The 131,355-nt window shown below is 43.2% G+C and overlaps 1 protein-coding gene across 1 annotated transcript; it reads right to left on the bottom strand.

Moving 5' to 3' along the window:
• Nucleotides 1-10,991: 10,991 nt before the first annotated feature.
• FAM124A (family with sequence similarity 124 member A) lies at nt 10,992-85,838 on the bottom strand. The gene is made up of 4 exons (XM_004577494.2): nt 85,626-85,838; nt 77,435-77,466; nt 45,241-45,974; nt 10,992-11,895 (listed from the first exon to the last, which is right to left on the bottom strand). The coding sequence occupies exons 1-4, from the start codon at nt 85,691-85,693 to the stop codon at nt 11,107-11,109; spliced, it is 1,623 nt and encodes a 540-aa protein (XP_004577551.2). The 5' UTR covers nt 85,694-85,838; the 3' UTR covers nt 10,992-11,106.
• Nucleotides 85,839-131,355: the final 45,517 nt, after the last annotated feature.

Here is a 131,355-nt window from a genome sequence, read left to right as displayed (position 1 = left end):
GGTTGGATGACACAGAGAGCAGTGCAAATGGGACAAGCAGGACAGATTTGCCCTGTGAACAGAGAGTTTGCATTTTAGTACCAGGGTGATGGGGTCCGTTGAAAGACAGCAGAATAGCGCAATCTTCACAAGTTCCATCACCTTCTCAATCCTTTGGCTTTTATTTCTTCCCCTGCAAGATAGGGTGACCTCAGAGGTTCTTACAGAATCTGTTTCTTGTAGGTGGGTTCTCTACTGCACCTGTTCAGGTTCCCCTCCTCCCAGGACAGACTGGCATATATTGCTCCCCTTGGGGTCTGCTGGAAGGTGGGTTTGCTGAGAGCAGAGGCCAGAGCACTGAGCATAGGCAGGTGGCAGCACACCTTGAACCAGACTGGCTACCACCTTCTTCCTCCATCAACCCTTGGGCTCCCTCCAGGTCTGGTTCCACACCTTCTGAGAAACCTAGCATTGGAGAATCTGATTTTCCACTGGATTTTTAGAATGAGTAAATAATTGTACAGTCAATACACAGATAAGCAAAAATGTAAGGCAAAGGACAGAGTTTGGGAACTGCAGCCCCAGAGGGCAGTGGCTGACCTAAAGCACATCTGAGGGGATCCCATTGGCTGTTCCATGTTATACACATGGCTTTGGAGGTAGAAAAAGCTACAGAGGGAAAATATGGAGAGTGATGATGGAAATGTTTTCCAGTCTTAGACAAAGAAACAGGTGCAATGACTGAACTCCCAACCCTTACTTGAAATGTTATAATTCTACTCTGACACACACTGGAGAGAGTAAATAGTGCATTCAAGCACTTTCTATCTTCCTTTCCAAACATATAGATCCATGTTAGTTGGCTTTAGAGAGCATTCAGTTTGTATTTTTGCCAAGTTTTGTGGCTGGAAAGTATAAGAATAGCTGGGTACACACAGAATGTCTTCAGGGGAATGGAGGTAAATGCTAAGCTGGAGAAAGGTTGTGTAAGCAAGTGCTTCAGTGTTTGGCTCTGAATGTTAGCAAAGACAAGAGAGAAAACTAACAACCGCATCTTATCCTCAGTCCAACCAGGGTGTCTGAATCAATATGTGGGGCTAAAGGGAGTGATTCAGAATTACATTAAATAATCAAAATTTTACACATCGGGCAGGTCTTTAGCCTACAATTACAGTGCTGGTTGAGATCTTGCATCTTACATAGAAGAGCCTGGGTTTGATACCCAACTCCATCTCCTAATTCCTTCTTGCAGCTACTGATGGTGCCAGAATTGAGTTGCTGCCACCATGTGGGAGAACTAGATTGAGTTCTTGGGTTCTGGTTTCGGTTTGATCCAGCCATCACAGGCATTTGGTGAGAGTTTTCTCTACCTGTCTCTTACCCTCTTCTCAAATATATATACAAACATTAACCAAAGGCATTGCCACTTTTAAACATTTAAAAATAAGTTTATTTAAAAAATTTAAAGGTAATGAGGGAAAAACATGGGAAAAAGTTCTAGTTGGATAGGTTAGAAAAGTCCAGATTCTTCAGTCTGAAAGGAAGAAGTCAGACAGGGTTGAAGCTTAAACGTAGCACCAGGGGCTGAGACAAAGGTAAACACAAGCATGCCTAGCCAAAACCTTGCGTCAGGATGGCCACATTCCAAATTCAAGCACTTGGATTTGCTACCCAGCTTTGGCTCCTGACTGTAGCTTCCTCTTAATGTTGGCCATTGGGAACAGTGATGATGGCTCAGGTAGTTGAGACCTGGATTGAGTTCTTGGTTCCCAAGTCTGGCTCCTGGGGTGGTTGTGAGCATTTGGGAGAGTGAACTAGCAGATAGCTGTGATTGCTCACTCACTCTCTGCCTCTCAAAATTGGCCCTTCTATGTCTATGGGGGGGAAACATTGATGCTGGTGCTATGGAAACCAGTTTGGAGTCTGCAAACTAGGAGAGAGGCAATAGCTCATAATGATACTAGAAAGTGGATGTTGGCTTTCAGGCCACCAAATCAGGGGTGCCAGGAATATTGCTACTTTATTTCCTTTAAATCAAAGCAATTCTGATTCAAAGTCATGCTGTGTGTCCTTGGGGAACTCCTGACCCCAAATAGTGACACCTCACAAGTTAGCTGATGATGTGGCAAGTGAACACAGTTATGGGGCCTCTGGTGTCTTGTGGCTTGATTGGGAACTTCCTTGCTGTTTCTGTCAATGGTCCATGAAGGCAATTTCCACATCATGGAGACAGGAGTAACTGAATGTCCTTACTTGACAGATGAGGGACGTGAGTCGCATGAGGTTAAAGAAGTTGCTGTGGTTAAAGAATTAGAACAATCTTGCTCCAACCACTAGTCTTTACCAACTGTGCATTGGTGGGGATGGGTGGTGAGAGGAACAGAAGCCCCTAAAATCTGGAATGCAGCATGAATAAGCAGGAGTGGGACAGGTTTGTCATAAAGATAGATACTCAAAAAGGCTTGCTTTTCCCATACTAATTTATTACCTTTATTTTTAACTGTAAAGTTAACACTTGTCATAGAAAATACATCAAATTCAAAAAGGAAAATGAAACAAATATCAATCATAATTCTATCACCCGCTAAAGAAATGTTTCTACTTTGACTTTCAAGATTTTTTTTGCAATTTTTTAAATTTTTATTTAAAAAGCAGATTTACAAAGAGATTTTACATCTGCTGGTCCACTTCCCAAATGGCTGCAGTGGCTAGAGCCAAGCAGTGTAGGCCAGGAGCCAGGAGCTTTCTGTGGGTCTCCCATGTGGGTGCAGGGTATAAACCCTTGGGTCTTCCTCTGCTGCTTTCCATTATCAAGGAGCTGGATAAGAAATGAAGCAAGTGGGACAATGAACTGCTCCTATATGGAATGCTGGTCCTGCAGGCAGAGACTTAGCCCACTATGCCATGGTGCCAGTCCCAACATTCAAGAATTTTTTACTTCAAATTTTTATCAAGATTTTCATTTTACCATTTAAACATGCTTTAAAGCATTATTTATCATGGTTGTATAATATCCCATTATAAGCTCCTAATTTTTCTTGTTTTACTAGTTGTTAACACATCCAGATTGTTCCAATAACAATCCAAAAGGTTTGCTGTTACAAACTGTACTGTGATGAACCAATGCAGATATTTGTACTTCTGATTTGGATAATTTCCTGGGGATAGTCCTGAAAATTAAATTATTATATATAAGCATTCTTTAAAAAGATTTATTTATTTTAATTTAAAAGGCAAAGTTACAATAGAGACAAGATACAGGCAGAGCTCTTCTGTCCACTGGTTCACTCTCCAGACGGATGCAGTGGCCGGAGCTGGGTTGGTCTGAAGCCAGGAGGCAGGAGCTTCTTCTGGGTCTCTTGTGTGGTCGCAGGGGCCCAAGTACTCGGGCCATTCTTTACTGCTTTCCAAGGACATTAGCAGGGAGTTGGGTCAGAAGTAAAACGGCGAGGACTTGAACTAGTATCCATATGAGATGCTGGCATCCTAAGCAGAGGCTTAGCTTGCTATTCCATGGTGCCAGCCCTGAGAAAGCATTTTTAAGGCTACAGCTACATTGATTAGTATACTTCATTCTAAAAAGATCACTGTTAGAGCAGAGTATGAGCATAAGTCAATAACATTTTTGAAACCTTTGCTAATTTGAAAGATGTTGGTGATGTCTCACTATGCCTAGATTTCCTTTTTGATCTCATTCTCCAGACTCCTCCTATAAAGAACTCATTCCTTAAAGTTACATAATTTTGATGACTTTTTTTGTATCCTCTTAAGTTTTGCTGTAGCAAGTGCCTCACATACCTCACACTAGTCCTGGCCCCATTCCCACATTTTGTAAATAAGGAAGCCATGATTAAGAAAGGTTGCACAGGTAGGATTCAAATACAGCGACGTGTAGTTCCTTTCCACTAGGCTGTCTTGGTGATTCACTTCTTCCATTTTTAAATGCGACTGATGAGCAAAGGAAAACAGGACCAAGACATCCCACAGAAAGAGGGAGGACTGATTCTTTCCATGTATAGTGTGTGTGCTAGTTTAGTGTGGGTTGATTTGGAGGCATAGGAAAAGCCCAAATCATGGCATGCAGCTGAAAATTCAGATCTGGCTCCCAAGAGAGTGTGGCCCAACGTGTGGGAGAAGCCACAGAGTGGGCATGCAGGACAGACAGCAAGGTCCTTGCCCCCTAAATAGAAAGCTCTGGTGTATCTGGCTTAGACCAGGACAGAACATGACACAGTTCCCAGGGATGGTCATGTGTGGCTGGGACACAGTCCTGAACTTACAGCCAGAGGCTGTAAGGGGTACATCAGTTCACTAGTCACTGCTTTCAGTAAGGGCAAAGATGGACAGAGGAGATACTTCCAGGGAGCCAGGGGCAGGAACACGAGCTCTGAAGCTGACCAGAGAAGCCAGAGAGACCAGCACAGGTCTACAGAGCCAGGTATGGTGAGGAGATCCCAGAGCCCATGGTGGGAAGATTTCACTTTTACAGGGCACCAGAGGCCCATTTTGCAGAAAGTGCAACATAATTCTTGGAGTAGAGTAGATGAGAGGTGGTGTGTTGCACAAACCAGTTCCCTTGGTTCTGCCAGTGTTTAGATCACTATCAAGGGCTAAGGTCTTTTCTTGCTTCTTACCTCATCTCCAATCAGAAACATCTTTGTGACATGGTGGCCACTACGGAGTGCCTGGATGATTCTGGCCTTGGTTGGATGAGGTGCAAGATTAGCTTCTGAGTGGGAAGCTGCCCAATGGGTAGGGGGCATCTGGACAGTTGAGACAGGTTTGCCTGAAAGGGTATTGGTTGTATGGGGGTGGTGATATGGTGTGGTTTGGCAGTGATGGGATGGAAATGAAGCAACTTACAGCAAGGCTCAGGGTCTGGCGGATGAGATACACCATGGGGGCGAAGGTGCCAAGAAGGGGCAGCAGGGCCATGGCTATGCTGGGGCTCCAGGGCCAGGAGCTGGCTCAGAGAAGGCAGGGTGGGCTTCGTGGTTCTAGGGATTTATAGGGAGGAGGGAGCAAAAGAGAAGTGATTCCAGAAGGGAAACTGAGAGCTGAGGCTCCAGAAGAGAGGGTGATTTTGAGTATAACAAGCAACAAGGTCCACTTTGGGTGGTGGCTTGACGTGTGGAAGGGAAAATTAGGGGAAGGAGGATGTGATGGCTGGCATGGTGGCCACTCCGGGTATGATTTCCTGCTTGGTGGGTGGGTGAACAATGAAGTAGACCAGTTGGGTGCAAAGAGCACCTCAACCAAAACCTAATCTTAGCTACCTCTCAGTATAAAGTCTGAGAAAGGTAGTGTCAAGCCTTCTGTCCAGAGTGTGGCCTGCCTTTAGCCTCAGAAAAGGACATGATATTCATGACTCATCTGGCATGTGGTAGGCAGCAGAAGGGCATTTACACATGTTATGTACTTTACTTCTAGAAATGACCTTTCCAGGTGGGGATCACTGTCTGTGTTTTACAGGTGCTGACGCTGAAGCTCAGAGAAATGAGAACATTTGACCTTTGTTAATATTTGTGAATGACAGAGTCAGGATCAGAGGCTGGGTCACTTTGATGTCAAAACCAGGGACTCTGCTTTTGACGACAGCAGAGGTTGATGCAAGTAGCTCTAAGGGTAAAAGGAAAACAGTGATGAGAGTGGTGGGAGCATGTTAGCTCTACAAGGGTCAAGATGGTGTCTCTCTCCCCTTCAATCCTGTGCCCCCAGTAGCAAGCCTGCTGTTGACACATAGTAGTCAATGGACTACTCACTGAGTATTGAATGAATGACAATAAGCAAATATACTCAGAGGCTAGAGGAAAGAAGTGCAGGGACCCAAATTCCTTTTCATTTTCAGGTATCTTGGTGGGTCAGGGGTGGGGAACCTTTTGGATATTTATAAGATCATAATACAAAATTATCAACTGAAAGATTAGTCTGCTAAAGAGTTATTGAAGTTTGAGTCCCACCTGAGGTTGCCTTGGTGGGACCAGACCAATGATATTATAGGTTATGGCCTATGGGCTGGACATGCCACAACCATTGCAAGGTAGGGTAACCTAGGGGGATTTACAATATCTGGAGGGTTCCTTTCCAAACTGGGAGAAATAACATTGGAATTGGCTTTGCAACTGTGAGGTGTCGTGGAGCAGAGTGGACTCTAGGAGATGGGAATTCGTGGTGCAGGTTGGAGTGGGGGACAGAGGCTCTCAGGGTCCTTGCAGAATGGTAGCCTCACACCTGGTTGTCCTCTGCTTTCCAAACTTCATAAATGTGGCCAGAAAGACTCAGTTCCTCAGGAATTCTGTCAACGACAGGGTTCCCACCTGTCATTACCTTGCCTGGGAGGAGGACATCCAGGGAGGCTCATCCAAAGCGTGTGGGTGCCCTCCACATGTCAGTTCCATCCTCCTAGGCAGAAAGGTACAAACTTGGATCACATTTGACTCTGTGGAGAATATTCTAAATGAACAACCCCTGATGGGAAGCTCATTTAGATATCTGTAACTAAGAAGAACTACATTGAGGAACTACATTGAGGCAACTTGAATTACAATGAAATGAGATGTTGTCTCTGGATTGTTTAATCATGAGAACTGCATAGCTACATGTCTTTTCCTTCTATCTGTATCTTCCAGGAAATTCGACTCGACTAACTTTTTCTTTATAGAGATGACATGCTGGTAGACTCCTTTACTTTGGCCCTAATTTCATGTTCTCTTGTCTTATTTCATGTTAATTTAAGTTGCCTCAAAATTTTGCAGAAATAAGTCAAATGGAAAATGAATTGCGAAACAATAAATGGAAGTGCCTCCCTCCCTATTCATCTGGGTAGTCTTCAATGGAAGAGGCAGTCATGGACCCTCCTGGGCACAGTGGCCACCAGGTGGCACCAAAGCTCTCCCAGCTTCAGTGTGGCAATTCCGCCTGGAAGGGTTTCAGTTTAGCCGGCCATTTCTTGGACTGCACCATACACAGAGTGGCTCCAAACCAAAGTGCACTGGTCTTCCTTCTAGAATCTGGCGAAGTTGACCTATGGGATTTGGAAGGGCATGCTCAAGACCCTGAATTTACCAAGACCACCCCACCTCGCCCAGGGTTGGCGGGGGCTGAGACGCAGCTGCATGTCCCTACACCACCTCTGGCCTTTGAATTTCCTTTGTCACAAATGGAGAGTCCAGGAAGGGTGTTACAGGAACAGGGAAAGAGCTTTTCTTCCTTTCACCAAATGCTCTGGTGTGACTCCTGGCTAAAATGGATTGTTTCTGATAATGACATGTCACTGGCCAGCAGTTATCAACACCTACAAAATAAATATTAGGAGTGAAGTGACCCAGGTGTGCTGACTCATCACTCATGTGGAACTCTGTGATTGACTCAGGCAAACTGAATCATTTGAAGTCATTTTGTAAGCACACCTCTCAACCCCCAGGTTAGCAAACAAGCTTCATGAGAGTTGGGAGAATACTTATACATAATCATAAGTGAGATTCTTAACCACTCATGAAGACATTTGTTATTATTTTTAATGTTATTGTGTTTACTTGGAAGGGGAAGAGGTAGATCTCTCATTCAATGGTTCATTCCCCAGATGGCTACATCAGCCAGGGCTGTCCTTGGCCAAAGCCAGGAGCCCAGAACTCAGTCCAGGTCTCACATGTATGGCAAGAACCCAGGGACTTGAAACATCACTGGTTGCCTTCCAGGGTGTGCACTGGCAGGAAACTGGAATTGGAACTGCAGCCAGGACTCAAACTCAGGCACTCCAATATGGGCTGCAGGTACTTTAAATCTTAACATTATTTAATATTATTTAATAAGAACATTAATTTAAAATTAATAATTAATAATTAATATTCTTTAATATTATTTTAAATCTTAATAACCATACCAATTGCTAACCCCTATTGGTTCTAATAATTGTGACAACAGTTCTTTCCCTTGCATATCAACTGTATTTGTGTGGGCCTCTGCAACAAGAGACCTTGATTAGGACTGGTTCTTGTCATGGCTGTTGAGGCTTGAGGAAGGGACAAGTTTCCTATGATTGGTTTTATTTGCCTTTGTTGGACTTCTGAGTATATGCAAGAGTTTGCTAGCTGAAAGCCTGCAGAATTTATTCATCTGCTGAAAGTAAGGTGCAGGAAATTGCCTTCATTTCTCCCATAGTACTTGGGGCTGAAGCATTAAGACTCATCCCTGCACAAGTCAACACTTGGTGTCACCTGTGATGAGGACAGTTGAACACATCCTGCTGTGACTGTCCCCTGCTCTCTGGCCCTGGGATCAGCACCACAACCCAGTTTGTTCTGCCACCTGCCAGTCCTCCCACTGTCGTAGAAGGCTCAACCTCTGCCCTCGAGGGTCCCTCTGCTCCTTATGTTAATTAGGCCACCCATGCCAGCTTCTGTAGGGCTTGCCAGCTCAGTTGGGATGGATTGAGAGAAAGACCCTCACAGCAGACTCTGGCTGGTGCTTAGTACAGCCAGCACAGGACCATAAGCAGTAATATAGGGGAACTTACTTGGAAAAGAAGCAAATAAGGATGTAAAGTTGATCAGGGCACTTACTGGCATGGCTCTCTGAGCCCAAGGAGACAAGAGATTGTGTTCTATTAAGTGAGAAGAGCTAGAGTTAAAAACAAGACTGACAGAGCCTACTTTAGGAGAAAAATAAACATGGCAACCTCAGTGCTTTAAATGGAAAAATTTATTGAGCACCTATCATATGCCAGCATCTATCACAAGGACGATATCCAAAAAAGGTCAGAATTTACCAGTGGGGGATGGTCAACAGCCCTACAGGAAGAAGAAATGCTGGTGCTGTAGCCAGAAGGAAAGCAAAGACCTCGTTGAACCTGTTCCTACAGCTCCTGCTCGCAGGGCGACTGCCATTGGCCCACCATGGGCCCTGTAGCTCCTATGTGTGATCTTCCCCGCAGCTCAGGATGGGGGCATTTGCATTTCCAGCTTTTGATCAGCATCTGACATTCTTGGGGTCACTCTGTTTGGCAGAGCTAAGGTGAGGGTGGGCTGAGGGGTATGCAAGAAGAGGCACAGGTTAAGGATGAAGACTGGGCCATCGATTGCCAGCTTGTCTTCTTGCTTTGGCCTTGTTGACATTTGCAAGTATTGAGTTTGCCCCGCCGTTCTCTGGAGGTTGTGTCATTGCCTCTGAGTTACCTTTATCCTCCTCCTGGATGCTACTTTTCCTCACCAGCAATTGACACTGAGTCACACTTGCAGGCAGCAGGGTCCTGTTGGTTCTTCAGAAGTCCCGAACTGTTCCCTGGCTTGACTGAGCAGCCGGTTTTCTTGGTATCACATCCAAGGTCACTGTAAGGTGCACACTTAAGTCTTTGTGGTTAACTGTGGTGGGGGTCTCCAACCTTGGGCGATCTAGATTAACAGCTGTTAACTTTAACCCTTGGAGCGTATCTGGCCCACCTACTGTGCTTATAAAGTCTTGCTGGGGCTCTGCCATGCTTGTTCACTTATATTTTTATCTATAGTTACTTTCATACCAGAAAAGGCAGTAGTTAACCATATGACTGAGAAAGCCTAACCTATATATTATGTAGCCCTTTTAAGAAGGTCTGCTTAGTTTTGGTCCAAAATTAGAAGAGACTATGTTTTTTATTTATTTACATTGGAGCAGAATATTACAATTCCAAGGCCTGGCCGGCGCAGGCTGTTGGAGGCAGAATCTAAGGCTCTCGTAGCAAGGGTGCTGAAGACCTGAGTCTGAGGATGGTAATGTCCTGTGGACACCTGTGTTGGAAAGGATTCTGAGGCCCTCTGGGCTGGTGTGAGTGTTTTGAGAGTAATGCAAATGATGCCATGAGTCATTGAAGCAAAAAGCACCACACTGGGGCAGGAACAAGGCAAATCCGTGTTCTCTTCCCCCAGAGATAAATATTTATGCATCTGGGGAACAACTTGGCATTGCTGAGGCTGGAGTTGTAAACATACCCTTACTGGGGTGAGATTTAAGGACTGTTCATGCTGTGGGAGCCAAGGTTGGGCTCCAGCTCCAGCCGTCCCCAAGGCCCTCGTGCATGTTTGGAAGGCTGGTGGTACATGAGTATTGGGTCAGGACAGTGTCACCAGTAGGTCTCTGATTAGGGTGGAGGGGGACTGCTGCTAACTGATGAAATCAAAATGCCAGCTAAAATATCACAAATTTAAATACAGGATGTGTGGCCATGTATGACGACTGGAAAAAGCAGTAGAAGAAAACGTGGCTCCTGGTGTGTGCATGTGTGTATGTGTATGCATATATACATACACATACAACCCTTACACTGTGCTTTTTAAACTACAAATCTTAAGACTACCCATTATGTGTGACAGCCTATTATTCTACAATTCCAGGAGTGAGACTTACACAGTGATCCCATAAATTTGGATAGTGCAGCAGTCATCCACAGCCCTCATTCATTATAATGAATATCACTGAAAAATAGATGCAAGTCTAATTTTTGGAACGCAAATCATAGCTGAAATGCACAAGGAGTTTGTTACTCATGCCACATCCTTACAAAGTGTCCCAGTCACTTTCATGTAAATCCAGATTTTCAGTAGCTGCATGGCCTCAAAGTGAGTCATTCTATAGTCTGATACCTGGCGACAGCCGTCTCCTCGAGCTGACGTTTTCCATTCTAAGATCAAGAAGTCCCTAGGGCTGCTGTTCCCTGGTCATGCACATACGTATGGAGAGTCCTGTAAGGTGCACATTCTATTATGGTGCACGGGTGGCTCCCACAAGTCAGCACGCTTTCCACATTCAATATTCTGGCTTTAATTGTTTTTCCTCCTCAGTGGGAAAATGTGCTAATCAGCTCTGGCTGACTAGGCTTTCTTTTTCATCTCAAATCATTATGATGATACATTTACATGGTGTAAGTGCAGTAAGCCAGGCCTCAAATTGAGCATTCAGAAATATATTCTACGGGTACTAGCTTTGTCTTGGATTTATTTGCATCACAAGTCCGTAAAAGATGCCATCTCTTGGTTACGAATGGAGGGCATGGCAAATGTGCTTATGGTTCCCAGGCAGGAGATAATTAGATTCCAGACAGACCTGGGGTGTGGGGCTGAGGACACTGATGTGTCTGGAAAACCACAATGGAGGCGTTCAGATGTAGAATTCTTCCACGTCGTTTTCCCCAGGATCAGCCAACACTGGGAGAGGTGGCATGGTTCTGCCAGTCTGTGTGAGTTGGGGAGCATCACAGGGGTGTTCTGGGGGTGACCTGGGAAGTGAGGAAGTGCTTGCATCTGGGGCAGCAGCACCAGCTGTCACTGAGGAGCTGGAAGAACCTGTGCTAAAGAAAGGGACAGAGACCCAGGAAACCCCCGTGGTGGCCTTGCTGACAGCATGGAGTAGTCCCTCCCTGGACTCCTCATGCCTTGGCCAGTGGCTGCTGCAGCTTTCAGAGGGGACTGGCATCTCTGCCGTGTTGCAGAACCGACTGGGTGCAGAATACGCGGAGACCACAGACAGGTCTGAGGAGGACAGCCGTAGGCCTGTGTCTACATCTGTTTCCTGGGCCCCCTCCAAGTCGTCGATGGAGAAAGGTTGGCTATGCCTCCGCTCTGATGCCCTGGGCCCTTTACTGGAAAGCCACTGTGGTTCAGAGGAGGAGGCTGGTGAGGGGCCATCTGTGGGCAAACAGAACAATGATTTGCTTCTCTGGAAGCACCAGGGAGGGCCTTGGGGGCTGCTGGCTGGGTTGGCAAGTTCCTGTTGGCGTTGGGGAGGCAGGTGCATCCAGCTGGGCCCCGGGAGCGGACTGTCAATTGGGGCCTGCAGGATGCTGCCATGACTTTGGGAAGTGGCACTTGGCAAAGGACTGGAACGAGTCGTCTTGTCAGAGTTGTGCACTTGGCCAGGTTTGGAAGACTTCCTGTGTGCCCTTGGTACCTGTGGGTGAGAGGGCATAGAACGTTAGTGCAGAGCATGGAATCATGGGACATGGCTGGGAAACTTCCGGCAGTGTACTGGTGATACAGCATCACCAGCAATGTCATCCTCCCAAATCCAGAGCTTAAGGAGCAATTCCTCACCCCGATAGCAACGACACTTAAAACACACACACACGTGACCAAGTGCAGCAAATCATCCAAAGAGACAAGGGCCTGGCCAAACCTAGCACTGGAGACATGAGTTCCCAGGAAGCAGCATCACTTTGTTTCCTTCCACCCAAGCTGCCAACGCCTTCGGCCATGGACCCTGTTTAGAAATGGTATTGATGGGATTACTTCGGGCATGCATGGAAAAATTCAGGTCAGAGGACACAACTCCAGGGGTGATCCATGATCCCAAGCAAGATGAGCCTGTATTGACCTGCCATTGGAAACAGCCACCACTTCTCTCTATTTTGCTTTGCAGAAATCAAGTATGGGCAAGGGATTCCTGGCTTATCTTGTGGGCTGCCTGGTGGTGTTGGATGAAGTTCACCGGTGTCTGTCTCGCAATGCACATGCCAGTCCCCTCCCTGCCACCCCTCCAGCTCTCACTAGAGCCCCCCAGCAATCTTTTGCTGCTGCAAGGAATTGGGGGAGGGGCTTTCTACCATGCATGTTTCCCCCTGGGTTTCCTAGATTGTCTGTGTCCAAGTCTATCACTCAAACTTATGATGCAAAGTATCCTCAAAATATGCTCCATATCAGGGACCCTGGGATGACATGGGATAACCACTCCCCATTCCTGGATACTGATGTAGTTGGGGTGCTGGAAGTGACCCTCTCCCCTTCTTTTCCCACTTTACTCAGATACAGAAAGATAAAAGGAAATTGGAGGCAGTTGTCTCATCCACTTCCCCCATTCATTGGCCCCTCCCACCCTAATTGATGGTTCACATGGGCATGCATCCCTTTCAACAATGTAAACATCAAAAATTAAAAAAAAATTAAAGAGAGTTCTGACTGGGCTTACAATATTTCCCAGGCTTTGAGGCAACATATACTCCCTTGTTAAGTAATAAGCCAGTTACTCCACAGGTATATAGGAAACTCAGGTCAGTCTAATATGCAATTATTGTGTACCTACTGTGGGCAAAGGAAGCCAAACTACAATGACAATGTTTGTCTTTGGCACATGGAACATATGACTCATTGAAAACAAATATGACATAGATGACTGAGACAAGAAATTGTTTAGAGGGAATAAGAAGGGGACTTGAAGTAAAAATCATGATGTCCAGTGGGGCAGAATGGTCTTTGGTGGAGGTGGTCAGACAGAGAAGCCCTGGAGATGAGCACCTGTACTCCCAGTTAGAAGACCTGGGGAGAGGCCAATACAAAGGCTGGATGCAGGCAGAAAAGCAAGGGCCCTGCAGGGGGCAGTAGCAGTTTGGTTTGACTGGAGTCCAGGTCCATGGAAAACCAATGATAAATGGTCAAGTTGAGAACAGAGACAAGGGCTACTTAAGTCAAGAAGGTCCTGGCTACCTGAGTAAGAAGTCCACAGTCATTGTCTTTCTTCTGGGGCCATCCTCTGTTCTTTACTATGTTTTCTTTCTATGAACCTTCTTTGAGCTGGTTTCTATTATTTGTCCAATTTCTGAGATCTCCTAATACAATAGACGGTGGAATTGATTCATCCTTTCAACCAACATTAGCTGAGGATCTTTCAGGTGGAGTCCCCTCAATAGGTATCTTCAGATTTTAAACGGGTTATTTAAAAAGTTTATGGCAGGCTAGCATTTCAGGTGAGCACCAGTTCATGCTCTGGCTGCTCTACATCTGATCCAGCTCCCTATGAGTGCACTTGGGAAAACAGTAGAAAATGGCCCATGTATTTTGGTCCCTGCCATTTATGTGGGAGATCTGGAAGAAGCTCTTGGCTTCTTGCTTTGGATTGATCCAGCCCTGACTATGATGGTCATCTCAGGAATAAACCAGGGTATGGAAGAGCTGTCTCAACCTCATTCTCTTTCTCTCCCTCCTTCTTTCTTTCTCTCCCCACCCCCAATTTTGACTTTCAAATAAATCTCCTCTGCCTTTTCTTTTAAAAAGGAAGATGCATAAAGATATTGATCTTTTCTAAGGCTGCCTCTTGTAACACAAATTCATCACCATCATCGTTTTCTCTGTTATTTGAGATGAAAAAGGCCCAGAGAGCCAGGCACAGTTAATTTTTGAGTTGATAATATGAAGCATTCCTTGCTTAAAATACTTGGCACCAGAAGGATTTTAGATTTTGGATTTTTTCAGATGTTAAAAAATTGTGTGGACTTTACTGGTTGAACACCCTAGTACAAAATCCAAAATGCTTAAAAATTCAAAATGTTTTGAGTGTCATGTTGGTGCTCAAAGGTTCAGAGTTTTGGATTAGAGATGCTCAACCTGTATATTAACATTAGCCCTAAACCTACATAGAACAGGCTGGAGTGCAAAGAAGCGAGTGGCCACGTTTACAGATGATGACAGAGCATGCATCTGCCTTGGGAAGTTCTGCTTGGACTCAATGTTGGAAGGTGACAAGGTGTCTGCCAGCTGGAGGGCATGGACATGTGGCAAAGCTGCAGCCTGAACCAGAGCAAGAAGGGAACCCAGAAAGGTCCCTGCACTTCAAACACTTAGCTGTGAGCTGGTGCACAGTGAGAGCTGTGCAGGGAGACCATGTATAAACCCCACTGGAAGCTTTGATGTCTTAAGATTTAGCAGTCTGCAACTGTTCCTGTTTCTTGTGTCACTGATAGAGGTACCTGGGATTTCCTATGATTGATTTGCTTGGAATTTCCAATTCCCCTTCAATCCTTGGTCTCTCTCTACATTCTCTGCGAGTGACTTGTGGATCCTACTCCTTTCCCAGCAGCCTCCGCATAGCATATCACAATTCCCAAGGTGTTTTCCTGAGGGTGGCTTAAGGAACTGAGGGTGAAAAGCAGCAATTAAGGTTTCTCAGGGTGAATCATGGAGTCCTAAAGAATGTGGCACAGATGCTTTTAGTCCAGGCGGCCGAGGTGGGGCTCCTCTTGAACTTACATGCCACAATGTCGTTCTCCTGCAGGTTTGATGTGGAGCAGCTCCAGAGACTTTGGGGCCATGGCTGCCCTACTGATAGCAGGTAGGAAGGTTCTCCCTGGAGTAGGAGTTACTCACCAGGACCTGTTGAGTATCTGCATCCCCTGCCTCCCAACTCAGCCTGGCCACTCTGTGCTGCTCTGGTTAATGGTCTGTCTGCTCCCTGAGTTTCACAAGGGAGATCCTGTTCAGGGCAAGCCTTACCCAGTCCTTGAGCTGTAACAGGAGTGTAAGCACCCAGGAATAGCCTCCCCTTGGCAGTAAGATAGGGAGCAGCCGCAGGAGGCCCAGGGGTGCCTAAGGAAATCCCTGTTGGATGGCTGTGGCAGAGACAGGAGCTAGTTTCTCAAGTACTGGAGCCTGGCTGAATCAGATAGTAACCAAATTCTTGGATGTGAAGTCTGCTTTCAGGGCGCACCTGCCTCATTCAAACACCTGCCTCATTTCTCCCAAAGGCTGATTCCTTGGGGACATCCTCAAGCTATTTCCTCACTTGACAAGTGTGTGCCCCTTTGCAACATCTGCCTTTGGAGGCTTGAATGAATGCTTGTTCCAGGTGAGGATGCTCACGTGCACCTGCACAAAAAGGGATGTCTCTGTGGGTCTTGCTTTATAAGTCAAAGGCCAATGTTTCCACCCCAGGACCTGCTGAGGACATCTACATCTTCCCACAGTTAGACAGCAGGATGGTGTTAAGGTTGGCTTCAACTGCACAACTAGCAGAGGAAGAATCCTTGCTAGTTTTGCAGAGTTTCATGACTGTGCTTGTGTGACCTACCTGGAGTCCCACTGTAGGGTGAAGGTAGGAGTCCAGATTAACCCTGAGACAGGTGGCAGGCAGTCTTTTTTTCAACAGAGGGACTGCACAGTGCAGTGACCACTCAATGAAATTCAAGGCAGGGACTGTGCTGTCCATAATGGCAGGGATCAAGGGGTGGAAGCTGCAGGATTGGGGTGACTATGGAACCCCCATTCCTGCAGCTCCCAAGCTAGGCCCACAGCCCTGTGCATATGGGATCCTCTTGGAGCAGATCTGCCAACATTCTCAGTGGCAGAGGGATTGGCTTCTAAGCACGGGGTCTCATACGACCTAAAGACAATATGCAAAGAGTGATGCTCCTTTACATGCCCTTGTGCTGCTGGTGGTTCTGTTTCAGTCCTGCTCATCTGCTTGTCTGTGTGGGCACACTACAGACTCAGAAGTAAGGCTGTGGATGATCCAAGAGACTCCCCCTTAGCTGATCCTGCCAAAAGGAACATAAGTCTTGAGCGACTACCCTGCTGAGCTCCTCCAAGTGCCAATGCAGCAGGCCTCTTTGCTTCCCCATGAGGCAGTGTAGGCCAGTTGCCTCCCTGGAGTTCCCTTCTTTGCTATTTAAGGACCTTTCCCCAAGGAATAAAAGAGTGTTCCATAAACTAATCTATGCAGGGCACCCAGCCAGGGAGATCTGGTTATGTTCCTGCACTCCTCAGGAAACAGGAATTCAGCAAAGCACCCGTGACCTTGAGCACAGGCAGCTGGGGAAGAAAAGAGGGCTGGAGTGGCCACTGGGCTGAACTGTCTTATGCAACTGTCACTCCCCTGGTACATGACTGGAATCTGTTCTTTGTACCTTTCAAATCAAAGTGATTCTGCCTTTGCCCCATTCATGGTTCATTCATGGTCAGCCTCAGCCCTATGCCCTCTCTTTCTGGGTAAGGCCTCTCTCTCTCTGGGTTTGGTGGAAATGTGTGGCACTGTCTGCCATATAATCACCCAGCATTGGATCTTCCAACTCAGGGACTCAGAGACTACCTTAAGGAAACTGAGCAATGGATTTACTCATGAGATTTTTCTCCAGAGAAACACATTCTGGGGAAGGTGTTTGACACGGTGATTAAGTGGCTTCTTGGGATATCTGCTGGAGTCCTTACAATGGAGTTCAGATTTGCTTTGGATTTCAGCTTTCTGCTAATGCACACCTTGAGAGACAGCAGATTGAAGACCCAAGCTCCTAGGTTCTGGCCACACAAGTAGAAATCCTGGACTGAATTCTATGCTGGACTGATCTATGGGTAGGAACAGGCCTGTTGGGGATCTAAGGGGACACCCTAACTGGATGGAGGTTCCCACCAAGGGGCACTGGGCTGGAATGGGGGCTGCGTTCTGATCAGGATACGGTTGTAGTCTCCCTTGGGACAAGTGTGGACTGGGACTGGACGCACCAAGCCGGGCCAGACTCCAACACCGTCTGGTGTCCTGGAGGACAAGGGTAGATGGGGAATGGACTAGGCTAGGTCTCAACCCCTACTGAGCCATATGTGAGCCGTATGTGGGTATGGACAAACCGTGGCTGGGCTGAAACATCCAACAGCAAGAACCAGCTTGGGTTGAAGGCCAGTCAGGAAAAGTCACTGTTCCTGCTAGGACAGGAGGTGAACTGAGTAGGCCTGGCTCATGGACCCCTGGTATGCGCAAAATCTGGCATTGGGAGGGGTTCTGATGGAGGAGCCTGGGCAACTCCTCTGGCAGGACACAGATCTGGCAGGTAAGTGCAAGAAGCATGATAGAGAACAGTCCAGAATAGGCCACAGAAAGTTTCCCACTGGCATACACTTGGCATGGGTCGGGAGCCGAACAGGCTGAATCAGTTCATGTCATCCACTGGCAAATCAGAGCACCAGAACAGTGTGGGTCGAGCCAGGTTTGGTCGCAACAAAAACCAGTGCATAATATGGAATGCCAAGGTGAAGTTGCCTGTACTTGATGTGACCGCAGCACCCAATCAGCACATGTGAGAACCAGGAAGGGAGGGGGCAGAGCCGGCAGGGGGATTAAGGGGGAGTTCCCTTGCTGGACAGTTACTCCCACTGGAGAGCGTGAGCTGGGATGGGGGCAGACCAGACTAAGTAGGGCTACAATACCTGTGCACCTCATGTGGACCAGATCAGGGAAAAGCCAGGCTGAGCTGATTATTCCTGCTGGTGCAAACAAAATTAGAGTGGGTGAGGGTTGTTTGGGCTTAGCCACAGCATCAGCTGGCAGAAGCTGGCACTGGGGGCTAATTCTGTCAAGTCAAATCACAGAAGTACCTGGAGAGTGCATAATCCGGGAGTGAGAGAGACCTGGGAGGGAAATAGTGGGCTCCTCCCTCTTGGGTTACCACTCCCATGGGAGGGCACGAAAACTAGGACAGGGGCTGGGGTGGCTAGACAGAGAGGCACTCAACATCCATGAGGGCTGGATAGTTGAGCTGGTTAGATGGAACTAAGCTTTAATACCCATCAACATGTACGAGAGCCAAATGGGATGGGGGACAGACTGGACTAGTCTGCTAAACATACTGGCAAACCAGGGTAGGGGGCGGGCCTGGTGGGGGTTATTGTGGGTTGCTCCAAGTAGGCTGAAGCTCCCACTGGTTTATGCGAGGGCCGAGTTTGTGCTGGGCAGAGCCAGGCTGGACTGCAACACCCATTGGTTCCAGTAGAGTCAGGGCTGAAAACAGAACCAACCCAGCAATTGCAACCACCAGCTGATTGGGGCAATGGACTGTGCCGGGCCCTGTGCTTGCTAGTACATACAAGAATCTGGTCTGGGAACACCTCAAAGTTTCTTTGGGGAGATCCCCAATCGAAATGCCAGACTCAGAACCCTAACCAAGAAAAGACAGAAGACAGAACAAGTCAATCAACCACCTCAGCTATATGTTGACAGCAAAATACTGGGCAAATGGAGACTCTATGATGGACTATGTCAATCAGTGGATTCTTCAACGACCTCATCGTGATTGGAGTGGTGAGACTGGCAGCAATTCATAACCGGTGAACTATCAAAACCATTTGAACAAGTATCTCAGAGCATGCCCCACATCAGGGACCTGGGGTGGGTGGGAGACTGGTTGGGGCTTCTCCCTCACTATCCCCCTTTACCTCAGATACATGAAGGAAACAATATGGAAATAATAGTCTTACCCACTTTCCTGTAGCCCTTGAACCTTTTTACCCTAATTAACTATGTATAAAGATTGTCAAAAATATAATAAAAGAGAAAAAATAAAACCATATGATCATCTCAATAGATACAGAGAAGGCATTTGATAAATTCCAACACCACTTCATGCTGAAAACCCTCAGAAAGATAGGCACAGAAGGAACATTGTACAATACAATCAAAACTATCTACAAAAAAACCTAATGCCAGCATCATACTAAATGGGGGAAGATTGGAAGCCTTCCCACTAAAATCTGGAACTAGATAGGGATGTCAACTGTCACCACTACTCTTCATTATGGTACTGGAAGTCCTTGCTATTAGGCAAGAAAAAGGAATTAAAGGAATACAAATTGGAAAAGAGGAAACTGAAATCATTTCTATTTGCAGAAGACATGATTCTCTACATAGGAGAACCAAAAGACTCAGTCAAGAGACTATTGGAACTCCTAAGAGACTTTGGCAAGGTAGCAGGACACAAAATGAACACAAACTGATGGCACTAGTGTACACAAAATTGTAAGCACAGCTCCCTTTAAAATAGAGAAGAGGAATCCTAAAAGCTAGGAATTAAGTTAACCAAATATGTGTAATACCTCTATGATGAAAACTATGTAATATTAAAAAAGCAAATAGAAGAATACATTGAAAATGGAGAAACCTACCATATTCCTGGATTGGCAGGATTAACATAATCAAAATGATCATATTACCAACAGTAATATACAGATTCAATGCAATCCCAATCAAAATTCCAACATTTTTCTCAGAAATAGAAAAGAAAAAGAAGATACAAAAATTCACTGGAAACACAAGAGACCATGAATTGCCAAAGCTTTCCTGAAGAATAAAATCATGCTGGAGGAGTCACAATTCCAGGCCTCAAGACAGACAGTGGTCGTCAAACAGTCTGGTACTGGTACAGAAACAGAGAAGAAGATCAGTGTAACAGGATAGAAACACAAGAAGGGATCCAACACATGTACAGTCAACTAATCATTGACAAGGGAACTGAAAACAATCCGAGGAAAAAGCCTGGTCTATTCAACAAATGCTGTTGGGACGACTGGATAGCAGCTTGCAGAATTAAACAAGACCCGCACCTGTCACATCATACAAAAATCAGCTCTAAATGGTTGAAGGATCTAAATCTACACCCAGAAATCATCAAACTACTAAAGGAAAACATAGGAAACACACTCCAAGACATAGAAATGGGGAAAGACTTCTTAGAAAAGATGCCAAAAGCACAGGCAGTCAGACAAAATAAACAAATGGGACTATAGCAGACTAAAAAGCTTCTGTCCAGAAAAGGACACAAAGTGAAGCAGCAACCAATAAAATGGGAGAACATTTTTGCACACTACACAATTGATGGGGGAATAATATCCAGGATAAACAAAGAGCTTCAGAAACCCAGGGACAGTAAAGAAACAAACAAACAAACCCAGAAAAAACAAAAGCCAAAAACCAAAAAATAACCCAGTGAAAAAAATGGGCAAAGCAATGAACATACATTTTTCAAAAATGGGTAAGAGACATAAGAAAAGATGCTCAGGTTCTCTAGCCGTCAGGGAGATATAAATGAAAGCCAAATTGAGGTATCAAGTAACTCCAGTCAGATTGACCTACTTTCAGAACTCTACTAACAACATCTGCTGGCGTGGATGTGGGGAGAAAGGTGCTCTTCATTGCTGGTGGAAGTGCAGTCTAGTACAACCACTATGGAAATCACTATGAAGAGTACTTGGAGAACTGTAAGTAAACCTGCCACATGACCCAGCTGTCCCACTCCTAGGAATATTAAAGAAATGAAAACTGCATATGAGAAGGAGATCTGTAATCCTATAGTTACAGCAGTATAATCTACAATATCAAAGACATGGAAACAATTTGTCCAAAGGGGGGTGGTTAAAGAAACTGTGGTACATATACTCCATGGAATATTACTCAGCCATTAAAAAGAATGAAATTATACCATTTGCAACTAGATGGTTCCAAGTAGAGACCATTATGCTCAGTGAAATAAGTCAACCCTAAAAGGACAAATACCATATATTCTAATATAAGGAAACTATCATGCAAATTAGGCTTTAGTGTTTTCATCACCCATGCATTGATTGTTTAGAGGCATGTTTTCTCGACTCCATGGTGTTATAATTTTTGTTTTTTGTTGTTTTAACTTCATACCTGTTCTTGACCTTATTTTGTGGCTTCTCATTTAAGGGAATGTATGGTGATGGAGTAATAGAGTCTACCTTATCCAGATGTGAAGATAAATTGCAACATGCATCCCTAATTCCAAATCAAAGATGGACTTCCAAATGAGACTGTTGGATATATCTAGACAATGAGATGCTGCACTGTCTGACATTGTCTGTACCAGCAATGTCGGGGCACACGTAAAAAACAGACTGATGGAATTATAACTCCTCATGAAGGACTATACTGTTGTAATATGGGAAAAAAATCAATCGGGGGTGGGAATTTGGGGATGGGGTAAATCCCAGACTCTACGGAATGTTATATTCAAAATTAAAAATAAAACAAGTTTATGGAACAGTGGAAATAAAAGTTGCTTATTTTAGTGCAAACTTTTTGGAAGGGGGCAGGCACTGAGGGACAGTGGGTTAAGCTGCCATTTGGGATGACTGCATTGCATATCACAGTACTGGGTTCGAATCCTGGATCTTTTGCTTCTGAGCCAGGTCCCTGTTAGTATTTGGCAAGCAGCAGTGATAGTCTAAGTGTTTGGGTCTCTTCCACCCATGTGGGAGACCTGGTTGGAGTTCTGGTCTCCTGGTTGTAGCTGATGTGGACATTTGGAGAGTAAACCAGGGGATGGCAGTTCTTTTACTCATTTTGCTTTATAAATAAACATTTACAAAATTTTCAAAAGCCATGCATAATTTTTCTCATAATACACATTTTCCATGAATTTTTGGAAGATTCCTCTGTGTACATGTGCAAACATATATAAAAATGCTAATGATTATTTGTTTTAAAAGATTTATTTTGATTGTAAAATCAGATTTACAGAGAGAAGGAGAGACATACAGATCTTCCATTTGCTGATTCATTCCCTGAATGGCCACAATGGCCACAATGGCCAGAGCTGAGCCAATCAGGAAGCCAGGAACCAGGAACCTCCTCCAGGTCTCCCACACAGGTGCAGGGTCCCAAGCTTTTTGGGATATCCTCTACTGCTTTCCCAGGCTACAAACAGGGAACCAGATGGGATATGGAACAGCCGGCACAGAAACTTGTGCCCATATGGGATCCCAGTGCATGCAATCCTCATTTAGCCACTAGGCTATTGCGCCAGGCAATAGCATAAACATTATGAGGGCTCTGGAATTCTAGGGGAAGCACTATCTAATGGTCAGGAGCCGTTTTTCTAGTCAAGGATAATTGTGGGTACCTCAGGAACCTGCTTTGTTTGCATCAGTAGCAACTTTTGAAAGAATTCAGTGGGTATCAAAGGAAAGTCTAAAGAGAAGATTGAACACATAGAGGTGCAAGGAAACAACGAGGTTATTGATCTGATATCCAAGGAGGAGGAACAACAGAGACATTTCAAGGTCATGCCTGAGGACTGGGAGCTGAGGCTGCACGTATACAGTAAAAAGCTCAAGAACATGCTCAAATGCAAGGCATTCTCCTTTGTGTGAGAGTATGTCAAGCAGGAAAACATGGAATTAAAAGATAAGTTATTTCAGTGCAAAAATTGAAATCCATATATATGAGGTATCTTCAAAAATGTAATTGAAAATGCATAAAATGGAGAAAGTACGCATGGATTTCAAATGTTGCACCAAAATAAACTTGCCTTTTAGTTCTACTTCTCTATGACCTTTGGAAATACCCTCAGATATGTTCTGCATCTTCCCTACCTTCTTTAATATAATTCATGAATTATTGTGTCCTTTGGCTGTGAAGCCCAAGAGCAGACAAAACTGACTTTTACATTAACAAGGACTCATTAGAATTTCATTAAGTATTTCTGATTGGACAGAGTTTCAGAAGAGTAATATTCCTTGACACAGTTCAAACAACAATTAAAATGATGAGCAGAAACTTAAGTAAAAATCCCATACTTGATGCATTTGAACAGTCAAGAGTATTTGGGGCTGAATTATAATTTCTTCAATCTTACATTTGAGACTTAAAAAACATTTATTGATTGACTTGGAAGGTAGAATGGGACAGAAAGGGAGAGGGAGAGGAGGAGGGAGGGAGGGAGAGAGAGGTTTTATCCACTGGTTCACTCCTGAAATAGACACAATGATTATGGTTGGGCCAGCCTGAAACCAAGAGCCTAGAACTCCACCTTGGTCTCCCCTATGAGTGTTGGGGGCATAGCATAGGCCCTCTTTTGCTGCTTTTCCAGGCACGTTAGCTGGGAGATGGATGGGAAGTAGAACAGCCAGGTCTTGAACCAATGGTCATTTGGGATGCCAGCATAATGGGTAGAAATTTAACCCTCATACCATATCACTTGCCTCTGGTTTTGTGTTTTGTGCTAGTAGTAGGGCTGAGCTTCAGCATATTACTATAATGTAAAACAAAGAATTATTAGGTTGAAGAAATATTATACACATATGCATTTAGGAATCTTAAACACTCCATGTCAACTAGGGTTGTCGTGTCTCAGTACAATTGACATTCTTGGCTGCAGAGATCTCTGCTATGGAGAGCTTAGCAGCATCCACCCACGAACATTAGTATCACCCACTCTGCCTCTTGATGGACACAACCCCAAAGGCCTTCATATGCTATGACATGTTTCCAGCGGGGGAGAGGTACAAAGTGCACCCCACCCCCCGCCCGTGGAGAATTTGCCTTTTGGGTCAGGGACACTGTATGCCCTTGCATCAGCTTTGTGGTCAAGGCTTTAGTGGAATGTCTCCTATCATTTTTAAAACTCACATATGAACAGAATTTTTACAGGTGAATAGTTCTACAAAGCTTGTAACAGGGAGCTGGGCTGAAAGTGTGGGTCTGTCCTTCTCTCCAAATTGCACTTCTCGGGGAAGGGCTGTCAGTAAAACAGAGAAGTGGTGTGGATTTCAGCTCTTGCACTCTCCAACACAGAAGTACTACCCTGTTGCTTTTCCCAGAGGTGGCTTCTTCAAGCTCCTCCTGGGCAGGTGTAGGAGCCCACAGCCTGAGTTCTTACTGGTGAGATTGTGGGGTTCCCAGGAATGCAAGACAGAACTATACTTCCTTTCCTGGCTCAGTAAGCAAGAGACACTCAGCAAGGGCAAGTTTGCTGCCTCTTGATCTTTAGGGAGTGGAGATAGGATGTATTCTCTCAAAGGCAAAGTACTGATCCTGAAAGGAGAGCTGGAGTGGACAGAGGTCCAGTTCTGCTGAACTGGGCCAACCAGCATGCCTTGAGAGGCAAGTGGTTGCTCCGATGGAGCTTCTCTGAATGTAGGCTATTTAACACTGGTTTGTTTTTAGCCTGGAATCCAAAGGACTAAGTTGGTGTAACTATGCACCCATCACCACTGTCTGACTCAGGAAAAATGGATCAGCAAAACCCAAACGCAGCATCACCACAAGACTGAGCTGACCATACTGAAAACAGAGTCGCACTCCACCAAAGAACCCCAGTGATTTAGGCCTATGATCATCTTCACAACCCTTAGGCAGAAAAGAGGTAGTCCTCACATCATTATCATCATCAGGCTCAGTGAGAATATGCACTATAGTCACAACAGGTGATGGCAGAGTCCCCAAGCTTGAGACTGTTACAGACACATGCTAGAAGAGAAGAAAGAGCAGGCATGATTGTATGAGCTGGGGAAGTGCTTCTCAATCCTGGTTGCACAGAAGAATCACCTGGGATATTGGAAAAACAAACCAAAACCCAAAAACGAACAAACAAAAAGCTTGTTCCTGAGGAACCATTGCACAATCTCTGGGGCAGGCCCCATGCAGTAGTTAAAAAGCTCACCAGGTATTTAAAAAGAAATAAAAAATATCTATTTGAAAAGCAGAGGCAGAAGGAGGTAAACACACACACACATAAATATCTTCCATCTACTGGTTGACTCCCCAGATGACTACAACACCTATGGCTGGGACAGGCTGAAGCCAGGAACTGGGAAATTGATCCAAGTCTCTCATGGGGTGGTAGGGACCCAAGAACTTGCTCCCTCCTTAGTGTGCCTTGGAAGCTGGACGCACAAGTGCAGCCAGGACTTGGGCATTCCGTGTGGTGTCTTAACCCCTATGCCAAACAGCAGACCCTCCCTGGGGGATTTTCTGTGCCAGAACAGGGACGGGCCTGTGCTTTCCCCCAGTGCCCAGCCTGTCTTCTTTCTCATGTTCTGGGGCCTGCATCTGCTTTTATGTCTACTGAATCAGTTACATTCTAGATATTTTTAACTATACACTCTTCTGAACTTTAAGAATAGCTGTTGCTCTCTGTGAAGCAAGCTTCTGCAACCTTCAAGCTCCAAAATTCTGTGAGGCTGTGGAAGCTGAGAGCCAGGTAATCATGCTGTGGCTAACTTCCGCACTAGCAGGAGATGCAAACGGGAAGATTCTATTCTCTTCATCTTACCCCACACTAGGTTCACCCCTTGTGCAGTCACTCCCTACTTCCTCTTTTAATAGCAGTGTTTTGGCTGGAAGTATACTGGACCTGTTCTCTCGGTTCTCCACTGTCTGGAAAACCATACAGATGATGGAAATTCTTGAGAATGATTTTTCCACTGCACATTTTCTCAATAACTGTTTTGTTCTTATCTGCAAATCTGTTTTGATAACAGCACAGGCCTTTCAGCCTTGAATCCTCATCACTTCCAACCACTTCTGTGACTTACATAAGCTCTTAGAGCAGAATCTGATAACTCACTCAAAGCCAAGGACTGTTGAACACTTCTATGAGGCAGATGCCAGAAAACACAAGGCTGCCTACATCAGAAGAGGTCAACTGATGGCACCCAGAACAAAGGTCCTGGCTGTACAGAAGCTCTGTTCAGTCTTCCTCAGAGTGCACTGACGTCACACCCATTTCAGATTCTGAAGAACCAAGCCATATCTAAGCCATTGCATGAATCTGCCTCACCAACACAAAGGGCTGATGGTTGAGATAAGTCTCATACTGACAATGCTCTACCCAGCAGACAGAAATAAAGGTTAAGAAGAAGCAGGCCAGGAGCATGGGAAGAACTCACTGTCTCTGTTATCTGTGAAACTGCATTCTTCATATCCTTAGCTGCTCCCCTGGCCAGAAGGATGGTGAACTTCCTTGAGTGACAAGAAGCTAGTAGAAGCATCAAATTAAAAGAAAAAAAAATCCTGTCTTTGAATGGGTTCACTATTCAAAACACAGAACACCTAAAGGCAGGAAGCTTGGTAGATGTTCAATACATGTGTCAATGGGTCAGGCATCACTATGGAAGGCAAGGTGGGTGCAGATGTCTCTAGCATGAGTTTACCTCAAGTTTACACCATCAGATCTGGCATTGACCTGATGTGAAGTTAGCTGGCCATGTTCCTGAACAAGTGCCAGCCACTTTAACCTGCTGGGCACAGGAAGGCTGGGGGACAAATCTGGATCAGGGGTCTCAATCAACTGCACAGGATCTTCAAGGGGCTGGCTGGATCCTCATTGCCACTGAATCTGCGAGACTCCAAAGTAAACTGAACAGCATGTGAAAATGAGCCCCTGTAACTGCTTACTACTGCTAAATTACTCCACTCACATGGTACGTGGATTGTCCACTGTCCTGCTGATTAGCTCCTATCTGGAAGCTAGTCTCAAATGGGATCAAACTACCCTGTACTGCTCAGACTGGAGTGTTATTTAATCTGTTGTAATTCTGGAGTATCAACAGATCAGCTTCTATGCCCAGAAAAAAATCCAAAAGCTACTTTTAAATATTAATGTCCAGTTAATTAAAGTTACTAATCTCAAACCCAATTTTTCCCTTAAACTTTTTGAGTTCAGCACCCAAGTTTTATTACTCTATTAATAATGCTATCAAATATTATTGTTTTTAAAAAGGATTTTTGTAGCTTAATTTCCTTTAATATCTTAAACTGTTTTAACACATGTAATGTATTGATTTTCTTTTTAAGTAGTTCAGTGGCCCAGCTAATAGACAAAACCTTTAAAGTACTTAACTCTTGAAATCTAATGAAATATTGGTGAATAAAAATCATCACAAATGTTTCAATATTACAAACTTACTAAATCTTTACTCTTATTCAATTCAGCTTAAAAGTACAGATCCACATCAATTCTCAACTTTATTCTAAAGTGTAATCCCAGGGTTGACCTCCTGTTCTCACTGGTCAAATTCTTGAAAACATTATAAATTCTTAAAATACCAAGCATGGACAAATTGTGAATCTAACACAAAATTTCTAACACTATGAACTTTGTTTCTTATTCCTGTTCATTCTAAATTTTTATGGGATTATATTGTCTACTGAGGAGATCCTTATGCCATTCTCACCATTGCAGGGTGGGGGAGAGGAAGGTTGTTTTTCTGGCTAACAGGTTGGCCATGGCCCATGTACTGGGCTGGGAAGTGCCCTGACAAGGAGGGACAAGCAGAGTGCTTCTTTGTGGTTGCTGTAACAGGGATTCCAGAACTTAAGGAGTTGTGCCCATGGTTCTGGACTTGAGTCTTGGTCTAATTCCTCTCTGTTAATGACATCTACAGCCCCATTTGCCACTGCTTCATTGGCTCTACAGGGTTTTGATTAAGCTACTGACTTTGGACTCAGTTGGATTTTCACGTCTCTCTTCAGACTTGGCCTCCTCCACAGCCTTTTGCTAGGCAGGTGTCCATGGGTGATGGAAGAGAGACCTCCTTGGAACCAGAAAGGCTCAACTATTTGAAATGTCCCACTTGAATGTGGTTCAAAGGACTAATCTCAAACTAGCCAAGTAGCTGAAGAGAAGCAGGATTAGGAAAAATAAGGTAACAAAGCTGCAGATATCCCAGCTTTTAACATTGGAGGCCTAAGGAGACCTCCATGGCCCCACGACACAGCATTTTCCTGGGGACACTTGTGAGCTCCCAGGTCTCTGGAGTCTGTTTCCTCCCAAGGTCCCAGTTGGGCGTGTTCATGACAGGTGACTTTGCGTCTGCCATGAAAGTGCCTGAGCCAAGGGTGGACACCTGGTCCAAGGAAGAAGTCAATACAAGACAGGGCTGAGCCAACTGGATCTTCCCTGAAGGTGGTCCCTCCAACAGCACCTTTCCCTGAACCCCATCTGCTCCAGCAAAGAGACTACAAAACATTTTCCTATGGTATTAGAAGAAAGCTATTAAATCATTTCTTTATTTAGTGATAACCAAGCTCTAAAAACCTTCTCTGTAAGCTGCTTATCATTTCTCCAACCTTTTTCATTATTCCTTTTTGTAACTCATTCAAAATAGGGAGGATAGAACTAAATTTGATTCCTTGCAACTATGTGTACTATATTGCTTTGATTGTCAAGGGTAACTCCCCATCGCCCTGCCAATGTGTACGATCAAAGAGATCAAAGAGAGTTAATGTAAGAATGCTTAGAGGGGCCTCAGGATGTGTGCAGCTAAGGATTCAAATGCAGTGAGACTCATTCTTCCTCCTCTCTGGTCTTTCTTCCACAGGTCAAGGTCATTCCTCTCCTCAATGGCTTTCTCTACCTGGTGGGAAACACAGCTGCTAACCACTCCCAAGCTTGACATGCTAGAGCTTCAGGCGCACCTGGAGGTAGACCAACTGTTCCTATTCACTGTTAGTTCCCCAATGCCAACATGATATCAGGTATGATAACTTGAACATACAAACTACAGCTAGGGAGCTAAGAGTGGGCTGTTCCAACACGGAGCTTCAGCTGTGCCTGCAAGAGTGGGGCAGGGGACTCTACTGAAAGGAGAACTGGGAAGGGAGTTGGTTAGCTGGCCACCACGTGGAGCTAACCCCTTGCACTTAGACCACCTGCAGATGGTTTAATAGTAGGTATTTCTCTAAAGTGACTAAATTGCATCTCTCATTTATACTGTATGAAATATCTTTTGAATCAGAGAAGGGAAATACTAAAAATAGAAATCTTATTTACATGAAAGCTGTGACAAGAAATCTGTGAAACTTAAGTTTCTTGGAAATTTATAGGAAATGAACAGGAGCCAATAGCCCATGGCTTTAGGTGTGATCTTAGCTTTGCAGTTCTAGGTTTCCTTTTTTTCTTTTGATTTTTAATTCCAGTATAATTATGTTTTGAGATCCAAGAGAGAAAATATCTATTTGTAGTTTGCTAAAAAGAAATAATTCAGGTAAGAAATACCCCAGAGTCAGACAAAAATGTCATTTTTGAATTTTCAAAATTATATATTCCAAAATTATATATATAATATATATGTGTGTGTGAACAATTAGTTGAATAATTAAAAATAAAAATTGAGGCCTTGATTTAGGTTTTCAGAAACAGATTCTGTCTCATATTACAAGTTTACTGACACTCCCAATATGCTATTTAAAGATGTTTTCCTGCTTATCACAGATTTATTTTCAGCTTTGTGATATATTCTACTACCATTCTGTTCCTACCTTCAAGATAGCGCTTAATAGCACATTCAGTGTGGGCTTTGTGTTAGATGATCTTGTCTAACATGAGATCAGGGAACATGGTTCTTCATCCCTAGGACCTAGACACATCTTCCAGAGTGAGAATACCCCAGCTCCTTCCCATTCTTACTTCTGGACACTTTTATAACTGCTATAAAAATGTGGTCTGCTATTGGTCAGTCAGCCTACATAGCTCCTGATGGCTTCATTGCCAGGATTAGTTGTCAAGTTCTGCTATGAGCAAACACCCGCAAGGTACCCTCAGGGCTCTGCTGAGTCCTCGCTGACGGAAGAGGCTTTGGAGTCAAATTTAGATACCCAGTTTAGCTGCTGAGAGTTTGTTTTGTTTCAGTTTACAGTTTGGGATTCACAGTGCAAGATCAGGATATTGGGTGGTCCCATTTGTTCAGGCAACTGGTGAGGTTAGAGGATGGTGGAGGAATGATCACATGGCAAGGCAGGAAACAGACATGGAAGCTAGGTCCAGCTTGTCTTATATAACCAACCCTCTGGTGAGAACTACCTTCCAAGGACAAGTCACTAATAACCTACAAACCTCCCTCGAGGCCCACCTCCCAAATGCCATCATTAGACTGTCTCCACTCTTAATTCATTAACTCGTTAACCACTCACATGAGACTTTGGGGTTTAAATGTCTGCACAAACTTAGGAAACCAAGTCTGCTTATAACAATATGCAGATTTGTCTTATATCTACGTATCTACAATTTGTTCTATATGTGATTATGCATATGCAGCAGTAGCTACATGTAGCTTTTTCTGCATTATTTGCAAGTAATCTGTGGCTATCATGGCATTTCACTTGTAAATCAGTCTATGTCCTCAAAGAATGATTTATGTAATTTCCATGTTATGTGATGGGAAGTCCACATGTATCAGTTAAGCTTCTTAAATTCTTGTCTCAGACAAGAAGGTACTTTTGTAGATGTGTGGAGGGAGGCCTGGACAGCCACCAAGTTCAGTTAATGGTACAGAATTTGGTTCCTTGCTGGGTCATTGTTAGCTCTGTGCTTTCACGTAACTGGCCACACATTCTGATGAAGGTAATGGTGATATTGATAACCATAACACAACAATCACTTTATAGTTCTTACTGTGTGCCAAGATTGATTGATGATTTAAATGATCTATTAATATTTTACTGATTCAGGGGCTGGTGCAATGGCTCAACTGGCTAATTCTCCACCTGCAAGCACCACCATACAATGCAGGTGCTGGTTCGTGTACTGGCTACTCCACTTACCATACAGTTCCCTGCTGTGGCCTGGGAAAGCAATGAAGAATGGCCCAAAGTCTTGGAATCCTGCACCCATGTGGGAGACCTAGAAGAGTCTCCTGGCTCCTGGCTCCTGGCTCCTGGCTTTGGATTGATTCAGCTCTGGCCATTGTGGTCATTTGGGGAGTAAAACCAGCATATGGAAGATCTTTGTCTCCCCTTCCCTCTGTAAATCTGCCTTTCCAATAAAAATGAATAAATCCTTAAAAAATGTTTTACTGATTCATCTTCACGGTTCTCATGATCTTGTATGGTGTCAGCTTTGGTTATAGTGGAACCATAGTTCCCAAAATTCCTTCCCAACATATTCTGCTTAGGGTTGGTCATGAGAGAAATTTGCCTTGAATGCGGGAGATACACATTCAGAAGCAGCTGGCCCTGTGCTCTGAAGGCAGAATTGGACTGTTGCTGATCTGCTGGCTCTCCTTTGGGCAGGAGGTCACTAGCAGGTCTGCCTATATAGCTCCCATCAAGGCATCTCTGTTCTTAGCTTCTCTTGGCAGGTTTGCCTCAGGCCCATGACCTTGGGCACCATCTTCTCAGGTCACCATATTCTGGAGTTGAGGCAGGGAGAGAGACATGGGCTCCAGCATGTCCCTGCTCTCCACAATTTCCCATCAGCTTTTCCTTCTGACTCCTGGTCCAGCCAATCAGGGAGATCTCAGGCCAATGATTGCAAGGACTCGGTGCAGCTCCCAAGCATAGCCCTATGGCTGCATCACCTCCCTAAGGCTCCACATCAATCCTATGAGGTACCTGCGGGCATGACCCCGGTTTTTCAGATGAAGAAATGGAGCCATGTAGAGAGGGAGATTAGCTTGCCCAGTGTCACAGAGCTAGAATCTGGACAAGGTGGGATACAAATATAAACCCAGGCTTAGAGGTCTGTCTCTCATTATTCATTTTTCCAATATACAAAATAGGGAGAAATGATTCTACACTTTCAGAAATTAAAGATGTATACACAATGTCTAGATCGTGACAGATGTGGACGTAAGCTTACTAAACAAAGTGTTGGCTGTGGTCTATAATAAGGTACTTCAGTTGAGACATCTCAACATCTAGCCCATGGAGCCCCAGGACACAGAGGGACAGAGAGGCGAGCGCAAGGCCCTGAGAAAGCAGAAGGACAAAGATTGGAGGGACCTCATGAGAACACGGGAGCACTGGGAAGGACAGAAGGCATCCCACGATTCTGTTCAAGTGGCTACTCCCCTCCTGGAATGAGGTTTCATTTAAAACAATTTCAGTTCATTGCTTCTTCCAGACTCTGACACACAGCAGTCAGGAACATCAAAACACTGCTCCAAAATGGAACAGCACAGATGGCCTGAAGACACCAGTGGCTACAGCTGGTAATGCCATCAGTCACCCTTCCCTCTCTCAGGCCACTTGAAAAAAATGTCTGCACCTACCAAAAAGTCATAGAGGAATACACCTGCTGGTATCTTAAATAAGTCTCATATATGGAACCTACTGGGGTTCAGCACCTGCAAAGGTTTGTACTTTTCATCCTGATTTTTTTAAACAAAAAATGAAAATTGCATTTCTTTCTGCTTTGGCTTTTAGGAAGCCCAGTATCTTACCTCTAATTCCTTTCTCTGCCCTTGCCTTCTATGCTTCCAGAACTCTCAGGATAATTACCCTATCATGTATAGATTCGCCTGAATATTTCTAAAGACCAAAGCAGTATGGAATTCATAAATGCCAAATAAAGGGCTTAAGAAGACTTGAGGAAATAAAAGGCTGAATCCCCAGCAGTACATACTATTCCCAGTGAATGAGATGTGCAGAGGTGGGAGACCTCTGACTTGCTTCCTCCCCAAGGGGCCCCTGGGACCCATGTGAGGGTGCGAGGAGGAGCTCTCAGCTTGTTTCCAGCAGGTATCCCTCTACAAACCACTGAGTCTGATGCTCATGCAGCTCCACGTGGTAGAGCAGAAGCCCCCCTGTCAGGCACCCCAGGGAAGGATCCATCACATGTTCATCATAGCCCTCTGAGCCAGGGATGTGCAATGCTTTCCTGCTAGGAAAGCCAGGGCCCGGGCTTGATCCAGGAGGCCAACTAGTGAGCAAAGACACAGGGACTCGAGCAGGTGTTTCCATGGAAATGGAATAGGAAATGCTCTCTGCCTGCTCTAGAGTGGTACTTGGTCATCTGGGAACAGGGCTGGCAGCTTGGCAAATGGCACTGAGGGCTCTATCAGCAGGTAGATGAGTGCCCTGGGGCCAGGCTCAGCCCTTCTCTGCCTCCCACATTCCTTAGGGCTGGCATGTGTGCCCCTTTCTGCCCATGATCATTTGCATCTGTGTTCTTAATAGAAAGTGACTCTTCCCTCCAGGCATGAGTGGGCTGTGAGACCACTTAGACCTGTGGGTGCCTCAAACCTGGAAGATGCACCAGGAAATGACATTTTGCAGGTGACTGTCAACCTGCCTGGGGAAGTCGGCACAGATGACAACATGCAGACCAGCTGACCAGCTGTAGGCAATGTGGGTCACTGAGAACAGCTGTTTATTCAGGCTCTCAGCTGGCAGCCAGCAAGCCTAGGACAGGTAGAGCACACTAGCTGCCCATGAGCTGTCAGGGTCCCAGCTATGGCCTGCAGCTTCTCTGCCTCCAGTACTCTGCTGCTTGGCTTGCTGTTCACATGGGTCTTTCTGTTTCCATGTGGGCATGCCTGTGCTTTGGGTCACTGCTGAGAAAACCAGATGACACAGGAGAGGGCTAGGCAAGCTCATACTTACTAAGGAAGTGCTGTGTCTCCAGTGTGGGGGGTTGGGGCCAGCTAAATAGCAGTTTGAAGCAAGACTGGTTCACTTTCTAGATAGCCCTAGTGACTTACTCTTGTGATCTTTTGTTGTTAACTATCACTGTAACCTACTTTAAAAAGCGCAAAGGTTGATAGTGGTGGGAATTAAACCTAAAGTGACCAGAGGTAACCCTGCCTTCATAAGATGCTGGTCCTATAGAAGGTGCTCTTGGAAGCAGCACTGGGAGCTATCAGAAATGCAGAGTCCTTGGCTCCAACCTGAGCCTGGTCCATCAGGACCTCTGCAAGAGGAGCTGATAAAGTTCTCCTGATCACCCCCCTCCCCCCGCAGGTGGTTCTGGTGCCTGCTAGGTTGGAGAAGTACAGAGATTGAAAATGCCCAGGTCCTTGTGTTCAGAAGTCCACTATGCCTCAGTCCAGTCCTAGGCCTTCCATGTACTGCTGGTCATATGGCAAGGAGCCTAGTGCTTAGTGTGTGCATCTGTAAGCTGGGAGTAACATTGATCTCTGGCTGTATTATACTGGATGAGCTATGTAAGACAGTAAGGTACATGTAGCCCCAAAGAACCCACGAAGAATGCAATTATTATGAATTATCATTGCTAGTTCTTAAGCACGTTCTTGTGTGCATGAGCTTGTTCCTATGCAAGAGCTGACCTGCTGGACTTGGCTGGCCAAGCTCAAGAGCAAAAGGAAGAGGTGCCAGGTCAGAGAATGAACTCTGGTGAAAAGGTTCCTAGCCCTCCCAGACACTAGCTGAGCCTAGTGTCATATATTTCAGGAATTCCTGATGTGTAACTGGACTGAAGGCCTATAAAATAAAATAATCACTTAAAACTTCCCAAATATAGGTGGAAAAGGAACATCTGAGTACAGGATCACAGGGAACCCCAATAGACATGATCAGAAATGATCTTCACCATGACAAGTTATAATTAAAGTGTCCACAGTTAAAGACCCTAAAATATGCATGTGAGAAACAACTGATTATATTTAGATGATCTCCAATCAGACTTAGAGCTGATTTCTTTTCAGAAACCCTACAGGATAGCAGAGAATGGAGAGGCATAGTCCAGGTCCTGAAAGAAACTAAATCCAGAACATTATGCCTAGCAAAAGAAATAAATACCTTCCAAAACAGCAAACAGATTGAAAGAATTTGCCACCATCTATCCAGCCCTACAGAAGATGCTTAAGGAGAAACAGAAAATGACAATCACCATAATAAATGGATACAAATGTAGAAAAATATTAGTATAGGTAAAAAGGAAATTCAAAGCAAACAATGAGGTTATATACAGAAAAATGGCATGACCAAATCAATACCTTTCAACAGTAACCCTGAATTCAAATAGCCTAAACTCTCCAAACAAAAGATACAGACTGGCTGAGCATGTTAAAAAGTAAGACATATCTATTTGTCGCCCACAAGAAACATAGCTTACCAGGAAATAAACGCAAAGAATAAAAATGAAAGAATGGAAAGAGATATCCAATGTCAATGGAAAAAAGCAAGTGTAGCCACTCTAACATCTGAAAAGATAGACGCGCACACAAAAACTGTTTAAAAAGACAAAGAAGGGGATTACATAATGATCAAAGAATCAACTCAAGAAGAAGTGACTATAGCAGATGTCTATGTACCCAATATCAGAGCATCTGGCTGCTGAAAACAATTGTTAATGCACCTAAAGGACCATATACATTCCAATACAATAATGATGGGGGATCTCAATACCCCCTTTCATCAACAGACTGACTGACAAAACAGAAAACCGACAACAGACCTCATCTATACTATGGGCCAAATGGATTTTATCGATATCTACAGAACATTTCATTCAACAGTTGCAAAATTCACATTATTTTCATCAGTTCCTGAAACTTACTGTTGGAAAGACCACATGCTAGACCATAAAGCAAGCTTCAAGAAATTCAAAACAATTGAAATCATGCCATGTATCTTTTATGACCACAGGGAAAAAGCTGGAAACTAACAACACAAGAAACTCTGGTATGTCTGCAGGCACATGGAGACTTCATAACATGCTACTGAATGAATAATGGGTGACAGAAAAAAATCAAAAGGTAAATAAAAACATTTCTGAAAAATGAATGAAGACAATAGTCTAACATATCAAAATTTATGGTATACAGCAAAAGCAATATTAGGAAGGAAGTTCATAGCCATTAGTGTCTACACCAAGAAATCATAAAGGCATTAAATAAATTGTCCATATATATAAAGGACCTAGAAGTGCTGGCATAGTGGAAAATTAGGCTAGTCCTCTGCCTTGTGGTGCTGGCGTCGTATATAGGTGCCAGTTAGCATCCCAGATGTTCCACTTCTGGTCCAGCTCTTTGTTTCTGGCCTGGGAAAGTACTGAAGGATGGCCTATATAGTAGGGATCTTGTACTCCTTTGGGGGACCCAGAAGCTCTAGTTGGCTAAGTCCTGGGCACTGCAACCATTTAGGGAGTGAACAAGTGAATATAAGACCTTCTTTATATCTTCTTCTCTCTGTAAAATATGCTTTTCAAACAAAATATAAATTTATCAATCTTTTTTTAAAAGATTTAAACAAGCCAAACCCAAGTCAATAAAGAATTAAAATTAGAGAAGACATAAACAAAATTTAGACCCCCCAAAAATGATAAGTTAATAGAAGAAATGTTTTTCTGAAACTAAATCAGAACAAAATCAAATAACAACAACAAAAAAACAGGGGAGAAAATCAAAGTCAATAATAATAGAGATTAAAAGGAAAATGTAACTAACAACACCATAGAAATACAAAGAATCATCAGGAATCACTAGAAATAGCTATTCGCCAACAAACTGGAAATTCAGAAGAAATGAATCGATTTTTGCACATATAACATCCATCAAAATTGAGTGATGATGATATAAAAATCCTTAAATAGACCAATAACTATAGCAGAAATTGGATCAGTAATAAGGACTTTCCCAGCAAAGAAAAGTCTAGGACCAAATGGCCTCACTGGAGAACTTTATCAAACTTATTCAAGAACTGATTTCAATCCTTCTCAAACTATTCAAAACAATCAAAAGCATAGGGGAATCCTCCCAAACTCCTTCTATGTGCCAAATTCACATTAATTCAAAACTAGGAAAAGGTACAACAGAGATCAGGAACTATTTAGACCAATATACCTGATGAGGATGAGCACAAAAATCCTCAAGATTCTAGCTCTTCAACTCCAAAAACATATCAGAAAGATTATTCATCAATGCCACGTGGGATTAATCTGTGGTATGCAGGAATGATTCAACATATGCAAATCAATAGACATAACACACCACACATTAACAAGCTGAGGAATAAAATCTTATGACTACCTCAACAGGAACAGAGAAGGCATTTGATAAAATACAATATCTTTTCATGATAAAATCCATAAGCAAAGTGGATGTGGAAGGAATGCTACTCAACACATAAGGAAATATATGAAAAACCCATTATCTGGCAACCTATTGAATGAGGAAAAGCGGAGGCATTCCCACTAAGACCCAGAACCAGACAAGGATGCCCACTCTCACCACTGCTATTCATAGTCCTGGATTTTTAAGCCAGGGACATTAGGTAAGAAAAAGAAATTAAAAGGATAGAAATTGGAAAGCAGAGAGTTAAACTATCCCTGTCTGAAGATGACATGATTTTCCAGGGGATCCAAAAAACTCTTCTAAGAGACTAATGGAACTCATAAGAGTTCAATAAAATTGTAGGATATAAAATCAACAATAAAATCAATACCCTTCATATACACAAAGAACCCCATGACTGAGAAGGAACTTATAAGATCAGCCTTATTCAGAATTTTTTTCAAATACCTTGAAATAAACAACCAAGAATATGAGGGATTTCTAAGAAGAAATTACAAAACATTAAAGAAAGAGATAAAACAAGATACAAAAATACAAAAAACTTTCCATATTCATGGATTGGTAGAATTTATGTAATTAAAATGTCCACACTACTGAAAGCAATGTACAGATCCAATGCAATCTCGATTAAAATACCTACAACATTCTCAGATCTAGGAAAAAAATGATGTTAAAATCCATATTGAAATGCAAGAGACCCTAAAAAGTTAAAGTAATCTTAACATTAGCAAAGCTGGAGACATCACAATACCATACTTTAAGATGTACTACAAGGCAGCTGCAATCAAAACACCCTGGGACTGGCACAAAAACAGACCTGAAAATCAAAAGAGCCAAATAAAAACCCCAGAAATGAACCCATAAAGCTACAGCCAGCTACAGAGAGAAAGGTCAGCCTCTTCCACAAATGGTGCTGGGAAAATGAATCTCTGTGTGCAGAAGTATGAAACACAACCCTTACCTTAACACCTTTAATAAAAAACAACTCTAAATGGATCAAGCTTCTAGTTTTACCATATAATATCATCAAATTACTTGAGGAAAACATCAGGGACATTTGAAAACATAGGTGTATACAAAGACTTCTTGAAAAAAAAAAGAACAAACAAAAGTACAGATAACCAAAACAAAAATGAGCAAATGGGATTACATCAAACTAAGAAACTTCTGCCCCATAAATGGAACCATCAACAAAGTGAAGAGGCACTTAACAGAATGGGAGAAAATATGTGCAAATTATACAACTGGCAGAGGATTAACTTCCAGAATGTCTAAATATCTCAAGAAACTCATCAACAACAAAACAAGAAATGGGCAAAAGACATCAAAAGGCATTTCTCAAATGATGAAACATGAATGCGATACAGACACATGAAAAAAAAAAAAATGCTCAGAATCTCTAGCACTTGGGGAAATGAAAACAGAAACCACCCAAGTTTCCCTCACCCAAGTTAACATGGCTATTATCCAAAAACAAAACAAAATAAAATGCTAGCAAGTATGTGGGGGGGAATGTACTCCAATCCACTGTTGGAGGGAATATAAACTAGCGCAGCCATCATCAAAGACAGTCTGGAGATTCCTCAGGTATCTGAAAATAGATCCACCATATAACCCAGCCATCTCATTCCTGGGAACTTACCCAAATGAAATGAAATTAACATATGAGAGTTATCTGTACCCCTCTTACTAGCAGCTCAACTCACAATAACTAAGAAATGAAATTAACCCAGATGTGCATCAGTGGATGAGCAGATAAAAAAAATGTGGTACATAGATACCATGGAATTCTATTCAGTTATAAAACAGAATGAATCCTGTCTCCTGCAACTAAATGGATGCAATTGGAAATGATTATATTTAGTGAAATAAGCCAGTCCCCAAAAGATGAACATCATATGTCTTCCTTAATCTGTGATAAAACAAATATAAAAAATGTCATCTATGTGTGATGTTCTGTGATTTTATTATTGTGTATAACCTTTGATTATACTGCTTAGGAACAGTAGGGTTTTACATTTCTTTGTTGGTTTGCTAATTTTTTCTGTTCTTTGTTATTTTCTACTTGACATTTGTTATCATTACCTAATGCAATGTTAAACACGTGGGGAAAATATATAAAACTTTAAAAATAAAATAAAGTGCTCCTCATTCAATGCCATGGAAAGGTGACAGCAATGGGGCCAGGAAAGCCAGGACACTTCTGAGGAAACCTGTGGCTCAGAGCAGGCAGCGTCGGCCAAATGACCTAAGGAGTCTGTACATTGTGGAAGGAAAGACTTGCAGACAACTTACCAGTTTGGGTTCTGGCAGCTAGAGAAGGAGATTTGCGCTTTCCTGAGCTGGCTTCTTTTTTCTTGCCTCAGCCACTGGTGGGGAGGACAGTGGTTCAGAACCCTGAGTCTGCCCTGGCACACAGCCTCAGCCAGGCTTTTGTGCTTCTCCTCCCCTGGGTTCTCCCCTGCGTTTCCAACCCAGGTCTAGTTCTGCTGGGGCACTGCTTCTTCTGAGCATCTTCCCACCCTGGCCAGCCCTAGCCAATCCATCCTTCAGGGTCAATAGCTGCCTGTTGTTTGTGCTAGCCAGGGAGTACTGCTTTCCAAATGTGCTATGATCCCATATTTCTTATTGGGAAACTTAGGTCCCCAACACAATGTAATCTACTCACAGCCACTCAGTCTAAGATCTGGTTCCAATCCAGATACAGCCATTGCTGAAGCCACCTCACTCAGCAACACCTGAATAGGTGTTGCAGTGTTAACACTTGTAAGTCAGCTGTCTTCAGCGTGGCTGTGAAATGTGGGTTCTGACACAGGGGCCTTGCCTGATAAACTGTCAGGACCCAGAAGCACAGGCTAGGGGATGTTGTGAACCCAACTTAGATTCCCTGGATGACCCTGGTTCTTTATCCCCAACCCAGATTCTGAGGCCTGACAGGTGCCTAAGAGGTCCCTATGGAGCTAACAATGCACAAGGTGGCATGGCTAGAAGGCAGGACAAAGGACCTTCCTTTACCTGTTGCAGGGAATAGATTTGCTCCAGCCCAAGTGGCTGAAAATAAGAATGGCATTGTTACTTGTTTTCTACTTAAGGCTTGGCCATAATCTTTGGGAAATTTTCTGAGGGTGCACCCCTCCCTCTAGGATCAAGCAAAGCTACTAGGAGCTATGTGCAGGGACCACCCTGTTTGGTCCAGCCCCCTCTGTGCAGGATTTCTCTGAACTACACCTGGCTGCACTGCATACGAAAGGGCCATGTGATTGTGCAGGAGACACAGAGGATGGGCTTCTGGCAGCACTGTCATCATGAGAAGGAGGGGAGATTTTGCTTCCAGAGTCCTTGTGCATGGCAGATTCTTCCATCTTTGTTTTGACTTCCAGGAAATTAAAAGTCAAATTTGGGGCCTAGGAAGGCACTCGGATTTATTAATGGAAGAGTGGAATTAAAAACTAAGTTTATTGTGGTGTGAAACATTTTGAAACCCATGCACATACATAAGTATTTATGAAACTGTGCTATCCAGTAAGCTTTTTGAAAGGTGGAAATTTTCTGTATCTGCATTGTCAGTAATGGTAGCCCCAGTCATGTTTAGTTATCTAGAGTTCCAAAGGCAACCAGTATGATTGGAGAATGAAATTTTAAATTTTATTTAGTTTTAATTTAAATATTTCATGTGTCTAATATCTACCATTGAATAATTCAGCTCTAGAAAATATATAGAGAATGATGAATTTTAGATGCTACACTTGGCTCATCTTTGTTTTCCTATCAACAAATGCCCTCTACTTTAAATCCCTGAATATTAACTGACATATCAATTGTTTTTATTCATCTTCCTCCATAACGTGGGTCTGTGTCAGCTGTCATACATCTTTTTAAAAAAGTAATCCCTACTTACAAATTTTTAAAAACATTTTCAACTCTTTTTTTTTTTTTTTTTGATTAGTTACTTCACTCCCACACACACATTCATATGAAGAGAGAGAGAGAGGAATCAATATTTCAACTGCAGGGGTGGAGAACATTTTTCTGCCAGGGGCATTTAGATATTTATAACATCATTTGTAGGCCACTCAAAATGATCAACTTAAAAATGAGCCTGCTCTGGATGTACTTGGATTACTGCTTGTGGTTGCCTTGGCAGAACCAGACCAAATGATTTCATTGGCTTTCTACCACCTGGGGCTGGCTGGTCTCCACTCCTGAAGCCATGGAAGAGAGTCCCCAGGGTCAGGGGGAAGGGCCATTTCTGTTGGGTTCTTCCTTTGTATGTTGTTTATGCAAATGTTCAATTTAAAAAAAAATTACAGAACTATATAATTATATCCTGTGCTATTTCCACTCATTGTCAGTACAAAACAAAATCACATAAAAAAGATCCCATTCTGTCCAAAGTACAGTGTCAGGTTAGGTTTACAGGTTGCAGAAAGATTAAGTGCAGCCCTGGACTGGACAAGGCTGTGGTTCACTGCCAGGTACCAATGTAGATTCCTATGATGCACCTTCCAGAGAAACCTCAGGCAACTCCTGATGCCAGTGACTCCCTACCCAACTCCCCGACCTTGCCCTGCACCAAACCCTGCAAAGGTGCCAGAAGAGATGAGGAGGGCAGCTTTCTTTCCTTCTAATCAGACCTTAGTGAAAAACACTAAGGGGGAGAAGCAGCTTACAGAAAACCATCTTAGCTTTTCTCCTCCATTGGTATTAAAATGGAAAGAGGTGGGCTGGGATATGGGATCTTAGGACAATGACAGGGAAATGAAATCAATCTTTTCTTTCTTTTTTTTTTTTTTTAAAGATTTTATTATTATTGGAAAGCCGGACATACAGAGAGGAGGAGAGACAGAGAGGAAGATCTTCCATCCGATGTTTCACTCCCCAAGTGAGCCGCAACGGGCCGATGTGCGCCGGGCCGATGCCGGGAACCAGGAACCTCTTCCAGGTCTCCCACACGGGTGCAGGGTCCCAAAGCTTTGGGCCGTCCTCGACTGCTTCCCCAGGCCACAAGCAGGGAGCTGGATGGGAAGTGGAGCTGCCGGGATTAGAACCGGTGCCCATATGGGATCCCGGGGCATTCAAGGCGAGGACTTTAGCCGCTAGGCCATGCTGCCCGGCCCGAAATCAATCTTTTCAAAAACTACTAGAAAGAACTCAACCAAGGTTTTCTTCAAAGGATAACTCCATCCTCACAATAATCCTTTGAGTATACCCTACATTAAAGATATGGAATTTCAAAAATTATGAAAGATAGGGAGAAGGAGAGATAGAGGCTGATAAGTATCATTATATTCTTAGAATTTTATCTAGGAATTACAATTGAATGTGTTTTCCTTGTATTAACATCACGTTAGCATAAGAATTGATGAGGTTTTCATGCATTTGCTTTGATCCTGAAAATCTAATGCATTAATAAATTTCTTTAAAAGGGTACAAATCCATGCAGTTGAACAAAAACATTTATCTTCAAAATTACAGTTGAGGGCTAGAGGCTAAAATCCTCAACTTGCATGTGCCAGGATCCTATATGGGCACCGGTTCATATCCTGGCAGCCCTGCTTCCCATCCAGCTCCCTATTCGTGGCCTGGGAAAGCAGTCAAGGACGGCCTAAACCCTTGGGACCCTGCACCTGCATGGGAGACCCAGAAGAAGCTCCAGGCTCCTGGCTTCGGATTGGCTCTAGCTGTTGCAGCCACTTGGAAAGTGAACCATCAAATGGAGATCTTCTGTCTCTCCTCTTCTCTGTATATCTGACTTTTCAATTAAAAATAAATAAATAAAATCTTAAAAAAATTATGGTTGAAAACGGAGCCTAGGGGAACATGTACTATGCAGGAGAATGTTAAGAAATTGGATGCTCTTTGAACTCCTCCGGTTCCCATGGACCGAATACCTAAATTTTGCTAAAGATTGAAATGTAGGGGCCAGTGCTGTGGCATAGTAGGTAAAGCCATTGCCTGTGGTGCGGGCATCTCACATGGGCACTGGCTCAAGTCTCGGCTGCAATACGTCTGATCCAACTCCCTGCTAATGCACCTGGGTAAGTTGTGGAGGATGGCTCAGGTGCTTGGGCCTCTTACTCATTGGGGAGACCTGGAAGGAACTCCTGGCTTCACATTGGCTCAGCTCTGGCCAGAGTGACCTTTGAGATAAATAAATAACTCTGCTATTTTTTTCAAGACTGAAATATGGCTGTTTATGTTCAAAACAACTAAAATAGATGCTACTCCACCATGCTTGGCAGAAGGTTCTCTCTGCCATGAAGCAAGTGATGGTAACCTGTTCCAGCGGCCATTATCAAGAATTATGGGGGCCATTTGCTATTTCTGTCCTTGTTAACTGCTCAACATACTATTATTTTGCACAAAAGCCTATATTCCTGATAGAAACCTCTTTTCTGACCATTTTTATGCCTTGATCCTCTAACTTCAAAAGCCTGTCCCTTTGTAAACTTCCCAACCACCTAAATGTGTAGATCTTCTTTGAAACACTCTTTCAGTGGCTCCTTTGAGCAGAACCCAGGCCAGGGTTTTGTACTTTGTCTTTGCATTTGTGTTGTTCAAGGGATTGAGAGAAAAAAAATTTTCTAATTAGTGCAAGAAGGAAGATACCACTTTAGAAACAATCATATTCATTTCGGCCTTTCAGTGTAAACAAAATCCTTTGCATTTGATTGAATTTTACTTGGTACAACTCTGTTATGTTTTGCACAAAGAACTGGAAGTCAGGAAATGAGGAAGCATTTCAGAAGGGATTTTAGAGCAAATGCTAACATGCCGTTTCCCAAGAAAGCAACAATACTTAGTTTATTATCTGTGTGGTTCAAAAGGAAATCTGAAATCACTGCTATGAATATCTATCTCAGGTGATCTTTCTGACTTAACCACAGCCTTGCTAGAGCTTGAACCAGTTATCTTACAGGGGCCAACTTCTTCCTTCATTTCATATGTGGATCCTGGTATTTAAAGCCAAAACCAACAAAAACTATGAAACTTAGCCTGTGCTTCAATAAGCCACAATCAATACTTCCAAACGTCCCCTAATTCTCAATTTCCTTTTCAGGTAGCCAGAGGTGGAAAAAATAGTCTCTAGTCCTCACAAAACAAAGTCTGGCGTATCTGGCACTGGTTCAGCTGTTAGTTCCAAAAGGTATGGATCTGGCAGAGCTGGGTACAGGATTCTACAGGTCTGATTCTGAATTCCAGAGAATAGTTAATGATCTCTAAGTAGTTTGGGACCACCACTGAAAAGGGAGGGGAGAAAGGACTGGCAGCAAGCCAAGGTGTTGACGGTGTGTGTGCGTGTGTGTGTGCGTGTGTGTGTGTGTGTTTGGAGAGGTTCTTTCAACTGTTTATCAAGATGCCATTTTTCGGGCCGGGCGGCGTGGTCTAGCGGCTAAAGTCCTCGCCTTGAAAGCCCCGGGATCCCATATGGGCGCCGGTTCTAATCCCGGCAGCTCCACTTCCCATCCAGCTCCCTGCTTGTGGCCTGGGAAAGCAGTTGAGAACGGCCCAATGCTTTGGGACACTGCACCCGCGTGGGAGACCTGGAAGAGGTTCCAGGTTCCCGGCATCGGATCGGCGCGCATCGGCCCGTTGCGGCTCACTTGGGGAGTGAATCATCGGACGGAAGATCTTCCTCTCTGTCTCTCCTCCTCTGTGTATATCTGGCTGTAATAAAATGAATAAATCTTTAAAAAAAATGCCATTTTTCAGGCTTTAAAATCCCAGAATCCCAATGCCCTGCTGCCCAGGAGCAGAAGGGCAGCAGGCAGGCGAGGACAGCGTCAGAGGGAAGGGAACAGACACTGGCTCCAGCCTACATCAGAGCAGGCTGCATTTTTCCAGTCAGGTTGGGTTCCTGATGGCCCTTTGTGGGAGTGAGGAAGAGCTTGGTGCCAGTTCCCTGAGGGGCTCAAGGAATATTCAGGAAGGTTTACCGCACACCTCCAGGAGCGCTGGAGTCAGTGGGTTACTGAGCGCGTGTTTGCTGAGGGGCATGTGCACAAAGGATAGTGAAACGAAAAGTCCCTGTGCAAACAGCGGCTTGAGCACCTAACCACTCTGGGTTCTGATGCAGTATGCACACCTTGGTCTGGCGTAGGAGACACAAAGAGGCCACTATCTCACTTTACTGGCAGAGCCGACCCGCTTGCTTCCACGTTCCCGGAAATACACAGAGGGACAGATAGAGGACCCAGTGTCCCCGGCCTACCTGCAGCAAGATCTTGTTTCCATCATGGTCCTCCGTTTGCCAGCGCCCCTCACTGATGGGACTACAAGGGTTGGGCAGCAGGGGCACCAGTTCACCCATGTCCTTCACTCGGAACTCCAGCAAGGAAGAATCAGTGGGGATGGGACTCTGGTCACAGGGCAGCCTCTTCAAGGAGAACTGGATGTCCACGTCCAGGTTGGAGAAGACGGGGAAGATGCAGAAGTCAGTTTTCCTCTGGCTGGGGCTCCGGCGAAGAATCAGCTCATAGAAGCGCAGGCTGTCGGCATAGCTGTCGTGGCGGCAGTAGATGGTGAAGCGTACGATTTCCTTGCCGTAGTGCACCGGCCGGATGGCCCAGAGTGGGGTCCCTGGCGCCAGTGTGAAGAAGTCCTGGCTGCACGGCAGGTAGGGCAAAAACCGGCCGTGCACACGCTCTGTGTGGTGGTGGCGCCAGGGTGGTCGCTGCAGCGTGCGGTGCAGCTGTAGGATCTGCTCCTCGCCATACTCCTCCTGTAGGAACAGCACCACGGCCAGCGCCGGCTGTGCGCCCTTCGGAGACTTCCGCCGCCGCCTGCGTGCCCGCCGCTCTGACACCCGAAACAGCGGCAGGTCCGGGTGGATCCACGCCAGCACCTTGTCGATAGCCTCCTGCAGGGGCTGTGACTCCCCTGGGTCCGCGATAATGTGGATGCTGACCAGAAAAGGGTCCTGCGCCTCTTCCGCCGAAAGCTCACCTAGGGAGAACACACACACACACAGAATGAATGAACGAATGTTCAGAGATGACACTGATAGGTTCTGCAGGGAGAAAAGCCAAATTCTGCCATCACGAACTCTGTCAGCTATGATTTTCTGATCTCAAGTTCATGTCCAACAACAGCTAGACCAGCACCAAAGGCAAACATTGCTAGGAACGGTTTCCAGGCTGGGCATTGTTGGGAAATTTTGATCTTGTGCCTTGTACCTTGTACCTCACACTTCACCAGGTGGAGTGGGTAAGGCCTGATGGCTTTCTGTTTATTATACTACACATAGCTCAAGCCCAGGCTACGGATGTGTCTTCTCCACAGTGCCTGACTGCTGGGGGTGGTTGCAGGTCCTTGGAGCCACAGGGAGAACCACCCTGTAGGAGCCAAGTACTGGGTTCTAGCCGTTGGGAGCTTCTGGAGCTGTGCTTTGGGCTGGAGGCAAAGCATATGACAGCCCATGTCAAGTTGCCTTTTGGCAACTTCCTGGCTCATCTCCACCCTGAGGCACTCCCATCCTGAAGGGGGCAGTTACCCACCCTGTGTCCTCTGGCAGAGGATCTGGAACCACTGAATTCTATGTGCCAAATTCTGGTGATATAGTTTGCTGGCCACACTGGCATGTTGCTAACTCAAATGACCAGGTTGCAGGGTTGCTCTTTTTAAAAGATGATTTGCGGCAGGCATGGCACAGTGGATTGGACTACCACTTTAAGATGCCTGTGTCCCATATTAGAGTGGTAATTTGAATTACTGCTACTCTGTTTCTGATTCAGCTTCCTGCTAAGGCATCCTGGGAGCAGTAGATGGCGCAAGGGGGTGCATTCTGCCACCTATATGGGGAAACTCCATCAGAGTTCCTGGCTAGCCTTGGATATTTTAGGCACCTGGAGAGAAAACCAACAGATGGAAAGATTTCTCTTTCTTCTCCGACACTCTTTGGAGGAGATGAACAATAGACACTTAGAAATAGGACTCTATTTGCCTTTACATAAACTTTAGCACTCACACAAAGGAAAATAAAGCATCCTTCTTTGACTCAGGGGTCTAGATTCACCTTGATTCTACAGGTCTTCACACATGCACCTCACAATGTCCACCAAGCATTGAGGGACCATGTGGTCAGTGGTATTTGTATATCACCAAAATAGGTCAACTGAATGTGCACTCCTCTCACTCATTTACACACTTGTTAACCTAGCACTGTGAATAACTGCCAGGTGCTGGGGAGGCCAGAAAGCTGGCAACACTGAGGACTACAGGAGTCTGTATAGAATGGAAGGAAGTGCTCTTTTATAGCTGTGCAGTGTACATCCTATTCAACCACAGGCAACAGCCCTCCAAAGACCCATGACCATGACTTAGAGCTATACAAGCTAGGTGGGAAACACAAGCATGAAGATGTAATATTCAGGGGTGGGCTTTGCAGTGTCATGGATCAGGCTGCTACTTGGTGGTTTGAGTCCCAGTTATGCTGCAGCTGGTTCAAGCTGCCTGATAATACCTGGAAGGTAGCAGATGATGGCATGAGTGTTTGGGACCTTGTCACCCACGTGGGACACCCAGATGGGAGTTCCTGTCTCCTGGCTGCAGCCTGGCTCAGGCCTGACTATTGAAAGCATTTGGGGGATAAGCTAGTAGATGGAAGATCTCTCTCTTAAATGTTGATAGAAATAAGCACACATTAAAGAATTAAAATTCAATCTGATATATGTCTATAAGGAATGTATCAGACTAATATCTTGGAGCAGAGACTACTGTCACTACAAGGTAAGGATTGCCTACAGATAGATATTATCTCCATTGAAAGCTCCTTGAATTTCCAGGCAAGTTCAGGATGAGACCGACTTTCAATAGAGCAACACTGCAGAGAGCTGTTGCTTTGATTGAACACAAGATGAAATAACTGGTTTGCTGCAGGGCCCTGTGGAAAAGAACAGTCTGCTTCTTTAAACACCAGACTCCCACCAGGAAAATCGTGCCCTTCACCCTACAAGAAGTTTTTGGGAGCTTGAGAGGCTTCTGAAACCAGGGATGACTAAGGTAAGAACAGAGTGGTCTTGGTTCTCATGCAATGATAGTATCACATGGTGGGTGCTGCTATTTAAATTGTCCTCTTTCCCTCTCATTCCTCCCTCTGGCACAGCATGTATTTCTACACTTGACTTAAATAGGATCTGGATGCAATTCCAACTAGTTGATATATAGCAAACAAAGAATCAACTCTTTGTCTCAGGGCATCTGAGGCAGCTTCCTGGAGAATGTAACCTGTGAAGTGGGTCTTGAAGAGTATATGCCATCTCATAATAACCTCAAATGTGGGAGTGATTCCTGTGGGAAGAGGGAGTGTGGCCACAAAGGCTCTGAACTGTGCAAAACTAAGCACCACGTCTCAGTTTCTCTTAATACGTTAGTGAAGTGAATTTTCCCAGGCTTGGATCAGGCCAGGCGACTGGCTTTGGCCAGTAATGAGTGACAGGTGTCTGGTTTCTCTCTGTGCATCTGGCCATTTCCCTGAAAAGAACATGCCAGGGTCATACCACTGTCCCCAGGGGGAGGGTGACAGACGTGGAGCAGAGTCCCCAGCTGAGTCCAGCAGGGATCAGCCAACCCTCTGATATTCAGAGACATATGGTACGAGCGCCCCAGCAGAGTCTGAGTTGGATCAGTTGATCTAAGACATGTGGAAAATAATGACTGTGGTGTCAGACCGTGGGTCTAACAGCAGTTGTCATAGCAGCACTGACAGGTGCAGGTGGAATCAGCAGGTGAACAGAGGAGGCCTGGATGGCTTCACAGGATGCTTAAGCCTATGAGTGACAGGCTTTGAAGCCCACTGTAGGTGTTGAATTGCTTTGTTGGAAAAGTAGCAGTACCTTGCTCTTTTCAACTTAAGCTCTGGTTTGCTACGATGTTTAGCTGAGACAGGGAAGAGAGGATAGACAGGCTTGAAGGGAAGGCTAAGGAGTTCTGGGGTGGTCACTTGATCAGAGATGACTTCTAGGGTTGCTTGTGGCCATCAGACTTCCTGTTGCTGAGGTGATGGACAGAATTCAAGCATGGATCAGTCATTTTTAAAAACATATTCTTGCCTTTATGCAGTTGAGAGATGTGTACCTCTTTATTGATTTGAATTATGGGAATGCACCATGATGGCTTGGAAAGCAATTGGAGTTTATGGGCCATTCCAGACCTTTTTACCACTTGCTCTTTCTTCCCTTCTTGCTTTTTTCCATCTCACTAAACACAAACACCATTATCAGTAGAAGAGCAGTTAAAGCCACAGCAGAGAAGATGCACACTGATGAAGTTTTCCACTGGTCAATAACCAGCAAAGATGCCACTGTCACCATAAATGCAAATTTACTTGTTCATGGTGCCTCTAACTCCAATGGCGGAGATCAATCACTCATGCAAACAAGTGAATGGTCAACTTCAATGAAAAAGGAGAGAAAGGCTTGGGACAGTCTGAGAATAAACAGATTTTACCAAGAACTTTATCTTCAATGGTTTCTAAGAATTCAAAATAAAACCTACAAGGAGTAGAAGGAGCATTTTGGAAAACAAGCTGTCAGAACATTCAGGTGGCCCCTTTGAGATCCTGAGCCCCACCCACAGGATACACAAGCTGATATGCCTGCTAACATGAACACATTCTTGGTGTTTTCTCTGTATGAGCCCATTGAATCCTCCCACCAGCCCTGCAAGGGGGACATTGCAATTGCCCTCATTTTAGAGAGCATAAACTGGCACAGAATGGAGAAGTGACCTGCTAGGGGCACATTGAATGCTTGGTCAAGCTCTGGCTCCAGCAGCCAAGCTTCATGTACACCATCACCCTGTCCCTCTCCTACACCTGCATGGAAAGGTGATCAGCTACTGCTGTCAGCCATTCCTGGCCATACTGCCATTTCTCTCCCTTCTCCACACCTCCTCAACTGGCTACCAGCCTGGGTACCAACCAGAACTTCAGGTCTTAGACATTCATTTGCATCTTTCTTGTCTGGCCTGGAGCCAGGAACAGCCTCTTGCTTGTCAAGTACCCACTCAGGTTCCCATATCTCTGCACTTCCCCCAAGGGTAAGAATAACAGCCAGCATCATGTGTAGGTACGCTTGTGGGACAGAAGGAGAACAGTGACCCCGAGGAAGCCCACACCCACAAGAGAAGCTTGGTTGAGATGCAGCACTGGGGAAGGTCGTGTCTGAATCTCCCCAAAATCGTCATGGTGCCCAGCCCCATCCCCAGCAGTCATACAAAGGTTTCCCGGAGAGTACAAACAAAGGCTGCGCTAAAGCCTGTGAGGATGAGTGAATGTTTACAGCTCAGCCAGTGGGCATGACGCCCGGCCTTGGAGCAGGGGCTGAGCTGGAAGGCATCTGACAAGGCACCGGCTCTCCTGGCAGCTCATGCTGCAGCCAGACCAAGAAGGCCAGGGAGACCAGGACGCCCAGCATGCCATCTGTACTGCACAGACCAGGAAGGAGCGAGTGGCTGCAGTGCTGCCCTAGGAGAATGAGCAGGGAGAGGCATTCACATCGCTGGCAGGTGCCCACTGCCTGGGATCCTAAGACACACACAGGCTCACAGTCCACAGAATGCAAACTGTCATCGGGTGCTAGGGTTACACCACTGCCCAGAGAAATTGCTTCTGTGGAGTTGGACAGCAAACCAAATGTTTAAGGAGAGGGAGAGGAAACATGAATAATTCATTGTTATGAAAAGCCTCTAGGCCTCCCAGGAGTGGTAGAGACCTAACCGTGGGATGCACTCTTTTTTTTTTTTTTTTTATCATATCTATTACCTGTGTTCTCCCAGAGGCCCCAGACAGCACCTGTTGAGTCAGAGTTAAACACAGACCCAGAGGGACCTGGGCCGGGGGAGGGGCATCCCTAAGGCCGCTTAGAGGATGACACTGTCCACACCATGTTGATAAGGCTTCCATGTTAGCAGACACTTCCCAGGAGGAGGAGGCAGATTCCATTTCACAGAGTGTCCTTCCCTTAATGTAAAACAAAGGCAACTTGGAATAAGACAGCGTGTATGCTTGGATCTCCTAGGAGGCAGGAAGTGCACTATTAGCCTGAATACTTGTTATATTTGTCTTCATAGTTTACCTTTTCTGTACAGCCTTTTTTGACCACTTAAATTTAACAAAAAAAGTAATTCAGACAATTGTCACTACTTACAAAGTTTGTATTATATTGCCAGGCATGATCCCGAAAGCTTTGCCTATAGTATCTCATTCTATCCTTAGAATAGTGTTACAAAATGGGGTGTGTCCCCCCCCCTTTGGCAGGTGAGTTAACTGACTTGCCCAAGGCTCCCAAGGGCAGAGGCGATTTGAGCTCCAAATGCGTGTTCCTGGCCAATACGTTCTCTCGCCCCCCTCAGACCATCATCTTGTGAGTTTCTTGCCTAACCTTTGGCCTGCTTGCTGGGACTTTAGAAGCCTGATTTTACGCCGCAAGCCAGCTTACAAAGGAGATTCTGCCTGGCTGGACGGCTTCTTTGCCTCAGTGGTCTCTTAAGTTTGATTCCATGGAGGAGAGAAGGGGACCAAGGCACTTCTACTTGTGGTCATACTTTAGGATTCTGGATTCCTCTCAGCTATCCCAGTGTCCACCTGTACCAGGACCCCTCATCACTATCCTACGATTTCACATCAGCTTGGCCTGTGCTGAATCACCTGCCTGGTACCTGCCAGACTGGCTCTCTGCCCAGAACTGGCAAAGTGGTGTGTCCCTATAGCACCCATTTCCCACAATGGGCATGCCCAGTAAGTCTAGATTTCTCATTCCAAGGGTAAGGCCTGGACATGTTGCAGGTTCCTGTCATTGTCATGTCATCCACAACGTATCAATGAGCAATTCACGTCCGGTCATTCATTCAATCAAGAAAAGCTGCTTGAACAGCTACTATGTGCCAGGCATTGTGGGATAAAATAACATCTCTGCTTTCAAGAAGCTTCTGATCTGGCTGGGGGAGAAAGGTGACAAACAATATATACGATAAATATGGGGAGCTAAAACCTACAGACTTCCTTAAAAGGAAAAAAAAAAAACCACATAAAATAAAGCCACATAGGTTCCATAGTGTATGTATGCACATGGTGTGTGTGTGTGTGTGTGTGTGTGTGTGTGTTGGGGGGTACAATAAGAAGCTTCCAAGGCAAAAGCTGTAATCCTTCACCACCAGCTCAACAAAGCACCATGGCCTATTCCAAATGCCAAATTTACTATATCTTAATGCTCCTTGGCCCCCAGGAAGGTGACAGATCTGAACAAGGCCACTGATACTATGTTGGACTGTTTGATTTGAGGAATCTGGCCCTGGAGCCTGGCTTGAGACCCATGAACTTCAAATGGCCATCTTTGAATAATCCCCCTATTTGCATGTCTAAAACCCTCCCCTGGGGGCATCCAGTAGCTCCTTGTGTACAGTAACCCAGTGGCAGAAAACTCAGAGAAGAGGTGGGTCAAACACAAGGCAGGTTTGCTTAGAGCATAAGCTGAGGCTGGGATCAGAGATCAGGTGAAAAGGCAGGAGGGAAAAGGGTTTCAGAGTGAGCGTGGACATGAAATCCACAGACAGGGCCACTCTCCCCCAGGATGCCATGAATGCCCTGAGAAAGCGGTTCCAGCTTCCTGCCCAGGAGAGCCCATTCATCCGGAATGCCATGAATATACTGCCTGCTCCGCCTCTTGCACAGTTGTTGAAACCAGGTCTTGGAACCTCTGCACTAACAAGAAAATGACCAACAATCCGGACCCAGCCAATAAAGAACAAAAAAACACTTAAACTTGTAAAATTCTTAGCAGTTGAATAATTTCAATAAGGCCACTGGGCAGCCTGCAACATTGGGCTGTGGAAGTGGCAAGGCTGGTCCCCATTGGAAACAGGAATTAGATGCAGGGTTGGGAAAAGTGGCCTGTCATGCCAGGGAGGTCACATATACACATATAGGGGGATCTAAATTGTGTTCTAAGAATAGATAATGTAATTCCTTTCTCTCAGTCTGAGTTCATGGAATTTTTCTGTAATTACAGAACTGAACATGGACTGAAATGTGTTGAACCCAGACCTCTATCTTCAAATGCCAGAGGAGAATCATAAAGAATCATTCTGGTCCTTCAGCCCTCTCAAGCTTTGGGAAGAAGGGCACTTTTGCTATCACTGCAATTATGTGACTACTGTCTCCAATTTCATCATCAGTTGCAGAAACAGTGTTGGGAGCCTGGATGGCTGATTTGTATTCCAGAGCTCATTCAGAAACCAGGTCACTACCAAGAAAGGAATAACACAGGAAGTCAGGCAGCTACTTTTGATATCCCACATTTTTTTCCCATGTGAAAGTGGGACATCCATTTTTCTTTTTTTTAAAGATTTGTTTTATTTTTATTGGAAAGTCAGATATACAGAGGAGAAGAGACAGAGGAAGACCTTCTGTCTGCTGATTCACTCCCCAAGTGGCCGCAAAGGCCAGAGCTGCATCAATCAGAAACCAGGAGCCTGGAGCCTCTTCTAGGTCTCCCACATGGGTGCAGGGTCCCAAGGCTTTGGGCCGTCCTCAACTGCTTTCCCAGACTACAAGCAGGGAGCTGGATGGGAAGTTGGGCCACCGGGATTAGAACTGGTGCCCATAAGGGATCCCAGCGCATGCAAAGTGAGGACTTTAGCCACTAGGCTACTGCTCTGGGCCCCACATGCATTTTTCTTTAAATATATTCCAAAGCTGCAGTTGGACCCATCATGCTGGAGCACCTTCTTCCCATAGTGGGAAGGCAAGGGGAGGAGACAAAAGACAGACTAACCAGAGAGTAATGGCAAAGATGCTATAAATTCCAACATAGTTCAACAGAAATTCAAGAGGACCAGGAGGGCAATGGGTAACTAACCTGATGAGGTATAAATGCAACTAGGAATAGTTAACACGTTTGCATAAGTCCTTAGAACTCTAATGATTTTGAAAGTTTATGAGAGGATGACCCAGGTCTGCTGCACATTGACAATCTGTTTTTTGTTGTTGTTTTTTTGGGGGGGAGTTGTTTTAAACAGTTTTGATTATTTGCTTAACTTGAAAGTTGAAGTTGCAAGGAGACAGACTGGGATAGAGAAAGATCTTCCATTCACTGGTTTACTTCCTAAATGGCTGCAAACGGCTAGAGCTGGGCTGGTCTGAAGAGGACAGTCAGGATATTCATTCAAGTCTCTCACATGGGTACAGGGGCCCAAAGCCTTAGGCCATCCTCTGCTGCTTTTCTCAGGTCATAAGCAGGGAGCTGGAATGGAAATGGAACAGCTGTGACTAAAACCAGCACTCACTGGGTGCCAGTACCGCAAGTGGAGGATTAACTTGCAATGCCATTACGCCAGTCAACATTTCCTTTTTAATGAAGTTTTGGAGATTCCCCCTTTTTAGATAAATACAAAGATTTGAAATGCCTGAATATATGATGATATCTTATACAGAACCCTTTCTTTTATGCATTTTCAATGTTTTTCTAAGCCATGCTATATGCTTGTTTTCCTCTGTAACATAATCACCCTGAGGGTCAAGATCTCAATAACATCCTGTAGCTTTAGAGATGACACAGCAGGGACTGGATGCAACAAGATTAGAATGAACACTCACCATGTTTTGAGAAATGAGATTCCCAAGGCAAAACAAAGAACCGAAGAGGAGGCTCTTAACCCAAACCTCATTATGAAACCCCAGTTCTCCTGCTCTTAAGCTAGAACCAGTGGGAGGAAGCCTTGGAACAACAGAAAATGAACACATCTTTTCAAAAGGAAGTCATGCTGGCGGGATGTTGGGAAATCACAATGACTGACCATTATAACTGTCCTAAGACAAGATGCAACATGTGTATTTTTGAAACACAACGTGACAGCCATAGCAGAAAAATTAGTGATGGCATTGGGTGATGGCTTGGTTCATGACCAAACCAACAATATAGGAAATGTGGCTGGGGGACTCATGATTTAGCTTAATATATACTGAAATTTTCAAAAGCACAGTCAAGTTGAACACAATACCAGTATAACCCTGGACTTTGTTTCCAAATTTCAGAACATACAATGCCCGCGAGCCATGTGAACAAGCTTACTGAATATGACAGTAAAGAGAAAACGGTGAGTCCAACCTCCGTGTTCTGCGGATAAGATTAACCCATCAGACAGGGTTAGGTTTAGAAAAAGAATGAATCTCCTAACTTCCACTTTGGGACTCTCCCTTCCTACCACAGCTGCTGCTAACTCTAAAGTCCCTGCTCCTGCTACAGGGCTTCAGGACTGCAAAGTAAAAACAGACACAGGGTATCCCTTTTTAGGGGGAACTCACAATCTAATTGAAAAAGCAAGACCCACATATGCGAAAAATAAGAAGAAAAATGCAAATGGTACATAGTAAAACCTCAAAGATGCTGAGGATGATGCTTGAAGAAAACATTTAAGTTCCCTTGCCTGCAGCATTTACACCTGTTTATGGCCTTGCACCTGCAGAGCCAGGCTGTTCATTGCTTCAGGGATGGATAAACCCAGTGACCTCATTTCTGCTGATACTGTTTGCAACTCTCAACAGAGGAAATATTCCTGAGGAGCAAGGGTCTTATTACAAGATCGGAGATTCTGGAGATAGAAAAATCTTTTCAGTCTACTAACAGAGAATAGAAAGTTCATGCCATGCTATGGGGTCCAGAAGAGCATGTGAGGTTCTGGTGGGAGGGAGAAGACTAGAAGTGACCTGACTCAAGTCTGTCTGAGAGAGTCATGTACCAGATCTGTCCTGAGAATCGCATAGGTGGGAGCCCCAAGCAGCCGGGCTTGTCCTGTCCCTTGGGGAAGGTGGGCAGCAGTTCAAGTGTGAAGTTCAGCTGAATTATAGAAACACCGCAATCTGGCTTTTATATCACTGAGAATGCACACTCATTTTAGAAGGAGGACCCAATAGGGGTTCTCTGTGGACCACAGAAGTGCTATAAGCCAGTTAACAGGATCCCTAGAGTCAGCCATCTCCAAGAAGATTGCCAACTGTTAAGCACAGCTAACTTGAGACTTTACCTATTTTAGCCTCACCATCCTCAAGTCTGAGGTCACAATATATTGAATACGGATCAGAGACAAAGCTCGATCCTTTGCAACAACCCCTTGTAGAACTAATCTCATGGCATAAAAAGGAAATTCAGCCTTGTAAGCTCACATTGCATAGTGCAATCTCATCACCTTTTTGAGCTAAGAATAATGTCAGAAGATGTTAGGGTGAGATGAATATACAAAAAGGAGTAAGAACAGAAGGAAGACTCCTTATTATCCACAACCAGTATGCTCCACAAAATAGGAAGTGTAGCCAGTGTGGAAAAGGGAGACACAATTTGAATAACGAAGGTTAATGGGACTCTGTTATTCAGGCAATTCTGAATATTGGGACCCTTTAAAGAACATGACCTGACGTTTTGCACATTCCTCCAGCACTTTCAGTTGGTTATCCCATTAGATGGTAAAGACAGCAGTATGGATGTGGAGTAAAGACAGAAGCTGTCTACTGAAGTGGGAAACATTTTTTCCATGAAGTTTGTGCAAGGCAGTGAGGGTGCTGCTGTGGCTACTACTTCTGCCGGAGGTTGGAGTGAAAAACTTCACTCATGCCACACTTTGAAGGAGAGGCAGGAATATCCTCAACTTGAATGTCTCTAAAACCTTGGAATCTGTTTATTTTCAACTTGCTTCATAGAGCAATTCCCAAGTTTCATGTGTATGTCATATGTCCATCTCCCTTTTTGTGCATAATCCGTCTATCTCCTACTTTGAAAGTTGCTTTCATATTTATTTACTCAAAAGGCAGAATGACAGAGATAGACATATACACACACAAGGAGGGAGAGGAGAGGGAGGAGATGGGAATAAGAGAGAGAGGGGAGAGTGGTGATGGAGGGAGGGATGGAGAGAGGAAGCAAAGGAGACAGGAGGGAAGGAGGGAGAGAGGAAGGGGGGGGAAAGGAGGGAGGAAAAGGAAGGGAAAGAGGGAGGTAAAGAGGGAGAGAGGGAAGGAGAGTGAGCCTCTAGCCAACGGGTTCACTCGCCCAAATGCCCAGCACAGCCAAGGGTGGGCCAGCCTCAAGTTAGGAGCCAGGAATTCCATTCAGCTCTCACACTCAGGTGACAGTGATCCCAGTACCTAGGCCATCTTCTGCTGCTTTCCTAGATGCATCAGTAGGGAGCTAGCTCAGAAGCGGGGAAGCCAGGACGCAATCCCAGGCACTCCAATATGGGCTGCAGGTGTCCCTAGAGGCAGCTTAACTCACTGTACAAAGCCTATAAACCACATCGTCCCCCCAGCCCCTCGCAACTAACCCTCTCATCCATGACAGTAGGAAAGCTAAGGACAACGTGACAAAGAATCAAAAGTTTGTTTTTATGACAGCAATTCCACTTGTGGGAATTTATATTAATAAAGAAGGATGTACTGCAAGACTTAGAACAAGATGTTTCTGGCAATGTGGTTTATAATGGTAAAACAGTGAAAATGACCAATGGGGCCAACACAGGGCACAGGCAAATATGGTACAGTGCAGAAACACATGGGATACTGAACAGGTTTTCAAACCATTGTCACTGTCACTAACCCTAAACCCTAAGCCTAACCTTTATAAAAATGTTCATAGTACAGTGCAGTTAGGAAACCAGACTATAAAACAATGCATACAATACAAGGTTTTGGTAATAATATGTAATTATAGAAATATTGACGCTCAAGAAAAATCAATAAAGGCAGAAATACACTATGAAAAGCAGTTATTTCTGGATTCTTGGCTCCTATGTTTTTAGCTAATTTACATTTTTGGGTGAATCTATGACTGTGGATGGTTTGAGTATTATAACTGAGAAGGTACCAGGGGCACATCAAGTGCAGGTGTGGTTAGCCCCTTTTGTTCCCTCCTTTAGAACTTGGTCACCCCAGGAGACCATATGTCCCTGAACGGTCCCTCTGGGTTCTTAGGGAAGAAGCATTCCTAAGAAGTCAGCTTCCATTTTCCTTTTATATCCTGGGTAGAAACTGATTCTCTGTGTCGCTGAAGTAGCACAATTAAAACTTGTCTTTGCAGTCAGAAGGACTACACCACAGTTCTGTGGAAGCGGATGTCAGCATGGCAGAGCATCCCAGGACCTGGCTATGTGGTACATTGTCCTCTGGCTTTGATTTCCTGATGCGTATCTTCAGTTATTGCGTTTTCCTTATCAACTGTTAAACAATAATATGGTCTCACTTTTCAGGCTCCCATCTAGAGTACTCAGGAAATACAGACTGCACATCATCAAATAACACTCTAAATGAACTCACACATTCAGCTTCCCTAGTTTCACTCAACTCAAGAGCTTTTGTTTGTCACTTCTGCTGCCCTACAGGTATCACTGCACCTTCTCTCTCAAAAAGTCTCCAAACAGGGCCTGGTGTGGTAGCCTAGTGGCCAAAGTCCTCGCCTTGCACATGCCAGGATCTCATATGGGCATGGGTTCCTGTCCATGTCCCGGCAGCCCTGGTTCTCATTAAGCTCCCTGCTTGTGGCCTGGGAAAGCAGTTGAGGATGGTCTAAAACCTTGAGACTCTGTTCCCATGCAGGAGACCCGGAAGAGGCTCCAGGCTCCTGGCTTCAGGTTGTCTCACTTCTGGCTGTTGGGGCACCTGGGGAGTGAATCATCAGACAGAAGGTCTTCCTCTTTGTCTCTTGTCTCTGTATATCTGACTTTCCCATAAAAATAGAATAAATCTTTAAAAACAGGTCGCCAAACATCACATAATGCACATCTTCTATGTTTTAAAAAGAACCACACTTAGTGGAGGAACATAGCTTTCTCTTTTAAATTACCAATAAGATAATCTAAGTATTTTTCAAGTGAAAATGTTCTCATCCACACAATCTATAGATTCTGCAGCCTATGAATTATACCATCAAAGTTATATGTATTTATGACATAAACCAATCAAACTGAAAATGCCTTTCTCATTTTCACATTTCCTTTATACTGGGATTCTACTGGCTTCAACTCTTTAAACAGTATATAACACATTACTGACAACACGGTGTCCCCATTGAGCTGTGGAACACTAGAACTCTTCCGATTGTAATCTGTTGTCCATCATTCAATCTTCCTCTATCTCCATTTTGAATCACTCTTCAGATCAACTATTTTCTTAAGATTTATTTATTTTTATTGGAAAGGCAGATACACAGAGAGAAGAAGAGACAGAGAGCAAGATCTATTCAATGATTCACTCTGCAAGTGGCTTCAACAGCTGGAGTTCCGCCAATCCGAAGCCAGGAGCCAGGAGCCTCCTCTGGGTCTCCCATGTGGGTGCAGGGTCCCAAGGCTTTGGGCCATCCTCTACTGGTTTCCCAGTTCACAAGCAGGGAGCTTGATGGGAAATGGGGCCGCTGGGATTAGAACCAATACCCATATGAGATCCTGGCGCGTGCAAGGTGAGGATTTTAGCCACTAGGCATTGATGCCGGGCCCAGATCAACTATTTTTTTTTAAAAGAATATCCACATATGAGAAGGGATGTATGATATTTTTCTTTCTGCATCTGGCTCATTTTACTTAATGACTTCCAGTTCTATTCATTTTGGGGCAAGTCCAGAATTTCATCCTATTGTATGGCTGAATAATAATCCTCTGAACATAAATAACATCTCCTTCATCAGTTCATTCATCCATGGACAGCTGGTGGATTCTGCATTAGGCCTTTGTGAAGAGTGCTGCTGTGAACCTGGGAATGCAAGTGTCTCTTTCAAATGATGCTTTCATTTCCTTTGGTTTTATTCCCAGAAATGGGCTAGGTGGGCCAATAGATCTACCTTTTTGATGAACCTCTATACTGCACTACCACAATGGCTGTGCTCATTTGCATTCCCATCAACAAAGTTTCCCTATTTCCTACATCATCAGTATTTGGTTTCTTTTTTGTCTTTTTGATAATAGGTGTTTTAACTAGAGTGAGATGACTCTTCATAATGGCTTTGATTTACATTTCTCTAATGGCTAGAGATACTGAGCAATTTTTCCTGTATTTGCAGACCATGTGTGTTTCTTCTTGTCGGAAATCATTATTCAAATCCTTGGCTCATTTTTCTATTTGATTGTTATTGAGTTTCTTACATAGTCTCAATATCAGGTGAAAATATTTTTTCATATTCTGTCAATGTGCTTTCCTCTTTGTTGATTTTTTTTTTCACTAGGCAGAAGCTTCTTAGTTTGACAGAATTCCATTTATCTAGTTTTGCTTTTGGTGCCTTTGCCTTTGGAATCCTATCCAAAACAAGAAAAAAATCACTGCCTGTGCTAATATCCCAGAGTTCTTCCTCTTTGTTTTCTTCTAACAATTTCATAGTTCCAGCTCTTCTGTTTAGACCTTTGATTCATTTTGAGTTGATTTTTGTACAAGGTAAGAACTGGAAAAGGGTATCGTGTTTTGATTTGTATTTGGTTATCTCAGCACTATTTACTGAAAAAGTTGTCTTTTCTTTAGTATCTGTTTTGGGCACCTTTGTCTAAGATCAGTTGACTGTAGAGGTAGGAATTAACTTTGGGGATCTCTGTTCTGTTCCAGTGGCCTATGTGACTGTTTTATGGTAGTTTATGGTGTTTTGGCCACAACAGCTCTTTCTTAAAATCTTTGGGATATTTCCACCTTTGTTTTTTTTTTTTTTTTTGCAAAATAGCTTTAGTTATTTGGTTTTATTTGTGCTTCAAATTTTGGAATTGCTTTGCCTAATTCTGTGAAAAATGTCACAGAATGAGGAGAGACCCAAGATGGCTGCTTAGGGACTAGCCATACTAACTTAGGCTGCTCTGGAATATGAAAAATATGAAGAAAGGACTTCATTTCCAGAAGCCTGACAGAAATTGTAGGTAAAGAAGCAAAAGAAAACACCAGAATGGGACACAAGGAATGAAGACAGAGATGCTGGTGGCAGCCCGCTGAGTGGGGCAGCCAGCTAGGGGCAGTAAGCGGTCATCTGAGCACCACCTGAAAGTAGAACAAGCTGCCACTCACCCAGATGCTTGCAGCACTACAGCCTGGAACACAGGCTGTAACAGTTCATTCAGGATTTCACAGTACTGCTGGAATCTGTCCAGTGGACACAGGGAGGGACCTACCTGCATTCCACCAGAGTAAAATCTCCAGTTTACCTTGTCGTCAGGTATGGAATAGGGTTCAGTTCACATCCTCTAGTGTTGAACCTGGTGTTACAGACCATAGCACCAGCTGGACTCCACTAGTGGGACCATGAGGAGGGGTTTATCCGTATAAATGTCAATGTCATAGCAGTTGGTTCCCCAAGACATGGCATCACCTAGGCTTGTTTGTGGGACAGAGGCCCTTGGTTCCCTCAGCACTAAGAGTAGTGGGAAAGGAGGCTGATGCTGAACTCTCTTTGGGTCAGGAATATAGATTCAGGCAGGCCCTTCTTAGTCTGAAAGTAACAATTCTATCCTCATGAATGGTAGCAGACTGGACCACTGTGACACTGTTAAACACAGTGGACATTAAGATGATTGAAATCATGCAGAGAATCCAATCCTGGGCTCACCTAGAACCAAAGCCAAATTGACAAGTCAAATGAGATGATGCATTCCAGCTAACCCATAACTCTTTTATAATAAATCCTGCCCCATGAAGAAGGAACAAGAACACCAGATTGGTAGATGTCAACACAGGGACATAGCAGACATAAAGAAGCAAGGCAGCCTGATGCCTCCAAAAGAACATAGTAACTGTCCAGAATTGGATCCTGAAATGAAGGAAATCAATGAGATGACAGATAGGCAATATAGAACAGTGATGATAAGGAAATGTAACAAGAGGCTAGGGAATGCAGTCATGTTAAAGAAACGAGGCTATTAAAGATTGACAGGAATGAAAATATTACTCAAGAATTAGAACCAAACAGAAATTTTGGAGATGAAATCTTCAATCAATAAAATAAAAATAGAACAGAGAGCTGTGATAACAATACACCAAGTGGAATAATTTCTGACCTTGAAGATAAGAACTTTGAAATAACCCAATCAGACAAAAATATTGAAATATGGCATATCATCAAATGTCCAAACATTCCTATTATAGGTATTCCTGAAGAAGAAAATGGAAAGGCAATGAGAACCTACTATGTGAAATAAGAGCTGAGAATTTCCCAAATCTTAAAATTGACATAGGACCCGGTGCAACGTCTCAATTGCCTAATCCTTCCCCCTTCAAGCGCTGGGATCCCATATGAGCTTGAGTTCTGACTGTTTGACTTCCCATTCAGTTCCCGGTTTGTGGTCTGTGAAAGTAGAAAAGAATAGCCCAAAGCCTTGGGACTCTGCCCCAGTGTGGGAGACCCAGGGGAGACTTCTGGCTTTTGGTTCCTGGCTTTGGATAGGCTTATATCTGGCCATTGCAGCTACTTGGGGGAGTGAACTAGCAGATGGAAGATCTTTCTCCTTATCTCTCCTTCTTTCTGTACATCTGTTTTTTCAATAAAAATAAGTAAATCTTAAAAAAAAAAAAAAGACCCAGACACAGATACAAGAAGCTCAAAGAATTCCAGATAGACTTAATCAAGAAAGACGTAATTTCATCAGATTGTTAACATTAAAGACAAGGAGAGAGTCCTACAGACAGAAAGAGAAAAGAATCAAATAACATATAAAACTAATTAGTTTACACACAGTGAAGGAGAAATAAAGTACTTCAAAGATAAGAAACGTAAGAAATCTTCAATATTAGAATGTGAAGACAAAGATTGACAAAATGTAAAAAAAGGGGGGAGGGGTGGATGGAAAAATGATCACAGGGTTACTTTAGCACACAGAAGCAAATTATTGAGACAAAGAAATTAATACATGACATGAGCAAGAGATTCTGTAAAGAGATTAAGAGTCTGAAGAGAAATCTAGAGGAAATGTTGGAAATGAAGAATCAATATGCCAAACAGAAAATACAGGGGAATGCCTTAATAACCGGACTGCGGAAGCAGAATGAAGAATATCTGCGACAAAAGAAAAACCTCTGGAAATGTCTCCATTTGTCAAGAAACAAAAGTTTTAAAAATTAGAAAAATTCAGTGTTAAAAATTCATGGTACACTACCAAGCAACCAAACATAACTATCTGAGGAATTCCTGAAGGTGTGGAGTGAGTGGATTAGAAGGCCTATTTAGCGACATAGTGGCAGAAAACTTCCCTAATATGAAGAAGGAAAAAGGGATACTCATGTGCAGGAAGCACACAATATTCCTAGTAGATATTATCAGAATCAACCTTCACCATGACACATCAGTCAAACTCCCAACTGTAAAACAAAAAAACAAAAAACCTTCTAAAATGTACACAAGAGAAATGCTAGGTTACCTTCCTCGGATCCACAACTAAACTAACAATGATTTTTTCATGATTTCACATCAGAAACCCTACATAGAGAAACACAGTTCAGGTCCTAAAATAAACTGTCAACTCAGAATACTGTATGCAACAAATCTCTTATTTATATATGAAGGCAAAATAAAGTCCTTCCAAAACAAAGGAAAGAAAGAATGTACCATTACCCATGCACCCTTACAAATGATACTTATAGATGTGCTACACACAGAAACAAAAGTACAAATGAAATCCAGAGCAAACAATGACAATATTTATGGAAACATGGTAGGAACTAGTCAGTTCCTTTCAATAACTCTGAAAGCAAATAGTATAAATTCTCCAATCAAAAGACACAGACTAATGGATTAAAAACTAAGACCCATCTATTTGCTGCCTACAAAAACCACATCTCACCAGCAAAGATACACAAAGACGTATCTTTGAAAGTGAAAGGGTTGAAAAAAATACTTTGTGCCAACAGAAAGGAAAAACAACCAGGTATAACTATTATAATATCAGAAAAATATATTTTCACACATAACTATTTTCACACATAACTATTAAAAGCGACTATAATAAATGTGTAAACACCCAACATCAGGGTACCTGGTTATTTAAAAACAATTGTTAATGAATCTAAAGGGAGACATAGACTCCAAAACAATAGTAATGGGGGACATTAACATTCCATTTTCATCAGTGGACAGATCAACTAGCCAGAAAACAACAAAGAAACAACAGACCTAATCTATACCATGGACCAAAAGGGCCTAACTGGTATCTACAGAACATTTCATCCCACAGTTGGAGAACACACATTCTTTTCATCAGTGCATAGATGGTAGACCATAAATCAAGTCTTTGCAACTCCAAACAAACAAAAAACAAAACTAAAGTCACATCATGTATACTTTCTAATTATCATAAAATGAAGCTGAAAATCAACAACTTAAGAAACTCTCAAAATTTGTAAACACATGGAGAATGAATAGTACACTACTGAATGAACAGTAGTTAAAAGGGAAATAAAAGAATTCCTGGTAACATATGAGAATGGCAGCACAACATATCAAAACTTAGAGAACTCAGCAAAAGCAGTGTTGAGAAGTTCATAGCAATAAGTACCTATATCAAAAAATCTGGAAGGCATCAAATCAGTGATCTAGCAATGCATCTAAAGGACCTAGAAATACAGCACAAACCAAATCCAAAGTATGTAAAAAAATTAAAATTAGAGAACAAACAAAATTGAAACCAAAAGAATGATATACAAGATCAGCAAATTGAAGAGCTGTTTCTCTTAATAACACCAATGAGAGAGACAAACATGCCCACTCTAACCAATGCTATTCCACACAGTCCTAGAAGTTCTAGCCAGAGCCAATAGGCAAGACATAGAAATCAAAGGGATACAGATGGGAAAGCAGAAGTCAAGCCACCCCTGTTGCTAGATGACATGATTGTCTATATAAGGGAACCCAAAGTACTAACAGACTACTAGAACTCAGAGTTTTCTGAAGTTGCTGGATATATAGTCAACAACCCCAAATCAACATCCTTCCTATATACAAGCAATTCCATGGCTGAGGAAGAAATTGTAAGATCAGTCCAATTAACAAGTGCTGTAAAGATATTTAAATACCTTGAAAGAAATTTAACCAAGGATATGAGGGATCTTCGTTGTGAAAATGAGAAAATATTAAAGAAATAAAAGAAGACAGGAAAAAAAGGAAAAATCTTTTATGTTCCTGAATCAGTATAATTGGTATGATCAACATTTCCATGCTACCAAAAGCACTTCACAGTAATCCCAATCAAAATAGCCAAGATACTCTTCTCAGACAGAAAAAATGATGCCAAACTCATATGAAAACACAACAGACCACAAACAGCTAAAGGAATCTTAAACCACATAAACAAAGCTGGATGCATCACAATACTAGATACTATATATTACTGCAATCAAAGCAGCCTGGAAATGGCACAAAAACAGACATGAACATCAATGTAACAGAACAGAAATCCCAGAAATGAACCTACACAGCTAGAGTCAACTACTTTGTGATAAACTGAAATCAATCTAGGGAGAAAAATACTTCAATTAATGGTCCTGGGAAAACTTGAACTACCTGGGCAGACCTATGAAATAAGACCCTTGTCTCACACTTCATACAAAATTCAACTCAAATTGGATTAGAGATCTAAATCTACAACTGGATACAATCAAATTACCAGAGGAGAACACTGGGGACACTCTGTAAGACATTTGTGTAGACAAAGATTTCTTAGAAAATACAGCAGAAGCACAGATAATTAAAGCAAAAATAAACACATAGGATTACATAAAGTTAAGAAGCTTCTGCATGGCAAATGAAATCATCAACAAAATGTAGAGCCATCTCACAGAATGAAGAAACTACTGGCAATTATACAACTGATAAAGGATTGATATCCAAGACCTATAAAGAGTTTAAAAAAATTCTACAGAAAAAAAACCCACAAATAATCCTGGGGAAAGGACATGAATAGGCAGCTTTCAAAAGATGAAATACAAATGGCCCCACAGACATGAAAAATATTCAGGAACCCTATCCATGAGGGAAATGAAAACCACAAAGTGGTTTCACCTCAGCCCAATCAGAATGGTTGGGCCACTGAAAATCAAAGAATAAACACTGGTGAGGATGTGGGGGAAAGGTACCCTAATCTACTGTGCATAGCAATGTAAACTGTTACAAACATTGTGCAGAATAGTTTGAAGATGTCTCTGAGGTTTGAACACAGATCTACTAAATGACCCAGCTAATCCAATATCAGTCATTTACCCAAATATCATGAAATTAACATACAAGAGAGATGTTTGTACACTCATGTTTATATACAGTTAGGATATGGAATCAACCCAGATGTCCACCAATGGATGACTAAATAGAGCATGCACACACACACACACACACTATGGAATGCTACTTAGCCTTTGGAAGAATGAAATCCTGTCTCTTGCAACAAAATGGATGCAGAGACCATTACATCATCATAGCCAGTCCTCAGAAGAGAAATATGTTTTCCCTGCTCTGTGGTAACAAATACATAGAGTACAAAAAAACTGAAATCTGTATGGACGAGAGGGGCATTTTAAGACTTGACCATTGTTTCCAGTCTGTCTTTTTTTTTTTTTTGTCATTTCTTGAAATTTTTACCCAATGGAGAATTAAACTTTTGATTATAAAGTGAAATAAAAATATACCATTGTAAAAAATGTAAAAAGAAGAGATAAAGGAGATGAAGAACACAGGTAGGAAGAAGGGTATCACTATGTTACTAAATCTGTATTGTTCATTTCATCAAAACAAAAAAGCAAACCTGAAATGCATGTCACCACCAAATTCATCAATACAGCAGGTAGAATCATTACCCAATCAATAAAATGACAGGACTTAACTCTTATGTACCAACATTTGAATGTAAATGGATTAAATTCACCACCACCACTACCACACATACACACAAAAACTTAGGTTGGCTGACTAGATTTAAAAAAAAAAAAAACCTGTCACCTATATGCTGTCTACAAAAAGTTCACTTCACAAACAAAAATACACATAGAATTAAAGTGAAGGACTGGAAAAAGATAACACCAGGAAAAACAAAAAGCAAGGAAGTGTAGCTGTCAGGATACTGGAAAAAGCAGACTTCTAATGAAAAATTGCAAAAAGGCAATAAAGATGAATGCTATATTTTAAAAGAAGAATGTTATATTTTAATAAGTTTCAATTCAGCATTTAAGAAATAACCTTCACAAATATATATAAGCACCTAATAAAAGACCACCAGATATATATAGAAAATATGGTCAGACTCTAAAGGGAGAGATGGAGTTCAACACACTAATAGCAGATGACTTCAAAACCCCACTCACATCAAGCGACAGAAAATCATCAAGAAACAATAGAACTGAATCATTCTGTCAAGCAAATGAACCTGACACACATTTCAGACCACTTCACAGCAAAGATACAGAATGAATATTCTCACCAGCACATGGAATAATTCCAAGGCTAAACCACACATTAGGGCATAAATCAAGTCTCAGGAAATTTAAAAGGACTGAAAAATCATATCATGTGTCTTCTCAGACCATAAGAAATAAAAGTAGAAACCAACAAGAACAGAATGTTCCTAAGTACCTGGGAATTAAACAACATACTACTGAACGATCAATGGATCAATGAAGAACTTAAAAAGAAAATTTAAAAAATGAACATGGAAACACAACATACCAAAAGCAGAATTAAGAAGGATTATAGAGTATTAGATGATTGCACTTAAAAAGAGAAATGGCTGAAATTAAAGATTTAATGATGCATCCTGAAGACAGAAAAGCAAGAACAAACCAAACCCCAAATAAGCAGGAAAAGAAAAATAGTATCAGAGCAGAAGTAAGTGAATTTGAAACAAAAAGGGCTGTGAAATAAAAAGTTGACTTTTTGAGAAGATTAACAAAAGAGCTAAACCTTATTCAGAAAAGTACCAGAAGTTTTAGCAAGAGTGATTAGGGGAAGAATGAAACAAATTGCATTAGAAAAGAGAAAGTCAAATTATCAGTGTTTACAGATAACATGATTTTTATATGTAGAAAATCTGCACTTAAAACACTGCACTAAACCAATTCGGTAGTTGCAGGTTACAAAATAAACATGCAAAAAAGATTTAGCTATTTTGCATGTTAAATGAATTCACAGAAAGAGAAACCAAAAAACAAACACCATTTGCACTACCTACAACAAACATGAAATGCTTCAGAATAAATGTAACTGAAGAACTGAAAGATCTGTATAAAGAAAATTATCAGGGGAGAATCAAGATGGCAGAATAGGGTAAGAACACATTTAAACAGACAGAGAAACAGTAGCCAGTATGAAGCATAGAGGGTACATTCCAGGAAATAGGAGAGGACAGAACAAAAGCAGAGGGGAACCCAGAGATTGACAGACACAAGAAAGCAACAGACACAATGGTGTGGTGTTGCCATGACAGATACCTCAGCAACATTCAGCAAATGGTGATTGGAACTCTGCCAGCAGCCAGAACTACACCACCAACAAGGTGGGAAGGGACGTTTACTGGGAGCTCGGGGGCGGGGGGGTGTGGAATCCAGACAAAGAGCAGTCCACCCTGCTGGTTCGGCTGATTTGACCAGAAGCAGAGACAGAATGGCAGGTCCCAGACAGGCAGTGTGGGAACAGGGTGGATTTCACAGCCCAATCCGCCTCCTAGAGCTGAATTAGGAGCCATTTTGCTTAAGGAGGCAAGGGCTATGGACAATACTGCACACGCACTGAGTTGAGAGTGAACTCATTTCTGACTCAGTGAACTGCAACACCATGGCATCCTACAGGTTCCACACAAGACAGGTCTGGATAGCCCTCAGACATGCAGTCAGCAAACAAGAACTCTAGTAGTGGCACATCAGGTGCCATTTCTTACAGTGTGGCAAAGAACTTAAGACTGCAGGGGACAATAGTGAACTGCCCATGTGCTGAGCTCGCAAGAACTGAGTTCCGTGGATTGCACTGGTCCCACAGGAAAATAATACTGACTACAGCATTTTACGGGTCAAAATAGGTCCGTGTGGCCCTCAGACCTAACAGCCAACAGCTTCTGGCAAGATCAGCACTACCGGGCTGCCCCGGGATCCCAGATGGGCAACGGTTCTAATCCCGGCAGCTCCACTTCCCATCCAGCTCCCTGCTTGTGGCTTGGGAAAGCAGTCGAGGATGGCCCAAAGATTTGGGACCCTGCACCCACGTGGGAGACCTGGAAGAGGTTCCTGGTTCCCGGCTTCGGATTGGCACGCGGCACCGGCCATTGCACTCACTTGGGGAGTGAATCATCGGACGGAAGATCTTCCTCTCTGTATATCTGACTTTGTAATAAAAATAAATCTTTAAAAAAAAAAAAAGATCAGCACTACCAACAACCTAGCTAAATAGGGCACCAGGTGTCTCTCTAAATCTCCATTTGACTGCTTCAATGATTCACTGTTAACTCAGTAGCATGTGATTCAGTTCCATGTATTTGCATACTTTTTAATTTCTTTTTCTGTTGTTTTATTCCACTGTAGTCAGAAAAAAATACATGTTTTTTTTATTATTTGTGAATTTGTTGAGACTTGTTTTGTGGCCTGTTAGCCTATCCTAGAGAACGTTCCAGGCGCTGATGAACGAATATGTATTCTGCAGCTGTTGAATGGAATGTTCTGTGATGTCCACCAGATCCTTTTGATCTGTTTCATAGTCTAATGCTGATATTTCTTTGCAGTTTTTATTGCCTGGATGATCTGTCCATATGTGAGAATGGGCTGCTGACATCCCTTACTATTATAGCATTGAAATTTAGTGCCCCCTTTGGAGCCAGTAAATTTTTTTTTTGGAATAAAATTGCATGCACCAACATTAGGGACATTTGCATGGGCTGATTTTTTAATTCTCATATGGTGACTTTGTCTCTTGTTTTGTCTTACAGTCTATTTTGTCTGATACATACAGTTATTCCTTCTCATTTTTGGTTTCTGTTGGATGCACTTATCTTTTCCTTCCTTTCATTTTCAATCTGTGTGTATCTTAACTGGTGAATTGAGTTTCCTTTGGGTAGCATATAGTTGGGTGATAATATTTAATCCATGTAGCCAGAGCTTATCTGTTGATTGAGGGATTTAATCTGTTCAAGGTTATTACTGATAAGTAATGACTTAGTCCTATCATTAAAAAATTATTTTCAATTTCATTTGTCCTAGTAAATATCATACTTTGCATATTTTATATTGGTTGTCATCTTTCATTTCTTGTATAAGCAACTTTTGTAGGTTGATTCAGTGGTAATGAATTTCCTCAGCTTTTGTTTGTCTTGGAAAGTCTATTTCTACTTTATTTAGGAAAGATCACCAGATGAAGTAGTTCTTGCTGGTAATTATTTTCTTTTAGAATTTGGAATATATTTTTTGATTTTCTCAGTCTGCAAGAATTCTTTTGAAAAATCTGCTATAAATCTAATGAACAGCTTGCTGTTTGCTTTTCTCTTGCACATTTTCGAATTCTTCATGTTGCACTTTTGAGAATTTAACTACCATGTACCACAATGGTATTTTCTGGTCATGTCTATTTAGGGTCCTAGGGATCTCTGTATCTGAATGTTCCTATCTTTCTCTACATTGAGAAAGTTTTCAGCTATTATGTCATTATCTAGGTTTTATTTTCAAGAGTTCTTACTGAGGGATCCCCACCTATGATACGTTAACAACTAGTATTTTTTAAATTCTTAATTAATTTACATTTGGAAGACAAACGGAGATCTTGCTTTCACTGGTTTATAAATGCTTGCAACAGACAGGGTTGGGTCAGGCCAATGACAGGAACTCAGAACCCAATCTGGGTTTCCCACATGGAAGCCAGCAGCTGCCATGGAGGTGGGGGCCATTGTGGGACTGCGCTGGCTGACACTGAGCCAGGTGGCACCTGAGCCTCAGCTCTGCGATGCCGGCCAAAGTCAGAATGAATCCACACTACCAGGTGCGGGGTCTTGCCTGATGCCAGCACTGAGGTTCAAGGCAAATCTGTCAGTTTACTTTCCCACCCTCCACCTTAGCTATTAGGCTCTTGTTCTGTTAGTAGTTGGGGAAGGAAGGTGGTAAAAGTGGACCAGAGGCTCCATTCTGGAGACAAAGGCTGGAGCCTCACCAAAGGCTCTAGGCCTCACCAGCAGACCTGGTACTGGTATGCAAGGCTAAGGACTGGACTTGGCTGTCTCTTCCTCTCCCAAGCAGGAGGCGTCTCTCTCCATGCTGTGCTACCCGGAACTGGGAGAAGGGCAATGCAGCAACTCTTTGGCTATATTTGATGTTTTTTTTTTTTTTTTTTATCACAATAAACCTAGGCCTCTCTCACGTTTCCCATTGTTACAGGACTTGACGCATGAAGAGCTGTTCAAATCACTACCCTTGTGAGGCAAAGGCGGGGAGTCGTATTCTGCCACCATGTGTTTTGTCTTCTTCATAACTTTTGGGTTTCTATATTTGTACAGCTCCTGGGTGATGCTGATCCAGGTTTCACTTGGAGGATTGAGTCTTCTAGTCTGGGATTTCCTGTTCTTTACCAGGCCAGCACACTTTTCTGTGCAATTGAGTAAAGATGGAGCCAACACGATCCCCAACTGCACCAACTGACCTTCTGGGGCTCTGAGTCTATGGCTGAGCATCTACCCAAGTGGCTGAAAGACCTAGGACTGCCCCACACCAAGACACTACCAGGCTTGTGGCCTTTCTACTAGTGTCACCTATAAGCAACATGCTAGATGGCCCCAGAGATAAATGGAGATGTGACAGATGTCCTCAACTGAGCAAAATCTACCAATAAGGTATCATGTCCTTTAGTAAAATCATAAAGAAAATGATGACTTTCATTCTCTACAGTCTGAATTCATGGCTTGGAAGCTACTGACACCATGTATCCAAGCACTGCCCACCAGTGATGAGTGCTACTGAGAGCAGCCACATCTTTTCCATGTGCTGCAGGGAGAGCTCACACTTCAGCTTACCAAGAAAGTCACAACGATCTTCTCTTCCAACATGCTAGGGGTGTGCATAGATGTGGCCGGGTGAGACCACTAAGAAGTAATAAAGAGAACACAGCACCTGGACAGAGAGCCAGGCCTGTCAGGAAAGACCCTCAGACAGGGATAAGAGACTTTCCAGGGTGGAGCAGGTGCAGCGCTGGCAGCTCCCACCCTGGCACTGCACCTGCTTCAGTACCCTTCATTTACCCAACACCTGCAATCCACCTGGCCCTTGTTCCTTGTGATGAGAACATGCGTGGGGATTCAGAGCAACCAGATGGTCTTCGTTCATGCTGCCCTCAGGGGCTGTGCACAGACATGGGATCCTCAGGCGAGCTGCCAGGTAGAAACGCCACGGACCCAACAGCCTGTGTAGGTTCTGAGGTCAACAGCAGGGCACGCAGGCTGGAGGCAGGCAAGCTACCTGGGGCATGGGAAGGATAGGGTAGGAGGTCAGGCAATGGAGCACAGGAAATGCGGAAGACACTGAGGCCCAGGTGGACTGAAGTACATTCAGACACACCGCTTATTCATCATAGGTGCTTTTTCTGTTCTTCTGGTAGTCTATCAGAGCTCCAATCAGCACAGTCCCCTGTTCATGGCCATTTCCCCCTAATTGTCACATATGCAGAGAATCCCTCAGTGTACTGTCCAGGGCTGGGAGAGACCCTCTGTGCCACATGTACTGATCTTTCACCATCTCTGCTCTAGAGGGACACATACCTGCCATGATGGCCAGCATGTGAAGTACCCAGTGACGTTCATGGTTCCCTTAGTGTTGACAAGGAAATCTCAGCTTTAGGGACAAACTTAGCCCAGCACGCACAGGGTTTTACAGGCTAGTCTCAAACAGAGAAAACAAGTTAATTCTGTGATGATTTCCTATTGGCGTTCCCCACCCCTCACCCCAGGGCTAGATATCATTAAGATATGTCACACTTTCCTAAAAACATAACTTTCCAGCTCCCAGGACTTCCTAAGGATAATTTTCTAAGTGTGATGATGATTCATTGAATGGAAATATTCAATCACGCATGTCAGAGATTTCATTAGCATTATCTGGCAAGGCTGATTCTTTTCCCCCATCATAATTATTGTTTTCCTTTTGTCCTGTTTAGCAATCTCTTTCCCACTTATGAATGCAAATTGTACACAGTGGCTTGATGATCTTCCTTAAAAAACTCACTTATTGTCTATGAAGCTGCCCAGCTTGTCATAAAAAGGTCAGGGGGCAAGTTGCAACTGGAAGAAATTCACACAAATGAAACCCGACCACACCTCCCAGAATCCCCTGATGCCCGGTTCCCAGAACGGAACAGCTCCAGACCATGTCTGCAGAATTGCTTCCACGGTCCCAGAGGGGGTGGGAATGAGACCTGATCACACATATGCCCTCCCATGCCCCAGGCCTGCTCCTGACTTTGCTGTTGCCTCTCACCCCAGTGTCTCTACCTGCTGATTCACAGGCTGCTGTCCATTCAGAGGGGCCTGTGTGGATGGTGAGGCGCTGTGGCTGTGAGGTTAGAGGCCACCAGAGTGGATGTCCACGCCACAGGATCTTTATGCTGGGCCAACGAGACAATAGAGAGGAAAGGCGCTGATTGTTTACCTTCTCCTTTTTTCTCTTTTCAGAGAAGTTACTCCTTCTAATACATAAATATATATATATATATGTTTTTAATTTTAAATTATTTTTAACAGATGCAATGTGACTTGTAGATAAAAAGCTAAGAACATAACAAGAGGCGTTCCTAACACATATCTTTACATCTGAGAACTTCCAGAGGTCATCCAGCCCAACTGCCTGATGCCACAGAGAAGGCAACAAGGCCCAGAGAGGGTAAGCAATGGGCCTAAGAGCACACACAGCTAGTTCATGGTGACAGCAGGATTAGAACCAGGATACCTGACGTCGCATCCCATGGCTCCTGTGCCTTTCCTCTAGAGATGACTCCCTGTTTCCTTGCATGGGGATGAGGAGCAGCAGGAAGGGGAAGCAGATCTCTGCATTTTGAGAGGAAACAGACAACTCCATAGAGTAACTGGTGCTCCCTGGAGGGAGCTCTCGGTCCAATTCACCTGCAGACACGTGGTCAGCAAAGTGGACACTAAGGCTGGCTGCAGGGGCAACCTTTGTGCACCTTGATTGTGGGCACAGAGGAATGGGTGTGAATAGTGAGTAAGAACCACTGGCAGGCATGGGTACATGGCTTTCCTAATAGTGAATGAGTGGGATCAACACTCAAATCCCAAGCCAGAGTCAGGAATCGTACAGAAAGGAATTGCACCCTTGAGAGAGGCTGAGGACAATGGCAGAATGATAATGAGATGGGGAGCCGCTCTGGGACCCAAAGCAGGGGTTGGGTCAAGGCAGTGGAAAGGCAGCCCTGGAATCTGCTGCTCACACACAACCCCTGCAGCAGTGGAGAGACTCTGAAACGGAACCCTTGGGGATGAACCACCACCCTTGGTAGCCCACTCTCCACCCAGTGCTGAGCACGATGCCCTAGCTGGACAGGGAAAACGCCCTTCCCTATCATCACAGTCAGACCTCTGCTTCAGCAGGGGCAGAGAACCATCTTTCTGCCAAGGGCCACTTGGCTGTGTATAACATAATCCACTGGCCATACAGAAACCAGCAGCCCTAACGAGCCTGCCCTCTCTCTCCTTAATAACACAGCCCTGCTAGTGGTGGCATAGAAAGCAATTTCCAGAGTCTCTTGAACTGAGGGATCCACATTGAAGAACTGGCCAATAGGGATAGAGAAATTAATCATTTACAAAGTGAGACTAACTTAATGGGCAGGGACTTCTATGCCTTCTTCCTGCTGAGAACAATGTTGTGATGGCGGCAAAGAAGGCAGCCATCTCATGCATGTGAGACAACCCTGAAGGTGGTAGACAATAGCCAAGAAAGACAACAGAGTGAGGACCTGAACTTAAAAAACAGAGTTTTGTAAAGTTAGAGGAAAACAGGTTTCTACTTGTGTAACTGTTATTTTTTTACTATTATATGTAACCAACTACTCTCCCTGACTGGAAGAGATGCCCCTGCTCTCTCAGCAAGGGGCCCATCACTGGAGAGCGATGGGGAACTACCACCTATTGGAAGTGGAAAGGAAGAGCAATAAGAGAGTATCGATCCCCAGCTGCAATAGCAGGAATTCCAACTTGGAGATGGGCAATTAAAATAATGGAGAGCAGAAACACCCCAAACCAAATTACGCATTTCACTGATAAGAGAGGTGCTTTGTTGTGACCCAAAGGACGGATCTGAGAGTTGCAAAATGAGCGAAAGCTTCAGGCGCGGGTTTTAGGAAAATCATTCTTCAAGAAATGTAGCCTCTGGGCCAAACAGAGTGCAATGAGAACTGCTGCAGCAGAGAGAGAGCGAGAGCGAGAGAGTGAGTGAGCGAGAGTTCAAGGAGCTTTCTGTGCTTACAGGCACGTGAAGCTTCTGGGAGCAGTGTGAACCACCAGAGAATTATTCTCATTATTACTAATGGTTCTTAATAAACTAAGGGGCAATGGGCAGGAGGGGGGGGTGTCTCCATGGGCTGAATGTTCAAAAACTTACTGCAGCTGTACTAATAACTAAACATAATTTGACACTTAATGACAATTCCTGATCTGCAGCTCTCCCCACGTCTCCTCTCACAGAGCAGAACGAAGCCGGGGCCTCAGTCAATAGAATAATCCAGTTAAGTGTCCCTCCATTTGGGAACTGTTTAGAACTGAGAGTTTAACAGCAGAGGTATAAAAGGCAAAAACAAGTCAGTATTTACTGATTCAGATAATCAAGACTCTATAATAAGAAGGTTATCTTTTGTTATTGTAAAGTAAGTGTTCAAGCAGTCTGAACAGCCCTGGATGTTCATGTTGTCATTTCACTCTAAAGCCTTTCAAGATATGACACAATTTCACATGAATAACTTACTTGTACTTCATTTTAATATCAAATGTAAACACCTTTTTAGTGTTCAGAGTGTTGTTTTAAACATTTAGTATTCGAAAGCCAGAATGACAAAGGTGATGACGCACATAAACAGGGAGGGAGTCAGGCTAACAGCCAGGTTCAGTAGTCCAAATCCAGGAGCCAGGAGCTCTGTGTGGGTCTCCCATGGGAGTGGCAGGAGCCCCAGGTCCTTGGGCCATCACCTTTCTGCTGCCTCCCAGGTGCTTTAACTCAAAGCCGGATGGGGAAGCAGAGCAGCCAGGGCTTGAACAGGCACTCTGGTATGGGACGTGAACATCCTAAGTGGCAGCTTAATTCACTCTGCTGCAATGCCCATGCCCCACCAGTCATTTTTTAAAAACCATACCCAGTTGTCTCTTTCTTATCCAAGGGGGATGTGTTCTAAGACCCCAGTAGATAACTAAAATCTCACTTCTGAGCCCTGTCAGCTATGTTTTATCCTACAAAACTGCCTACAGTAAAATGTCACATAAACTCATTAAGATATGAACAATAACAGTGAAACAGAACAATTGTAACAATATACACTAGTAAAATGACCATCCTTATGTTCATGCTTTGGGGCCATCATTATGCAAAATAAGAGGTACCTGGGTGATGCAGGCACTGCACTACCCTGGCTGTCCATCTGGTAACTGACATGGGTCCTAGGAATCAGCATGGGACAATGGGAAGATTCTTGCCCCGGGCAGGATGGGACGGGAAAATGAGCAATTTCATCACCCTACCCACACAAGTTAAAATTTATCAATTGTTTATTTCTGCAATTTTCTAACTTAATATTTTCGAATCATGGGTAACTTGAAGGCAGAAAGTTAAGCCACTGGTCTCACACAGTTACTGGATGCAGTACAGTAATCATGTGAGCCGGATCAAGGGAGCTGGACAGATAAAATTGAACCCAAACATTTTAACTGCATGTTAATGCATATAAACCCCTCATTACAACTTGTGTTGGAATTGCTATTGAACACATTTTGCAGAATTTTGGTGGACAGGGATGTTCCCTCCATTTAAAGAGAGGAATTCTGTTTGTAGAAATAAAAAGGAATGAATTGGCCAACAGAGGAGCATGGATCTAGCACCTGTGCTCCAAGCTTCCCACTGGCCTGCAGGCAAAGGGGTGTTGGAAAGAAGTCTGTTCAATGAATGAGCCATCCCAGGTCCTTCAGAGAAGCTGGTCTTAGAAGTGCTTGTGATGCCCAGGTTATATCCTGAAAGCCGAGTTTCCATGGGGAAAGAAACAGTACATCTAGCACAAAATCAAGGTACAAACACATCCTCCAGAAAGAGCTTCAACTGCCATAGTTAGAGCATCCTACATCATATTCTTTGGCAACAGTATCTTTGTTGATTCTTACTCACTATTAAAGGATGTACTATATGTGTTGCCTCTGAGTCCTAGGGGGAGTAGTGGGAGAGTCTGTTAAGACCACAAGACATTTAAGATACTTACTGCTGGTGGAGGACAGGTGGCTGTAGTCAGACCTGAAACACAAGACCTCAGTGTTAGTAGGATTATCCACCACCTTCCCTTATCTAAATGATTTAGTCAAGCTAGAATTCTGAAAAAGCAATGGTTAGTAGCACTTTAACTGATAAGAGAATGTCACAAACGAAAACCTTAGTATGAGGCTCATTTTGTGCAAGATAAAGACATGTCTGGATGTGAAAGCAGAATTTTAAAGGGATTTTAGAAACCTGAGCCCTTTCAGTGGGCTCCCAATGGGGGCTGGGAGCTCCTGAGCCATCTAAGTGGGTTGGCAAATTTTTGAATGGTTGTTTCTATGCCCAAGGGGGAAGGCTCAACATTTTCAACAGATTCTTGGCTCCTCAGCAGACTAAACCTCTGCAAAGCAGCACCCTCCAGATGCTGCCACCACACCAAAGGAGACATTTCTCAGCTGACATAAGCAGGGATGCCTGCAAGAGACAGCTGCGGCCATGAAGGCCTCCACGTGTAAACCATGGCCAATCAGCAGCAAAATCCAAGGCACAAGGAGGTTTCCCCTGATTCCAGTCCTTGCTGGAGACTAGAGGAACAGGATGTGTACTGTGATAGGGAAAGGGAAAAGGCAGGGCTGGGGTGAAATGAACTGTTCAGTTTCCATGCTAAAAAAATCAGCTGGCAGCACCCAGCCACTGTGAGAACGGGAATCGGGCCAGATGTCTGCCCTGCCTAATCTCCACTGAGTGTCTCCCCTCCTCATGCGGCTTCGGTGACTCTCTCCAGCAAGGAACTCTGTATGGAAAGTATTTATTCCCCTCCCCAAGCTTCCCAAAGTTGTTCCCAGCAAGAAATCAATCACTTTGGGCCCCCAGGGATTTATTGTGGCTTGGTACTTAGGTGATGCAGTTATGCAAATAAACCGTTTAAATTATGTTCAATTTTATAGATACAAACTTCTTAGTCTCATGTTGCTTCTCTTGAATCATTCACCGAGGTTCTTCCCACACAAAAAAGCACACAGGAAGCCTCTTTGTGAAAATCCATCAGAAGCTTGCCTTTTGTTAGTTAATACAGCCTGCAGTGCCAGACATCATGCTGCAGACATATTAGTAGAGGAGCAAGGGGGAGGAGATTGCACGTGGTTTTCTCTTTTTCAAAGACAATACTTTAGTAGTCACAGAATTTTAATAGTCATTGACTTTTCAAACTAGAAAGAATAACAGCTACTAACACTTGCACATTCCTTGATAGGTTACAATCTGCATTTATATTATGTATGCGTATATATGTGTGTCTATATGTATGTATGCATGTATATATATACATGGGTTTTTGTTTGGTTCATCAGAAAACTACAGTAATACTAGTTGTAACAGAGTCATGTACAGGGTGGGTGACAAGGAAGTCATGTACAGGGTGGGTGGCAAGGAAGGAGCTGGCAGGGAGCTGGATTGGCTGGTGGTGTGCTGACATGGAGAAGGCAGAAATGCCAGCACTGATGCATTAAACTCTGCCTGGAACCAGGCAAGACATACGTAGACTTTGGGACAATACTTGGGTAAGTAACTAGATATAAATGCAAAGAAAGTTCAACAATCACCCACTGTGGCAGATTCAACAGCAAAACAATCCCATGACAATCTGATCATTTTAAGATGGCCAAACTTTAAAGAAACGCCATGACTGTTCAAGAGCAATATACACTAAGAATAGACAACATTACCATTTCTTTTTTATTATTAAAGACTTGCCAGTGTTTTCAGAGAGAACTTTCTAAGTACTCCTGAGGCAGATGGGGTTCACATATGCATACATTTTAAACACTTGCGTACAGATGGATACAAATGCAGGAAGAAATTGACATTGGAAACGTAGTTCCAGAGTCTTAATGCATATTTTAGGACAGGCGTTAGCATAACTGACACCCCTCCCCACGATTCCACTAAGCTAAAGAAACTGATTGGGCGAGCCCTGCCAACCGGTCGGTCTTCAACAGTCACATTCCTGCTCCAATTCCTTCTCCACACAGCAGCCAGTCTTTGTAAAGCACAAATCTAATCCTCCCTCTCTCTCTCTCTGGATGAAATTCAAGATCCCTAGTGGAAAACACAAACCCCTCTCTCCAGGGCAGATGGTCTCTGCCCCATTCTGCTGCCCAACTTCCATTGCTGTTCACCGTCAAAACAGAAACCAAACAGCCAGAAGGGTCACCACTCATCTCACACTGCCCTCTGGCCTCTGACTGGAAGCCTCCGCTACTGGCACTTGGTGGCCACAATGGCAGAGACACAATTCTGAGTTGCTCTTTTCACTTCACACCATCGTAACAAGCTGGCGCCGAGTTCCTGCCATTATCATTTCAGATGAAGCGATGCACTGTAATATATTCAACCACTTTCCTCTGCTTGGCTATATGATTGTTCCTGATTGCTCATTTTTGCAAAGCACATGGCAATGAGATATTTACAAACACAGCCGTCTTTTATTTCCTTGCCCATAAGAAAAATTATCATCACTAAGAATAAAGACTGAGTCAGGGTCTGCATACTTTTCTAACTTTTAACATAGACTCCAAATAACCCTAAAGGATCACTTACTGGAAATTATACAGAAGACAAACTATAAAGTTGGAAACAGTTTTGCGCACAAATAGGTTCAAATGATTTCAGAGAACAGCCAGATACTTGATTAGGATTCCCGGGAGGAGCAGAAATGTGCCAGCTTTTTTAGAGTGTGAAGAATAGCAGTTGGTACCTTCCCAGATCTTTGTTTCATGGTCTCACATGGTAAGAAGTTTCCTGACTCACTCTGCTTTAGAATCAACCTTCTCACAATGACATACAAAAGGTGAAGTTGGGAATTTTAGGATGAAAAATTTTGGACACATGATACAGAGGAGCATAATTATCCCAGCATATGTTTTCATACACCTGAAGTGAAGGAGAGGGCTTCAAAGAGTCCATAGCAAAACGGAATTTAAAGGTTAAGTTTACTTTGGTGCAAAACATTTCAGAAGGTTAACCACAGTTTTTTTTTTCATAATACACATCTCTCACAGTATACAATTTCTATAAAGTTTCTGAAGCCCCCATGTATTTTTGCATCAAAACAAATATTTTAACTCCATTTGCCTGCCCACTTTTAGAAGTGCTTTCATATATAAAATGAACATGCTTTCGAATTCTCTCTTCCAAGTAAATCATGGTATAAGAACTGATCTTGGCATTTCTGTCAAAAAGGTTCTGATGTTTCTGTAAAATGCCAGCACAAGGCACCAGGGGCTCCATCTGCTAACTCTCTGTACAATGAATTAAATGCCTGGGAATGCAGGGTTAACTAGCTCCATCCCGAACAGAAAGCTAACAGAGTTCTGCTCCATCATCTCATCTTCTGCATCAGATGCCTCCTGTAGCTTAGTAAGTTCCACTTTAAAATTGAGTCCATTATATCCTTTCCCCTTCACTTGCTTAATTCTAGCCCATGAATTGTTTGTGATCTCTTGGGTCATGATGAAATATCAGTTGGAAGTCACATAGAGACAGAGGATTTGGCACGACCCCTGCACAGGCAGAAGCAGCTCAGCGAGAGCTGACACAGAAGTGTGGGTCCATAAATGCCAGACCAAACTGCTGAATTCAAATAACCCATCAAGTTTGCTTACATCTGAAAGAGTGGCTGAGAGATTGCTCATCACTGATGCATCAGTCATTATCAAGCACTGGCTTGTAGCTGAGCTTACAAGGAACTCCCTGTACCTCTGGTCAGGGATTTTATTTCTTCAGCTAATTTATCACTTCATCATCCCACTTGTCAGTTTCTAACAAAGTCCAAAGAAGCACAACCTTGCTTCCAAGCACTTTTAGGAAAATTTTTTTTTTTTTTAATGATATCCATGATCACAGAAGACCACACATTTGCTTCTGGTCTTGGCGGCTTGCAATGGGTGGATTAGATAGCAAAGGCAGTATTTCAAACACAACAGGCTGAGTGGAAAATGAGAATTAAACAGATCACATTGCTACATAAGAGATAATAGCACTACATGGGAAGCATGCTGGAGACTAGGACTTCCCTTCAATCCATTCACTCCAATCCACATTCCTCTACCTGTAAAATAATAACAGTACTGAGGGATGTCCTACAGTCAGCTGGGTGTTCTGAATGAAGGTCAAACTGCCTGTGGTATTTAAATGCATCAGACCATCTATTATGACTATAAAGAAGCTGTGGTCTTGAGTTCATCATTTTCATTGTATAAACTTTATCATTTGCAGTATTCTTTATAACAATAACAAGGGTACAATGAGAAATAACAATGGGCTGAGGGTTGACATAAGCCAGGCACTGTTCTACAGATTCCCTGAATGCTCAAAACAACCCTATGAGGCAGGTACTAGTGCCAGCACCTCCATCCCACAGAGGAGGAACCTTGAGTACACTGTTGCAGATAGCAATAGGTTCGCTCCTGTGACTGTGGCTTTCATCATGACCCCCACAGTCTGCCCACTGGAGTTGAGACCCACAGGGTTCCTCAGAGCCATCCCTTGAACGACAAGAAGACTGAGCATCAGCCTGAGCAATGTGCTCACCGCCCTTGCTCCTACGCTTTGTTCACCTTCCCCACAACTTCCACTCCACCCCCAATCCCAGGTGATCCTTTCTGCCTGTTGGCTCTCTCTGTCTGACTCCAGGCAACTGAGCAGGACTGCAGGAAAAGAGTTAGGCAGACTCCTAATCATTCATCTCAACTGGTTCTCACTCAACACTCCACAAAATGAACATTTCGTATCTCCAGTCTTCAGGGCTTCTGGGAGAGTGCCATAGAAACCTCAGCTTCCTTTCCCTCACCCTGCTGTGAGAAGGAAGATGCCTCTTGCCCAAAGCTGAGCCAGCCACAGTGATCACAAGTCCACCTGCTTCCACCTTTCCTGAGACGATCATCTTCTCTCCTATCTCCATTTTTACCAGACTACTTCCTATCAGCACTGGCCATTCAATCAGCCCCAACATTTAGGAAACCCATCCTTGCACCCCACCCTCCACTCCAGCTACTTGCTCTCTTCTACTCCCTTCTGGAGCCACCCGAATCTAACTTCTGCCTTCACTACCTCATTGTCAACTACCTCTCTAATCTCATGTCATTATTACCTTAAAAAAAAAAAAAAAAAACTTTTTCACATCCCTCAGTAGCACAGTTGAGTTTTCCTTCTTTTCTCAAAACTTTCCTGGGGGCTCCGTGCAATAGCCTAGTGGCTAAAGTCCTCACCTTTCACGTGCTAGATCCCATATGGGTGCTGATTTGTGTCCTGGCTGCTCCCCTTCCCATCCAGCTCCCTGCTTGTGGCCTGGGAAAGCAGTTGAGGACGGCCCAAAGCCTTGGGACCCTATACCTATGTGGCAGACCTGGAAGAAGTTCCTGGGTCCTGACTTTGGATTGGCTCAGGTCCAGCCGTTATGGCAACTTGGGGAGTGAACTAGAGGTTGGAAGACCTTTCTTTCTCAGTCTCCTCTCAAAAACAAAACAAAACAAAACAAAACAGAAGCCCCCCCCCCCCCCCAAAAAAAAACCCAAAACACAACTTCTCTGGGCATCAATGTTATCACCATCTTCCTCCTCTGATTCCATGCCTGCTCACTCCCAGCCCCTTTTACCAGTTCAAGCTCCTTTACCTGGTATTTCCATGCTGTGGCTCCCCAGGGCTGGTCTTACTAAGAACTTGCTGCTGAGAGGTGTTGATGGATTCAATGAATCAGTAAAAGACTCAAAACCTTAGAACACATGGCACATACAAAAGCTAAGTGACTGTTTCTTATTACTTTTCAATGGATTAACCTCTCCCAGGACTTCAATAGTCACTTTCAGGTAGACAAAATGCAGTGTCATTGTGCAGTCATCTGAGCTCCATCTACTGCTGTGGCCATGTACTGAACATCTCTCATGACCTCAGACACATAATGAAAATGAAGTGCCTTATACTCTGCCTCAACCTGACCAGGAAAAGATCACAGGCCCCTTTAAGCATACGATCAGTAAAGCTACCAAGTTCTTATCTCCCAAGAAACTCACAAAGCATGTCATATTGCATACAACTTGAAACAATTCATGGATTCCCAAATTAAGAGTGCTGTCTTAGCAGATGCATTACTTTAGCTGACTCTTGAAAGGAGAGTATAGTTAGTTACACCTGTTGGATACAGGTGTGCCAAGTGGAAAGGGCCTAGCTGGCCGAGAGGATGGCTTAACAGAGGCAAGGAAAAAGAGAGAAAAAGTTGGGTGTGGCTATGCACAAAGCACAAAGAACCTGATAAGAAAACAGGGCAAGAAAGAGAAGGAACTCTTCAGTTGGGGTTTTAGGCCACATTTATTTCTGTGTACTTTAAAGATAAGAGAAGCAGAAAAGTTTACAAAGGAAAAGACAGGGTTAGATCTTCATTGTACAAAATGAAACTGACTGACAGCAAACATTTAGTGAGTTTTCTTTGTGCTTTCCATGAAATTTCAACAAGTAGCACATTATTCAAAAGCTAGATGAGCACGCAAAGACAGCAAGCTCTGGAAAAACAGAGAAACTCCAAATGGTGTTTTTTTTGTTTTTTTTTTTTTTTTTTGACAGTTAATCCAAAAATTCAAGGGACACAGGAATGCATGGCAGATATAAGACTAAGAAGCATACATCAGGTCTGTTTTGTTTAAATGCACACCATCCTACCTTTAGCTTAAAGATGCTAGTGATGCAACTGAAATGCTTAAGAGACAATTCAGTTTGTCTACAACAATACAGTCTGGTGACAGAAACAGAGAATGGACATCCAGAGGTCAGAGCTCCGGCCCTCTTCCTCAAGACACAGCCCTGGGAAACAAATATCTGTTTCGGAATATGCTACAAACACGGATGGACTGGTAAACACTTTTACTCAACCCAGCTGTGGAAGAGCTGGTTAATTTTGCTTTCTTGCTTGTTTCATGGTCCAGGTAACTAGAGGCAGAGAAAAAAAAAACGACCAAGGACCTTTAACTAAAGTTGATACAATGCAATTGCCAGAAAGTGTGGAAAAATGTAAGGGGAGTTGGGTATTTGGAATCAGGTTACCCCCACGGGATCATAACTGATTTTTGCAACAAATGAGGAACAATTTCAGATTTGGATAACAGGGTAAATGGGAACTCCCAGATTTGGGCTAGTAGTGCTGACGGTTGGGAGGCGGTAAGGGAGGTTGGGAAGCCTAAACGGAGGTTATTCAGTGAGACTCGCCTGAGAATGGATGCTCTTCCTGCGCTCACTTGGTTGCCAAGCACCAGGATTAGCCTAAAACCTCCCAGCCCTTCCAGGAGGCAGGCTTTCTGCAGTTGGGGCAGCTCTTGCCCTCTCAAGCCTAACTCCAGAAAGGAAAAGGCACCCTTTCCTCCTGGGTCAGTCTTGCATCCTGGCTATGGTGCTGACTCTGCAAGGGAAAGTCCTTCAGAGATAAGAGCTGGGTGGACGCCTTTACAAGGACATTCATCTGCTTAAAGATAACTTGCTCTTTGTCCCAAGCAAGGACACAGTGTTACCGGTAAAGGATCGATCAGTTCGCAAAGGCTTGAGGAATCGAATCCATGAAAGCCAAAAGCAGATTTCAATCAGCAGGGCTCCATCACAGCACCAGCTGTACTGCATTCCCCACCGACAGGTGCGTTAGGAGGCAAGTTTGGAGAGGGCTGAAGAGTGGAGGCAGTGGTTTCCACAGCAAAGGATGGAGACCCACAATAAAGACAACACATGGAAACACCATTCTCATGACTCCAGGGCTCCACTCCAAGAGAACCCCACATCCCGCACAAGGTCGAAACAAGTGCATGAGCATCGCTTCTTCCCAGCGATGCTGTTAAGGGGCAGTACTCTGGCCTGGCACTCACGTGACAAGGGCGGACAAGAGGGACTGTGGTGGTACAACGATTCCTTCCACTTTCCTCCCCCTCGGGCTGGAGGAACGCCCCAAGCAGCCACGGGCCACGTGGTTCTGGTCCTCACGGGACAGCACGGGAGGAGGTGGGCGGTGGGAACCCCACCAGGAGGGAAAGACCCCTGTGTGTCGCCGTCCCGCCGGCTTGGGTCCCAGCTCCACCGCTGGGATCAGGATTCCCTGGCTGCAGGAGCCGCCGCGCAACTCGGAGCGCCCGCTGCCCGCTGCCCACTGCCCGCCCCGCGCTGCTCACCCTCCGGTTTCGGCGCCGGAGTCCGCGCAGTCGTCCTCCTCGCCGCCGCCGCCCGCTTTCGGGTCCATGGTGCGCTTCCCGACCACGCTCCGCTCGCAGGTGCCGGGCGTGATCCGGGGTGCGCGCTCTCTGGGCCTCCCAGGCCGGCCCGGCTCCCTCCGAGCGTCTCGCAGCTCGGCTCCCGCAAACAACTCGGGCACCCGCGGCAGTCGCCCTCGCCGCGCCCCCTCCCGGCCGCGCCCGGCCCGGAACCAGCGGCCGCGCCCGCCGCGCCCCGCCCCTGGGCACTAGGCGGTGCGCGCGGGGTAGGAGCGCGCGCGCGGGTGTGCACGGAGGGCGAGTGCACGCGGGTGTGCGCGCGAGGGTGTGTACGCCGTCGTGTTCCTCAGGTTTGTGTGCTGCGTGAGTGCATGGGCAACACGTGTGCAGTTGCCTGCACACCCCCTCCCCTACGAGGATGCGCTGTCTCCGCATTGGCAGCACCTGTGCCTTTGCTGAGGGAAAGGCCGCTGCGAGTCTGTGGCTGCGTGTAGGGGGCCAGGATAAGTACCCACACCTGAGTGTTTTCCCAATGCTTCTTTAGCATGGCCAACATTACATTCATTAACGCCTTCCTCAACACAGGTGTGAGAACCTCACCACAGCCGGCTTGGCAGCTTATAATGCTCTCGTGCACTTTTTTTTTCTTTAAAAAAAATATTTATTAGGCCCAGCGCTATAACCTAGTGGCTAAAGTCCTATCGTTGTATCTACCGGGATCCCTTATAGGCACCGGTTCATGTCCCAGCTCCTTCACTTCCCATCCAGCTCCCTGCATGTGGCCTGGGAAAGCAGTCAAGCACAGCCCAAAGCCTTGGGACTCTGTACCCGCGTGGGAGACCTGGAAGAAGCTCCTGGTTCCTGGCTTCGGATCTGCTCAGGTCTGGCCATTGTGGCAACTTGGGGAGTGAGCTAGAGGATAGAACATTTTTCTCTCGATCTCTTCTTGTCGCTATAAATCTGAATTTCCAATGAAAACAAAATGTTAAAAAAAATTTTTTTTATTTATTGGAAAGGCAAGATCCACAGAGAGGAGACAAAGATCCACCCTTGACACGTGAGTGCCAGGCCAGAGTACTGCCCCTTAACAGCATCGCTGGGGAGAAGCGATGCTAGTGCACTTGTTTCGACCTTGTGCAGGATGTGGGGTTCTCTTGGAGTGGAGCCCTGGAGTCGGGGTGCAGGAAAAGCAGAGTGGGTCACCTGGCACCCAAAAGTCACTAGAATGGTGTTTCCACTTGTTGTTTGGGTCCTGGCAGGGGGCAGGACAGTTTACACACAGCCCACTCTTTCCTGCACATCTGCCCCCATAATATAGGACAACAGGGAGCAATGTGGGTGATTCAGGGCTATATCCCCAATACCTGGTTCAGTCCCTAGAGCAGCAAATATGTGTTGAATTAATGAAAGAGAAGCAGCCACAGTAGTGGGATGGCAACGGAGGAGGACACATCAGGTAGAGAGGCCACCAAGTATGAAGCAGGGTCAGGCAGGGAAGGATCCAGCTAGAAGCGGGTGTGAAGGAGAGCAGGGAGACTGAGCTACACAAAATGACTAAGAGGACACTGAGAGCTATTCAACAGCAGTGTGACACTTCCCGGGAGTCACTGAGAAGCATCAGAGCATAGTTGGAAAGTAGAGGCATAAACGCAGTGTCAGTGAATCCAGATTGAAGGGAGGGATCCACAAGTGACCAAATGGGAAAATGTAATGGATATTGTTATTCCTGCCACTGTGTCTATTCCATGTGGGGACAATCCCCATATGCAGCTCAGTGATTCCCCACTGAGACATCTTGAAGCTATTCTATTCTTCCATTTCACAGAGCTGGAAAGAAACCACAGCCAGTGGGTGGTGGAGCTGGGCTGTCCATTGACTGCAGTTGCCACCTCCCTGGTGAGCTAATGGGTGAGCCAGTCATAGCCTCAGGAGGTTGCCAAGGAGAAGGGCTGGGGAGGTGAGGGTGACACCAGCATGAGCAGGTGGACCTTGGGAAAATGAAGTGCAGCTTCAAGGCTTTCAGTTCTTCTCAAACACACAGAGAAGGGTCAGACCAGACCAAAACCCTGGAGTGCATCTCAAAATGGAGCACTGATTCCCTCATCCAACAGAAACTGTTAGTGTGACTGCCTGTGGGAAGCCAGTGAGCATCGATTTTTTGGGAAGAAGCCTCAAGATGTGGGCAGTTTCTTTGCATTCCAGTGATGCATGGGCTCCTGGTTTAGATTCCAAGCCTCATAGCCACCCCTTATTTATAAGTAAGCAAGAGGCAGGGAACCAGCGCATACACCTTGTAGCCATTGCCACAGGGTATCTAACCCATTGCTTTGACTGTGACTCCCACAGCTGTTGAATGTGGATCACTTTGATTACGGAGTGCAGCATCCTCCTACCTCCCTCCTGTGATGTGGGACAGAGGAATGCCAATGGTGTGTTTAGGGCACCCTGCCTGCTTCCCTAAAGAGGTTCCCATCAGAACCTGAAAACAACATTACAACATTACTGGATCACTGAGGTATGGAGGCACGAGCCACAAGGCCAGAAAACCCAGAACTTTTCTAGATCTGAATCACTTTACACTAGAAGGAAAGGCCAGACCCTCAACTGGAGTTTAGGTTCCTACTACCTGTCAGGCGTTGTGGCAAGGATTCCACATGTAATCTCTTCTCACTATAACCTTGTGTACTTCTTTTTTTAAAAAGATTTATTTATTTTTATTGTAAAGTCAGATATACAGAGAGCAGGAGAGACAGAGGGGAAGATCTTCTGTCTGATGATTCACTCCCCAAGCGACCCCAATGGCTGGTGCTGCACTGATCTGGAGCCAGGAGCCCAGATCCTCTTCTGGGTCTCCCACACGGGTGCAGAGTCTGCAGGGTCCCAAGGCTTTGGGCCATCCTCAGCTGCTTTCCCAGGCCACAAGCAGGGAGCTGGATGGGAAGTGGAGCAGCCAGGATTAGAACCGGTACCCATATGAGATCCCGGCGCATTCAAGGCGAGGACTTTAAGCACTAGGCCACGGTGCCGGGCCCTTGTGTTGTTCTTGCTATGAGGTTATTGGCATGAATCCCACAGGATACTTCAAGACAATAAAGCAAATGGGCATGAGATGACATTGATCTTTTTAAAGGTCTGAGCATCACTTTCATGTTGTTTTATCTCCAGTGTACCTTTGCGTCTCTGTTGATATGATTGCATGTGCTAATGTATCAGGAAACAAGGTTATTCATTTATCCACATTTGAACACTCAGTGTGTATCCAGTAGTGGCTGGTGCCATAGCTACACTGGAAACAGTCAAGAGCTAGGTCCTGGCCGAATAGATATTTTGAGGTCAGGTGAGAACAGTTATCATATTCCATAGTCAAGTACAACCTCTGCTTTCCTATCTAACCCTGGCTTTCTTTACTTGCTCGTCAGAGCTCCACTGGGCACCTGACAGGTGCTTGGAGCTCTGGCCATTAGAATAAGACTGGAATATGAAAGCCTCTTACTGGAGAGAAAAGTTAAGAATATTCTGTAAAATTTGTATTTACTTAAGAGGGTAGGGAGAGAGAGAAGGAGAGAGAAAATTCCCATTTATTAGTTTCCTCCCCAAATATCTGCAACAACCAGGACTGGGTTGTGCTGAAAAATCAGGAGCAGAAGCTCCATCTGGGTCTCTCCACATAGGTGGCGGTGACCAAATACGTCAGTCATCAACTCTCGCCTCCCTGGTGCCAATACCGCAAGAGTAATGCTGTGACTTAAATAGCCTATATTCTCTGATATGGGATGTAGGTGTCTTAATAGCATCTTAATCACTAGGTTAGATTCCTGCCATTCAAAATGATTTGATCGTAAATAAAAATCATCAGTTTTGCTGATGAAAGTGATAAATTAGTCATCAAAAATGCCAAAATGCATGGAGAGGAACCTGAACTTTGAAAAACAATAGGTAAGTGGCTTTAAGATAAGAAGATTTAGGTAAGGGACTGAAAATAAGTAAAAATGGACATATCCAGGACATGGGGTTTGCCTGGAGTTGGGTTACAGGTTGGTGAAAAGCCAGGCCACTTCTGTGGCATGAATTCATGCCTTGTGATCAAAACCAGCTTGACTTAATAGCATCCTTTAAATAAAATACAAGTTTAGATTATCCAGTAGCAAGTAGAACTGGAAAGCATGTTGGTTTGGAAAGTGTTGCTTACTCATTTTTATTTATTTCTTTATTTTAAATAACATGTTTCCAAGAAACACAAATTTCAGGTTGTTAAAGAACGGCATGGAAAAGAAAAAATCTTGTTAATTCCCAAGTCTCCAGAAGAGTCTGTCTGTTGTGAAAAATAAATATTATGATCCCGACAAGAAAAATTATAAGCGATTGACAAAGCTACTTAGACAGAGGAAGCCACTAGCCTTCCATGCAGACAGAAGGGGACCAGATGGCAAGGGGACAAATGGAACAAATGATAAACTGTTGAGTTGGAAAATAATCCCATTAAAGTATAAATGACTGTCCTGATGAGGCACAGCACAGAGAATAGTCCTGCCCCACAGCCTCCCAGAGAAACTCAGCCTGCAGTTTCGGGGACCAAGATCCTTCCTCAAACCTTTGATGTCTCTCCCTCTTTCCTTCGAGAGACACCCCACCTCCTAGTTTTCTCTCAGGAGGTGATTTCCTTTGTTTCTTTCCCCTCTCTGCTCACCTAGTCCCTTTGCAAATAAACGTTTCTGTCTGCAAACAAACAAAAAACCTCCAGATGAGGAAACTTAATACTACAAAGGCAACCCTAGACCTAGGCACTGCCCTCCATACCTGAGAGGATGGCTGTGCCTTCTGGGCATTGCAGCTGCCAGCGACTCGCAGGGAGGTTACACGCCTCGCCTTGGAACACTTGATCTCCTCTCATGCTTCCCCTTGCTCTCAGGGGTGCATCTTCCACAGCTCTCTTTGACAGTCAAGCGGTAACTAGACAGGTAGAAAACATTGTGAGGACCTTTCTCAAACCCTCAGTCAGGCTGAGGGCTTCTTCCCCTAGATCTGCTTTTATTATAGCTTTTATCCTTATAGCTGCAGGTGTGCTCATCTTGTTTGACTTGCCACTCATTTCTGGTCATCTAGAAGTTTTTTTTTCCCTGACATGTGGGGTTACAGGTATTGTGGGTCCCTGAACACACTGTGGGCATCCCACTGTGTGGGCTGGCTGGGGGGCACTGAACAAAGCTAGATGGCATTGCCCTAAATAGGAAGGCTGTTCCGAGGATGACAATGAGAAAAACAAATGATCATTTCTTTGGGTTTCTTGGTGCTGGCCAAGGTGCTGCTGTTTGCTCTTGCAATAGTGTATCTATTGTTTTTAATACTGTTTGAAAACTTTGTCAGCCCCCACAATACCACCTTCAGGCTGGATAATCTCCAACTAAATTTCCTATCCTCCCAGCACCAGAACCTTCTCAGAAAGTAGTTTGTCATGTAGTTTATCCCTTATCTCTGGGCTATTGTTGATTTTTCATGTACTCTCTTCCATCAGCATATCATACCAGCATTTGCACACATTCAGGTTGAGAAGAAAAAAATAACCTTTTTTTTTAAGCTCCACTTTCTCTTTCCTCCACGTCAACTCCTTCACACTGCACTTTTCCTGGGGGTGTTGCTGTGTTTGTTAGCTCTCATTTTCTTCACATTACGAGTAGGATTCAGATTCCTTAGACACTGTTGACCCCTCCCTCCTTGAAAGGGTTTTCTTTTTGTAGTTTCTAGGGTACGAAGCCACTTCGCCTGTGTCCCATGCTCTGGCTCTTCTGCCTTGGCACCGTCTCCTTGGCTATGGTTTCAGTGAGTGCTCATGGAACCTCTGGCTCCAGAATTCCCTGTCTTGCTGTCTCCCAGACATCTGCCCTTGCTATCCTCCGAGGCACTTCTAATTAAAGTTACATGCACACCCTGTTGGGCTTCCATATTCCTGTCTCAGTGATTGGTACCGTCTTCTGTCCCTAGCTGCAGCTAAAGATCTAGCAGCCATCCTTGAGGCCTCCTGCTCCCTAACCACTCATCACTCGTTACCAGGCCTAGTCATTTCTGCTTTCTAGAGGTGTCCTGAAATGGATTATTTTCTCTTCTTTAGCCTTGCAAATTGCATTAATCTTTCAAGTGACTTTCTAATATTAATCTCTGTCCTTCTCATCCAGTCGCCATCCTGTAGCTTAGAGTACTCTTTCTAGACGGTAATTCTGGCTGCCATCCCCTTTGTACTTTGTGGAGTTACGATAGTTTCCGATTGGTCCTGGGATAAAGAGACAGGATTGTAGCCACATATCTAGCCATATGTCATCACAATCCCTCTTACCCTATCCACATTTTCAATGCTGCAACTATGCCAGCCTTCTCTAATGCCTGAAAATTTCAATCACACCTCCTCAAGAGGCATAGGGCCTCTGCATATGCTGGTACTCTACCTGGAATACTATTCCTGATCCATGTTCACCTGGCTCACTTCCACTTGGCCATCAATCACCATTTTAATCCCTATTTCCTTCTTAACTGACTGAGTCTCTCATTTTATGCATTAAGAGGTTTTTAATGAAGCCATCATTTTACATTTGTTTGTGTGGGCCTCTGATCACTTCCTCCTTCTATGTCTGAGTTCTAGGGAGACCAGACTACTCTGCCATTGTTGGATCTGCCCTACGATAGCACCAAGGCACCTGTCACCTGGTGAATATTATCACAACAGATGCTGCTTTGCCCAGTGTGCTCTCTCTCTCTCTTTTAAAAAAGATTTATTTTTATTGAAGAGGTAGATTTACAGAGAGAAGGAGATAGTGAAAGATATTCTCTCAACTCTTTCACTTCCCAAGTGGCCACAACAGCTGGAGCCGAGCCGATCTGAAGCCAGGAACCGGAAGCTTCTTCGCACATGAGTGCAGGGTCCCAAGGCTTTGGGCCAGTCTCTACCACTTTCCCAGGCCACAAGTAGGGAGCTGGAAGGGAAATGGAGCAGCCAGAACACAAACTAGCATCCATATGGCATCCCAAAACATGGAAGGTGAGGATTTAGCCACTGAGTTATCATGCTGGGTCTGTGCCCAGTTCTTGATGCCCAGCTAGAGCATACGGTAGTCTTCTCAAATGTTGCTATAAGGGTGACTGAGCACATGGGCTGTCAATGGTCAGATGCTTTTTCTAATTGCTTGGAGGAAACCAGAAAAATTCCCAAAGATGTTCATTGTCTTTTCAAAAAACTTTTATGGTTTTATTCAAATGTATATCATAGAAAAGGAAGAATATGTATCAGAACAGACACCTTTGAAATGATTAACTTTCCTTCCAGTACACTAACTGGAAGAGGAACAATATGAAAACAGAGTACACGGAGTGACAGTGGCCAATTCCCACAGCCTCAGGAGAGCTGACCCAAGTGCATGCTAAAGAGACCTCCAGACCATTCCAGGCATGAGTAATCTAAGCTGGAAAACATCTTATTGTGAACTAGCTGTGCTCTGCAAGTCCTTTCTGCCTTCACTTTTTCCGTAATATTTTCCAGAATTTGCAGTATTGTAGCTGAATCAACACCAGATGAATTAGGCCCCTTTCTCCCTGAGTCTGTCACTGACCAGCCATCTCCCAAGGTGAAGGTGAAGGTTGGTGATGCTGGGTCCCCTCCTGTGCTCACAGACAGGGGTTGCTAAGCACAGGGAGTTAGGTTAACAATCATCCTGCTCCACCGATCCCACCAGGTCCCCAAGTCTTTTTCTGCATCATGGTTCCATGATCTTATTACTGTTTGACAGGAGGGCAGCTCTAAATGTGCAATTCCATATAACCCCTGCCTTTTCTCCTGGGGATAAAATTGAATAGAAAATGGCACATTTCATAGCATCGGGAATCTGGCTGTGTGCTTTGGAATAGTAACTAGCTGCAGGGTTTTGTCACCTTGGAAACAGGCAAAGCCTAATACGGGGATCTTACGCTACTGACTCAAAGTGTGTCTGGAGTTGTCTTCACAGTGGAAGGGAACACGTGATATTTCATTGGTGACGCCAGAAATACTGGCAAATGGTGTTCTTGGCAATTTAAGAAGCCCACAGTGCCTAAATTCCAACGATCAAGGGGCAACCACTAATCTTCAAAGTGAGAATGTGGGTCAACAAGCTGTAGAAAGTTTCAGTTTGTTTTGTACGTGGTGTTAAATGCCAGGATGATTCATGGAATAAACAAACAAACAAATAAATAAATAACTGCCAGTCTACCTGTATGGTTTACATGATGCCAAACATGAGATACTTCAAAACACTCAAATGTCTGGCATTGGAGTGTTTGACACCTTGTTGGATGAACAAGTGTGGGGGGGTTACTTTTTTTTTCAATTTTCTATTTTGATGCTGCATACTTTTCAAAAAGTTCTTAATGTTCAAAATGTTCTTAATTTTCAAAAAGTCCTAATGTCATTAGGATTTAGCTTGCATCTTCAGAGACCCTTAAAAACAAGCACCCATCTCAGATCATTTTTCCCCAGAGAAAGACAGCGAAGACATCAGGATGATCACTTGGCATTGGCTGACACAGGTGGCCATGACCGTCATGCTGGGTGTGCCATCCCCTCGGTATCTGTGAGACCGCCCAGCTGGTTTTTCTTCTGTGTTTCTGGCTGCTGCTTGTCAAGTGCCTTTGCCAGAACTTCCAGTTCAGGCTGACGTTTCATGCCAAGTCTCTGTCCTAGACCTTCCGTTCTCTCATGATCCACTCCTTTCCTTGGTGATTCTCATGAATTCCCCTAAACATAATGCCATTGTTAATAATGATGACGTCTGGATTTCCAACCTTGACTTATTTCTCCCAGCTGGACACCAACCCTAAATTAATTTTTCTATACAGCATTTCTCCCTTTGATGTCTCAGTAATCTTTGGATTTCGATGTATCCAAAATCTGATCATTATTTTCTTCCCCAAATCTGCTGCTTTTCCTCTATGACTCTCATTAGATGATCTCACTGTATACAAGAACGCAAGGAGTTATCTCTAAGGTCTCCATTTCTGCTACCTTTCACATGCAAGCAGTCTAAATACACCTCATAAATCTCTGGAATTGGGCTGGCATTCTAGAATAATAGGTTAAACATGTGCCTATGGTGCCAGCATTGCATATGGGCACTGGTTTGAGTCCCAGCTGCTCCATTCCTTATCTAACTTGGTGCTGAAAGCAATGGAGGATGGCACAAAGCCTTGGGCCTTGAAACCATGTGGTAGATCTGGAGGAAGCTCCAGACTCCTGGCTTTGGACTGGCCCAGTCCCAGCCATTGTGGCCAGATGGAAGATTCTCTCTCTCTCTCTCCCTGTTTATCCCTCTCTCCCCTCTGCTTCTCTGTAAACCTGCATTTCAATTAAATAATAAAATGAAATCTATTTGAAAATGTCTAGAGGGCCTGGTGCTGTGGCCTAGTGGATAAAGTCATCACCTCAAATGCATTGGGATCCCATGTAGATGCCAGTTCTAATCCCCGCAGCTCCACTTCCCATCCAGCTCCCTGCTTGTGGCCTGGGAAGGCAGTTGAGGACAGCCCAAAGTCTTGGGATCCTGCACCTGTGTGGGAGACCTGGAGGAAGTTCCTGGCTCCTGGCTTCGGATCGATGCAGCACCAGCCATTGCAGTGACTTGGGGAGTGAATCATCAAATAAAAGATCTTCCTCTGCCTCTCCTCCTCTTTGTATATTTGACTTTGCAATAAAAATAAATCTTAAAAAAAGAAAAGAAAAGAATAAAGAAGTCTTTACAGAAATGCACTCTCTCTGGACCTAGTACAGCAGCCTAGTGGCTGAAGTCCTCACCTTGCACATGCTGGGATCCCATATGGGCGCTGATTTATGTCATGGCTGCTCTACTTCATATCCAGCTCCCTGATTGTGGCCTGGAAAAGCAGTGGAGAATGGCCCAAAGCCTTGGGACCTTGCACCCACATAGGAAACCCTGAAGAAACTCCTAGTTCCTGGTTTGGTAATGTCCAATCTGTGGCCATTGCAGACACTTGGGGAGTAGGCCAATGAAGAGAAGATCTTTCTCTTTACCTCTCCTTATCTCTGTAAATATGCCTTTTCAATAAAAATAAATAAATCTTAACAACAACATTTCTAGAGGGTGAGAGTCTGAGACCATGGTGCCAGCATGGGCAGGTACTGGTGATGGCCCTCCTCTGGGCAACACACTGCTAACTTCTTGCATGAGGCTTATAGTAAGCAATCTAGACCTCTGCCTTTTTTTAAAATAAGGGCATTCATCCCATTCTTGAGGTATCCAATTACATGCTAGAAAATACCCCCAGAGGTTCAAATCTCCACATAGGAGTTTTTCAGGGAACACAGCTGCTCAGTACATAACCAAGAGGTAAATACAGTGGCTGTTAGGAGCTAGGAGCCAAAGGGAGGTGTTATACAAGATGTCTGCCCAGTCAGAGTTTTATTAGCATCACTAGTGAGGGTGGCCATAGCATTTCAGAGGCTTCAAAGAACAATAAACTACCTTGCTACAATGCCCAGGATCGACCAGTTGGCTAGGAGCTTTTTGTGCGTACAAAATTCACAAATGATTCTGATACCACCAACATGTCAGAGCATTAAGTCATTGTACAAAATGCAACTCCACTAAGTTTTTTGCAAGGGTTTGGATTCACCACTACAGACATTCTTAAAGTCAAGTTGGAGGACAGATTATAATCAGAAGACTTTTAGGAAAGTGAGATAAACGAATGCTTCATGTTGACATTTTGCCCTAGAATATTCACGGGCATAATTTTCCAGATTCTGCAGAAGGCGAGTCTTAGAACTCTGCGAATCAGAAAACCTGGTGTCAGAATGAAAACAGAAAAGCAGTTTTACAACTGCAGGAGAATTTTTCCTACAATGTAAAAAAATCTCTTGTCATCCCCAAACAATAGATAACAGAAGGAAAACATAAGACTGTGGAGATGTTCAAACAGAAATATCTCACCCCAAACATGTCATAATTCAAATGGAAGCTTTGAACTCTGAACAGGAACCAGCTGAAAGAATGTCCTCATTTATTAAACTTTTGCTCTGAACAAGATAGAGCAGTTTGGAGATTAGTCATTTGATTTCGTTTCTGTTTAGGTCTTAGGGGAAAAACACAATGAGAGATAAGCACCACTGTTTATCTGATGTAACTGCCTTGAGGGTTGGAGGGAGACCATAAGAAGAGAGTCATGCTCTGTTGAGCAGAAATTGGGAGAAGCAAGATAAAAGTTCTAAGCTCAAAACTGCTGAGGTTAGTGGATCTCTGCTGCCTCTCCCACCCCTTGAAGATGACCTTGAGAACTGAACTCTGAGCCAGGCTCTCTATTCCACACCCTTTAGGCATGTGATCTCATTGACTCCTCAGCCCTGTGTGAGTTAGATGCGATATTTACTTCCAATTTCCACACACAAAAATTCAGATACTCTTAAGACAGTAACTTACAGGAACACAGAGAACACACTCAGGTTCAACATGGAATCATCAAGGTCAAACCCTTGCAAAACAAAGCAGAGGAAGGCCATCACGACAGGGCTTGAGATGTTGTAGACAATTCCACAGTGCCACAACCTTGCACAAAGGTCACCTCAATCTCGCACTGAAGCACTTCTGCAAGGATGTCCGGCAGCTCTGTGTTCAACCTTGAACTGGTGTCACCCTTCATCTTCCTCCAGTAACACTCTTGTTCACAATCCTTGTGGCCAAATACTATTGCAAGGAAACAATTGATGTACTCCTCGTTGGTTTTTCTTTTAAAAAGTCTCCTTGTCTCAACCTCTCTCAACATACAGATAGTTTACTATGCACTTTTATTTACTGTGCCATGCTACTCCCAAATAGACTTATTAATCTTTGGGGAATTTCTGTGACTTAGGTTAACAGTTGACAGACAGCCAAGAAAGCAACTGGACAGGGCTATGCACTTAGCTGGTTTGATTTCAGACTTCAATCTCAAGAGCCAAAAGTCTTTTTTTTTGGTCTCTCTCTAAAAGTGAGAGTGTATCTCAAATCCATAATCCACAGCTCGGAAGCAGCCAACAATGGCTTATTTCTGAGAAAACTCACCCCTGCTCCTGTGGCCTGGAGCCACTGAAGACCTGGGTGGAGAAAGGGGCTGCTGGCACCTGAGATGCTCTTTTTCTTTCTGATCCAAATATTACAAAAATGGGATTCCCAAATACCCAGATTACAGGCTGCTTACATCAGGCAACCTGGGTGGGTATGGGAGCTCTCTGGTCAGGCCACAGATTCTCCCTTCCTCTGCTCTGTGTATTGGACATGTACATACTGTCCCCCTGTTGCATGGCTCTTTATGTAGGCTGCCTCCTGATCATGCCCTTTCTGTATTTCTTCAGGGAGAATCAAATACCACTGCTCAGGTGTTACCCCTTTAAGCTAAAAATATCCATTCGAGTGTGCCTGTCTGAGATGAAGCTGCTCACAAGGTGGCCTGACCACGCTTGGGAAAACACAAATTGCATCAGTTCTGTAGTGCTTATTTCTTGTTATAAATGGAACACTGCAGGGTGCTGCTGTGATGTGGTAGGGTAAGCCTCTCCCACTGGTGCCAGCGTTTCAGTAGGGCACAGGTTCAAGTTCCGGCTGCTACCCTTCTTTTTAAATGTTATTATTAAAAAAATATATACTTTTAGCATTATTTGAATGGTTGAGAGGCATACATGCCCATGTGGGCCTCTGATTAGGGTGGGGAGGTTCAGGTATGGAAGAGGGTGTGTGGGACACATGCTTAATTCTTTTTTTCCCCCCTGTGTTCACAGAGGAGGAAGGAGAAGGGGCTGCTCCTTGTTGTCAAACTACATCAGCACCTTGAGATGGTCCTTTGATGAGACCTTAGAGACCTTGATGTGAGGAAGAGTGCACTGGGGGTGTTACTTGAGTGGTCTTGACAGTTCTGAGAAGTTGTTGGTTTTATTGCTCCAGGTCTGTTGGTTGACAAAGTCCACCTTAGTGCATCCACAGGTCTAGGAACATGCTGTAATGCTTGGCCAGGATTATTGTCCAACCTGTTCTGCTTTATGTCCTCTGACAAAGCAGTTGCATCCCTTGCTGCCCTGATGAGCTGGCTGTCATGTCCCTTTTAAGCATCTGGACTTGCTATCCACTGCACACGCATCAGCAACTGAGGAGGCCCAGTCCTGATGCATGTAATCAAGGTCAGACCACATGATCTGGTAATTTTTCCCCACGATCGAGGTCTAATTCCAGTGGTTCAGGGGGCAGTGCCCCAAAACACCTTGCCTGAGGTGACCTCAGTCTGGACTGTTATGTGCACCAGCCAGCGCAGTGTCAAGTGCAGTCTATCACCTGCACCAGCCAGTACACATACGAGGGGATGCAGCTTGTTCAGTTCTGTCTCAGCCCTGTATCTCATGTGACATGGTAGGTGCTGTGTCCCAGCCTAGCCAGCCTGTCGCAGACTCAGCCCTCATGCTTGTCAGTGGGTACCACAGCCTAATCAATGCAACCCCCAACAATGCTCACCAAGCCTGCCTCCAGTCCCAGTTTTTGCACGTTTCAGCCTCTGCTGCAGCCTAGCCCACACCAGCCCACATGCCATCTGGCTCTCATGCACACCCACAGGCACTGTGGCTCAGCTCAGCCCCACACACCCCCACATCTGGCCCTCACTTATGCCAACAGGTGCCATGCCTTGTCTAGTTTGGCCTGCCCCCAGTCCTGGTTCTGGTGCTCACCAGCAATAGGTACAGCCCAGCAGGATAATGCCCACAGTCTCCTTGCCAGGAATGTTCCCAGCCATGGATCTTGCACCTGCCGGGAGATACTGCTGTCCAGCCTATCTCTCTGTCTCTCCTTTTCTTTTTCTACCACTCTGCCTTTCAAATAAATGAAGTCTTTTTTTTTAAATGAAATTACATATTAACTTAGTAACAGAGTAGAGGAAGGGTGAAGTATAATTTTGTAAAAGGTCATAAGGGAAAGGTTGTTGACAAATTGATATCTGAGCCCCCCTAACCCTAAGTCATGTCTTTGTGGGTCTCATCCTACTTAACCTCCTCATAGTATTTGGCACTGTGGATGACTAACTCTCTCCCAAATCTCCCACCTATTTTGGTCAGCAGGGAATGGTTTCAGCTAGTCTTTGGGAATCTGACCTAATGTGAGGTGGCTCTCTGCAATCCTTTGGGAGGATTCTAAGGTGAGGCTACAAGGCCCCATGGAAGACCAACGGAGAAAAGGGACGACCAGGAGTCGGCCAACAATCTGTTTATTGAATGTAATAGTGAAGCTTACATAGGCCCAGAGCACCAATAACAGCAACCTAATCGGTCCTCCCCAAAACCACCAGTCAACTTAAAGGTACAATCTTTCCTGATGAGAGCAACCTGCGAGCCTGACCTACCACAGGTGGGGACCTTCCAAGATATGGACGTCCAGTCCTGGGTCACCTCTCAGCCATCAAGTCAAAGAGGGATCCCAGTTTGCCAAGCCTCCAGCCGGTCTTTTTGGGAGCACAGTGTGCTGTGCCCCTATGACCTCCTGCACAGACCAGAAAGGCCTGGATCCCTGGACAACTACCACATTAGTGTCCTTCCTGTGTGCCCCTTCAATGCTGTCTGCCTCTGGTCTCTCTTGACTCTTTGCCCTGTCCCTCTGGCACTGGTTTTCACTGATGCGTTTATAATACTCTTCCTATATTAACTCATGAAAAGTAAGGCTATTTCCACCCCAACTCCATAGGCCTCACCATTGAAACTCAAAACAATGTTATCTACTGAGCATTGACTAGAAAACCAATCATGTACTGGGAAATGTTCTGTTTAAAACAACAACAAAAGTGCATTTATTTTTATTTGAAAGGCAGAGTTGCAGAGAGGGAGAGACAGAGATCTCCCATCTGCGGGTTCACTCCACAAGTGACAGCAAATAGCTGGAGCTGGGGCAGTCCAAACCAGGAATCAGAGCGGCCAGGTCTCAACCTGGTGCTCTGATATGGAATGGTGCCAGTATAGACAGCAGTTTAACACACTGTGCTACAACACTGGCCTTTTTTTTTTTTTTCTAAGATTTTTTTTTATTATTATTGGAAAGACAGATACACCGAGAGAAGGAGATACAGAAAGAAAAATCTAATCTTTTGTCCACTGCTTCACTTCCCAAGAGGCCTCAATGGTCGGGGTTAAGCCAATCTGAAGCCAGGAGCCAGGCGCTTCTTCTGGATCTTCAACACAAGTGTTGCTTCTCAAGACTTTGGGGGCATTCTCTGCTGCTTTCCCAGGCCATAAGAAGAAAGCTGGATGGAAAATGAAGCGACTGGGTCATGAACTAGCTCCCATATGAGATCTTAGTGGTTGCAAGGCAAGGATTTGGCCACTAGGCTATCATACCGGGCCCGGTGTGGCTTCTTAAGCTCAAAATGTTTGCATATGGCGAAAAATTTTCAGATAGTATTAACATTGCACACTGAAGAGTAAAGAGGGAGCCAGCATGAGGTGTAGGTGGGTTAAACTGCTTCCTGCATCTCTGGCATCCCACATGGGTGCCAATTCAGTTTAAATCTCAGTTGCTCTGCCTTCAATCCAACTCCTTGCTAATGGTCTGAGAAAACATAAGATGGCTCAAGTGCACCTGTGTGGAGACTGAATGACGCTCCTGGCTCTTGGCTATTTTCCAGATATTTGCAGTAAATGGATTGGAGTCAATGGATGGAGGATTATTCTCTTTCCCTGTTTCTGTAACTCTGCCTTTCAAATAAGTAAATAAATACACAGACCATTTATTTAGAAAAAAAAATTGATGAAGTGCTTATCCACCTAAACTTCTTATTCTACCACTTCACTCCTGCAGTTTTTTCTGTAGCCTTACAGAATTTTCCATACATATATTCACATATATGAACATTTTTTTTTGTTTTGTGTTTAAAGATTTATTCATTTTATTACAGCCAGATATACACAGAGGAGGAGAGACAGAGAGGAAGATCCTCCATCCGATGATTCACTCCCCAAGTGAGCCGCAACGGGCCGATGCTGCGCCGATCCGAAGCTGGGAACCAGTAACCTCTTCCGGGTCTCCCACGCGGGTGCAGTGTCCCAATGTATTGAGCCGTCCTCGACTGCTTCCCCAGGCCACAAGCAGGGAGCTGGATGGGAAGTGGAGCTGCCGGGATTAGAACCGGCGCCCATATGGGATCCCAGGGCGTTCAAGGCAAGGACTTTTAGCCGCTAGGCCATGCCGCCGGGCCCGAACATATTTTTTTACCAATTTGTAATAGCATGTACAGACTGTACTTTATTTTCAGTTTTGCATTTTATATTTTAGAGATGCTCCTGTAGGAATACATACAGATATGCGTAATTTTTACACTTTGATATATGTTCAAATTTGTGTATGTAACCACCATGCTTAATCATTAGTGTGAGATTATTAAATCAGTCCAATTAGCATATCTAAGACTTCAAATACGTACCATTTTTGTGGTGAAAATTAAAAATTTATCCTGACTTGTTTTTGAAAAAAAGATTTCCTTTAATATTTCATTGCACGATTGTTAAACTTTTACTAATTACCTATTGATGGCCCCAAATGCCTTGATGAAAATTCTTGTAATACCTGTTTGCTAACTTCTCCCAACAGAAATACATTTATAGGACAAATTGTTAGAAGCACAATTGTTGAAATGCATTTAAAGCATTTCTTCTTCAGCATGAGTGAATGCAAAACTTGGTTTTACTTTTAGCATTCCATGGTATTCAACTAATATCCCTTGCTGCTCGACTTCCTATCATAATAATGAAGATATTTAATAGTTATGCAAACAATACACTGGAGATAAAATTTATTAATGCAGCAGCAGCAATAAGTAGCACTTATGCACTGGGAGACTGACTTAATAATTCACTCGCTCATCCTTAATGAAAGCCTCAGTTTCTGGGCTTGCTTCATCCTTTTGTGCTTATTGGTCCCCTGGGTGGTCGTCAGCCCCTGTTGAGAGGAGTAGGGGTGCCTTCTGGGCCTCTCCAACTGAATCTGCAGCTGAGCCTGCTGGCTATGCCTTGGTGATCCAGCTGTGGCCTGCAGGAGAGCTTTCCACTAATATGCATTAAGTTGAGGAAAAATCTCTTTTTTCCTGAGGCATCGTGGGGGCATTTAGACTCTCCCCACACATTTGAGCTTGCTTCACCTCTGCCTGTAACTGTGGCTCAGCGATGCTCCAGGGTAAGAGCAGCATGTGGAAGTCCAGATAGTGGATGTTACAATACTGGCAGTCAACTTGTGAGTCTTAGACTTCTGAGCAGCTTAGAACATTCTGGAGGAAAATTTACCCTCTTCCCCCAAGCCCCATCATTTTTAAACTTGAATAAGGCAGAAATACTATCAAGAAGTGAAGTCTCACCTCATGACTGAGTACTGGCCAACCAATTCTCTAAGGAAAATATCCCTCATTTGGATATAGTGTTTGTCAATATCTATGGTATAAATATCATCCCCTGCCCAGCACCTCCATAGCCAGATGGGAGGGGATGCACACAACTGGCTTTCATAAATCAGCATGAGCTGGCTCTAACACACCCTGCCATTACTTTCATACAGAAGTTAAAGAACTCTTCTCTCCAAGCATGTCTTATTTCCAAATTTTCACTTGTGTGGAATACTATCATATGTCCAGGTGATAGTGAGAGGGTGGACATCTTTTAGAATGAACAACAAGAATATTCATATTCTAAGGTTTTAGCAGCCCCACCCAAACACAACAGCCACCAAAAATCTATTTTTATTGTGCTCACAAGTTTCATAGGTCAGTAATTTGGACAGGGAAGATTTGGGCATCCAACACCTCTGCTTACATGACAGAGGTGTCAGCTAGGACATCTCAAAAGGCAGGGGTTGGAATCATTTGGAAGTCCTCCTCCTTGCCACATTGACACTGGCTTTTACCTGTGACCAACACGACCTCTACATATAGCTGTTTGGGCTGAGCTAGGTTCTGCCAACGAGCATCCCAACAGAACCAGGAACACACTCCACATACTCTATTGCTTTTTTTTTTTAAAATGATGTATTGTTGTTTCTTGTGTGCTGCAACTTTTCTGGAGAAAACTTATAATAAGGGAGCAGTCCAATTTCTACTAAAATTATAAGCTTGTCCAGATTCAAGAGGAGAAATTGAAAAAATCAATAGGAATAGGGTCAAAGTCACATTTGAAGATTAGTATGTGGAGTAGGAGAGATTTTTGTGACCATCTTAGGATGATACTATATAATGGAACTGGCCTTTAGGAAGCCCTTGGGACTGGAATTTGACTCCTAGCCTGCTCAGCCTCAACTTTCTGAAACCACCATTAGTTTTGATCCTGCAGAGAGACTGCTAAGAGCTCTGTTAACTATTTCACACTCTATGCCTAGATTACCAGAGAACAGTGTGAGGGAACTGTATTCATTTAATAAACTGCAAAATTCATACTCATGCATCCATTCATTCAGCAGAAATGTTTCCAGCACCTACTGGGCACCTGGCACTGTGCTAAATACTTGGGAGGTCAGACATGGCACTAAAGTTTTCATGCTTTGGAAACAACCAACCAGCAAAGAAAGAAAAAGCAGAATGTTAGTAGCTTGGAACAAATGCTAACATGGAAGCAAACATTATGTGATTGAGAAGGATTGGCAGGGTGCCAATGTTAGACTGCATTCCTGAAGAAGTGACATTTCAGATGGCAAATGAAAGCCGAGGGAAGCCACAGGACTAGTCTCTTAGGAACAGTAAGCAAGTGTAAAGTTGCCAAGGAGGGAAGCGATGAAGTAAATTGTAGGGGCATATGAGAAAGGGGCAGCAACATATAGCAAACAAGGTTGGGCAGTAGATAAGATGGTAGAGCCATCAGGACAAAAAGACGGCCTTGAGTGCAGTGAAGAGGAAAAGATGATCCCAGAGACAGCAAGGGAATGGATCATCCATGAGCAGATCCCAGTGCACAGAAGGCCAGCCTCAGCAAAAGTCTGGTTGGGGTGAGAGTTGGAAGAGGGAAGGAGGTCAAGGGTGGGAGAGGAAAGCTAGAGTACAAAGTGACGAATGATACAGAGGAGATTGCACTCAGTGTGCAGTGGCAGCTGTCAGCTGAGCTTAGCGGATCGCCTGAGGAAGACGGGGTCAGACAGGACTTGATGGGGTTGAGACCACCAGGGCTCATGTTGTTAAACTGCTAAACTGGTAGGAGAACCAGAAAGTCCCAAAGGAGTGGGAGGAGAAGGCGGTAGAGGCAACCTTCATGGTCAAGTCCCTCGAACATTTTGGCTGAAACATTTAAGACTGAAGTGGACAGATGGAAAAGGAACATTTTTCTAAGGCCAGCTCTTTAGAACACTGTTTTTTTTTTTTTTAAGATATTAATTGGTATACCATCCGTGAAATCACGAGTCTTTACTAGCTGTCTGTATGACACCTTCGTCAGCTGATGTAAATTGTGAACGTTCCTCCCTAATTACGGCCATAAATATTTTTGTTTTAATTTTTCAAGCTATATCAAGAGAAGAAACTTTAGGAAGCATTGAGTATAACTTTTTGTCCTCAAGTTTAATAGAAGACAGATACCAGGAAAGCTTAGGAAATGGCATTTTTATATCCTTTGCAAATCTTTTGTAAGTCTGTTTTCAGTTGAGTGACTCAGTGTTCCTGATATAAAGAACTTTGTGACCAATTTCCCCTATGAATCAATACCAAGAAAGATAAATTGCTTCTCCGAATGAACTGGGACATTTTAAAATATTGATCAAGCAAATCAAGGATGAAGCACAATGTTCTGGAACCAAAAGTGACCTTAATGTGATCTGGTGCATCCTACCACTTACACAGAGCAGAAGAAGTGCCCAGCGTTCCTACAGGAATTCAATGTGCCCCGGATTCCTTAGCAGCAACCTTCCTCCTCCCAGCCAGGCCTCTGGCCACTGGACTGTGCAAAATCACAGGCAAAACTCCCTTTGCCACAGTCAGCTACTGGGAGCCTTAACAGTAGTCCTGAACTCAGTTCTTGTCACCAATTTATCCCAGTTGCATGATGGCATCAACTAGCATCTCTCCCATTTTTTTAAATCATCTTTGATGAGTAAGTTCTGCATAGGTTTCAGTGGTAGCTCCAGATATTTTCAGAAGGGACCATGATAAATTACAATAAACAATATAGTTAACTTAATCAGCATATTAAATGTACTGTGTAATACCCATATGTTGTCGATTTGATGTAATGCCTTTCAGCTCCACATTCTCTTCACTCTGCTCTATGATACTGTAGCTAGAGCCTATGCACACTTCTGTGTGTGTTTTTGCTCCAGTGGTGCACAGCTGGCATGCAGGAAACTCAGTGGCATTTAGCACCGTAGTATTGCTGAGAGGAAATGCTTTGTGAGCTTAGCAAGTTGCCCCAGTGTCCCTGACAGCTCCCCAGCTGGTGGCGCAGGCACCCTTGTTAAATTCTCTTCCCTCCCCTCCTTCCCTTTCCCCCTGCCCCCACACATACATAGTATCCACTTTGTACTCAGGGAGTTTTATTTATGAAATACTTTATAACCAATTATCGTCATTCATTTTAACACTCCATTTGCCTCCAGTTTTGGTTAGTGAGAGTCTCTGCAGGCTGCCTCTCGTGTCCTTTTGATTCGGTTACATTAGTCTGTAAATGCTGCGTTGCTGCCTCACACAGCAAGATGTCCAAATGCAATTGGTTTTTGCATATTGATCTATTCATATTACATTCACTTATTAATTCAACAACTTTGAAGATTATCTGAAACTTCACACTCACATAGTTTCCAAACAATGATGACTTCAACTCTTCTAGCCTAATCCGTACCGTTTGGTAGCTTTCCCTTATCCCTAGGTAATAGGTTCCAGGACCTGCAGAAAATGCCTTCAACTGCAAGCAGTTCTATATTTATCCATCTCTGTCTGTCTAGCTTTAGACTTCCATATTGTTTTTTCTCTTTATTTTTATATATGGAGCACTAAGAGATTAATAGCAATAAATATAATACAATAGAGCAACTATAGCAATAGACTTCAGTGGAAGTTATGTGAATATGTTTTTTCTCTTGAAATATCTTGTCGTGTTCACACTTTCTGTAATGATGCAGGAATTCGCACATTGCCCTTGTGAGGAGATGAAATGAGGCAAATGCCTAAGCCCTTGTTATGCTCTGTGGCATTAACTTTCGCAGTTTTAGATGTAACACAAAACTATCCTGAACTTCTTTTTTTTTCCTTTTTTTTTTTTTACACTTTCATGCACCAAGTATTTCTTTTTAAAATTCTCTGGTGAAATCATCTGGTCCCTGAGGCTTGGTGGGAAGATTTTGTAGTACTGGCTTATTGGTTGCATTTTAAATTTTAAATTTATGTATTTTATGCTTGTTAGGTAGGTGAGGGGATTGCAAGCTCCTGCAGATCTCTGGATGGTATGGGAAGGGATGAGGGGTGAAAGGTGGGTGAAGGAAAAGACCCTACTCTCTTTACTGTGAGGGGAGCAAGAGGGACAGACGTTGCACAGCTGCTTGCTGCCAGATGACATGCTGATTGCATTTCCAATGGTGGTAAGACACCTAGATTTTCTATGTTTTTTTTTTTATCATATTTGGTTGGCCATATTATTAAGGATGATTCCTTCTACACAACTTATTGGTCTAAAATTTATTCTTTTATTATTATTGCCCTCTCAGTCATGGCAGTATTTATCACGATACTTCCATTTGCATTCACGACACTGCTTATTTGTTCATTTCCACTTCTTTAAAGTTTTTTTTTTTGTTTTTATTGCCAAGTCAGATATACAGAGAGAAGGAGAGAGAGGGGAAGATTTTCCACCTTTTGGTTCACTCCCCAAGTGGCTTCAATGGTTGGAACTGAGCCAATCCGCATCCAGGAGCCAGGAGCATCTTCTGGGTCTCCCACATGGGTACAGGGTCCTAAGGCTTTGAGTTGTCCTTGACTGCTTTCCCAGGCCACAAGCAGGGAGCTGGATGAGAAGCGAGGCCACTAGGACATGAACTGGCACCCATATGGGATCCTGGCGCATGCAAGGCAAGGACCTTAGCTGCTAAGCTACCGCACCGGGCCCATTTTCACTCTTACTTGAATGATCAATTCAACCAAAAGTATTTATATATAATGTTTATTGAAGCTGCACTAATAATATACTTTGTTCATTTTATCTTGTGTCTCAGACCTTCCATCCAAGATAATTATTTAACAGCTAAGACTTTTTCCTCCTAATTGCAATTTTGTACCCTTTGAGCAATATCTCCTCCATCCCCACATTCCTCAGCTTCTAGTAACCACCATTCTACCGTCTGCTTCTGATAGTTCAACTCCTATTTTCATATAGATGAGAACATATGATTTTTGTCTTTTTATGCCTGGCTTATTTCATTTAGCATGGTATCTTCCAGTGCCATCCATGTTACCATAAATGACAAAACTTCCTTTTCGAATTTTTACTTTTAAATTGTATGCACATACACATTTTCTTTTTTCATCTGTTGAGGAACACTTAAGTTTATTACACAACTTAAGTACTATCTCCTTGGCATTCAGATTTCAGGTTCTCAGAATATATGCCCATAAACGGAGTTCCTGGAAAGTAGGGTACTTACATCTTTCGTTTTTTGAGAAAACATCACAGTTTCTCAAAATGCTTGCATTAATTCAAATTCTTCCTACAGTGTACAGGAGCTTCTTTTTCTTCACATCTTTGCCATCATGTGTTATCATTCATATTTTTAGCAACAGCCAGTCTAATGGAGATAAAGTAATATTTCGTTGTGGTGTGTTCCTCAGGATTAGAGATTTTGGACATATTTTTACCTTTCCATTAACCATTTGTATATCTTCTTTCAAGAAATGTCTGCTCAGATATTATGCCATTTTAAATGAATATATTGACTTTCTTGCTTATTTTTGAACATTGGCTTCTTATCGGATGTATGATTTGTAAATACAGTCGCCCAGTCCCTGGATTGTCTCTTGGCTCTGTTATTCTTCACTTGTTGATGTGATCTCATGTGTCTATTTTTGTTTGTATTGCCTGTGCTTCCAGTCTTATCCAAGAAATCATTGCCCAGACCAATGTGGATTTTTTCCCTATATATTTTTTAATAGTTTCATCATTTCAGATTTTATGTTTAGGTCATTAATCCATTTTAAACTGTTCTTTGGATATTATATATGTGTTCAGTTTCATTATTTAGCATCTAACATTTTTATCAACCTCCTTCATCTTTTTGAAGAGATTATCCTTCCCCCTCACATGTCCTTGGAGGCACTGTGGAGTAAATTGACTTTGAAAACTTGGGTTTAACTCTGGGCCTTGTATCCTGTTCCACTGGTGTTTTTTATGCTAGTACCATGCTGTTTCAATTATAATTGTTTTATAGTATATTTTGAAATCTGGTAGTGTGAATTTGCTACCAGTGTTCTTCTGATTGCTCAAGATTACTTTAGCTAATCAATTTTATGATTGTTTTTAGTTCAGTGCTCTCTTTTGAGTTCCTGGAACACAGTAGGGAACTAACAAATGTTCACTGAGTTAATAAACAAATACATGACAAAATTTCCCAAAATGTTTAGTCACTTTTTCTCTGATTGCATTTTAGAGTACATCTTTAGAATGGAAATCATCTTTAACTCATAATCAGTAACTCCAACTTGTTTTTAAAATATTCAATCAATCCCACACAGTGTGAAAATGGCATCAATTTTAACACAGAGGGATTTTCTTGGATGAATTGTTTCAGTTTCATTTGTGAATTAGTCATTTTGTGTACTAATATTGATCCCATGGTACCTACTGTTAAAATTCACACATAGAGTTTAAGGGACCAGTGTGGTTGTACAGAGGTTTTAACCTCTGTCTTAAATGCCCACATCCTTATATTGAAGTGCCTGGTTTAAGTGTTGGCTACTCTATAGTTTATCTAGTTTGCTACAAAGACTTCTGGAAGCCAAGGGATTGATGGGAACACGAGAGCTACAGACAGAGTTGGTTCCTTGGCTTTGATCTGGTCTAGTCCTGGTTATTGCAGGCATTTGTTGGAGTGAAACAATGAATGAAAGACTTCCTCTTTTTTCCTCTTCTTCCCCCTTTCCTGCTCACTTGCGCTCTCTCTCTCTCTCTCTCTCTCACCTTTCAAGTCAAAAAAAAATCTTTAAAATCAGATTTTAATGAAAATTTATTTATTGCAACCTTTATATTTATTTCTTAATTTATTTATATGAGGCCAATATAATCTAATACAATTTCACATGACATTTCCTCCAAATGTTTGCTTTTGCTTTGGACTATTCAACTTTGGGGCATATTCTTTGTAGAAACCAAAAATAGTACAAATGATTTTTATAGACAAATTGGTGCATCTCTGACAAGTTCTATAATAGAAATCATGTGGCTAGAGATCAATGTAACTGCACAGAAATCATACAGAAAACAGTTTAAGGATATATGCATAATTGACATTTTCTAATATTTGAGTATAAATGGTGTTTGCTTCAATATATATGTTACTCTGATGTTTATCCTTATTCACTTCATCTTCCAAATAATAACATCATCTTTGTACTTTTTAGAGAGTAATTCAGAAAAAAATATATAACTTTATTGAACAATTTTGAACTGTGAGAATCTCCCTAAAATTACTTACACACATAATCATTTCTGTTTTAAAGAAAATCAGGGTCAATGGGGTGCAGGCCAGGCTGGATTGGGCCACAATACCTGCAAGTTTACACAAGGACCAGGACTGTGAGTGAGCCAGGCTGAGCTAGCTTGCTGCACCTGCTACTCTATGCCGAGACTGGGAGCCAGCCATGTCAGACTGATCTGCAGCCATGCCAGACTCACCAACTTGCACAAGACCCAGGGCCAGGAGCAGGCCTGATAGGTGATTTTTAGGAACTCTCTTACTAGGTCACTGCTTCCACTGGTGCATGTAAGAGCTAGAACTCGGGGTGGGCCAGTCTAGGCAGGGCAATAGCACCTATTGGCTGGCATGCAAGCTATCAGGGGGGTAGGAGAGGCTGGATTAGCTTGTCACACCCATTGGCACACACAGCAAAGCCAAAATGGGAGCAGGCCAGTCAGGCTAGGACATAGCACCCACCAGCAAGTGCCAAGACTAGGTGAGAGCCATGTCAGTCTGGACTGCAGTATCCCACGACAAGTTCAAGATTTGGAGTGGGGAGTGGTCTTAGTGAGGGTTATTGGGGGGTCTGCCTGACTATATTGCAGCACCTGTTGGTGTGAGGACCAGGCCTGTGGCAGACTGGACTAGGCCACAGCTCTCCTCATTTCGCATGAGATGGTACTGGGAGTACAGCTGCATCTATCCATGTGTGTTGGCTGGTGCAGGTGACCATGCACTGGCTGATGCATGCAAGAGTCCTTTTGGAAAGACTCCAATTACGTTGTTGAACTCAAACTCCAGTCACAGGGAAAATCAGCAGACATGTGAGCTCACCTTTGGGTACATGTGTCAGAGCTGGGCCTCCTCAGTTGCTGATATCTGTGTAGTGGACAACGTGCACAGATGCACACAGGGGACATGAAAGCCAACTCATCTAGCCTAGCAGAAGATATTGTGTACCATGTCAGAAGATGGAAAGCAGAACAGGTTGGACAACTCTCCTAGTCCAGTTTTGTAGCAAGTGTCTGGGTCTGTGGATGCACTAAGGTGGAGTTAGTCAGCCAATAGACCTTGGAAAGAATTTTCTCAACCCTGTTGCAATGAAGCTGACAATCTCGCAGAACTATCAAAACCACTCAAGTAACACTTTCAGAAAATTCTTCGCCACACTGGGTTCTCTAATTATCAAATGACTGTCTTCAATCCCTGGGTTACCTTTAGTTTCCCCTTGGGGGGAAAAAGGAACTGAAACATTTGTCCCACTCACCTTCCTCCTTCCTTCCTTCATAACTCCATCGGAGACCCACGTGGGCATGCAACCCATGTGAAAGGTCATAGAGCTTCCATATCGTATAAAGCTCATACAGCTTTCCTATCCTATATAATAGTCCCACTGTGTGCTGAGCCCCTGCTCAGGACAATAGAGAGGAGGCAGAAGAAGATGTGAGTGAATGACACAGGGACTCCAGCTGGCCAGTTGAAGTGATGCATACTTATCTGTTTCTTAGCATTTCTTGCCTTTAAGGTGCACTGCTTTCTTTCTCCTGTCCTCTCAGAAACGACACCTTGGTGTGAGGTTATACTGTGGAAGGAACCACATTCACCTCAGAAATAAGGTAAGGACATTTTTTAGTCAAAAATAAATGTGGCCATAAATAAGACTGAAGAAATTGTGACAATATTAAAAATAGGCAAAGCAGATTGATTAATAAATAATAACAAAATAATTAAATAAAAATTTAAATTTTAAAATTAAATAAAAATAAAATTTAAAAAATAAAATAATTGATACTAAAAAAGTTCCATTAAAAGAAATACAAAACACTAAAAATAAAATTCAAGAAAATTGTTCTTAAAATTAAGAAAAGCTATATAACAAAGACATATATGAGGTATATGAAAGTGACTCAAAGGAAAACATCAAGCTATACTTCAACAAAAGTATAGGATTTTAAAGAAAAAAATGCTATGCTTACACAAAATCATTTCTAAAGATTTCAAGGAAATTTCATTGCCATCATAATTTCAGAATTGCCAATATCAATGCTTATGCCAGAGAGAGTAAGATAACATATTGTGAGAATTTTTTAAAGACGGAACCAGTCATGATATAAACAGCCAAATCAGCTTTCAACTATAAAGCCAACAAGCTGTTTGACATGTCAGAACTGAGGAAATACTGTTTGCCAAATTCTGAGCCCTTCCTAAGGATTATACACAAGAACAAACTTAGAATCGATTGCAGACACATCATAAGAAATACTCGAAGATATCAATTGCACACTTACTTATGGAGCTAAATTATGTTTAAGATAAAAAGGAGAAAAATAATACATGGTTGTACAGATATGGCACAAATGCATACAGTAGGGCAGAATTGGGAACAATGCGCAAAAGAATGCTTTCCTCGGGTGGTAATCAGTGCAGATGCTCCATGTGTAATATGTTATGTGCATAAAAGGAGAAAAATTAAAATAAGTATGCATTACATGTTCTAACTCCATCATTTTTCAAGTCTTAGAGAACCAAGATTCGCCAATTCTCAGTGTGGAAAGTATAATACTGAAGTAATATAAAAGATTAATAAAAAATTCTCTGTATCTGAATTTTAACTTGAAACATCTATTTGAATTCATGAGATTATATGGACCTTGGTAGATGGAACTGTTACTCTGCTCACTCAGAACCTAGAAATATCCATCAAAGAACCCTGAGTTTATTTATTCATTCATTCATTCTTTCTTTTTTCTTTCTTTCCTTCCTTCCTTCATTTCTTTCTTTTCTCTCTCTCTCTCTCTCTCTCTCTCTCTCTCTCTCTTTCTCTTTCTCTTTCTATTGGAAAGGCAGATTTATATAGAGAGAAAGAGACAAAGAGAAAGATGTTCCATCCACTGGTTCACTCCCCAAGTGGCCACAATAGCTGGACTGAGCCAATCCAAAGCCAGGAGCCAGGAGCTTCTTGCAGGTCTCCTACACAGGTGCAGAGTCCTAAGGCTTAGGGCCATCCTCTACTGCTTTCTCAGGCCTCAGGCAAGGAGCTGAACAGAAAGCAGAGTCGCCAGGGCATAAACCAGCATCCATATGGAATTACGGAACTTGTAAGGTGAGGATATAGCCATTGAGCCATCATACCAGGCCCAAGCCCTGAATTCCTTTAAGGAAGTGATTTATTTTGGTTTAGGACAAGAAACGAAGGCGACCAGTCTAAAACACCTTGCATTCTCAGAGAGTAAAGAAGCTCTCAAGAACTGCTAGAGTTTTGTGAAAAGTACTCAGAACCCAACCTGAAGAGACTCCACTACATACGGAATAGTTTGGGCTTCAAATAGGTTACTGAAATCAATGAAACATGTGAAATCAATGGACTCACAATATTTGGAAATTGTGATTGTCCACTGTCAGAGAATGATAGGACATAACTAATGTTATGAAAACTAGTAAGTAGAGGAGAGAGGAGAAAGAAGCTACTTATCAACTTTCTGCATGACTAGCTCACTCTACATCCAAATTGTAGATGAATGAATTGTTTTTGAGGTACTATTCTAATAAATAAATTGTCAGAAGTCATAAATTTTTAAAAGGCAGATTTACAAGGAGAAGGAGAGAGAGAAGGATCTTCCATCCATCCACTGGTTCACTTTCCAAACAGCCCCAATGGCTGGAACCAGCCTGATCCGAAGTCAGGTGCCAGGAGCTTCTTCTGGGTCTCCCACACAGGTACTGGGTCCCAGGGATCTGGGCTGTCCTCAACTGCTTTCCCAAGCCACAAGCAGGGAGCTGGATGGAAAATAGAGCAGCTGGACACACACTAGTACCTATATGGGATCCTGGCACTTGAAGATGGGGGATTAGTCTGTTAAGCCAGAGCTCCAGCCCCAGGAGGCCAGAGTTAAATATCACTATTGCCATATTCTAGAGAATGAGTGGATTTAGGCAAACAGCATCAACAGTTGCAAATATCACAGATAGGAATGCGTAGATGTTGTGTGCCCCCTCACTGCAGAAGACAGCACTGCTTAAAGTCAAGAGAAAGTGATGAAGCATGAGTCTAATTAAGACTTTAGTATTAACTACCAATTTTCAGGGAACGGAAAGGATAGAGAGATGTGTTGAATTGCTCCCTGATAATGAAATTTAAAATCTGCTATAGATACCTTCTTAGGTCAAATGCATTTATTCAAATACACTTAAAGCGAAATAATGAAATGGAAAGAAAACTATGTCAAAGAGACATAACTGTTGTGATTATTTTAAATGGCCAAGATTTACCTACGGTGTTTAGTGATGTACATTTGGATAATAAAAAAAAATACTTAAATAACACAGAAGAGTGGTTGCTGGATTGTTCATGCTATCATAAAGAGCCTGTGGTGCAGTGTTAGAGAAGGTAGGAGTGGAGGCCGGGCTGGATCTCAGGAAGGGGTTTTGAGAATGATTGGCTCAGTTCTGTTTCTTGATCCGATTGCTCATTTTATAATAATCCATTAAGACATTGTTTGCTTTTGTTAAAGGGCAGTGAAAGGGATCCAGGCAACTCAGCCAATCTACAGAGGGCCTTTGCAGGAAACTTCTGTTTATCTTTATAAACTGTTTTCTTTCCCTAAATAAAAGTGCCAGTCTAAGATAGAGATTTTAAGTCATTTTGAGGGGGTTCACATTTGTTTCCCTTTAGAAGATGCCCCATATACTTTTGCTTTCTGTGGTGAGAAACTAAAATGCGTCATATCATGTTGTACCAGTTTAAGGCACATGGTAAACAAACTCTTTGTACCTCCATGATTGCCATCTGTTCCAAAATATTATCAAGCCATTTCTTAAGGAAAACATTACTTATACTAGGGCAAAATTCAAGACAAAAGTGGGCACATAACAGGATATTTGGAGACATTGTGGGCTCAATTGTACTAATGTATACTTTTAGCTGTGTGTCATAGCCTTACGTTGCTAAAGATGTCTTTATCATAACATGATTGATCAATTTGAGGTGTCATTCCAGTTACAGGAATCACTTCACATTAGCAGAAAAACAACAACACCCTCAGGAGAATTTTATGAAACATCAGAGAAGTGACTGAGTGTCCATACAATGGGCTGAGGCAGCAACGAGGTGACCAGAGACATTCTGCCGGGCCTTGCCTCGCAGCCAGAAACTCCTTGTAGCCTTGCTAACCGAGGAGCGGTGCTCATCACACACCCATGCCATCCAAACCAACTGCATGGCTCCCCACAGACTACCATGTCTTAATCAATCCACCTGACATGTCACCAACATGCTGTTCCATGGGATAAAGTGGAACAGAGAAAAATCAGTGCTTTCTCCAGCTTTAGTCTATTGCTTATGCTATTGTAGCAAATGATGAAAGTCTTCCCGGTTACTTTGCTTTTGTCCTGTCGTTTGATGCTGATACCTGACAGAACACACAGTGGTGATGTCTATGCTTTTAAGACTCACACAGTATGGCCCATACATCTCTCAGATGTTTAGGATTCATTTTAGATCAAGGATCATCCATCATTACAGCTGTTCCTCTACTTAATGTTTTCATGATGTATAGTCTCCTAATATTGCAGTCAGGCTTGAAAGTGTATCTCAAATTCACTATGAATGGATAGAAACCTTACTAGACACACACAGATGCACACTAGAGTCCCCTATTTTGGCCCCTGTTTTTGCTATGAAACATCCCTGAGCCCCTTTTAGAAAATGCCATGTCTTTGGCAGCAATCTCGAGTTGCACTTTACCTACCATTCCATCCAACCTATTATGGGGTGGAAATAAAACTACAATTTTTCATCACCCTCTTCTAGGAGTGAAACTTCCTTCTTACATTCAAGGCAGACAGCATGGGGAAGATGTAAGCCACACAATCTACATCTTGCGTAGAAAAAATGGGCTTTGACCTGACACAGGCCAATTGGAGGGCTCTGACGCTGCAGCCAGCCACAGACGGTTTCATAGATAGCAGTGTGGGTAGGTTCAATCACAACTCCCCTAAGGATTATTCCATCACAAGTTGTAAGGAGGGCCCAGCGCTGTGGTCCAGCAGCTAAAGTTCTTGCCATGAACATGCCCCGGGATCCCATATGGGTGTCGGTTTTTACCCCGGCAGCCCCACTTCCCATCCAGCTCCCTGTTTGTGGCCTGGGAAAGCAGCCGAGGACAGTCCAAAGCCTTGGGATCCTGCACCTGTGTGGGAGACCTGGAGGAAGTTCCTGGCTCCTGGCTTCGGATCAGGGCAGCACCGGCCTTTGCCGACACTTGGAGAGTGAATCATTGGACAGAAGATCTTCCTTTCTGGTACTTCATCTGGTCCTAGGATCTTGGAACCTGAAGTCTGTCAGTTCATACTGCTTCAGATCATCTTCTTTGATAAACAATAAGATCAACACAAAAAAGGAGACAGAAGAAGACGGAGAGACTGAGACGTCTGGTCTTTGCGGACAGCTATGTCTGAAGTATGATTCAATTTTGTAGTTACATGAATCAATAAGTTTCTTTTTGTTACAATCTGTGGGAGCTGAGTTTTTCACTTGTACTCAAAAGATTTCTAGGAGAAAGATAATATATAGTAGTTCTATGTTTGTTTAATCTAATGCTTCCCTGGATAATTGCAGTAATGAGACAAGGTTTGATCATAAAGAGAACACATGAAAGCATTCACTTAATTCAGTCACACACTCATTTGTTCAATTGTTATCACGGAGGGTAAAATTTAGCAAGGGGTTTAGAAACCACTTATGACATAAAGCTCTGATAACTGGATTGGAAAATTTTAATCTCTATAAAATGAATATAATATAGCTATTCATGCTTGAGAGGTAAGTAGGTTCTGCCTAATTTTTTGAATTTCTGTCTTATTACGTACTCTGAATCAGTACTTCCACAAATGGAAAATATTAATTCTCATTAGAACCCATTTGAACTCTGACAATGGTTGTGATTTGTATTTGCATCTAATTATGCTCTACTAAAAGGGAAAAATCGGATATAACAAAGATTTGATACTGTTAAGTCCTGAAGAGGTAAGAGAGTCTACAGAAAGGGTCTACTGGAGTTACAGGTGGATTGGTGCCTAAACAGTATCATATTTTCACCAGCTGAATATTTCACAGGTGCGGCACACATGCAAGATGCCAATATTTCATGGCTCTGGATTTGTAATGAAAGTAGGGCCTCTGACTAAACACATACCCTCATAGTCACATGCATTCAGGTATACACACAAACATACAACCTGTTTGTAGCCTCTTAAACACCTACAGATTACCAACCATGTTATTATGCAAATAATTACGAGTATGATTCAAGAACATGCCAAATGTGTTCACAAATGTAGGTATTGACTTTGTCTGCTTTCATCCTATCTAAACCTTCCACATCTTTATGACAGATTCTGTTTGGTTTGTTAAAAACATATCAGTCTCATTCAACATTTCTAAAGGATTAGATAGTTTTGTAAATTTGTTAGAGAAGCAGAGAGATGAAAAGATAGCTAGCTATTAGTTCACTCCTTACATGCCCACAAGAGGCAAGGAGCTGGGAACTCAACCCGGTCTTCCACATGAGAGGCAGAAAACCAATTACCTGAGCCACCACTGTTGCTTCTCAGGGATTGCAAGGGCTGGAACCTGTTGTCAGGAGATACAGCTAGGACTTGCACGCAGGTACTGTGAGGTGGGATATGAGTGTCTTACCCACCAGACTGAACCCCTGACTCCTACTTAGACAATGATTGCAAGTATCTACTATATGTTTTCTACAGGCTGTTAGATTAAAAAAATGTTTTATGTTGAAAAGTTTCAATAATGTCTTAACTCCTGTGGTTCATGTAGTAATTGGTTTACAAGGTCTTCAGTATCTTTGGTTCTAAAATCTTATAGGACATCAGTGTCACTGGAGGAGCCTTACTGTGCATCTGGGTGTGGAAATCATTGCTTTATGGCCTTGATGCTCCAAGTGTGATCTGAGCATTGCTGGGGAAAGCTGGAAAAATGTTTAATCTCTGGCTCTACCACAGATGCTGTGGTTCAAAAACTACATTTACTCCTCTCGTGATACTTTGCATGTTAGTGTCTGAGAAGCCTTTGACTGTAAGTTGAAGTCAACAGAACTGGGTCTCCTTCCTTTCATTTGTATAATCCAATATTCTGACTTCTATTCAATTAAGAATTAGGTACTGCACCTAAATTTGATTTACTCTTCGTATCCTGTCTTAGACCACAGGATAAAAAAAAAAAAAAACACAGACTTCAAACTTTTTTTTAGATTTATTTTTAGTTTTTCACAAACACAAATGATGGTGTATATTCTTGGAGTTACCATGTGGCATTTCAGCACAGGCATGCAATATGCATTGACCAAATCACGTCAAACAGTGAGCATTTCTTGGTTATAAACCTTCAAAATCCTCTTTTATAGTTATTTGAAGTACATAGTAAATTGCTGTTAACCACGTTCACCCATTTTCAAACGTTCTGAAGACCCTCCTTTACTTTCTTTAATTCATCTAATTTCTGGAATATTCTTCCTGGGCTTACACCACAGGAATTTCCCAAACATCACCTCTTCTATGGTTCTTGACCTTTGCTTGCCTTGTAGGTTTTACTTCCCAAGCTGTTTGATCCTAGCAGTGACATCACCATTCATCTCCCGCCACCTGTATTTCTTTTAAATCCTTCCTTTGGCAAACTTCCCAAGCTCTTGTCTGCCTTTCATCCCTTTTTTCACCAGGTTTAATTTTGGATAGCACAGGGGACCTGTTTTCCATAGGCTGTCAAGCTACACAAAAGTCTATTCCAACTTTCAAATTTTATTTCTAGGAAATTGCTTGCCAATATCCACCTCCTGGCTGCTCCTGCCTGAGTTTAGAATGTCTGACTCAGAGGCGGAATTCATCAATCAGCTTGACATTCTACTGCTGGATTTCTGGTGACACTCGAAAATCTTTTTGAGTATCTTTAATTTTTCACCCCTCATCTGGATACTTTGATGCTACGTACATGCAATAGATCGAAATCAGTAAGAAAAGCCATGTTTGCTTTGTAATGATAGCAATAATGATTAATAGTAATGACAGAAGTGATTAGGAAATTATCATTGGAGAATGCAGTTTGTTAAGAATGAATTCTGCCTCAATTTCTCCTCAGTTCCCCAAACCTTCACATTTTGGCCCTTTATTCACCTCTCTCATGATGAGTCCTTAGACCATAATCAGAAACTGCCTACTTCTAGCCACTTGAATGTTCATTTCCTAATAGCAATCTAAAAAAAATATTTTACTTGTAAAACTCTTACATTCTCTTTTGTATGTGTATTGACTCTGGTTCGGATTCAACCACAAGAATTCAGCCTTTCAGTAGTTTCCACAATCACAGATGTTATGGTTTGGGTATCAACCGGGCTATCCCTCCATGTATTACAGACAGGATTCTAAAGTGGTGTTTCTGGAGTAAGAGATCCTTAAGCCGCTGGGTGCAAGGCTTTGGAAAGTCAGTCCTATGATAGAGTTGTTACAAAAGCTTGAGTTTGAACCCATTCCCTCCCTTGTTCTCCCTCCCTCTCTCTCTTTCCTGGCTCATGATCTAAGAAGTACTTACTTATTTAAAAGAGTTACAGAAAGAGTTACAAGGAGAGGTGAGAGAGAGAGAGAGAGAGAGAGAGAGAGAAATCCATCTATTGATTCACTCCCAAAATGATCAGGAAATACAGGGCTTCTTCCAGGTGTCCCACAGAGGTCGAGGGGCCCAAACACTTGAGCCATCATCTGTTGCTTTCCCAGGTGTGTTAGCAGGGAGCAGTATCAGAACTGGAGCAACCAGAACATGAATTGGTGCACATAAAGGACTTGAGTACTACAAGTAGCAGCTTAACCCACTGCACCACAATGCCAGCCTCATGGTTCACCATTTGATTCTTCTTTGGCACACACTCTGCCATTGCCCAACTGTTGACCCCACCAGAAGCCAAGCAAATGAGACTGCCCAGTCTTGGATTTGAACTTCCAAATTGTAAGCTAAATAAACCTCTCTACTTGATAAGTAGCTTGTTTCCAGTGCTTCATTGTAGTGACAAAATCTTGGTTAACACAGGGGTCTTCAAAAAATTCATGCAAAATGTGTATTATTAAGGAAAAAAACCTATGCATAGATTTCAAACATTTTGCATCAAAAATACATATATGTTTTGGTTCTATTTCCATGAACTTTTTGAAGTACCTTTCTGTAACAGGAAAAGATCACATCATGCATGCTAAGTTTTCATGTTCTGCAAAAACTCAAGCTTCCCCAAATACGTTTCTCTCCAGCCACCTAGCCCAGCACTTACTCTACTAACTCCTTCTCTGGTACCCCTTCCATTCCTAGTTGATATTTAGTCTCATTCTCCTGGTAGGGTGGCTTATTTTGCTTCCAGCTCATACACTGAAAAATCAAGAGCACCCATTATGATCAATAGGAGAAATTGTTATCAGCACTCTATGTATCTCTCCTTGACCTAGAGTTTTACATCACTGTGCTCCATCTTAGATAAGGTACCCCTCCCCATCCATGAAATTGTACCCTGGCCGAGAAAACCCATCCTGCTTGGCAACAACGCTTGAATCCCTGACTAGGCTTTTCAAGCATGACTAGGAGAAAAAAGTTTCATCTGGTTCAGCAACAAAGGCTTTAAACTTAGTAGTTGTTTTATTTCCAAGATATTTCATATTAGCTCGTCCCTCTGAATCCTTTGTTTGTGGCTTTTGCCGTTATAAACTCCATTGCTCTAATTTAGGGCCGAGAGGTCTTTAGGGCATAAACCCATTCTCCACCACTGGCAATAAAGGACTTTTTAGTCTTATCAGTTTATGGCACTTCTATGTTGGCTTGCTAGGGTGCAACAGTATGGAAAACATTATTTTTAAAGATTTATTTATTTTTATTGGAAAGGCAGATCAGATTTATGGATTGAAGGAGAAAAAGAAAGGTTTTCCATCCGCTGGTCTCTCCACAAATGGCCACAAAGGTCAGAGCTGAGTTGATCCAAAGTTAGGAGTCAAGAGTTTTGTCTGTGTCTCCCACATGGATGCAGGGTCCTAACATTTTGGACCATTCTCTACTACTTTCTCAGGCCACAAGTAGGGAGCTGGATGGGAAATAAGGCACCTGGGACATGAACTGACTCCCATATGGGATCCCAGCACATATAAAAGGAGGACTGAGTCATCACACCGGGCCTAACAGTATAAAAATTATATAATTCCCTGGAAGAACAAGTCTTACTGTGGACAGATGCTCATTCATCACACCTTACTCTACAGATGTGAGAGCTCTGCGGTTTCACTACCTCCCTTCTAGCTTTGGCTCCTCCGTAGCTCATCTGTAAAACTCAGATAATGAAAGCACCTACCTGCAAAAGCTGCGGTGTGCCTATGTGAAGTATGTTATGCACAGAAGAACCCAAAGTAAACACAAAATTCATTTCAGTTGTAATGAGGATCAACATTGGTCATAAATTCTACTTCCATAGAATTCAGATTAAAAATAGTGCTTTGATTTTTTTTCTTAATTTTTGTTTTGATACAGATTTTGTTGGGACAAAAATAGAGGAAAAATAAAGACACCAGTACTATGGTATAGTAGCTTAAGCCCTTGCCTGCAGCACAGCGCCCCAAATAGGCATTGGTTCGAGTCCCAGCTGCTCCACTTCTGATCTAACTGCCTGCTAATGTGTCTGGGAAGGAAACAAAGGATGACCCAAATCCTAATACCCACATGAGAGACCCTGAAGAATTTTCAGATTCCTAGGTTCAAATTGGCCCAGCTCTGGCTGTTGCACTCATTAGGGGAATGAACCATCAGATGGAGGCTTTTGTGCTCTGTGCTTTTCATTCTCTCTGTAAAGCTGCCTTTTAAATAAAGATAAATTAAAAAAATTTTAAAAAGATGTATGGTGAAGGAAAGGTAAGATAAAAGCATTGAAATTTTAAACAAAAGCAAATAAAAGTGATTTTAAAATACAATTTCTCTGCCCTGTTGAGTTATTGCAAGAATAGTGTCCAAAATTGATTAACTAACAGTATCAAGGACAATGGGAGATCACTTACAGTTCTTTTCGGTGTTTGCTCAGGACCTTTCCAGCTCACCCCTGAAATACAATGTCAAATTTCGTTGTCAAAGGATCTCTTAGTGGGTAGTTGGCATTTTTCCTGAGCAACTGACTGCTTTTCTTCTGTGAGTCCAAAAAATGCAAGTTTTTAAATTCTAGAAATTGATATGTAAACATAAATAGTTCAAAGAGAACATGGAAATGGAATTAAAAGGCAAATTTGGACAAAAAGTTGAAATCTATGTTTTTCGTAATTCACATTTTCTGTAATCTTGGGGGCAGGAGGGAATTTTTATATAGGACTGAAACTGGAAAATCCATAAGCACAGAATGGTGAAATGTATCTGTCTTTAATTTACAGTTCAGTTTCCTAATTCCCACACATGATTATCAATAAACAAGGAAACCCATATCATCCCAGAAAAGTTCGCAGTTTCCTCATTTGTAAAACCATGTCACTAGAATAGGCTTGGTTTCTAAATATTAGAAAGTAAGGTATGGTAGCCTAGTAACTAGAGTCCTCACCTTACATGTGCCAGGATCCCATATGGGCATCGGTCCTAACCTTCGCTGCACCACTTCCCATCCAGCTCCTTGCTTGTGGCCTGGGAAAGTGGTAGAGGATGATCCAAAGCCTTGGGACTCTGCACTTGCATGGGAGACCCAGAAGAAGCTGTTTACTCCTGGCTTCGGGTTGACAGCTCCAGCCATTGTGACTGCTTGGGGATTGGACCAACGGATAGAAGATGTCTCTCTGTATCTCCTTCTTTCTGTGTATCTGCCTTTCCAATAAAAATAAAATAAATCTTTAAAACTTTTTGAAACATGTAAGAGCTGACCAAATAAAAACAAAACATAAAGGAAGAGGAGAAAGTTACAACCCAGAGGAGAAAATCTGTCTCTTTTCCCTAAGGAGGTATATGTACCCCAGAACATGATGGGGCTTCTTGATAATCTAAACACCATGGAGCTGTAAGAAGAACTTCCCTCAGTCTGAGATCTAGAGAGTCCATGATATTCACCTAGAAATAGATCGGTTCAATTATGAAATTACACTTGAGCTCATTTCTTGGTTATCTCATGGTTCTCAAACCCTTGAACTTAAAGTGGTCCCAAGCTGTTGGCATCCCAAAGCTACTAAAGCAACCACAAACAATATCTAGATGAAATTTCCTTAATTACAAGTCTCAAACTATTCCTATAAATTTTGTTTCAAATAGAACATGCAGCAACTAGAGTTAACACAGCAAACAAATAAGCAAGACTCTGGGGGAAAGGAACCAGCAGAGATCAACAACACGTTGACAGGGCTTCTCAAGGAATCTATAAAGTGATCATGGTACTTTACTTGCATAAATAAAAACAAACTTAAGGACCTGTCCAGGACCAAAAAAATAGTAAAAATGAAAAAATAAATTTGAAACCCGATGGGGAGGGGTGAAACAATAGAAGAAAACAGCAGACTGCAGGGCTTTTGTAAAATGCAGCCCAGAGAAAAATGGGTGAACAACCAGGCATCCCCTCACTGTCCCTCAGCCAGGCAAAGGTTTTGATGTGGATCACATATCTGACCACCCATGGGAAACCTGCAACCTTATACATATAGAAACCCAAGCCCTATGAACCAAAGAGGGGGTAAAGCTAATTAAGTAGGCATATAGATTCCTCTGGAAAGCTGTTCACGCATATACTTCTCAGAAAGTGTGGATTTTCTTTCATTGTGAATGCTTTTATTGGGGAGTCAAGAAATACAGCGTATGTGTAAGACCATTCCTATAAGAAAGAACAATATACTTTAAATCTACTAATATGCAGTAATTTACTAATATTTTCTTATTTGTTTTTATTTTATGTTTTATTTTATGATACAATCCATAGGCTCTTAGATTTCCTCTTAATTCCTCCCCAAATTCCCTCCCTGCCCCCTACCGATCCTCCCTGTGTTGTTACAATAGTATAGTCCTTTATAAGCAGTCATAAGTTCATCATTCTGCTATTTATTGTGCATCCTGACATTGTAGGTATGGACAATGGCAGACAATCCAGCAACATATTGTCAAGATATATTTAACAGTTTCCTTGGGAGTCCATCTTAGATTTGAAAGTAGAGACGAAAGAAGATACTGCATTGTATCTTCACACTTGGATATGATAGTCTCCATTACAAAGTTACTATACATCCCCTTAAATGAAAAGCCATAAAACAAAGTGAACAACAGGAACAAAGTTTAAAAATTTATAGTACCATGAAGTTAAATAACATGTTACTGAATAACCAACGTATTGATGAAGAAATGAAAAAGTAAATAAAAAGCCTTCTTGAAAAAAATGCTGCTGCTGTATAACTCTATGAGTCAGTGAAGAACCTATTTTTGAAGAAATGAAAATAAAAATAGAAATATCAAAAACCATAAGTTTTCATTCAAGGAGAGACTGATATATACATTGTAGCCTCAGAATCTGTCCCCCTCTCCCACAAAAAAATAAAAGGTTTTGAAAGAAGTCATAATCATTCTAATAAATGTCAGTACTAGTGGCCGTAACACTGCACTGGTCAGTTTTACAGCACTACAATTAACACCTGAGAATGAAAACAGGCTGATTTTGGCTCACAGCCCAAGATCAGGTATCTTCACTGGGCTGCTGTTGGTGAAGGTGATGGATGGAAGAACATGTACAAAGGCAGGATCCCATGGCGATTCAGGCGCCAGAGACAAACAGGTGGGCTGAACTCAGCTTATAGGACCAACCCTTGTTGCAGAGTGGCCAACTGAGGACAAGTTCCGGAGACTTAAACACCTCTTGCTAAGTCCACCTTGCAGATACTTTAATTCAATCAAACTTTTACCTTTAATCCATGAAGACAAGATTAATCCATTAATTGTTAACATAAGACTCTGGGAATCAAGCTCCCAATTCATGATCCTTTAAGGAATATTCAAGCTATTATCCAAACCATCAAATATATATATATATATATATATATATATATACACACAGATAGATAGATAGATATAGATATAGATATAGATATATGATATTGTGTATATATATATAATTACATCATATATATGTAATTTTTGGAAGTCTGGCATATATATTGTCAGGGAAAACAGGAACACCCAGAAAAAGTTAGTGGAGCAAGAAGACAAAACAAGCAATCTTCCATCCATGTTTAAAGAATAGTATAGTGCAGGAAGAGCGGGCAAAAGACATTGGAAGGCTTGACCCGGAGAGAAAGGTAGCTGTAGAAAGACATCATGCCATAGAAGCTTTTCCTGGTACATTTCAAATTAGGCAGAGAGTTTAGTCAAAATGAGGTTCAAAGTGTCCAATGCATTTTGGTGGGATGGTAAGGAGATTGATTTTGATGGGGGAACCTTTAAATGAACATCTTTCAGGAAACTAAGGAATCTAAATTTCAAAGATTTTCACAGGTGATATGTGAGCCATTGGTCTAGTCTTTTACCGTGGCTCTAGCTCTTTGATTGATTATTTCTTGTGTTACTGTTTAATAATCACACCAAAGTAATGTTCTCTGCTCACAGCCCATTCAGGCTTCCAGGGGACTACACCTAAGTCAGCAATTCAGTGTCTTACTTGTCAGGGCATTGGAGCCATATACAGGAAGATGTTTAGGTCATCCTAGGACGTAGGTGTGTGAGCTGATGGTGATGCCATTAATTAAGACTTGACAATAGGTTTAAATAAACAAAGGTGACCTAACAGGAGGAAAGAGAAGGGCTATTGTCCCCAAAGAGTTTAGAAAAGGATGGCTTTAGGGTATATGTTTTCTATTCTGTGTCCTGGCTAGGAGATGCCATGGTTGACAGACAAATCTATTCTGTGGAACAAGTTTATGATTGTAATGGAGAAGACTGGTGCTTCAGAATTACCAGTGACAGACAAATAAGACATACTTTCATGTGTTACATTCTTTTTCTCTGATTATGCTTTACTAAGCACCATTCTGATTGTTTTATTGATTTTATAATTAAAAGAACTCTTGCTCATATCAGAGAACTTTAAAAATAATAAGCATAAGAAAATCAAGCTACACAGAAACACAACCACCTCAAATGAAAATGTTTTTTGAGGGCCTGTCACTGTAGCCAAATGGCTAAGGTCCTCGCCTTGCATGCACCAGTATCCTGTATGGGTGCCGGTTCTAATCCTGGTGGTCCCACTTCCCAGCCAGCTCCCTACTTGTGACCTGGGAAAGCAGTTGAGGACAGCCCAAAGCCTTGGGACCCTGCATCTGCGTGGCAGACCCGGAAGAGGCTCTGGTCTCCTGGCTTTGGATCAGCACAGCTCTGGCTGTTGTGGCCACTTGGGGAGTGAATCACCGAATGGAAGATCTTCCTCTCTCTCTCTCTCCTCCTCTCTGTATATCTTACTTTCCAATAAAAAATCTTTTTAAAAAAAGAAAATATTTTTGAGAATTTTAATACTACATTTATGTTTGAGATATATATTCTCCAAATAATACATTTTAGTGATGACAAAGGTTTTCTGTTGAATATTTAGATAATTTCAGCATCTGTTAATAGAAATGACATTACATAGACATGTATTTGTTTTTGTTTTCTGTTGGATATAGGTTATTAAAAGTGAAATGACTTGGCCATAGGGCACTGACTATTTTAGTTCTTTAATACATATTGCCAAACTGCTTTCTAGAAATAGTATATTAATTTAATTCTCAACAGAGCCCTTGAAAATGTCAGTTATCCAACATCGCTGCTAGAAAAAGCATCACCCAATTTCAAATACTATGAATCTGTGGGAAAAAGGCATTACAGTGTTGCTTTAATTTGCACCTTTTTGCTTGCTGGTGAGCTTGAAAATTGTTCATATCGGCTTGATATCAGCTCATTCGTTACTTGTATTCTCTTTGACTACAAATTATATCATTCATGCCTTATTCTCTTTTTCTATCCAGGCTTCAGTATTATAAACACTGCTTTACTTCATTGCATCCAGATACTAAAATACTGAAGTGTTGCCTACCTTATTAATTGGCAGCACTTCGTATCATGGTGTTTATGATGTCACTTATTTTCATCATTTTATGTTTTATTTTTGAAATTTTTGTGTGGATGAGCCTGTATTTTTTTCTGTACAGTTTAGGTTTTTAAACTTCAGGAAACACTTTTAACAAATAAATTATGTGTTTATCTGGTGGTTTTTTGATTTTAATCTCAGCTCATCTTCAGTTTGTTTCAGCATATATTGTGAAGTGGCAACAACTGATTTTCTCTACATCTGACTTGGGGAGCAGTTTACTAAATAGATCTTCCCAAACTGTGTGACTGTGTGATGGAATGGGATAGAATAGGATGAGATGTGAAGGAATGGAACACAATGGAATGGGACTGGGTGGAATGGGTTGGGATGGAATAGGATGTCGTGGGATGAACTGAAATATTACTTTGAAAGAAAAACTAAATTAGCAAAGAAATCTAGAGGAGAAGGTATTGCCATGAATCCCCAGTAGAAATTACCTATGTGCAATAGCCAAATTACAACAGCAACTACATATGTGAAAATGAATGGAAGTTGGGTAGATTTCTGATGGGTGTAGAGCTTAAACCCTTAAAATTTCTAAAAGGTTTTCATGAGGAAGTCCAGTTTTCTTGTCCAAGTACCAACAAACATGAAGTATGCAACCTGCACTTACCCAGTGAGCATTAGTGTTCTGACTGTTGACCTACATAAAAATCAAAACTAACAAGTTGCAGTCCCTTGCAGGAATCTGTGCACTGAAGGAAATTGTTGGGTACAGAATCCATAGAGAGCTGAATGGAACACTATACACCAAAAAAAGAGCCTATAATAGGAAAATGAAGCTGGAGGTAAGAACTTGCAGGTAGACAGATTTGGGATGAGATCCAGGAGGCAGGAAGTGGTACTGCTTGTGAACAAACAACCTAAGAGTGCTTAACAGCTGACCATCCCTGTTGGACACTTTGTCCTGGACCACTAGAAATTACAGAGGGAAAAAAATCACTTTGAAAAAGAAGAGAGGGAGAGGGAGGAAAAGAGAGAGACTTGCAGTTGGGACTGGGCCAAGCCCAAGCCCCAGCCCATGCCAGGAGTATAGAACTCAGTGTGGGTCTTCTACATGGTGGCAGGAAGCCAACTACTTGAGCCATCATTACTGCTTCCCAAAAACTAAGAGCTGAACTAGGACTGAATGAAACAAGACATTCCAATACGAGATGTGGGCATTCCAGGAAGCATCTTAAGGACCATGCTGATACCCGCTCTTACTGTGGTTTTCCTTACCATCTATGATATGATCAATTTTCAAGTGTGTAACACATTCCCACATGCTCCCTGCAGAAATATTTAGAGTGATTATTTGCTTTTTTCAGGATCTTTAATCTGTTGCTGGAAGCATCTTTAACAACTGCCACCATGACATTATTTCATGAGATTTTGTTTTTGCCTTAAAGCTTGGTTGGGAATACTGGAAACTTGTTTTAGAGTTAGATTTCTTTTGGATGGTGGGAGTGGGGTAAAGAGGGATAAGGTAGATTTTGCTAGAGATCACGTTAGTTACTGGCAATTGAAGCAAGCAGAGGATGACAATAATTCCAAAAAATCAATATGAACTCTGTATCACCCATTACATTAAAATTAATAGAAAATATTCTTTCAAGTACATTTTCATGAATATTTCAGTTGGAAATTAGAAGACTGCGAGATAGGTTGCTTGAAATGTCAGTGCTAAGAAGGCTATGACACATGACATACTATGGGGGACTGTTATTCTGGCTTCCAGATGCACCATGCATGAGTTATGGCTATTGTGAGTTATCATACCTGCTGTCACTTCTGGGACATTAATCCTTGAACCCTGGATGCCTATTAGGGAAGTTTCCAGCCTCATCATTGCTATAGAGATGGTGCTGCCCTGTGGGGCAATTGCCTGCTTGCTTTTGCTTTCTTTAGTGTCTTAGGTGAACGTTTTGTTGTGGAAATGCCAATACTTAAGGATCTGAAAATGTGATCCAAAATGCCATTTACAGTGTCTTTGACTAAGGAACAGATATTCTGACTCACAGTTGCCTGCATTCTGTGCAGTCATTTAACCTTTCAGGTGCAGCTCCTCCCTGCACCTGCAATAGTCACTCCAGCTGGAGATAGGATTCTGTAATTTATTTTGTTTTCAATTTGAGAGGCACAGAGGTAGAGCAAGAAGAGCCTCCTGTGCTGGTTCATTCTCTAAATTCCTGCTTCCCGTTGGCTGGGCTAGCCTAAGGCCAGGATCTTGAACTCAGTCCAGGTCTCCCACGTGGGTGACAGGACCCCAAGTACTTGCTTTATCATCTGCTGCATTCCAAAACACGCATTAGTAGAAAAACTTGACTTGGAACTCCAACCAAGCCACCCTGGTAAGGAATGCAGGTGACTTAACTGCTAAACTAAATGTCTACCCCTGTAATACATTTTAAAGTCAGGGAGTATGGTGTTTCCCGCTCTGTTCTTTTCTCTCAATATTGCTTTGACTGTTTAGATCTTTTGTAGTTCCTTATAAGTTTTAGTTTATTTGTTTCTAGTGCTGTGAAAAAGAAAGTATTTTGAAAAGTTGGCACTGAATCTGTAAAGCACTTGAGATAAACAAAGATTTTGGATGAATTAAATCAAAATGTGAAAATGTTTCTGCCTTTTTCATCTCCTGGATTCAGCTGTGAAGTTAGAAAGGCATATGGAAGTAAATCTACTTGCAGTGCTGCCACCCCAGCAGTTTGTGTCCTGGCTGCTTCGCTTCTGATCCAGCTTTCTGCTAACAGCCTAGCAAAAGTGGCAGAAGATGACACAAATGTTTGGGCCCCTGACACCCGCATGAGAGACCTGGAAGAAGCTTCTGGCTTCTGGCTCCTGGCTTTGGCCTGGCATAGTGCAGGCTGCTGCAGCCATTTGGGAAGTGAACCAAAGAATGAAAACCCTCTCTCTCTGTTTGTCTTGCCCGCTCTTTCTCTGTCACTCTGACTTAAAACCAAAACGAAACAAAATGTGGGCTCAAAGTAATAGAATTTTCTTTTTTTTTAAGATTTATTTTAGTTTTTTATTACAAAGTCAGATATACAGAGAGGAGGAGAGAAAGAGAGGAAGATCTTCCATCTGATGATTCACTCCCCAAGTGAGCGCAATGGGCCGGTGCTGTGCCAATCCAAAGCCAGGAACCAGGAACTTCTTCTAGGTCTCCCAGGCAGATGCAGGATCCCAAAGCTTTGGGCTGTCCTCGACTGCTTTCCCAGGACACAAGCAGGGAGCTGGATGGGAAGTGGAGCTGCCGGGATTAGAACCGGCACCCATACGGATCCCGGCGTGTTCAGGGCGAGGATTTAAGCCGCTAGGCCACGCCGCTGGGCCCTAATTTTCTCTCTCTCTCTCTTTTTTTTTTTTTTAAAGATTTATTTATTTATTTTATTGGAAAGGCAGATATATAGAGAGGAAGAGAGACAGGAAAAATGTTGGAATGAAAGTTGAAGTTTTCAATCGCTTTTGAAAGCTGACAGAATGAATGTCCATCTCTGTCTATTGAACCAAAACAGATCACCAGATGCAACAGTATGGCAGCTAGTTTGGCGACGTGACATTATTATCATCCGCACTTTTGCAGATGGTAACAGAAGGGCTTAGGAGGAGTTGACAGCTTTCTCATAGCCACATACACAGTTATTTAGAAAATCCAGGTTCAATTCCAGGACTTTGAGCTTCAGGACCCCACCTTCTGTCACGGAGTTGTGATGGCTTCTGGGAACCAAGGGCATTCCCGGGCGTGAAAAGAAAAAAGAAGTGTTTGATGAGGAAATGATTTTTATGCTCTTCCAGGCGAAGCTAGAACTTAATGCTAACTGTAATTTTCCAGGGAAATGTAGTTAAAAGGAGAAAAATAAGGAATGTGCTACATATGCTCGGGAAGGGAGTGCTTCGAGTGAA

Source organism: Ochotona princeps, chromosome 12 (genome assembly GCF_030435755.1).
Source record: "Ochotona princeps isolate mOchPri1 chromosome 12, mOchPri1.hap1, whole genome shotgun sequence".
NCBI classification, from domain to species: Eukaryota; Metazoa; Chordata; class Mammalia; order Lagomorpha; family Ochotonidae; genus Ochotona; species Ochotona princeps.
This window is presented reverse-complemented; position numbering and strand designations above follow the sequence as displayed.

What these genes read in the sequence shown, in the direction of transcription:
- FAM124A (XM_004577494.2), bottom strand. Translation starts at nt 85,693, where the DNA reads ATGGACCCGAAAGCGGGCGGCGGCGGCGAGGAGGACGACTGCGCGGAC. An exon ending in CCACCTGTCCTCCACCAGCA is followed by an intron (nt 45,975 to 77,434) that starts GTAAGTATCTTA and finishes TGTTCTCCCTAG; the next exon opens with GTGAGCTTTCGGCGGAAGAG. An exon ending in GAAACAAGATCTTGCTGCAG is followed by an intron (nt 11,896 to 45,240) that starts GTAGGCCGGGGA and finishes TCTCACCCACAG; the next exon opens with GTACCAAGGGCACACAGGAA.